Source organism: Rhinolophus hipposideros, assembly GCF_964194185.1.
Source record: "Rhinolophus hipposideros genome assembly, chromosome: 1".
Taxonomy (NCBI): Eukaryota; Metazoa; Chordata; class Mammalia; order Chiroptera; family Rhinolophidae; genus Rhinolophus; species Rhinolophus hipposideros.
Window position 1 is genome coordinate 99327279 of NC_138047.1, and position 144179 is coordinate 99471457.

Genomic DNA, 144179 nt, shown 5'->3' on the forward strand with positions numbered 1-144179 from the left:
AATGTGATCTTCACTAAAGTGAATACTCCTGATTCACCAGGAGTCCAAGAAATTACTCTGCACATCTCTAAAACAATCCAAAGTGAGAACCAGAATGTATATTCATTCCCAAACTGGATTTGTTTTTTGGTAATTTTATTCTGGTTTCTTATGTGCTCTGTGTTTATTCTTCATTGAGGAGTCCTCACAAAATACTTTGCATGTATTTTGACTATGGTCTTAATTAGGGTCCTTTGCCATCAGCAAATAAAATCAGACATTTCAAGTCTCATGAGTGCAAGAAGCTGGTGTCCATTTCCTCTTTCCATAAAGCATAATGTTTTAAACTATGAAAACATCTGTGAAGGTGTAACTGGAAGTGCAGGCTGTTGTTGAGCCCTTGTGGACCATCCTCAGGTTGGTTCTATGAGCACCTATTGTTCATAAAAAGAGCGATTAATCTACTTTCACTTTCCCCCCATGTTAACCTTGCCTTAATGGCAAAGGTCTTTATAGAGACTCACTCAGCAATGATAATAGTAAAATACTTAAATTTCTCACTCTAATATAAATTGAATTCTTTAGTCAAGAATACTTCCCATGTTTGACAAATAAATTGAGACAATATTACTATTCATAACATAGAATGACATGACTTATACTAAAACCTTTGCTTACGATAAACTCATTTTATTTTTTTCCTCATATATTGTGTTTGGCTCTTTTTTTCTCTCTTCATTTGGGAACATGTAAAGTCATATGCATTTTAGTTTACAAAAGAAGTGTGGCATTTCCCCCCTTTGATACAAAAACATTTATTAATGTTTGAATGGAATTTTCAGAAGCCAAGCAGACTTAATTTGAAACTTATAAATAAAAGATTTGCACTTAGATTAAATTTTTCTCTAAGGCACTTGTGTCTTTCTTTATTGATCATTATGTTGCACAAAGAAGTTGTGCTAATTCATTGTGCTGCTATTTTAATTACAACTGAATTTATTCACTCAGAGACACAACAGCAGCATTTCTAGGCATGGGATCTAAATTCTTTCTTTGCCATGCTTTTTTTTTGTGCTTTTTTTTGACAGAGACAGAGAGAGAGAGACAGAGAGAAAACGGTCATGCAAATAAGAAGAAAAATCCTCTCAGTTTCAAGTCAATCGATTCCAATAAATTATTTTAGAATCAATTTAGGCAAAACCCTAAAGAATTTAGACACTTTCCAGAATGAGGTTGAAGACTGCCCAGGATTATATCACAAAACTAATTCACAGTTTTAAACCCTTCTCTCACATATAAAGTTTATAATGTTGAGAGATTAAGGAGTAATATTAGAGGAAGCCATTGGGGTTCTATGAGTATTACCATACCTGAGAGGTAAGGGATGAGAGTTCCTACCCCTACCTCAAACCTAGGGACAGGGGTTTCAGATAGACACTGAAGGTGCTTATCATATGTCCTAGAAACTTGGGAAACAAAGTGGACTCACTTCTGTTTCCTGCTGAATAATCTAAAGAGTCCACTTGAAATAGCACCATAGCAACAACAGTTCAACGGCAGCTCATCTGCTTATGAAGATGAGCCCAAAGTGGCTGGTACCTATGAACTACTCCAGGGGTTTCCCAATTTAAATTGATTCAACTTACAATTTTTCAACTTCACAATGGTGTGAAAGTTACATGCATTCAGTAGAAACCATATTTTGAATTCTGATCTTTTCCCCAGGCTAGCAATATGCGCCTATGATACTCTGTCATGGTGCTGGGCGGAGGCAGTGAGCCTCCGCTCGCAATCAACCATGCGATCACAAGGGTGAACAACCGGTACTCTTCAGTGTACATTTGACACTTAAACAACACGGGGGTTTGGGGTTCTCACATCACGCAGTTGAAAATCTTCCTATAACTATTGACTTCCCCAAAACTTTACTAATAGCACACTGCTGACCCGAAGCCTTACTGATAACATCAACAGTCAACTAACATATTTTGTATGTTAAATGTATTATATACTGTATTCTTACAATAAAGTAAGCTAGAGTAAAGAAAATGTTACTAAGAAAATCATAAAGAATAGAAAATACATTTAGAATATTTATTTAAAAAATCTGCCTTAAGTAAACCTGTAAAGTTCAAACTCACATTGTTCAAGGTTAAGCTATGATGTTCTGTAGGTTAAGTGTATTAAATGCATTTTCGACTTGTGATATTTTAGCTAGCAATGGGTTTATCAGGATGTAGCCCCATCGAAAGTCCAAAAGCATCTGTAGTAGACTGTGCGTGAAAGAGTGAAATGGAATGAGAGACTTTTATTTTCCCATGCATGGACAAGCAAGGGATCTTGGACTATCCCTTGAATATAGAAATGTATTTCCTACTACCTGCAAAAGTCAGTATTGACTAAACAATAACATTAACACACGTGTCCATCTAGAGAATTAGAGAGTACCCACTGATGGGAAAGGGCCTCATAGGAATTCAGGAAACTTCTCAATGGGTGATTAAGTCGACAACACCTCCTAGACCCAGAAAGCACCAAACTCAGCTCATTCACAACATTTTTTGGAATGAAAGAGTTTCTGAGCCTCTTTACTTCTCTTTCTTTCATTGCAAAAAATGTTCCCGGATCCATTGGTCAGAAATCTATTAGCAAGGTGAGAGTGAAAGATCAAAAGTGCTGGCAGTGGAACGAGAGAAGCAATCTATGAAGTCTCACCTCCATCCCTGCACATGATCAGCTGATTCGGGTTCTAGCTAAGAGATGGATGGGAAACGTGGCCTTTAAAGTTCTAAGATTTTGAGTATTACACTATTCTGCACAAATTAATGATTGAATTGAGTCTCCTTTCTGGATAGAAGTTACACAGACCTTTTCATTCTCTAAGAGTGAGCAGCAAATTCCTGAGTTCTAATGTAATTTTCTGGTTCAGGTGGACAGGAAGAACCAGTCCTAAAGAACAAGACAAACAAATGAGAAACAAAAACTCATAGACACAGACAATAGTTTAGTGGTTACTAAAGAGTAAGGGGGTGGGGAGAGGGAGATGAGGGTAAGGAGGATCAAATATATGGTGATGGAAGGAGAACTGACTCTGGGTGGTGAACACACAATGGGATTTATAGATGATGTAATACAGAATTGTACACCTGAAATCTATGTAATTTCACCAACAATTGTCACCCCAATATTTTTTTTAAAAAAGAACCAGTCCTACAATATGGGTTTAAATGGATACTAGGGATGGGAAACATGTTGTTTTTGACGTTGTTGCTAAATAATGAGTCCTGCTTATTTAACATAAGAGTTTCACTTCTCTTATCAGCATTCATGTGGTAAATACATGATTGCTAATAACATTTATATTGTTTACAAACCAGTCAGGCCTTTGTGTTCTTAAAGTTATTCCAGAAATCCAAGAGCTCTGGTTACTAAATATGTGATCTTGGAATCATCAATAAGACAATGGCTGCTGTTGTCCTTGCTTTACCTGCTCAGTGTTTGTCATCTGGCTTCGCCTCCTGGGATACATAGGGAATGTCTCTTTTCAAGATCATTCATGGCTACTCTTCCAATGGTTAAATCCTATGCAAAGTGTACAAACTTTGTTTTAACTCAGTTAAACTCTCCCTTCTTATGTTCCTCTTTCCTCATGTCTTTTGTGACAATTCTCCAAGTTGGATTCACTTTGTAAATAATTCAACCTCTGCTGTCAGTCTTCCTGAATTTCAAACCACAACTCACCACTATAGCTCTGTGCTTTGGGACATCATTTATTCCCCTTAAGCCTTCATTTCCCCATATATAAAATAAGATAATAATTATACATAACTTTGTACAGTGTCTATTACATAATGAGCAGTCAATATTAACTAGGCTTTATAATTTTTATTGTCAGAATCATCTAGTCCCTCCCTTAAAGTCTCTATCTTGAAATCAGTTCCTTATCTTAGACATCAAATATGTGTATTTCCTGGAGTTCTGTCTTTGGGTCTCTTCTATGCCCAGATGCCCATTTTATATATTCAATTTATTTGATTTATTTTATTCCTACCGTTATCACCTATAAATCCTATAATTTACAAATCTCCTTCAAGCTCACATCTCCTTCTGAACTGTAGATCCAAATAACAGCTGCTTATTGAAATTTTCCACTTGATGGATATTACCTTTTCAAACCCAACAATTATAAAATCAATTCATGAACCATTCCTCTGGTGCAATACGCACGCACGCACACACACACACACACACACACACACACACACACACACCCCTCTTTTTAGCCCTTCATTTCCTAGTCTCTAACACCATGGGCATTCCAGTCACTTGAGCCCAAATGAATGAGTTATCCCAGATTCCTTCGCCCTCATTTCCCATTCCAATTTGTCACTAAAACCTGCAAATTCTGCCTTCCAAATATTTTTCGAATCAATCAATACTTCTCCATTGCTATTCTAATAATGAGAGATAAAATAAAGGCTTCTGGCCGAAGCACACATAGTTCTTCATGGGTTAACTACTTTCCATCTTTTCTCTCTAACCACTTTCATCCCCTTAACTCTGAGTGTCAACCACATCAACTATTTTAAGTTTCCGGAATGCACCAGATTTTCTCTTGCTCTCTTGGCTTTGAATATTGCATATACTCTTCCTGGGCTGTGACCATTTCTTTTTGTATGTGACCTAGAATAAGTAAAAACAAGCTGAACACTCACTGATCCCATGGTGGATGCTATTCTATACTCTCAACAACTGTAACATGTAAGTATCGTCATCATTCTCTCTTTAGAGAAGAGCAAAGAAGTGCAGAGAGGTTAAATAACATACCCAGTCTCTCAGCTCAAAATTGTCAGATCCAAGTTATTTGTTGACTAAGTAAATGTTGGTTAGTTGTTGAGTCTTACTACATGAATTGTTATTTCTCTTATAAGGATATCAAAATGGGAAATTAACTATTTGTAGAAACTTATCCAAGATCCTATAGCTGGTTCAAAATAAAGCAGAGATATACTCACAAACCCAGATTTAAATCTTCTGTTATACTTGTTTGCCTTTTCCAAATTTTGAGACAAAACAGAAAAATAAATCATTATGGCACAAAGTGACCACAGTTTTGTTCAAACAATTCACTTTCACCATTCTGATCTTGCTCTTTTCTCTTCCTTTTACCAATGGGATGTTCAAGATCTGAATAAAATATTACGTCCTCAGTCAGAACGTTTTGGCTTTCTAGTTTTTGATAATTTCCTCCTTCTCTAAAGTCCTATGACATTTCCAACCTACATCATCTGGCCTGGAATTTACTCCTATGTAACTTGAACAGCTTCCGTTATATCTTCTTTATATCAGTTATTTTTCATTAAGTTATACATTATAGAGTAAAATTCATACTCTTTTATATATAGTTCTCTGGTTTTGCAAATATATAGTCATATAACTACCAAAATCAAAATACAGAAAAAAATCCATTAACTCAAAAAAATTCCCTCATTCCTCTATGTAGTCATCCTTCCCTCTTATCCTAGCCTCTGATAATCATGAATCCATTTTCTGTGTCTATAGTTTGGTATTTTTCAAGATGTCACATATATGGTAGCCTTTGGGGGCTGGTTTCTTTCATTCACCTTAATGCATGTGAAATTCATTAATTTTGCTGTGGTATCAGGAGTTCGTTCCTTTTATTTGCTGAATAGTAGTCCATACTATGACGTATCATAGTTTGTTTATGCATTGGTCTGTGAATGGATATTTCAGTTATTTTCAGGTTTTGTCAATTATGAATAAAGTTACAAATATTTGCATATGATTTTTGCATTAACAAGCATTCATGTCACTCAGACAAATCCTCAGTAGTGGGCCTGGGGGCAAGTGAATACTTAGCTTTATAAAAAAATTATCAACTTATTTTTCCACAGTTAAGGTACCATTTGACATTCTCAACAGCAAATTATGAAAGTTCCAGTTGCTTTGCATTTCTCACAAACACACTGTATTGCCAGTTATTAAAATCTTTGCCAGCCTAATGGCAGTAGCTCATCATAGTTTTAATTTGTATTTCCCTAATGATTAATGATGTTTAGCATCTTTACATGTGCTTATTTGGTATCTATATGTCTTCTTCTTTGGTAAAGTATCAGTTCAAATATTATTTCAAAACATTTCAATTATTGTTTGTTTTCTTACTGTTAAGTTATAGGTGTTCTTTATCTCTCCTGGATACAAAATTCTTATCTGATGTGTGATATAAAATATTTTCTTTCAGTCTATGCCTTATATTTTTCTTAAGAGTATCTTTCAATGCGCAGCTATTTTCTAAAAAAATTGTACATTTGGGTTTCATTTTTAGGTATATGACCCATTTTGAGTTTAAAATCAAAGTTTTTGTTTGTTTTTTATTTTTTTGCATATAAATGTCCAATTTTTCTGGCATCATTTATTGAAATGATTGTAATTTCAACATTGAATTACCTTTAGTCATTTGTTACAACTCTGTTGACCCTACTCCTTAGGGCTACTTCTGGATTCTCTATTCTGTTCCTTTGATCTTTGTATCTATAATTTCACCAATACCTCACTATATTGAATAGTGTAGCTATGTAAGTCTTAAAATTAGGTCATGCAAGTATTGCATGATTTTTGAAATAAATTTAGTTATTCTAATTTCATTGCCTTTCTATATAAGTTTTAAAATCAGAATGTCAATTTTTACAAAGATTTTCTGCTAGAATTTTAGCTTAGATTACTCCAAAGCTAGCAAGCAATTTGGAGATAACTGACATAAATAGTAATCCCTCCCAATCCATGAATACAGGATATATGCATTCTTTTAAATATTTCATTCATCTGGTTTCATAGTGCTCAGTGCACAGAATTTGCATATTTTTTATTATATGTATTCCTAATTATTTCATGTTGTGGTGTTATTGTAAATGGCTTTTATAACTTTCAAAATGTTTTTAATACACAGAAATGTGATTAATTTTTAAAATAAAAATATAGTTGACATACAATATTATATACTGGTTTCAGGTGTACAACGTAGTGATCTCACATTTGTATAACTTATGAAGTAATCACCACAATAAGTCTAGTAATGAACTGAAGTGTGATTAATTTTTGTATATTGATTTTGTATCCTGCCTCCTTACTAAACTCACCTATTAATTACAGTAGCTTTCTTTGGATTCATCAGTATTTTCTAAATTGATAATTATGTTGTCTGAAAACAGAAACAGTTTCATTTCTTCCATTCCTTAAGATGGATTTATTTATTTTTCTTACCTCAATGCACTGAACAGACCCTATAGTATGTTGTTCTTTGGACCGGTAAGAGTGGACGTATTTGCCTTGGTCTCTGTCTTAGGGGAGAAGCGTTCAGTGTTCCACCAAGAAGTTAGCTATCCATTTTTGTAGATGCCCTTTATCCTGCTGAGAAAGTTTCCTTCTGTTCCTCGTTTGCTGAGATCTTTTATCATGAATGGATGTTGAATTTCACTAAAGTAATTCCCTATATCTTCTGAGAGGATCAAATGGTTTCACTTCTTTCTATAGTTGATGTGATAAATCATGCAGATTAATTTTCAAATGCTGAACAAGCATTATATTCCTGAGATACACACACACGCACACACACACACACACACACACACACACACACACACACACCTATACCTTTAATATATTATACATATATTTCTTGTAAAAATTAAATGCTAAACCTGGAAAGATTTACCATAGGGTAAATGTTCTGTTCAACATGTGAATCAGTGACTGAAACAAAACAATAGAATACAAGTTCGCCACTATAGTAATCACACATGTAGCTGGATTAAAATGATACTAAGTTGATAGACACAATTTACATAGATCCCTATATTAGGTCAAAAACATACAACACAAGTATATGGTATGTATTCTTTTAAGAAAAAATCTATCTTGATGTGTTTCTTTCATGGTACACCTAATATTCAACAATATTATAAATCCCAACTTAAGGCTTTGATAGTTTTATGCTGCATTAAAGTAGGAAAGTCTAAAAATATGAGAAGTGACAATCGTACTGTGTGTCACTCGAAATACATCTCTCTTCCATTTGGAGCACAACAGTTTATACATATATTTATACTTTTATATACATACACACATATATACACTAAAATTTTAAATCCTTATTGTGTTTGGAAAACTTGAAATGCTTTTAAAGCAATAAAACGACATGTTTTATCAACTAAAACATAACAAAACACCTAACAATTAAAAATAAAATTAACATAACATTTTACATAAACTACATAAAAATGAAGTAAAATTTAAAATCAGATCGTATTCAGAGGAGAGTACTCAGGAAGTTAAAGAGAAGAGAAATAATGTCATAAAGGAACAAGGAGAATTGGTGATGTTTTCCAACACTAAATGATTTTTACTTTGAAAGTGGATTGCATTTGTTCTAAGACTTGAAAGTCAGAGAGTCTCTAGGTAGGCAAGTACTCTCTCTACAAGTAGTGAATTCCTCATCACTGGAGTTGTTTATGCTTAGAATGTATGGAGACAGGATTCAAGCATCGAGGTGAAAATCTGGAGGCAGAGAATAAAACTATCACAGAAATGACCCACAGGCCTTGGAGCCAGATGGAGAACCAAAAATGGAAATGTTTAAATGTGATTCAATCTCTCTTAAAATCAATTTAATTGAGCAAACATCATTAATAAGTTGTGATGATACATAAGTTGCATTCTGAACTGTGCTTCTCCATTTGGAGGGTCTAGTTCCTGAAGCAGGTGTGTTCTGCTCTCTTGGTTTCTTTGGCAATCATGAGCTCAGTAATCTTTCATTAGTTACGATTATTGGTGTTGTCTCCAAAGGGAAGGCCAGTGCTACCTTAAGGACTCTTTGGGGTCAAAAATGCCCCAGGAGGTGTGAATCTGTTCCTGAATTCCATGATGGTAAGGCTCAGGAAAGGGACGTTTAGAATGAGAATTCTAGGGTCAAATGAATCAGAGGAAAAGGGATGCCTCCCAACTGCACTGTGCAGTGTTATCGTAGCTTGCACATACCTGAGTTTCGTAGGAAATCGGGGCCCAGAATCAGCTCAAGAACCCTTTGTTAGCATTTGAGATCTTGCTCTCTGACGTGTTGTCAGTTTGACTCAAAAAAAAAAAAACCTCTTATAAAAATTATCAAAATAAAAAAGAGCCCCCTCTTCCTTTCTGTCACTATGAGCCCATGTTGAAAGCAGAGGGCTTTAATAGACAGAAGCCAGATAGAGAGGTTTAAGTGAATCACTCTTTTATGAGAATTTGGGCTGTGATTAAAATATACATATATGGCCTTGAAGCCATATGGAGAACAAGACTCCTGGTCAAACATTTCAAAAACCAGCATTTATCAAAGCACCACCTACCTGTATGGGGCTCTATCAGGGCCTATTGTTTTCCCACTTCTGCCATTATAAATCTACGTTATTTACCCAGTGAATTTTCCTTGGTCTATTCAGGTAGTGTTTGGGGCCAGGATTGTTTGCTTTTATAATAACTTTTATTCCCTCTTAAAGTTGAAATCATTAAGAGTTGCCCCTGGCCTTAGAGATATGAAAGGATATACTATAACTTTATGGTAACCCAAGTTTCCATGACTCTGGCTGGTATATACAAGTATAAAATGGGAGAAGAGGAAGGGGGAAAGCGTTCTGTTATGTTGTACTTTACAAAGACACTTTTTTTCTTCTTGGTTAATAGGAAAATAGATACTTTAGAAATCTTCAGACTTGCTGTAGGCTTCATGTTTAATGAGATAAAATCCAATACTTTTTCAAATACTTTTTCACAGCTGGACTAAACCCAAGTATTAGCAATTTGCATGCTCTATATACAATTGGTGATATTTGTACTGAGTATTTAAACAATGCACTTCGGCATAAGGCTAGAAACACAGACAGACAGACACATTCACTGGTGTCTAAGTGTTCCCTGGTTCTAACAGTGATCTGTATAAGCCTCTTAACAAGCCAGAAATCCTGACTGAATTGTCTCATTTTAGCAAAGACATCATCACACCATTCTGTAGTACTGTTTTAGAGGCTATGACACAATTTCTTTATCTTTGCTTTCTTCTCTCCATATTTGAAGAATAGAAGTCTTCAAATGTGATTTAATCTCTCTTAAAATCAATTTAATTAAGCAAAATTCATTGTGCTAGATGCGATTGCATTGTGAACCCTGCTTTCAAAGGAATTCCACTATTTTAGAGAAAAAAATAAGCAAATAATTACTACAAGGTGACAAGAGGCCACAGAGCAGAAAGAATTTATGCAGTTAGCTAATGGAAGAATCGTGGAAAATTTCACAGAAGAGTTATGCTTGAGTTGGATTTTGAAGGATGGGTAGAAATTCTTCTTGGTAAGAATATTTCAAGTGGAGAGACCACAGCCTTCCTGGGACAGGAATCCACGGGTAGCTCAACATGGCTGTCAGATAAATAAAAAGTTGCTTGGAGGGGATGGGATGGGAACTGCTGGAGAGAAAACTGGATAGATGGATGAGGGAGAGATCAGAAAGGCCTAACATGTAATGCTAAGAAGCTTGAACTTCACTCTGTATAGAATTGGAGGCCTTTGTTAGATTTTAATAAGAGGAACAATTTGATCGGATTTTATTTTAAAAGGAAAGTTACATGGACACTAGATTAAATTGAGACAAGACTAGAAACTGGGAGATCTCTCAAGATACCATTGAAGATCCAGGCAAACAGTAATCAGGGTTTGAACTAAAGTGGGGACTGGAAATATGGGGGTAAAATAAAGAGGTAATTTGAGGGTAGAATCTATGAGCTCAATCTACAAGTGATTGGAAATTGTGAGAGGGTGAGAGAGCTCAGGGAAGTAGGATATGAGTAAAAGAAAGAATCAAGGATAACTTCAAAATTTTGAGATCTCCTATTTTAATTTTTCTCCCTAGAAACATCGTGCCTTACGTCCCTGCTACTCAAAGTGTGGTCCATGTATTTACTTGAAGAATCACCATCACCCGAATGTATATTGAAAATGCAAATTATTGGGCTCCTTTGCAGAACAGCTGGTAATGAGGTACAAGAATCTTGCCCTCCAGTTGATTTGTATGCATGCCAAAATAAAGTTTGAGAAGTACTGTTGTATGTGTTTATAACTAATACTCTACTCTTTCATGAAAATTCTTCCTTTACTCCCATCCGTCTCTGACTTCTCTATTTCTAGTTCTTCTCCTGCCTGAAGTCTAAACAAAAGTAGCCTAAAAAAGTGGTGTCAAAATTTGGAAGTGAGGTGCGTTTTTCCAATACTAAATTGGAGGCTCATTCCATATGGCTGCAGCAATTTAACAATAGTGCCTAAATGTTTCACAACCCACTGAGTGTGGCTCCAATATGGTAGGTGTCCGCTTGTTATTGCATTAGACTGAAACTCTCACAAAGAATGGATACCACGGTACTTGAACTTATGTCTATTTTCTCTCCACAGTCCTCATTTCGATACTACCAGTGACGGTACAGTCCTACTGTGATACCCTCTATTATAAATGCCTCCATTGTAAATAGTGCAGAAAAGAGAAGCTGAACTTACAATGCAATAGTGAAAGGATGGAAAACCTTGTTCCTAATTAGGCTCTTGAGTTTGAAAAACTCCATTCTTTTCATGAGAGGAAATACTTCAGAGTGAGCATCAGGAAAAAGAGATGGTATATAAGAGCTGAGAATAGGAGATTGACAGACTAAAGTGAATGTCCAATTTATTGCATTTTTGAATAGAGGTTTTCAGGGTTCCGCCTTAGATTGTTTCACACGATCTACTGTTCTTTTCCTCTTTTCTCTCCCACCACGGCAGTTTTTGGAGTTGTAACTTTCCCAATTCATGCCTTTCCTCTCAATTTATTAATCTCACTATGTTGTGAATGCGATATACTTTTAAAGGACTATACTATTTTCTCCTTTTCCAAAGAAACATCCCAATAAAATGAAAATGAAGATAACTGAAGAAAGAAAGGAAACAAAGGGGAAAAGCAAGGAAGGCAACACTTAGAGAAAAGATAATGAAAGCCCCATACTGGGCTCTTACACAAACTGGTAGGAACAAGGCTGTGCTAAGAATGCAACAGACAATAAAGGCAGCGCAATCACCTCCACTTAAGATCTCTGAGTGAAGAAAAAATGTATACCCTTTCGGCTCCTATGAAGGAACAACAGGACCACCCAGGAGTGGTATAAGAAGAGATGAGGCTCTCTTTTTTTCATAAAAAAATAAAAGAGGGAGAGAGAGAGAGAGAGAGAGAGATCACAAAAATATCTTCCAAATTATATAAATGGTAATACACTGAGACTGTTTCTAGGTAGATATTTTGGACACTCTTCATTCAAATGAGGGCTATCTCCATCATTTTTGGTCCTGAAATTGTAAGCTTACTCAAACATGCTGCCAATGATTGACACAGTTTGTGGTATCTTCTTTCAGGATTGTCTTCAGTACGCTATTTTCTTTGCCTTGTTCTGCAGTGTGTTGGTTGGTCTGTGTGGTATGCTATATTTATTTTGTTTATTTTATTCTTAAAACTGGCCATCACAGTATTGTGCTGTGCAGAGTCCATGGTTGAATTCCGAGTCTCTGGTCCTGAGAGGTGCTCTTCTAGAATCATCTGTGATTGTCTGGCGTTCATGCCGAAGCAGAAAGTCAAGACTAAATTCACCCATGACTATTGTGACCTGGCATTTGTGTTTCAGTCCTAACCCCAGAGGTTTATTTGTGGGATGTATAGTTGTGATTCACCACCAGTCTTCCCTTCCTTTCCAGGTATCTCAGAATGCTGGCTAATCAGTCTTCATAGTTATATGCAACGTGGGTTTTGAATGAGGGTCTGGCAGGATATTTCTACCTACTTTCAAGTAAACAGGCCCAAGCTGTTTAGTAGCACTGTATTTCTGATTCACTATTGTGTTTTTCAATCCACCCCTTTTGTTCTTGCAGTTAATGGAAATCTGTGCTAGATTCCAGAAACAGGTTGACTATCATTCCTCAATCTTAGTGGTTTGTGTTTTTATTCTATCCCCCTTTTCTTTATAAGTAATTATTGGAGGTAGATAAAAGCTCTGCAGACTCAGATATTTTATTTCCTTATGCTCACATGATGTATACAGTATATTTTTATTTTTATAAAATAGACCATACTGAATATTGTTCTGACTTCTCATAAGAAAATAAGTAGGAGTGACAGAGTGCCTTTTTTAAAAACAAATTTTGCTTTTTCGCTTTTGTTTAATCCTCATTTGGTTGTAGATTAAAGGTCACCGAGGAACAGGACATTTCCATAGTTTGGGAACTGTTGTGGGTGCTGGCAAGTGTGAGGAGAGCTCCCTGTCCTGTGGTCCTTCTGCTCAGTCCCACTAGAGCTCAAAGGATGATGTGGCTGCATCCTCCACGTGGGAGGGGCAGGTACACCCTCAACTTCACCACCTTGGGGAAGAGAACAAAGACTCCCCTCAGCCTGAATAGACATTAGAAGGATAACTTGGCTGTTAGTCTCATAAGTAAACCAGGACACTCTCAGAAGTCAAAACCATGTGGACAGGAATAGAGAAAAAATTACCAACATGGTCTGTTCAGAGAAACATTAGAAAGTGTTGAAATATGGTACGGGAATGACGGAGATGTGTGTACCAAAGAAAGCACACAACTGCAAAGTGCTGGTGCAAACTCTAAAGACCAAGACTGAGCTTTCTCAATTTATCAGAATTACCTGGACTAATAGCTAAAAATGTAGATCCTTAGGCTCCACCCTAGACTGGCGATATCAAGAATCTGCTACTAACACCCAACCGTAAGAGCTATTCTCATGAGTTTGAAGTGTATTAAATTTAAAAAACCAGTATATTATCCATCTCAGGGTTTTAAAAAGCTGTATGAGTCAGCATATTGTTTTTCAAGTTATTTTATAAATTAGATAAGTATCATCCTAGCTTTATATATTTTATAAGTAGTTAGAGGAAATATCAGACTATTGAGAGGCTGTAAAAATAAAATATATGCATGTGTGTGTAAATATTTCTCTTAAAGACATATTCTTGGAACAGTATATAAACTGAAAATTCTAATTATTTCTTTCAAGTCACCTCGTTTCAGATGAACAGATTAGTGGAATTCCACAGCTATTAAAACAGAGTCAATTTCCTGGTCATTATCAATTAGACTTGCATGCTTCAGACTCAGAAACCTTTTAATGTTCCCAGGCCATATCCCCAAGCTTAGTCAATTTTTAATATAAAATCCCTCTCTAATAGGTATTGATTTTCCCATGCCATTATTTAGGACGAACCGTTATTACATTATACCTGAAAAGCTTCTTAGATGTTTATAGAATCTCCAAAATGCCACATTTCATCAGTCCAACTAATTTGTAATAAAACTTACAGTATACCCAATCTAATAAAGCAGGAAACTTATACAAGGTATAAACAATTGGAATGAAGGAAGAAAAAGTGTTCTCACTTATAGATGCTCTGATTGTACACCTAGAAAACTCAGATGGCATCGTTGAAAAGCTATTACAACTAATAATTGAGGTCAGTAAGTTACCCAATAGCAAAGTAAATATATAAAAATCAATAGCTTTCCTACATAATAGGAAAAGAAGTTAGAAGAAATAATGAAAAGTACATTATTCACAAAGTCATCATCTTCGTGGTGCCTAAGGAGGGCTAAGATCCTTGCAGATGGTGGGTGGTCTATTCCTTGATGCCATGAGAAGTATAATGTGGGAGTCACACTTCTGGCATTCAAATTTCAACTGCTGCTCACTAGTTTTGTGACCTTATGGAAGAGAAGTAAGCCCATGCTTTATTTTCCTCGTCTCTAAAATGGAATTATTTTTTAAAATAATTCATAGAATTATTGTGAGGACTATATAGGTTTTATATGAATCAGTATAAGTTATGACTCTGACTGTGTGTGTGTGTGTGTGTGTGTGTGTGTGTATATATATATATATATATATATATACATAATACATATATATTACGAGATCTGACAGTTAAATTCATGAACTTTTTGCAATGATGTTGCTAACCTTTATTGATATCAGAGGGATTATTCATTATGAAGTTGTACCAACTGGACAAACAGTTAACCAAGTTTATTATTTGGAAGTACTGAAAAGGCTGCATGAAAAAGTTAGACGACCTGAACTTTTCGCCAACAATTCATGGCTCTTGCATCACGACAACTCACCAGCTCACACGGCACTCTCTGTGAGGGAGTTTTAGCCAGTGAACAAATAACTGTATTGGAACACCCTCCCTACTCACCTGATCTGCCCCCAATGACTTCTTTCTTTACCAGAAAATAAATGAAATATTGAAAGAAAGACATTTTGATGACATTCAGAACATCAAGGGTAATACGACGACAGCTCTGATGGCCATTCCAGAAAAAGAGTTCCAAAATTGTTTTGTAGGGTGGAATAGAGTCAGTGACTGGAGTCAGTGCATAGTTTCCAAGGGGAGTACTTTGCAGGTGACCGTAGTGATATTCAGCAATGAGGGACGTAGCACCTCTTCTAGGATGAGTTCGTGAACTTAATTGTTGACCTCATAGGCTAACTGTATGACTTTGTACATACTATGACTATACAGCTAATTAACTTACACCAATGTCTGGCACATAGGGAAAACACTGAATAGATCTTTACTGTGATTATGTGGCATATGATTTTCTGAAATGACAGACATCATCTTGTGCCAGTAGCTGATTACACAGCATAATTCAGAAAATTCAGGATTGCACCTAACAAGTTAAGATTCCTTACAATCTTGAGCTTCCTAACAATCTTGAGATTCCAGGGTTCACTGAAATTATAACTTGACATTTTTATTTCTCATATCATTTATGGCTTTTGTTAGTTGGAAGACCGGAGGTTTGGTACATGGGTGTTCATGTTCTCTCATCTAAAACAAATTAAATCTTAAGAGGGGGAAGGGCACTTTGAGATAAGAATGACCAAAACAGGAATCCCCTTTCTTTTCTCCTATAAAATGCATTGAAACTTATAAAGCGAATGGTTGACAGAGATTAATAGAAGGAAAACTGGGATCTGTCTGTTGAGAAGTTGGGCTGATCCAGCCTGGTTTAAAAGGAATTTAGAAAAGCAGTGTGGGGAAATGGATGGTCTGTGGCTCTAATGCCAAGAATCCAAGATTAAAATCCAAGCCCCTACATTTCCCATCTGGGGGAATGGAGTGGATGTCACTAAATCCTTAACCTCAGTCTCCTCATTTCTAAAATAAAAATCACAGAGGAATCTAATTCATAAGACAGTTGTGATGCTAAAATTAGGAGCTTGGCAACAACAAAGTGCCCTATGAATATTCAGAATTAGGAGTTTGTTATGCCATGTATCCTTCTGTTTTCTAAATTGCAATGCGTCCATAGGTGTCATTAGACCTGAAATTATACCCTTATGAATTTTTTTTTTTCCGGCTGGGTGGGGTGGGGGGCGGGAAGCAATTTCTTCCCGGCATCTTCAACTATTGTCTCCTTCCCCTGAATAAGAAGAAATCCATGAACCATGTGAACTCTGACCACTTGTATTGTGAAGAAGGTAAAAGTGGCCCAGATGTGACAAGGAGACAAAAGATCTCTTGAGCTAATTGCACAGTTCACCCAGCACCTACCTCTGTCAGGGAAATATGGAAAAGAGCACCAATAAACATGGCTTAAAAATTTTTGTATGATTTGTTGAGAAATACATTTGAGACCTGAAATATACTTAGCAACCTCTCCTCAAATTCCACTTACATGAAATTCTTCCATATAGGAATTTATATTTCAATGTCTCTTCCTGAACTGTGAAAAGATTTACCAATAAAGGTGGTGATTCATCTACCTGTAAAATTAATATTTAGGGATTAAACAAATTAATGGAGTGTCAGGTATAAAAGATAAAGGCTTCTGTGCATCTTTGCTACAGTAAAATAAAATAAATTCATATTTAACTATTTTCTTCAATCTATACTTTAAAGTAGCCTGACAAGCTCCCCTCCAATACACTTCCATCTGTATCTAACTATTTTCTCACTGAAACCTGAGAACTAGGCATCATTCACATCTATCGCCCAAGCCAATTACACTGAAATTCTTACAGAGAAAGGTCTTGATATGTGTCCAAGGACTGAGGGATGAAATTGAAAATGAATATGACCACTCCATTATTGCTATTTAAGTAGCAATAAGTATTGTAAATATGTGAAATGGTCATGTGCTTTTTATTTAATGTACTGTCCTTAAGTATTTAAATAAATCTTAAAAATCTTTATTTGTCAAGGTCCTTTGCTTACAAGCAACGGAAACTAAATCTGATTAACCAACGTGAAAGAGAGAGACCAAGAAAGAGATTGAAAATAGTACATGGAGAATTGGAAGTATCTCACAGAATCTAAAGGAAAGGGTGAAAAACATTCTTTAACAGAGCGGGGTGGGGGTATAGTACGAAATAATGAAATTTTCCTAAGAGATTTGCCTATGTAATACATTTTGAGTCACATGGCTTAAGACACAGTTTTCTGGCAGCCATAGTAGCTAACCTAATTTGGAACCTATGCGCACCATTTGCCAGGGAAAGGTGGCATCTTGATTGACAATCCCAGCAAGATTTTATAGAGTGGAAAGGACAATTAAGTTTGCAAACTTGTTGCAACAATGCTGCTAACATTTTTTTATATCAGAGGATTCTTCATTATGAATTTGTACCAACTGGACAAACAGTTAACCAAGTTTACTCTTTGGAAGTGCGGAAAAGGCTGCGTGAAAAAGTTAGACGACCTGAATTTTCACCAACAATTCATGGCTCTTGCATCAAGACAACGTACTAGCTCACAGGGCACTGTGAGGGAGTTACTAACCAGTCAACAAATAACTGTATTGGAACACCCTCCCAACTCACCTGATCTGGCCCCCAATGACTTCTTTCTTTCCCTGAAGATAAAGGAAATATTGAAATGAAGACATTTTGATGACATTCGGGACATCAAGGGTAATACGACAATAGCTCTGATGGCCATTCCAGAAAAAGAGTTTCAAAATTTTGGGGGGCGTTTTGTAGGGTGGATTAGGCGCTGGCATCAGTGCAAGCTTCCCAAGGGAAGTACTTCAAAGGTGACCATAGTGATATTCAGCAATGAGGTATGTAGCACTTTTTCTTGGATGAGTTCGCAAACTTAATTGTCCGACCTTGTAAGTTTGTCAGTGAGAGATCAGAGGAAGGAAAATAGCATCTGAAGAGTCAACAGTCCCCAGACATCCACTAGACTTTCCCTAACAGCTTTCATGAGTTCACCAGTGGCCTATTTTTTTCCTTTTTTCTAAAATTCCCCCCCCCCATCAGGTTTGTTTTAGAAGCAGGGCCTTCAGGGGTGTGGGTTGGAATTCTGTACATAAGCCAGACTCTCCAAATGGCCCAGGGTGGATGCTATAGAATCTCCTCTTTACTAGCTCAAACCACAGCTTAGTCCAGGTGAACAGCACTGGATATTTTTATGTTCAGAATCTCATTCATTAAAATTTCCACAGTGAATGAATTAAATTAGACCATATGTTTTTCCATTTACATGGTTTTAAAAATAAACATAAAAATGTATCATTTTTTTTCATTTAAATAGCACAGGTGTTTTTTCTGTTATCTTTATTTTTTTTCCAAACTATTCGCCATTTCTTTCTTTTTCCAAATTTAAAAAAAGCAACGAAAAAAGGTTCAGATATACACTAGAGGTGCCAAGTCACAAACAAAGGATCATGTTAAATAAATTTCAATAGCAACCAATCCACAGATTTCTCTCCACTTGAAAGAATTTGCCAAAGAAATTAACTTTTGGAATAAAACAGATTTTGGTCTTATATTGTTATAATCTTTCTTCCACGTCAAGGTCTTCACTCTGACTTGGAGAACTAAAAATAATAACATGTTTAAACAACACAAGATAAAAGTTTTTGAGATTTCAAATTTACCTTTCTCAGATACCAAAATCTGGGTGAGAAATATTTAGATAATTAACTGACAACTAGTGGGCTTAGGTAAATTTTTTCCAGTGAATCAACATAAGTTTTGATCAAATAAGCAAGATATTTTGATGCTAAGAAAACACAATGAAATAAAGGTGTTGAATTTCTTATGCTAGCACCTAGAATGACATGACTGCAAAGGGTTTGTTGTTGTCATTTGCAGGGAAATGCGAAGGGAGACAGGGAGGCAGAGATTGGAAGCATATGGTCTGATTCCATTTGTTACACCTGCCTCTGAAAAGATGTGCTATGGAAGTATGAACAGAAACTTTGTTCAGCCCATAGAAGACTCAAGCAGTGTCTTCTAGAAACCTAGGTTTCACTGGTAGATTGAAATGCATGTTATTCATCAGTTTCAAGTTCAGAGAATCACTGCATGGAGAATAGGGTAAGGACTTCGGAACGAGAGAACCTAAATCCCAAACTCTGCTACTTAATTAAGTGCCAGGTGCACAATCCTTGTGAGTTCATTAATGTCTTAAACGTCATGGTTGCCTACAGTATTTTATGGGCTTTTTGAAAGGGTTAGAAACAAATCTAAAAGAATAGGGAATTGCCTAGCATGTAACAGTGGTGAATTAATGATGGCTGCTCTGAAACTTTCTCACAATAAAAGAATATTCTTCATGGGAAGTTCAATTTTTATCCTGATTTTACTTGGTACCCCAATATAAAAGGTGAAACATCCAATCAAAAACAGACCCTGCCTTGGCCTGTGTTCCCAAGGAATTCTGTTCCAATGAACAGAATTGTTACTACAGGTACAGGTAAGTACCTCTTACTACAAGTACAAGACGTGACCACAAGTAATACCTGGGTTTAGCAAGTATGAATTTCTTGTCTTAAATATGACAGATTCGATTTCTTTAACTTAACAGTACAGAGCCTACAGAAGTATTCAGTGAGAAAAAGTTGACTTCACCTGATAGGATACACTGCTTACCACTCAGTTATATATTAGCTCTCTGCTTCTGGTTTGGGTTCTTTATGCCTTTTATGTGTGGTTGTGTACTACCCCCGGTCCCCGGCTGTGACACTCACCCACACTGTCATGGCCCTGCTGTGAGTCCCCCTGGGTATGAGAGCCCATGACAAACTAATTCTCAATTCCTATATCTATAATTACTAGAATTTCAGTGTATTGATTTTTTGAGATATTCAAACATAGTTTGACCTGGCAATTGTTAACATATTACTGCTTTGAGCTGGAGTTCATAGTTCACTTTATTGCTACGGAAATGCTGGGACTATAAAAATGGCTGTTCCCCATGGGGCTCTTACCCCGTGGGAGGTGCTGTACTTGATGCTTTCCTCATTTTGACTAATTTAGTCCTTCAAACAATCTTATGTGCTTTGTTTTATCCACAACTTAGAGAGGAGGAAACCAAATTACACAGATAATGAGATGTTCCCAATCATACATCCCCTGAGAAACAGATCTCGGGTTTGAATCTCGATCCATCTGATTGCACAGCTCATGCACCCTCTTCTCTAGAATAGTCTGCTCCATATGACCCCCATCAGTACTGTGAGGACCGCGTGTGCTCTGGGATCAGACGGGTTGGTTGGGATCCCAACAGTGCCACTAAACTTAATTGTACAAATTATTAAAATATTATTTAATAATGTTATAAATAATGTTAATGTGAATAATTATTAGGAATAATCAGTAACAATAGGGGTATCGTAATGATTATATGAGTATGTAAATAAAGCAACTTAAGAATGCCCTGGATGAAAGCAAAATTAATATAGGCATATTGTGAGTGAAATGGTCACTAAGGGCTGTTAGGAGAAATGTTTGGACAATTCTTGCAACTTTGCTAGCGTCTATCTGTGATTTTCCCAGTTCTCCTAAAAGAGATTCCTTTAGTTAGAACAGTTGTGGTTACCTATATGATGTTTTGCATTTTAATTATTCTTTGCTCATTTGCCTCTGACTTACACAGACAATTACAGTTTCAAAAGCAGATCACAAGATTGCTTTTGCATTTCAGGATAAGATGTTAGACTCGATGTTGCCTAGCTGGTTCATTTATTCTGTGTGTAAATTGTGCTTTACGCATGAAAATTTGCTCTGGACCCTATGTTATGATATCAATAGCATTTTACTTCACTGAAATAAATCTGGCTATGAGTTCTTGTTCCTTTCCTCTTCAGGTTGCAGCAGCTGAGAACATACCATAAGCCCAATCAGCACTACAATCAGTGAAACTTTATTACTGATAAAACTGTTTGGAGAATGGGGCAGGACCAGCTATGTCCCTCTCAGAACCTAGGATTTTGGACCAAAAGCACCCAGTCATCTACCCGGGGCAAGAGAAGTAGGGGAACGGCAATATGAAGACTTTTATCTGAACCGAAAAAGGTGACTTTGCTCTGCACCCTGTGATCGGTATAGAAGAGAGAAGAGGTCATGTGCGAACACTAACCTTTATCCCTAACAGAAGTCAAGTCCTCCCCAATTTTCTAGATCAAATGCCACTTTTCCTCAGCTAGGGGCCTATCTGATTCCACCCCTGAGTGTTCTCTCCCCTTCTCTTTATCGCTCTTGCCCTCACTCACAACCTTCTATCCAAGGCCGGTCTTGATCAGTCCTTTGTACTTGCTGTTCCTGTTTCCAGAAACATTTTGCCAACTCATTTTTGACATGATTTACTCTTTCTTGTCATTCTAGTCTCAGTTCAAAGGTCACCACCTCAGAAAGATGTTAATAACCACCCAACTATAAAGACGCTCTCTGCTAGCTCTGTTATATAATCCTCTTTTATTGTAGTCATGGTATCTGAAAAAATCTTATTTATTTGCTTGTTTACTTATTTACTGAATGGCTTCTCCTGCGCGATGTGGGTGGACAAACATCCTCTGTAAAGAGCTAGGTAGTAAATATGTTTGGCTTTGAGGTCCATGTTGAAACTTCTCAACTCTAACACTATAGTGTAAAAGTAGTCATAAGCAAAACAGAAATTAATTAGCATGGCTGTGTACCAATAAAGCTTTATTTTCAAACATCAGTGGAGGCCATATTTGGACTGAGGTCCTAGTTTGTTGACCTCTGTATCAGAACATTAATTCCACGAAAACAGAATTTACCTGGTTTGCTCACCACTCTCTCCTGTTCCCCTAGAATAGTATCTGGTGAATACAGCAGGTTTTAAATAAATATTATTACATGAATAAATGCACCCATGCTGTCTGAGTTCTGGCAAAAAATCTCCTCATGAAAAACGAGTAAGGGGCAGATTTTCCCCTAACACGTTCTAAAATTTTACATATGTTCTTTACTTGTAAAATAGATAATAAATATCTGGAATTAAGTTAACTTTTTTGTATTTCATCTTCATAAAAACCTTCTGCTATATCTCACCTACAAGGGGAAAAAAAGCACTGAATCATAAGACATTGCTTAAAAATTAATACACTTTGAAAAGGTAAGCCAAAGTGATTTAGGGCTTTTGAGAGTAATCAAATTGGGTGACTGAAACAATTGAGATTGGTTTTACAGCCATCTTGCTGGAATGCAGTTGTTAAGAAAAGGGAGGGATAATCAGGCTCCAAACCTGAATCAAGTCACGTCTCTAACATTAATTATTTCTGTGACTTCCAGGGCAGAAATTTTAATCTCCAAGTCTCAGTGTTCTCATCTGTAAAACTATTGGATTACTTAGCAATAATAAGAACACACGTGTATGAGTGCCTATAATACAATAGACAATTTTTTTATTATCTTACATATTATCTTGCATATATTATCTTACAATAGCTCTATGAAAGTAGAGACTCCATTTTACGGATGAGGAAACTAAGGCACAGCGGTCTTGAGCAAATGAAACCTGGCAAAACCAAGATAATGATTTAGATCTTATGACTCCAGTTCATGCCCTTCACCCTACACTAGGCTGCCTGATATCTAAGTCCCCAGTGAAAGGAGGACAGTCTATGAATCTGTGGTGAATGAATTTCTAACATTTCAATGTTTTTTCTTGAAATCTTTTAGGCATCTTAATGTGATTCTGTAAAGTTTTGAGCTGCTAAGGCAAGAGCTAGCAGAAACTAAAAACTATTGAAATATGGGGAAGTGTTATACAGCATGTGAAAATAAAGTGTTTATTCACGAAAACAATGCCAATTATACTAGAATGTAGTTGTTGAATTTTTTTTAAAAAGTAGATTTTTAAAGTTTGGGACTGGAGATCTTTTGCATCTTAAGTGCACTTTACAGGTAAAGAAAATAAAACCTAGAAAGAATTGATTCTCAAGGCTTCCCAGATGGGTAATCCCAGAATTGGAACCAGCGTTCCGATAACCTAACTCTCAGTATAGTGCCCTTTCCAAAGCAAAAAAGCAAATTCCAGCTCCAAGATGAACAATAATGGAGGTATCCACCATTCAATATGATTTTAGCATTAATAATGCTGTGTGTGTGTGTGTGTGTGTGTGTGTGTGTGTGTGTGTGTGTGTGTGTGTGTGATGAGAGAATGAGGGGTCGGGAGCAGGAACTCCAGCGTGAGACTGAATTGCATGCTGAGGACTATGCTAGGCTTTTTAAATGAATTGTTCCATCTCCACAATCATGCCTTGAGTATTATTGTCATTATCATCATTTTATAAATGAGGAAACTGAGCTAAGGGGGATTAGATAATTTGGTCAAAGACACACAGCTTATAATTGGAGAAAAGTAATTTAAACTTAAGTGATGTGATTCTGGAACCCATATTTTTAATATCTATGCTAACATACATCCTAAAACGTGTTGGTCACTTCCCTTAGCAATCAATACTATTGTCTAAGATTCCCAATCATTGTCTTCTATCATTTGGGTCACAGACTAACTATAAAAAGCCTTTTGTATGGAGAGATATACTAATATGGTGACAGTTTTGTTTTGTTCCCCAGACAGAAGCTATGAAAAAGTTCCTCAACATGGCTCTACCAGTATGTTCTGTGATTAAGTACATTTAGGAAATGCAGACTTAAACCCAGCTCAACATACTTTGTTGGTTTACTCTTCTTTGCTTGTGGAAATTCCCACAACCTAAATACGCTAAAGACCTTGTGAATCTGAAAGAGGAGACCTAGTACACAATATTTCCGAAATTTATTTGTCTGTGGAGCACTTCCAATCCACACACTTTAAAATATCTCTTAACATCTTCCTGAATTAATGTTCATTTTACAAGTTACTATAGAAAGTTTAGAAATGAGGAGCCATCAGAATGACTCTCATCATTTTACACAATCCTGAAGATTGATACATAGGACATGGAAATTGGATGACAGAAAAGAAACATAAGAAAAAGGTTTGAAACAAATGTCCAGTTGGTAAAAGGAGATTACAGAATTTTGCCAGATGTTGCACCCTGCATACCTTGGGCAAAGAGTGGCAGGCACAGGCAGAGAAAGGGAATGAGGAGGGCATTAAATAAGCAGAGAGGGCATGCCAGTTGTCTACAGCCATGGCTCTGTTGGTGTTTAAGCTAAAGTACTGTGAACTTTTCTTAGGTGTGTTGTCACACTTCAATAAATAAATACAAGGAAGTTTACTCAACTGAAGATGCTTAGTATCATGGTCGCATCTCTCATGTTGGTCTCGTTGGGTCAAGAAGCTAAGAACAGAGTGAGGTATACCTTTGTAGGTTGAATTGTGTCCATCAAAAAGATAACATTCAACTCCTACATCCTGATAGCAATGAATATGACCTTATCTGGAAAAAGGATCTTTGATGATGTGATTATATTTGGATGAGGTCCTACTGGATTAAGGTGGGTCCTGATCCAATATGACTGATATCCTTATAAGAAGAGGAAAATTTGGATACAGAGGTACCCGGAAGAACGCCATATGCTGACAGATGCAGAGACTGGAGGGATGGTCTTACAAGTCAAGGAACTGCCAGGATTGCCAGCAACCACTAGAAATTAGGAAGCAGCAAGGAAAAATTCTTGCCTAGAGCCTTCAGAGAGAATGTAGCTCTGCCAGATCCTTGATTTTGGCTTTCAGCACCATGGGAGAATAAATGTTTGTTGTTTGAAGCCACCAAATTAGTGCTACTTTGTTACAGAAGCCCTAGCAAACTGAAACAACCTTGATCTAATTATAGGTGTCAGATCATAATTCTCAAGCAACACCATAAATGGCAATGTATAGGGTAGAGCTTTGCCTCTTGCAAATATAAGCTTGTAATATCCAGATAATACAATTATATTCTCTGCACAAGTAGTGATACAGGTGAAAGTGAAGAAGGAAGTATCACAGTAGCTATGAGGGCAATGTGATCTCCCCCAAGTCATTGCCAAAGTTTCTAGTACTTGAAAGCTTACCATGAACACACACACAAAAAAAGGTGAGCATGCACCAAAAGGGTATCAAGTATAACCATATGGCTCTAGCATTCTGAAACAACAGAGAACAGAAATCAATGAAGAATTAAGAATAAGTGTGGTTCTAACTCTTAGACCTGCAGAAGTCCACGGCAAAATGGAAACCAATAACCAATGGTGTCCTCATGGATATAATGTGATATTTGGGGTTGGGGTTAGCAAGGCTATTGACCTGACCCAGTAGAGGGTACCTATAGGCAACTAATAGGAAATATTACCATTTTCAACTTCCATTAATGTGATTATTTGAGTAGGATTTCCTGGAAAACAGATAGTGAGACTGAAATTTGCATGAATGAGATGTGATGGTGAATGCTCTAGAAAACAACTCCTGTAAGGGTAACAGATGCAGGGCTGGATGGAGGAAGAAGCTGAACCACAATGCAGTTGATCTAGCATGACCTTCAGCATTATCTTCCCTTGAAGAAAAAGGATTAGGGTTTTTATATGCCTGCCTCGGTCAACCAGGTGTTGGATGTGGGCTGCCCCAGTGATGGGGACATAGCCCTGGGGAGGAAGCTCTTTTTGACTAAAGGCAATTCCCAAAGAGAAACACAGCTGAGAGCCAATGGCTATCAGCACTCCAAGCAACTGAGAATGAGTACCTCAAGCAGCAGGCAGCACCTGGGTGGCACCCTTTTCTCTTTCCACAGGAGTTTAGGCCTCCTTAAGAGAAGTTACAGGCAATAAAAGAAAGCAATATAATTAGAAATGAAGAATCAATATCTGAAAATAAAACTAAAGCAAGTATGCCAAGATGTGCAGATGTCACTGCAACAGAAGAATAGGGTACTGATCTTCCCGGTAGTTGGGGCAAAAAGGGGAATAGGATGTATCATATCTTATCCTTACCAAAGAGGAGAAAGCAAATTAATTCTTCAGAAGAAATAAAACTTTCTTTAGTAACACATTACAAAATAAGACTGGCACATAAATTTTATGAGGTAAAACAGAATGGCTTCAAGGAACAACACCCTCCACAGCATTTTCATTACAGTGCATACAATCCTACATGTTATGTAGCTTTTTCTTGTAAATATGTGGTAACCAAAGATTAAAAAAACAGTGTAGGCTTTCTTTACTCCAAGGTACCAGATTCATTTGACTCGATATGCAGAATTCTGGGGCCACACTTAAGTTCTAAGGTTAGACCTTCAATTTGTAGAGGAGTCCACCCACATCGTGGCCTTTAGAGGAATAAGTGTTAAATATTTTTCCTTCTGGGCCAAAATTTCCTTGAGAGTAGGCTCCTTACACTTTTTAACTCTGTATCCCCCATTCCTACAACAGCACCTGGTCCAGATATGTGTAGAATGAATGAGGGATATGGTTTCTCTCAGATTGGTGAGCAAACAATTTAAGGTACGTGTGTGTGTGTGTGTGTGTGTGTGTGTGTGTGTGTGTGTGTTTTATGAGCAAGTATGGACTTTCAAGGATGATTGCAATACATGTTGGAATCTAGACAAGCAGGAGGCAGAGTAAGAGGAAATAATTTTCGATGGAACAAAATTATGGAAGGCCTTGAAAGCAGTCAAAGAGATTTATACTTGAAGGCATAAGAAACAGGGAGCCAATGAGGTTTCTAAAAAAGGGCACAAGATAAAAGCATTGTTTAAAATAAATGATCTTGGCAGCAGAAAAGTGAAAAACAATTTTTTCCATAAAACACGTTGTTTCCAACAAGAACTTGTTTAATTTAACATTTTATTTTTAAACCAAATTTAGTCAATCCAGTTTTTCTTGTGGACAAAATTATTTTTATGAAACTTTTTCCTTAATTATAAAAACTTAATCTGCAAGCATGAATATATATAAAAAATGGAAATAATTATACCAAATCATCCCCAGAGGAATTGATTGCTGACTTCCTTCCCATCTTTTTTCTCTGTACTTTTCATAGTGAAGTTCGGACTATAAAGATAATTTCATCATCTCAATTTTCACTTAATTTATAATGTATATTTTTCTGTTATTGAAAACTCTTCAGGAACATTTTACAATTTTAAGAATTTCGTAATATTCACTTATATGAATCATCCGTAATGTGCTTAACCATTTCTCTGTTGTTGGATATTTAAATTTTGGTCCTTTAATTTTAAAATGTTTGTACTTTAATAGTTAATGTTTCTTCAAGCATCCTATACATAAATCTTGGTGGATATTTCATATTATTCTTTAACAAAACATTCCTAGGAGGGGAAATACTAGTCCAAAAAACATTCACATTTTGATATTTCTAAAATGTTTCCCAAAAAGTTATACTCGTATCAATTTATTCTCTCTCCACTAGTATGTGAGTATACCAGTATTCTATACACTCGTTGGCATGAGGTATTTCTATTAAAAAGAAAAATTTTACTTATCAGAGAGTCAATAAATTATGTTTGATCATGGCTTTAATGTAAATTTCTTTCATTTCCAATGGATTTGAATATCTTACTCAAATATTTATTATCCATTTGTGTTTTTTTTACTTTATAAATTCTCTTTTATCATTTCTTTGCTACTTAACTCAAGCTTACAGTAACAACATTTGTGTTGTCATAGGTCTCATATGAGCTCATTATATAATAAAGCAATTAATCTAGCACCTAGTTATATTTGCTGAATATATTTATTGAGATAGAAATAATTTATGTTTTTATATATTGATTTTCTCTTTGTGATTTCTTTCATTTTTTTTTAATTAAAGTGCTTTTTCATTCCTCGGTTTGATAGCAATTTTCTTTTACATTTTTATATGCTTTTAAAAATCTAAATTTTAAAATGTAACTCTTTATTCCATCTGAAATTTATTTTGGTGCATGGGGTGAAATTACATATCAGTCAGGGATCATGATTACTAACAAAGAAAAAGGCAGATGTCCCTGCCACCATCTTTACCAAAAGGCCAAGTCATCTATTTTTTCACTAACTAGTTTATGATCTGAGTCATGAATTAGCAGATATAATTTTTGAAGCCCGGGTCAAATGCTCTGATCTACCTTTGAAGGAGGTTAGGAGACAGTTCCAAACTTTGAGTTTGGAGAGGCAGAATTTATAATATGCAAAGTTCTCAGAATAACACATGGGTGTTCAAAAGATGTTGAGTTGCCCCAAAATAACAAATACTCCCTATAAATGAAAAAGTAAAGCAGCTATTGTTTCAAATAGCTTGCCAAGTATGCCAGTATAATATATTAAGTAATTTTTCATTTCTCCATGAATGTGCTATACCTTCAATATATCATATTAAGTTACAACATGTAGTAGTAGAATTGGTTTCTGGTTTTGGCACAATTTTTAATATTTTAATATTTTAAAAATTTTAATAAATGCCTTGAACATTTGGGAAGTTTAATATAAGACTTACAAGCCAGCCAACACACACACACACACACACACACACACACACACACACACACACACACTATGGCTTTTTTATATATTACAACAACAGTTTTATGTGTATGCATCTTGTAATTTTAAAGTATATTAGGTTATTTAACATCTCTTACTCCTCAAATAATTAAAGCTAATTGTAGTACCCAAAGCTCACACTTTAACCACTGATGTCAGTGTTATCTCCACTTTAAAAATGATGAAGGAAAGAAAACCATATCTATCTAATGTTGTAAATATATTGACTAGTATACGAGGTATGATCAAACAATATCGTGAATGCTTAAATAAATAAAAAAAATCATTACAGTGAAATACACATTTCCATTAATCCCCCTCAGAATATTCCTACTTGCTTCAAACAAACTTATCCCAACATTCATACTTGCCACTTTCTAAAGCAGTTCTGGAAGTCCTCTTTCATGGGTGTCATTGGTTGCACTGTTCTGGCTGCCTCAGTGTCCTGAATCATTTTGACTTTGGGAAAGAGCCAGAAGTCGCACAGTGCCAGATCAGGTGAATAAGGTGGATAAGCATACACCGTAATGTTTTTATGTGTCAGAAATTGCCAGACCAGAAGCAATGTGTGACATAGAGCGTTGTCATGGTAGAGGATGATTTAAGGCACACTTTAAAACACACCTTCTCTCCACCATAGCTCACACCTGACTGACTGCACCGAACAAGTTGAAACTTGTCACACACTGTTATTAATGTTTGACCCGCAGCTTCCCATATTGAAGATCCCTGTCGTTCTGTTGGATGGCACTTGGCAGCAGCATTCACCATATTTATTGATCACAACGGAAAGGCTCAGTGTCACACATCACTTCTGGTATGGCAATTTCTGTCAAATAAAAACATAGACACAGACAATAGTTTAGTGGTTACCAGTGGGTGGGGAGGGGTAGAAGATGAGGGTAAGGGGGATCAAATATATGGTGATGGAAGGAGAACTGACTCTGGGTGGTGAACACACAATGGGATTTATAGATGATGTAATACAGAATTGTACACCTGAAATTATGTAATTTTACTAACAAATGTCACGCCAATAAATTAAATTTTAAAAAAACAAACATTATAGTGTGTCCTCATCAACCTTATTCACCCAATCTGGCACCATGCGATTCCTGGCTCTTCCCTAAAGTCAAAATGATTCAGGACAGTACAACTAAAGACACTTATGAAAGAGGACTTCCAGAACTCCTTCAGAAAGTGGCAAGAATGAATATTGGGAGAAGTATGTTCAAAGCATGGGTGGGTATTCTGAGGGAGATTAATGGCAATGTGTCTTTTACTGTAATGAAATTTTTATTTAAACATTCACCGTATTTCTTGATCACACATCATACACGGATGAGGAGTTCTATCAGTTGCCATCTTCCAATGTTCAAGACAACTGTGCGCATACTTTGGTAGTAACTCTCCCTAGGCAGTTTATTTTATAGTTCATTCAGGATGTAGAATAATCTTCCTCATGATTACAAAAGCACTTAGCACATACCTCCTCCAGTTTCCACCAAGATCACAGAGTCAGAATATCAGATGATATTATCAGCCCTCAAGAACTTTACCAAGTATTTTTTTTTTTTGTAAAGTTGTTTTATTTAGTTTTCATGTCTTAGCCTTGGGAGCATAATAGCACGACATGTAAGTTTCCTTATGGTTCCAATTACAGAGGTTATGGTGGAAAAGAAAGTTCAAGGTAGAAATTAAAGATTGCACGTTCTATAGGGTTTTGAATGGGGCACATTAAGAGACTAACTTTAATGTGGGAATTACAAGGTACATCGCATTACCTATGGAATAATAATTCCTATATATGGCTGCAGAAATATAGTTCCAATCTATAGAATGACTAAGGAGTATGAGACATCGTCTTAGGTTCTTTTCAACCCTGAAAAATAAGTACTATTATCTCCAGTTTTAAAGATAAGGAAAAAGATGAAGCATTCTTTTTCCAACCCAGATTCCCATCTTCAAATTCCATGCTTTTGTCACCATTTCAGAGGTCAAAGAGGCAAACATTTGAATATTCTTTCATCTCTCATCTCTATTCCCCTATCTTCGATACTGATGAGTCCACCTTGGGCTCATCAACTAGGTGATGACCAAATCATCAATGTGGGAGTCAGGCTTCTTTGTCAGGTCTCAGTAACCAGAAACACTAGTGATTCCTGACCTTACATATTTCAGTACTACAGTACTAAAATTCACTTTTTATATGAATTTTATTGTTAGAAATGAACATGCTAGGAACTTACAAGTTTATTAGAAATGTAGGATGTAGTCAGAGAAAATGTCCTCAAAATTCTTATAATTTTCTAGAGAGCATTTCCCAAACTTTATTAATTATGTTTAATTATAAAGATATAAGCTAAAAGTTTTACTTTAGCAAAGGGTCACTAGAACATGGCATTCTAGTGAACAAATATGCATATGACTAGAATACATTTATCAATTCTCCATCTGCTCCATGCCAAGCCATAACCCCCAGTTTCCATACACTCAATTAGAACAACACTCAGATTAGCAAATGAGCAGCAACCAGAAGGGCACCCAGCAGATCTTCTTCCATCTGAAAAGATCATAGGGATAAATGATAAAAACTGATATGATGTGGAATGTAATGGATACACCAGGGCCATACTTTTTCCTTGCTCTACTAATATAACTTCTCTTTCTTCCCTGACCCCCAAAGACAGCTACCCTATTTTCAGGACACATAGGCAACATGGATGATATTCCTAAAATGATGTTGTAGAAGAAAGATGGAAGAAAACAAATCTTGGAAACCTGCAGCTAGAGGAGGGAAAGGGAATTTTCAAAGAGCGGCCTTAGAGTACATGACCCCCCCACCCCCCAGTTATTTGACAGCTACAGGTCAAGACTAAAATATACAATTGGGCAAGTGACACCATTTTGGGGACTGATTATGGCATGGAGGATCACAAAAGGTAAAATTAGCCTCATTCCTCATATATTAAATATGTATATATTTTAGAAAAGATAAATTGGCAAAAGTATTAGAATGCCTACAATGATTTTGAATGGTGATATTCTAAAAACACTGACTCATATCTGCAAGTTTCTTATTGTCACTGTTATGTATTACCTTCATGAGTTGGGAACTTTATAGAAATTTTGAAGCTGAATAATGCCTATTATGGTGCTATTTAATGTTACTTTACTCTCAAAGTTTCAAACTTACAGTGATTTACCTAATTATAGTTTTAAAATATAATGTTTAAATGTAGAGTTTAAAAAATTCTTTTAATGCAAATAAAATGATTATTGAAATTAGCATTTGAATATTTTTCTAGTTTGCATATTTTAAATACACAATCAGTTTTCTTCATTAAATAAAGCTCAACAAATGTTAAAAGAATATGAGTTTAATCATTAATCATTAGTCATCTTCTTCTGTCTATGCCAGTCTATTTTTTAATGAAACTGGTTTATAAAGACCACATCTATACTGAAAGAGAATCTCTCCTTGACCAGATTCTAGTCAAGTTCTTCTGAAACCTTTTCCCAACTAGGTCTTGACTTTGGGGTTTCCTTCAGTTTTTTGTTTTGTTTTGTTTTGTTTTGTTTTTGTTTGTTTTTTAAAATTTATTTATTGGGGTGACAATTGTTAATGAAATTACATAATTTCAGGTGTACAATTCTGTATTACATCATCTATAAATCCCATTGTGTGTTGCCCGATTTTAGCAAGAATCCTGCCAAGTTGGTTAAGCAGAACACCCCACCCTCAATGTCTAATCAACCTCCATATCCAATAGAATTCTTCATGCTCTACCATTCCCCAGGTGATGTCTGATCACCCTGTTCTGGCTTTAGCAAAAATTATATTGGACAGGGTGAACTAGAATCCCTCTTATTCTTAATGCTTTCTCTCAGTTCTCTAACTACTAAGCCCCACTCTGCTGCTTGGCTATAAATTCCCATTCTTTCTTATTATATTCGGAGTTGAGCCCTGTCTCTCTCCCCTACGACAAAAACCCCATTGCAGTGGTCCCTAATCTATCATGGAGATACTGAATAAAGTCTGCCTTACTGTTCTTTTACAAGTGTCAGAAATCAAGTTTTTCTTTAACAATATTAACTAATCAATTAACTAATGTGTATTAATATTAGTGACAGCTATAGTAATCGTAATTTCTCCTTAACTTACACTTTTTAATCACTTTTATAGTTTTTTCATTTTTTTGTGACATGCCTTAAGTTGATTTGTATACTGCTTTAATAGAAGAGTTTGCCCTTATTTATAAAAGTCATAACTTTTCAAGAAAACCAACAACTTCAAATTATAGGCAATGCTTTCCTGAACCCAGCGGCTTGAAGCCACCTCAGCTGATTCACATCTCTTAAACATGAATATACTACCTTACAGTTGATTTGGGAAGACGAAAGCAATGCAATCACTTGTGGGGATATGATGACTGAGAGAAGTAACTGGTGGCTAACATGACACTTCCATCTCAAGTAAAGTTTTCAAACTTACAGCAATATATGCAAATAATATACTGGGAAATGGACCATCCATTAATACAGGGGCACGTATGAAATTTAAAAACATTTATTTTAAATCATGTTGATGATGCAAATTGTAAATATGGAAAATTCCCTGATAGGTCATGTGCTGAGGACACAACAGGGATCCACGTCCCCAGAACATAGAACTTGACTGTGCAAATGCTTTAGATGACTTAGAACTACAAGTAGAGCGTCTTTCCCTATGAAAATAGCAAGCTCAGTCACACATTAACTACATTGCTGTCAGTCACTGCGCTAGGCTGTGAGGACATGGAGGTAGAGGAACTATTATGCCAAAACTCTCTTCCGCCAAGGTTTACAGTCCAGCGGGGAAGACAAACAAATATCTAATTATAACAGAGTAACATGACAAAAGCATTCGTAGGTCAGAACTGGGTCCTCTAAACCTTAAAGAGTGCCTCATTGTCAATAAACATGTTTTTTCCCGTTACATGCTGCTGCCTCAGACCAATCCTGTTACAGCCCAATCCAAACAGGTCAAATGTCAACAGAAAAATCCAAAGCAACTTGAGAAATGTCACATTTTATGTAGGGAAGTGAAGGAGAATTTGTTACACATCGGCTTGTTTTCTTCCTCAGTCAAGTGTCTAAGAAATATGTATTAAGTATCTCTCATAGCACTATGATAGATAATGAAGGAAACAGTAAATATAAATGACAGAAATTCAAATGTGTTAAAATCACACTAATGTTATAGGACTTATGTTGAGAAAAGCAGGTGAAGTTAGCAAAAGAACAAGCAGAAGATTGCTTTTACAGAAAGAATTTCTGAAGAAATTATATAAAAACACAGAAGTGGCTAAATATATTTAAAAAGCAAGGATGTGTGTGTATCTAGATACACACACATATATATGTGTATATAAAATAATGGTTGGCCAGGGGATGAGGGGGCTGACTTTACAGGAAGGTACGCCAGAAATTTCAATATGCTGGTGACATTGTGAATTTCAAAGAGGGTAGGTAGCATGAAAAGTTTTCCATAAGCATTTAGCAAAAAAAATAAAAAATTGAAAAATGATGTTAATGGATTATGGAGAGTCACAACACTTTAAGAAAATCGAAATCACACTAAAAAGTCAAAGTCAAAATCATGCTCAAAATACCACTAAGTAAAGGCATTTTAGAACCAAGGAGATGGCCTTATTACAAACTTCTTTTTTAAGGCACCAAATTAGAGCATAAATTCTTTCCTTGAAAAAACTTGGAACAAATTCCTTAGCCTGGGAGATTTTCCCCTCAAACATGAAGAAATATGTGTTAGCTATTTTTGAGTAGTAGGAATGTAAAAAATGCATATTTTTGAGGATTGGATACTTTTTGTCCTTGAATAACTCAAAATGTCTTTGTTCTTCTGAATCAAATTTAGTAAGTAATTAGTGCATAATGAGAAGCAGTTGTAGCATCAGACTCTATTTAGTTAAAGTGCATTTAAAAATACATAGGAAGACAGATAATCTAAATTTTCTTTCTAATGATGCTAACCGTGTGAATGGTGTTAAAGAATGTTTGGTGGGCTTAAAACTCTGTTTTGTTGATTTCCAGAAAGCTCTTGGATATTAATTTTCTCTCCAAGTTTGGTTCAACAATGTATCTGAAGTAAGTGGGGTTTTGAATCAAAGATTAGCCGCGAAGAAGCAAAGAGCATTTCCAAGAGAGTCTAGAAAGATGATTGCTCGAACACTGACTCACTTATTAGCTGACTGGCCAAGTTTTCACTGCTGAGGGGAATGCTGAATCCTACTAGAATCCCATTCTGGAGACAAAAGTCTCACTTCTAAATCCACACAAAGCAGGCAAATGAAAGGCAGGAATTAATCAGCCTCAGCAAAAGCAGAAGCAAATGAGACATAAAGGCTCAGAGTGTTTTAGGTCTGCCAGAAAGTTTCTAAAGGGAGCAGGTGTGACAGTGAGCAGGAGAGGTAAGAGGGGGGAAGACACACTTAGCACCACTGTGGGAGTGTTCTGAGTGATCACTGCAGATTTGGGGTCTTTTAGGGTTGTGCCAGCTTCTTTTTCATTTACTACTCAAATTTCAAAAGTTTATCCCTTATGTGAAGTCCAAAACTTTTCACATGTCTTCCAATTGGCAATTCAGGGACCCAGGTTCCTACCATTGTGTTTGCTGCACCATCTTCACTAACAGGGTTGCCAGACCCATTTACAGGAAGCCATCAGAAAGGGAGAGAGCATGGAGAATAACAGGTGAGATATAACAGGTGAGATATAAACCAGATCCGGAAGTTCCCTTCATTTCTCACATTAACTAGAACTCCATCACATGGCCACATCTTACTGCAAGAAAGACTGGGCATTGTGTCAAAAAGGGGAAGAGCACATATCTGAGAGAGAAATCGCCCTGGATTCTAATCCCAGGTCTGCCATCTACTAGCTGAGAAACACTGGTCAAGTTATGTAACATCTCTGAGCACTGACATGTTGACTTTCTCCTTCCAATTCTCCCTAGCCTCTATGTCAAATTCATAGAATTTTCCAACCAGGAGCAAGGTATGTATGGCAGCTCAACTTATCTGCAGTGTTTAAGAAATACCGTGTTAACAAATTAATAAATAGAACAAAGCTGCATAAACCAGGAGAAGGCAAAGATAAAATGGAAGCAGAAGGAGAAGGAGAAGGAGGAGGAACAGTCCAACCACCCGCTACCATCAAACTATGGAGTTATCCATTCCCAACTTCATTTTCTCATCATACATCGTCTATGCAAAGGCTGGCAATCTAGCTTCTCCCTCCCCCACTGAAACTCTACACTAATCCAGTGAAAGTTTCTCAAATTTTAGTGGGCACTAGGGACATCTGCAGTGCTTGACGAAATTCTAGGCTCACTCCCAGTATTTCTGATTCAGTGTATGGCAGGAATGGCCAGAGAATTTGCCTTTTCCACAAATTCATAAGTGATGCTGATTCTGCTGGTCCAAGTCCTACTCTGAGAATCATTCTCAAGTACGTGATTCTCATTCTTGACTAAGTGTTGGAATTAACTTGGAAGTTTTCTAAAATGCCAGACCACTTAAACCAATTTAATTAGAATCTTTGAGAGTAAAACCCAGGTATAGTTTTAAAGTTCCCTAGGTTGAGAATCACTGCTCAAGCAGGACATAAATAGTTTTCTTTTTGACATCTTCAGGAAATAATTTTCTTAACCATAAATCTGAAGACATGATTTGGATCTCCTGGGTTTGCCTTGGAGCCATTGCATGGAGCAGTGCTTGGATAGCAGGCACTACTTCACGTAAAAGTGGATGAAGTTCTTACTGAAGTAGTTGATTTCCTTAAACTCTCTACTGTAATAAATAATACCTCTTCCAAGTACCTCTCATTTCACGTTTTGTATACTGAGTTTTCTTATTTCTTACCTGGCATTAAGAGCTGTTCATTCTTTTTTGATTTGTTTGTTTATTTTGCTAGTTTCTTTTCTTCCATTCAACTCCACGGCTGCTCCTAGTCCTGTGTATTACTTTCTCTACATTAGTGTTTTAGTCATATCCTTCTTCCATTCAAGTGACATTAGTATGTTCCTGACTTTCAGTGACACTTAAAATTGGAAGATGATTAGATTCCTCCTCTACAAATCACTTAAATTATTACTTTGAGAAGGTAATTCTTAAGAGGTGTCATTCTGGTAAGTAAAAGTATAATTAGACATAGATAACAACAGCAAAATAGCCAACATTTACTGAGCATCAGTCATTGTGCTAAAGACTTCACATAGGTCATATCATTTATGTTTCACAATAATCCTATATTTTAGATACTATTCTTACCCCATTTTACAGATAAAGGAAGTAAGACACAGGAAAGTTAAATAACTGACCCAAGGTCATGCAGCTGGTGAAAGGCAGAGAAAGACTTCCAAAGAGTTACTCTGGCTCCTGAAATCAAGATCTTATAAATCTGTCATGGAAGAGAATGGGAAAGAGGTTCTAGAAAACAGAACAAGTTTACAGGATAGATAGATGATAGATAGATAGATAGATAGATAGATAGATAGATAGATAGATAGATAGATAGATAGATGATAGATAGATAGATCCTTGCGAGGTTTAAAGCAATAATCAAATTCAATATAATTGAACAAAGGCATTGAAATAATGAAGCTCAACTAAAGAAATAAAGAAAAGACCCCTATAGATGTTCATGGAAAAGGAGGGGCATGGAAGATCACACATGTCAGGAAAAATTAGAAAGAGGAGGGGGTGGATGACTGTGCTCCCTGAGTTTGTCAGTGAAGAGGATTCATGGGTGTTTTCACGGACCTGATGCAGGCAAATCAGGAGACAGAGACCTGACTTGTGATCACCTTGCTATCTTCCAATAAGTTGGCTCGTAAAGGCAGAGGAAAGTCGTCATCAAGATGTTATTTTAACACTGGTTTTTAGGAGGTCAGAAAGTCAGAGGCAAAGAGCTGGAATGGAGATGCATCTGTCCCCAGATCAAAGGACCCATAGTTGGAGGAGTTCAAGGGGGACTTTTCAACAAGACCAGAAAAAAGTGACCCTAGGATAAGGAAAGATCTAGGTTTACCATGTTTCCCGAAAATAAGACCTAGCTGAACCATCAGCTCTAATGCGTCTTTTGGAGCAAAAATTAATATAAGACCCAGTATTATATTATATTATATTATATTATATTATACCCAATATTTATATTATACCCAGTATTTATATTATATTATATTATACCCAGTCTTATATTATATTACATTACATTACATTATATTGTATTATATTTATTATATTATATTATATGAGACCCGGTCTTATATTTAAATATAAAATATAAATATATATTTATATTAAAATATAAAATATATGAATTCTATATATTAAGAAATATTACATATTTCTTATATTAAAATAAGACCGGGTCTAATATTAATTTTATCTCCAAAAGACACATTAGAGCTGATAGTCCAGCTAGGTCTTATTTTCAGGGAAACAGGATAAATGTAAGATAGGACCAGAGAACACACGGCCACTTACCTGAGAACCAATTAAAGTTATGTATTTTCTTTATGCTACAACTTCTCTAACTCCTTCCTTTAACTTGGAGCTTTCAGAAACTGGGAAGCAAATAAATGAGAGTAAAGCAGGAGAAGAAGGCAGAGAAATAGGATAGAAACCAAGCAATTACAGGTCTACACCCTGAAACATGTTAGAGCTTGAGGAGGGGGGAAGACTGACATTAAATAATGTTCAGGGTTTTGATTAATAATTTACACTGGATATTGAAATTTCTGAATTAAGATAGTGTTTATTTCTTAAAGTGACTATCAGACTGTGTTTTATCTAAGATTGAACAAAAACATGGAGAAACACCAAAATACAAATGTGTTTTGATTAAGCCACAAGTTGTTCTTATTTGATATAATATTCACACATGTATAACAGCGGTCTCAGGTGATATTTTCATTGGGTTCACCCTAGAATTCTCACAAGTTTTTCTGGAGGAGGTACATGGAGGGTATCAAAAAAAAAATGTACACAAGTGGACACCATGGTCAACTGTTGCTCAAGCAGTAGTTATTTGTAACCAGAAGTGTCTGGACGCTGATGGGAACCACTTTGAGCATCTTGTGTAATTGTCGAAGTCAAACGTGACTTGTATTCATCTTTTGTTATTGATATATATTAAGCGTCATAATTTTAATAGTTTTTTCCTTTCGTAAAATGTGTATACATTTTTTGGCACCCTCTTTAGATAAGTCTTGTAAGAAATTGTTTTCTACCTGGACAGACACATGCAAGAAAATGAAGCTGGACCACCTCCTTACACCATATACAAAAACAAATTCAAAATGGCTTAAAGACTTAAATGTAAGATCTGAAACCATAAAATATCTAGAAGAAAATATAGGAAGAAACTTCATGGACATTACCCGGAGTAAGATTTTCACTGACATATCCCCTCGCGCAAGGGAAGTAAGAGAAAAAATAAACATGTGGGATTACATCAAACTAAAAAGTTTTTTCACAGCAAAGGAAACCATCAATAAAACAAAAAGGGATCCTACTGTATGGGAAAAGATATTTGCCAATGATATATCTGATAAGGGGTTAATATCACAAATCTATAAAAAACTTACTCAACTCAACTCCAAAAAAACAAACAACCCAATTAAAAAATGGGCAGAGGACTTGAGGAGACATTTTTCTAAAAAGGACATACAGAAGGCAAGAGGACATATGAAGAAATGCTCAACCTCACTAACCATCAGAGAAATGCAAATAAAAACCACAATGAGATACCACCTCACTCCAGTCAAAATGGCTATCATCAATAAATCAACAAACAACAAATGCTGGCGTGGATGTGGAGAAAAGGGAACGCTAGTGCACTGTTGGTGGGATTGCAGATTAGTGCAGCCACTATGGAAAACAGTATGGAGGTATCTCAGGAATCTGAAAATGGAACTACCCTATGATCCAGTAATTCCACTCCTAGGCATCTACCCGGAGAAATCCAAAACTCCAATTCAAAAATCTGTATGCACTCCTATGTTTATTGCAGCACTTTACACAATAGCCAAGATATGGAAACAACCGAAATGCCCATCGGTAGATGACTGGATTAAGAAGCTGTGGTACATTTATACAATGGAGTATTACGCAGCCATAAAGCAGAAAGAAATCTTATCATTTGCAGCAACATGGATGGATCTAGAGAACATTATGTTAAGTGAAATAAGTCAGAAAGAGAAAGACAAGTACCATATGATCTCACTTACATATGGAATCTAAAGAAAAGACTATGTGAATGAACTAACCAGAAACAGTTTTGGGGACACAAAGAAAAAACCGAGAGTTGTTAGATGGGTGTGGGGGGGGGTTGGGGATAAGGGGAAAGGTGAAGGGATTTGGAAGCAGCTGGTAACCACAAGATGGCCTCAAGGTTTTTTTGAAAATTAATTTGGGGAAGGTATTCAATAATGTTGTAAAGATTTTGTTGGGTATCCGATGGACATGCGTCCTATTTGGGAGACCACCTCAGGGATACTGTGGACACCTGATCATGGCATTGTACATCAGAAGCTAAACATTAATGAATGCCAACTATAATTTTATATATATAATGTGATGGTTCAGTGTGAGGTCGGAGGGATAGTGGATGGGGGGAGGGGGGTTCACAGTGTGAGGGATATAAATGATGAACGTCTAAGTATTACCTTGTCTTGTACACCTGAAACTAATAAATAAATAAAAAATTTAAAAAAAAAAGAAAGAAATTGTTTTCTATAAGGAAGAGAGACGGCTTCTGGTGCATGGAAGTGATAAAGCAAAAGAAGAGATCATGAATTTTCAAGGTTTGGCTCAAGAAATGTGATGACATGTTGGATAAGAGGAATACCTCAGTGTACCCAGCTGATTGTGTCACTCAGACCATTTTTCAGTCCACCATGAGTCCTGATATGGGTAATCAGCATAAAACAGTAATTTTCTCTTTAGATTTCTAAGTAACATGGTGGGTAACAGGATCCATGGGGTGAATTAGTCAGGTTTGGAGAATAAAACAGGAGCTTTTCTAGGTATTTTAAGCAGGAAAAGATTTATTACCCAGAATTTGGTGCCAATAATACTGTAAAAAGGGCTGAAGGAACCAAGGTCAGAGAAGACCAACACTAGCTCTCAGGTTCATCTGACCAGCCTTTTGAGACTCAACAAGTTTCAACCGGGTCAGAAACTCCAGGAAACCAATGTCAAATGGTCACCGCTGCCTGAAGCATTAAGGTGGGTGATTTTCAAATCGTTCCCAGAAGGCATTGCTGATGCAGAACCTCACATCTGCTGAAGCCCACGTGCCACCTGCCACTAACAAAATATCATAGCTTCTGCTCCCTTCCACCTCTAACACTCATGCAATGTCATTTACTAGAGGAAAGCAAACCAAACACATGTAATAAGAAATGCTGGGACATGTATCTCCTTGTCTTCTAGCCCCAGAGATACCAAAGAGAGCACAAAAGAAACACTGGAGACGGTAGTAAGGACCATCCCAGAACTCAACACTTAAGTATACCCCATGTAAGTGACTCTATGTTGGCTTATACCATCAATATTTTCAAAGAAAATAATAAAAAGTATATCTGTTTGCATATGTGATTCTGAAATAATCTATGTCCGGTCCCTCTAAAACAGATTTGGAGTTTTCCAGAGATAGGAGGTGTTCCTTTTCCACTCTGCAACATGCTGAGAATGCATCTGTCATATTCACAAAACCAGGGACATGGAAACAGGCACAGGGGACCAGGTACAAAAACATGTAAACCCACACAAACCCAGAAACAGGCAGATACACATCAGGCCCCACACTGATTCTGATCACAGGCAAACTCTGTACTGATCAGGGTGGACAAGGCTCTAAGTCAAATCCATATCTTTTTGCAGCATAAAAGGCATTAGAGCTTAATCAGCAAAAACAAAGGCACTAAAGTTCCAAGGAAACTTTCACCTTAATCCTTCGTTGGCTATCAATTTTGACCAAGGTTTAGCAAATCTCACTGAAACATTGTTTTCAAAAGCTGTATATAGCATGTTTTTCCTCTTAGATGATAAGAAACGAATGATTTGAAATACAGGATTAAAGTGACTATGAAAAACAATCAAGCACGCTTGTACTGTTGATCCTACTGTCTCCACCTCAACACTGCCTTTCACCCCTAATCAGCCTTCCTCCCTGCCACCCAGGTGGATATTTCTGAAAGTTATATCTCATTATGTCTCTCTTTTTTTTTTTCATAAATTTATTTATTTATTAGTTTCAGGTGTACAAAACAAGGTAATACTTAGACGTTCATCATCCATATCCCTCACACTGTGAACCCCCCTCCCCCCATCCACCATCCCTCCGACCCCACACCGAACCATCACATTATATATATAAAATTATAGTTGGCATTCATTAACGTTTGTTTAAAAGGCTTCAAGGACTCTCCATAATATTAAAAAAAAACACTCTATTTAACAATATCTATAAGGCTTTTTAGAATCAAGTCTCTATCGACCACTCTAGCCTTAATTTTTACCATGCTTTTCAATTTCAACAATAAATGGCTATATTTATTACCTATAAATATTGTTGTGAAGAAGGTTAATGAGATGATGTAAGTATAACACATAGACCGTACCTGGCACATAGTAGGTGCTTAATAAGTCATCTTCAAATGCAGACTTTACCATGTATGCTTATAGGTGGTTTTCCATATATAATCTCCTTCAATATTCATCGGTACCCCTTGAATAAAGTAAATGAGATTTTAACATCTCCTTTTTTTTAAAATTAAGAAACTAAGGTTCAGGGACTTTATATGCCTTGTTAAAAGCACTACAGCAGGTAAGTGGAAGATCTAGTACATGCCCTAGTTCATCACATTAGACATCCAAATGTTCTTTATAGTCTGGGGAGCACAATATCCAGTCTTCTCTTTTTCCATCTTAACAGAGCTTTGATTTGTTGGATGTGGCAATTTATCTAACTGAAACTCTCTATTTCCCAGGTTCACTTGCAGATGGAAGTGGCCTTGTGATTAATATTTCTTTTTAGAAAAAGATATAGGAGAATATGCACATTTACATAAGTGAGTTCATGGAAAGCAAACTGAAACAATGTACCCCAAAATGTTGATAGACCATGATTTGTAAGTTTTGAGGATGGAAATGAATGTAAGGAAAAAAAGAAAAAGGGCAAGTTTTACATTTTGCTCTATTCTCCTACATTGTTTGACTTGTTGTAGTGAGAATATATTTACCTATTACATTTATAAAAACAAAGGAAATATCATGTTAGAAAAAAAAGAAGAAGAAGAAAAACAGCATGAGCTCCTCCTATGTGTTGTTTAATGTGATTGGAGAATAAGTGCATGAAAAACTTGCAGGGGACAAGAGGCTTCCAGTAGTCCTGGACCAGATCCTGAAAGACCCTTTGTGTACTATCAAAGCAGGTAGACTTTACTTTATAGGTGTAGAGAACAATAAATCATATAATAAAAAAGTAGGGTGAGGTGCATTTAGAAAGACAGCTGGTAATGATGCAGAAAATGGATTGAAAAGGAGAAATGCTGGCAATCAGAAGAAAAGTTGCAAGTGTATCAGTCAGGATGGGCTGAGTCCATGCTATCACTCTGGAATCTCAGAGTTGTTCTCATCTGCTGTGATCCATGGCAGACTGTCCTTAGCCATCAAGAAGTTACAGCATCTGGAACATTTGGCATCAAATATTGTCAGGGCAAAAGAACAACAAGCATGGAGAAATCATTTTTATTTTTACATTCCTTAGGCTAGGAGAGACATATGCCATTTCCAGTCAACATTCATTGCCAGAGCTGTTCTGAGCCCATAATCTGACCACAAGGCATGTTGGAAAATGGAGGGAAGCTCCTAGATATAATTTCTTATCTCTGTCATAAAATATTACCAACTTTGTCAGGTAACTGTAGGATGTATAGTGAATAGAAACCAGGGCACTAAATGAAGAACTATTTATATGGCACAATTGATAAAACTTTTGTAGATATTTTGTAGGATGAGGTACAACTTGACCTAAGTACAGGTGTATTATAATGTTAAGCTAGTTCCAAAGAATGACCAGGGTTTTGCTGATATGCATTTGAAGCTTATCTGATTAATCAGTGAGAACTTATGCTCAGAACAACAATCTTATCTAACCCATGTTGAGGAAGTCCATTCAAGCAGTTTAATGACTGTGGATTTTTTTTTACATTGTAAAAGATCTGTAAACTAATTGTGGCATAATTATTAATAGCTTTTTAACGTTGTTTTGAGTCTGGTAATCCATTTGAATATAATTTTCAAACCAAATTTAGTAATGCCATGAGCCCATACATAGAAAATTAAGAATGTGACACAGAGTCAGCAGAATGGGGGCTTAAAGAAGAGAATCTGTGGACAGACCACACTTGAGTGTCCTACAGTGATGTGGAACAGAAAAAAAGAGGGAGTGGCCAGAGAGTAAGGAAAGAATCAGGAGTGAATGGTTTCATGGAAGCCAAAGCAGCAAAACAAGAGAGATGTCAGCTGCATGGATGCATAAGGCATCAGTAGAGAGTCCACTGTTTGGATCCTTGGCAGCTTGCTCAACATTGTTTTGATGTAATGTAGGAGTAGGAAAGTGTCTAAGCCAGAGGGAAGTGAAGTGCACTATGAGTATAGCAAATTTTTGGAGAAGTTTGCCTGCGTTGTGCAGAAAGCAGAGATAAAATTGTCTCCATGCATTTCCTCAATTCCATACCAACATACTTGGAAGACTGCAAATTAATTTTATCTAGAAGCAAGGAAGACAACAAGAGAAAGACAATAATGGTTAGAGCAAAGAGGCATACACAGAACATGCATCTGGTGGGACAATGCACAGATCCATAGGAAACACTAATTTAATAATATAGCTGATTATCAATATCCTTCTCTTGCTTTAAATAAATTAAGAAAATGGATAGAATAATGTCTTTTTGTTTCCTTATTCACATTCCAAAATGGCACCATGTTCATTATACATTTCCCCTGCCCAAAACACTAAACCTCTTATAAATGTCCATTTTAAAGTTCACAAATGAAATGTTCATAAACAAATAAATATGGAAATGGCCAAGTTTCTATTATGCCCCAAATCAGGATCCATTTAGCAGCTATTTCTTTTCTCCCTTGGATATGCCTTTTTCGTGGAACTCATTTCATATTTCTTCCACTAAGTAAATAAAAATATGACAGCCATTTCCATCTTCCCACTAAGTCAACCATCCCGCATCCGTGGGCAAAGACTATTGGATCATTCTGACTTCCCAAAGGGTCCCTTATTCCATAACATGCATCTGGATATTGAAATTACTTTCCCTTATTTTTCCAGTAAAATCTGGTGTTTACCAAATATTGATACAATGGGAAAAAGTGATATTGGCTGCGGTGTTTTCAACACAAATGCTTTCTATTAGTCAAGCAACAAGTTCAGAAACATGTTTTGAAGTCAAGGTCACAGAGACTTGCTTCTTTACTCCCAAGAGCAACACATTTTATTTTTCTATTTGACAGGAACAAAAATGTCTGTGCTACTCAAAGAAGGAAAGTTCTTGGATATCATGTTTTATAAAAGGACTTTTTTGTTCTAGTGAACACCACCCTGACCTAGATTAACTTTCATTTCTGATCACGAAGATAATTTCAGTGATTTTATTCTCTCAGCATCCCCTAACTCTCAGCATTGTATAGAGTCCTCTCCTTAGCTCTCTTTCCTTTTCTTTTTCTTTTTCTTTCTAACTGTTATCCATAGGTGGTGACTTCACGTATTCTGAAGGTTTCAAGTTGAGTCCAAGTGTTTATTCTTCTCCAAGAAATAGTTCACTCCCTTGCAATCTCCAGCCATGTACCTCTAACAATCACACCAAATGCCATGTGAAAAAATATAACTTATTATCTTTACCCCTAAATCTGCTCCAGCTCCAAAATAACATTAGGTAAATTATGACACTATTCTCTTCATTTCAAGACCCAGAAACCTTAAAATCATTTCTCCCAGCCCTCCACCACAACAAACACTTTATCATATCTGACTTATTTTTCCAAGAAATCATTTCTCCAAATTAGCTTATCCTCTTCACCTCCAAGGGAATCCCAATAATGAATCTGAAACCTCTCTTCCAAGTAAGTATAACAGTTTCCTATCTATTATCCTCTATTTCCACAAGTCTTTCCTCTTGCTGGTACATCTTGTACACTCTTATTAGACATGTTTATATGAAATAAATATACTCATGCATCCATTGATTCCCAATCATTTACAATATAAAGTCCACAAGTCTTCACATGGCTTAAGATTCTTTACAGTCTGTTCCAAAACGATCTCTTCAGACTCCTCTACTGCCTGGACATCTCACAGTTCTTCAAAATTCCCTTTGATTTTGTGAATCTGTGCCCTTTATTTATATGGCTTCCCTGTATCTGAAATATTCTTACCTACTTTGTTCCACTAGTAAACTCCTAAACACTTTTAAAATTCTGTGATAGGAATTTCAAATGCACGCCCTTATCTGTGTTCTCCTCTTTTTACTGGGCGCAATAATAGATGTAAGGCCATATGACCAAGTTCCAGACAATGAAATGTGGGTAGAAAGGATGTCTGCTGTTTCTAGGCCTGATCCCAACACTATCTGCACAATTCTCCGTGATCACATGAAGTCCTCCGAAGCTTTGGAATATGGTTGCAAGAAGGCTCATTCACTGGATGACTTAAAATACATGCCACATGCTGGAGGAAGCCTGACTCACTGAATGACTCCACAGAATAATGCTCCATGCCAACCAGCGTAGCAACTGTGACATACGCAAGACATAAACTTCAATTATGCTCAATCACTGAGATTTAGGGATTGTTTGTTACAACAGCTCTTGTTACTTACCTTAACGAATACAATGACCTAACAGGGTTATCATTCTCAAAGAACTTCAAAGAGACTGGTAGTTCTTTCCGATGTGCTGTTATGTTAACAACTCCATGCCCCCTTACAAAAACACAACATTCTGTACTTTATTTTCCCTGCTAAATTTGTGTTTTTTCCAAATGAGATTTTCCCAGGAACACTGTCAAGTGGAGGTAATGAGCATGTTCTTTAAAAAACGAGTTTCATGAGCAAATAAAACATTTGGGGAAAACTGGCTTAAACAAAGTTAAATAAGTACATGTGCTGGTGAGTACACTTAATTACAGACTTTTGAGTCTTTACTGCACTAACGTGCTTTGGGAATCTCCAAAAGGAGTTAGAGCATGTAGCATTTTCCAAACCTCTTTAATCAAGGAATCCTTTTTCAAGGCACATTTATCAATAATTCTCAACAGGTTTACAAGCAATAAGCTATGAGATTTAAAAGCTATGCTTAAGTAACGACTTAAGTAACAACTGTGGCTTCAGTGAAGGCAGGGTCTTCATACCTAGTTCTGTATTCACAGCACATAGCACACTACTGAGTGCACTAGAGAAGTTCAATTATTTGTTCATATGTGCCTATTTTTTCAAAGGGTAGTGTTTCTTTTCACAGAAAACCAATCTTTAAAAAAGATTTGCTCCTGAATCTTCTCCCCCCAAATATATCATTTTATCACACTACTCATGAGCAATGCAGATTTATTGGAGTTTACTAAAAAAAGTTTGTGACAAATGAAGGAGAGGGTTTGTGTTGCACACCAAACTATTAATACTAAAAGAGAAACCTGTTCTCATGACTATCCCTTTTTAGCCATCATCTGCAAGACACCATCTCTTTATCTGCGATAGAGTCTCTAAATCTTATTCCCAATTTCTTTCACAGAGTAATTTGGTTCTTTTCCAGCTCTCTCCATCCAGGGCACAGTGGAATCACGAGCACTGGATACCCGGCTTCTCAGTGGCCTTTCTAAGCATCTATCCAGCCAGAATGCTCCTACCAGGAAAATATTTTATCTGTATCACTCTATAATACTATTATTCACTTGTATTATTTTCATAAGAGTTGATATATTACCCCTTCTACATATTCTTTTTAACCACATACAAAAAAATTACTTATCTTTATTAAAATGTTTATTGCTTTGCATATTCTGGTTTACCTGAGAATATGTAATAGAATATGTAATATATTAAACTTGTATAGCACATATAGTATAACCTTGGAAATATAAATATGTAGTCTAGGTAGTAAAAATATTTAGCTTAATCCTTAGAAAACTCAGTCTGATCACAGCCATCATCATCATCATCATCATCATCATCATCATCATCACTAAAAGTAGAGAGAGGAAGGGGGAAACGTGGAGGAGAAGAAAAGGAGAATAAGATGAAATAACTTCTGATTTGTTTACCATATACCAAGTACTGCACAATGGAATACAAATTTCATTGAATGCACATCATATACTTAAAAATTTGCTGCTACTCTTTGTTAGGAATTCAGAGGGCTCTATTTACATGCAAATATTAATCATAGTTCTTCTTCTCTCCAAGATCTAAAGCAATTGAAATCTGGTTAAAAAAAAAAGACATAGCTATGAATATAGTTTTACTACCATACACTGCATTGGAAAATATAGCTCAGGCTTTATACTTCTTCCTCCTGAATAGAATTTCGCAGTCTAAACTGCAGCCACCATTCTAAATAGGGCCAGTTGAAAAAATAATAGATTACACATAAATAGGCTAAAGAAGAAAATACACATGGTGTCAGTAGATGGAAAGAAATAGTTGAAAAATCTAACAACCATTCATGATAAAAAGAAAACTCTTAGCAAACTAGGAACAAAGGGTAACTTCCTCAATTTCATAATGAACATCTACATAAACCCTATAGCTGATATAACACATAATGGTGAGAACTTAGATTTCCCATTAAGATTAGGAAAAGGGTGAGGATATGCCCTTTCTCTACCACTTTTCAACATCATACTGGAAGTTTGAGCTAATGGCTAAGGTAAGAAAGGACTTATAGGTATACAAATGAAAAAGGAAGAAATGAAAATGTCTTTGTTTGCAGATGGTATGACCATCCATGTAGAAAATCTGAAAGAATCAAAAAGAACAATAAACTCCTGGAACTATTAGCAATTATAACAGGATTGCATGTTCCACATTTGATGTACAAAATTTAATTGCTCTAGTATATCCTACATGTACAAGTGGAATTTGAAATGAAACACACAACACCATTTACATTAACTTCCTCTAAAATAAAACCCTTAGGTAAAAACTACAAATTTATGTCTAAGATCTATATGAGGGAAAGCACACAGCTCTGATTAAAGAAGTCAAAGAACTAAATAAAGAGATATTCTATGTTTTTGGATAACACTTAGTATTGTCAAGATGTCAGTTCTTCCCAACTTGATCTATAGAGTCAACACAATCTCAAACAAATCCCTGCAAGTTATTTATTAGCTATCAACACACTGATTGTAAAGTTTGTGTGGAGAGGCACAAGATGCAGAATAGCCAACATAATATTGAAGGAAAAAAGTAAAGTCAGAGGACTAACACTACCCACCTTAAACACATTATAAAGCTACAGCAATCAAGACAGTGTGGTATTGACAAAAAAAAAAAAAATTACACATTAGATAAATGGAACAGGATAGAGTCCAGAAATAGACCCAGATAAATACAATCAATTGATCTTTGACAAAGGAGCCAAGGCAATACAATGGAGAAAAGACAGACTTTTCAATAAATAGTGTTGGAAAAACTGAACACCCACATGCAAAACAATACAGAAAAATTAATCTAGGCAAAAACCTATATCCTTCACAAAAATAAACACAAAATGGACAAGAGACCTGAAATTAAAATGCAAATTTATAAAACTCCTAGCAGATAGCACAGGAGAAAAGCTACATGATTTAAGAGGCTTAGTGATGACTTTGATTGGATTTGGTGATTACTTTCTTAGATACAACACCAAAAGCATAATACATGTAATAAATAATTGATAAATGATACTTCAAAAAATTAAAATTAAAATCTCTGCTCTTCAAAAGAGAATGTCAAAAGAAGAAGAAGACAGGCCACAGGCTGGGAGCAAATATTTGCAAAATACATATATGATAAAAGACAGTTACCTAAAATATATTTTAAAAAATTTAAAATTCAATAATAAGAAAATAAATAATCTGATTTAAAATGAGCAAAGAACATGGAACAGACACCTCAACAAAGAAGATATACATAGCAAATAAGATTATGAAAAGATACTCCATCTTATATTTCTTTAGGGAATTGTTGAGTAAAACAACAATGAGATGCCACTTACACACCTATTAGAAGGGCCAAAATATAGGACACTGACAACAACAGATTGCTGACAAGGAAGTGAAGCAACAGGAACTCTCACTCATTGCTGATAGGAATGCAAAATAGTACAGCCACTTGGAATGAGAGTTTAGCAGTTTCTTGTAAAATGAAACATACTTTACCATATGATCCAATAATAATGTTCCTTGGTATTTACCCAAATGAGTTGAAAATTTATGTCCACCCAAAATCCTGCACACAGATGTTTATAGCAGCTTTATTCATAATTGCCAAAACTTGGAAGCAACCAAGATGTCCTTCAGTAGTAGGTTAATGGATAAACTGTGATACATCCAAATAATGAAATATTATTCAGTGCTAAAAAGAAATGAGCTATCAAGCCATGAAAATACCTGGAGGAAACTTGAATGCCTCTTAGTAAGTGAAAGAAGCCAATCTGAAAAGGCTACATGCTATATGATTCCAACGATATGACATTCTGGAAAGGGCAAAACTATAGAGAAAGTAAAAAGATTAGTGGTTGCCAGGGGTTGGGGGCGGAGGGGAGGAATGAATAGGTGAAGCAGAAAGACTGTTTAAGGCAGTGAAACTCTGCTGCGTGGCACTATAATGGTACACACATGTCATTATAAATTTGTCAACACCTATAGAATGTACAACACCAAGAGTAAATCCCAATGTAAATGATGGACTTTGGGTGATAATGATGTGTCAATGCAGGTTCATCAATTATAACAAATGGTAGTGGATATTGATGGCTGGAGAGGCTTTGCGGGAGTGGGGGTGGGGTCAGAAGGTATATTTCTACTCTCTATTTTCTGCTCAATTTTGCTGTGATCCCAATATTTCTCTCAAAAAGTAAAGTCTGTTAGAAAAAAACCCTTTGATGTGATAATAGAAGGTACAATATATAGACAAAAAACATCTAGAGTGTTGTAGAATCCAAAAGGGTAGAGAGCCAGAAAAAAATGATATCACAGGCACCAGAGATGAGATTTCAGTGGCAGGGAACCCAATTTAAGAACCTTGTTCCCTATTTAATTATTCCCTGAAAGGTATCAAGAGCACTATAACACAGCAATCCAGAAACATAGCAAAATGGCAAAAAAAAAAAAAAAAAAAAAAAAGAGGAAAGGATTTATAGTAGGCTGCTTCTCACTGATTTCTACCTCCCAATATCCAGTCTTCCAAAACCCTTTACCTTCAGTAACCAGTAGAATATTTCAAAGTTAGGAAACGTCATCTCCATAATTAGATCACAAAAATTCTGACTTCTGTCTTGGTAGCAGATTTTCTCCCGTACCCAATGAAGCAAGCTGCCATGTTGGGAAGGTCCATGTAGCAAGGACCCGAGGATGGTCTCCTGTCAACAGCCTGCTAGGAACTCTGGCTCAGGACCTCCTGCTAGGAACTGAGTCCAATAGCTCAAAAAAAAGGTAATTTTGCAAGTAGCCACACAAATGAGCTTGGAAACAGATCCCCAGTCGAGTTTTCCTGATACCCCAGCCCTTGCTGACACCCTAACTGGAGTCTCACGAGAGACCCTGAACCAGAGGACCTAGGGAAGTTGTGCACAGACTCCCGACCTACAAGTATTGTGAGAAAATGAATATGTTATTTTAAGTCCCTAAGTTTGTTTTAATTTTTTATGCTGAAACATATAACTGATATAAGCGCTTGCCAGTTTGCTCTGCCAGCTCTCAATTTAATGCTACATCTTTTGCTTTGCTTTGTATTGAGATTACTCTGTGGCAATGAAACTTAACCAAAACATTCAGCTTAACCAAACATGCTTAACCAAAACATATATGGAGAAAACTGCCCTGCAGTTTAGTGTGAAACATTCCCTGATTGAGCACATGTGATAATAATAAATCATGTATTGTCTCAAAGCTTTGGATCAGTAATAGATACTACTTATGATAATAGTTCGTATGTCATTACTATACTACTGTTAGTAACTACTATTAAAAATTACTAGCTATTAAGAAAATGCAAATCAAAACCACAATGGGTACCATCTCATACTTGTTAGAATGGCTATCATAAACAAGACAAGTAATAACAAGTGTCAAAGAGGTTGCAGGGAAAGAAACCCTCATACACTGCTGGTGGGAACGTAAGTTGGTACAGCCACTATGGAAACCAGTATGGAGGTTCCTCAAAAAATTAAGAATAGAATTACCATATGACCCACAATCCCTCTTTTAGGTATCTACCTGAAAAATTTGAAAACATTTATCCATAAAGATATATGTACCCCTATGATCACTGCAGTATTATTCATGGTGGCCAAGGCAAGGAAACAACTAAAGTGTCCTTCGATAGATGATTGGATAAAGAAGATGTGGTACATACATACAATGGAAAATTACTCAGCTATAAGAAAAGATAAAAAATTGCCATTTGCGACAACGTGGATGGATCTTGAGAATATCATGCTAAGCGAAATAAGTCAGATGGAAAAGTTGAGAACCATATGATTTAACTTATATGTGGGATATAAAACTGAAAGCAACAAATAATACAAACAAACAAAAACTCGTAGACACAGACAACAGTATAGTGGTTACCAGAGGGAAACGGGGCGGGGGGGGGGGGGAGAGGTGACAAAGAGGGGCGGAAGGACGTAGAAAAGGGTAAAGGGGGTCAACTATTTGGTGGTTAAAGGAGATTTGTCTTTGGTAGTGAACATAAAATGCAATATACAGATGATGTATTATAGAATTGTACACTTGAAACCTATATAACTTTATTAACAAGTGTCACCCCAATAAATGTATTTTTTTCAAAAGAGGCTAGAAAAAAAATAATTGTTAATAACTATGTGACTTTAGGCAAATTAAAATAACTATGTGACCTTAGGCAAATTATATAATTTCTCTGAGCTCCAATTTCCTCACTTTTTTAAAGGATATAGGAAGAAGATTACATATGCAAAGTTTTATTACAATTCTCCGACCACAAAAATAATTTAGAAAATATTAACTCATATTATTGTAAAAGTGATCAAAGGAATTCCAGTTACCTATTAAACTAATTTACACCAGTAGGCAGCCTAAGGTTGTAGACATAAGACAGTTTTCCCATGACACTGAACTGATATGATTTCTTAAACATCACTGTCTTCTAGTGAAATAGGCAAATCTTGCATTTAGGAAAAAATAGTTTTCCAGGAATCCGTCATTAACAGATTTATTTGACTGACTCAAAAGGGTCTTCAGTATTTCTTAAAAGAGAAGGAAGGAAGCTATTGGGGGAAGTGAGAAAAAAGCTGGCCTTGCAAATCCTTAACTAGTTAAGTGTTATTGTGACCACAAAATCAAGGCAAAATATAAATCAAAAAGATCTTTCTTTCCTTGGGAACAACTCCTTTCCTAAAACTCAAATAAAATAAACTCTCCTGTAGAGCTCACTGAAATGAGAAAATCAAGAATAATCTTCAAATGCTTTTAGTCCTTGGGATTCAAAAGGAAGTAGGTCCGTTTCTCTTTAGGACAAAATCCAATAAAAGCATTCTTGATTCAATCAAGCATGTAGGGAGATAAAGTTATTACTTAACCTTGGTGCATTATCTTTCCTTATTTAGAGTGTTGACTTTATTACTACTCCATTAAACAATGATTGTACATCTTTTCTAAATAAACACCTAACAAAAATTCCTGAAAGTGTATTAATAAGTATAAAATACTCTAGAATAATTTCCTGCTAAAAAGTTATTTATAAGAAACATGTACTTAGGAAAACATAAAGCAGATGAGATTAAAAGAGAAAAACCTATCTCAAGTCCATTAAAAGACACTAGCAAAAATAAAAACAGTATGCCAGGCATTGTATCAGGTGTCATCTCATTCTCAAAGTTCTCTTGCCAAGATTCCCGCAAAGCATGTGTCATTTCCACTCTTTTTATAGACCAGGAAACGGTACGTCTGAGATTATTTTTTTATTGTGATATACATACATTTATATTATCATAATACTTGAATTCTAAGCTTTTTGTGGGATTTCCCAAAAGTAAAGCCCTATTTACCTAGGGGTTTGACAAAAACTGGTGGCTTCTAATTTTACAAAGAAGAAACAAAACCGCTTTTTAGACGAGTGTGCATTTCTAAAAAGGATGACTCCACACTGAAACAAATAACCACAATAAAAATCAAACAATAAATAGGTGAACACTCTGATACTTGAGATCAGAGGGTTTACCTGGGTGCCAGCCTAACTTTCCTATTATCCTGCTAAAGAGTTACCATCTGCCTTTCAAATGACCAGAGAAAGAAGCAGCTACATGAACATTGGGTCTTTTTAAATTTTTGAACTTTTACGTTTTGTTGATATTTTATTTTATTTTATGTTATAGTTCAAATAAAAATTGTACTGAATTGTTGCAATATTTTGTCAGTAACTGCTGAGCAACAAGAAGCATGAGGAAATTTCAGGGAGCTCACGGGGTAGAATTCTGGATTTCCTGCTGAGGCAGTTGTCCACTGCATGGCTAATTTCAGTCACCCTGACACGGGTGAGGGCCATGGTGGTGCAGGGGTGTGAGGAGGTTGTTCCCAAAATACAGTTTTCTGTGGACTAATGGCAACTAAATAGCCTGGTGTTTACAAATGTCATCCTTGTTCAATTGATCTGGCCCAAGCCCTATGTCTATATTTAAGAAAATCTTCCTGTGATTTTTAAAGATCCACCAGAATGGAAACTGTGTTAGTTTCCTAGAATCTTCATTAAAAAAAAAAAAAAAAAAAAAAAAAAAAAAAAAAAGTACCACAATCTTGCTGGATTCAAGTAACAGACATTTATTCTCTCACAGTTCTAGAGGCCAGGCATCCAAAATCAGGATGTCCTCAAGGCCACATTGCCTCCAGAGGCTCTGGGGGGACAATCACCCCTTGCCTGTCCAGCTTCTAGAGGCTCCAGATACGGGCTGCATCACTCCAGTCTCTTTCTCTATCTTCACATGGCTTTTCCACTTGTGTGTCTCTTTGTCCCCTTCTTCTGTCTCTTATAAGGACATGGTCATTAAATGTACAACCTACGCTGAACCCAGGATGATCTTATCTCAAGATTCTTAATTACATCTACAAAGAGACTGTTTCTAAATAAGGTCAGTCACATTCACAGTTTCCAGGGGCAAGATACATCATTTGAGGAGTCACCCACCATGCAACCCACCTACGAAGCCTTGAGCTCTAGCCCAGCCTCTGGACTCAGGTACAAATCGAGTCATCTCACAACTGGATGACCTAGAGCACGTTTCCCATCTACACACTGTGGATAGGATAAGTATCTATGCCCCGCTTTGTGGTGAAAAGGCACACTCTAGAGATAGTAAGACCCTTGGTAGCACATCTGGCACAAATATTCCCTATTGTTACCGGCTGTTTCCTCAATAGCTTACATTATTAGCTATGCAGGCAAGAGCAGCTGGCCAACACACAGCCAGAGAGAACACAAGATATGTACATTATGGGCCTCTTGTTTTAAATGAGCTAATTCTATAAGACGGAATCTCAAAACGGAAAGAAGATGTAATGATCAGCCAGGCCAAGTCACCTGATTCTACAGATGACAAAGATAATGCTCAGAGAGAGGACATGTGTTTTCAATAACTACACAGAAAGTTGGTGTCACAGTAAAAACTAGAATCCAGGATTTCAAGTTCCCTGGTTAGTTCCTACCTCTGTATGTTATATTATTTCTTGTTGGATGAATCATTAGTGATAATTATCTCCACCGACATACAGAGAAATTAAAATCTTGAAAAAATAGATTTCTTTTTTCCATTTTAGAATGTTTTCTCCAATCTGAGTCTACTTCTAAAGTAATCAAGAATAGTAATCTTAATTATACTCGCAGATATTGGTTTAGCCATCTGGAGCAGATTCCCTCAAATAAATAGACATTTGCTCCCCTTCCACTGACCATTGCTAATAAAAGAAATAAACATGCCATGTTGACCCACTCACCCCTCCACTGTATGGTAAAATGTGTGTAATTGAGTTGTTGTGCTATTGAGCTCAGACATTTTCTAATAGTGTTCTGCTGTTGTCTGCATCTCTATAAACTTAATAAGCATCTTATACAAAGAGCCTGTTCCTGAAATTACAAAGATGAAACAAAAATAGGCGATAAAGGGAAGGCATTAGGAGGTGGAAGGGAATAACAGAATAGTAGTAGCACAGTCACTTTGTAGTTTGCCAGAATATACGTCTAAGAAGCCTATTTACACAATTATCACTCTTGGTTTGGACTAATATTTCAGTGATTTGCCCTACTTCATTTTTAACTGTATAACTGTATTTGCTTTCACTTCTATTTGCTCACAGAAATGTGCCTATTATTCAAGTCTCTTTATTTACATCTGATTTCAATATAGTTATTTTTACATTTATCTGCTCTCCCTTTTAGATTACATACCCCTTGAGAATCAAAAAGAGACCCTCTTCTACAATGGAAATTCCCGAGAGCAGGGCCCATTTTATCTTACTCATCGCTGTATCAACAAGGCACAGCATGGGCGAGGTATAAGTGAATCCCAAATCATTCATTGTTGAGTAAGTTAATATTTCCCTTACCTTATTCTTACTTAATAAGTATCTATTGTTTTGAACATATAGAGGAGCTCACTTTTTAAACATTCATTTTTGTGTCTTCTACATAATGTAATGCTCATGGTTAATATTCAAATGTGTCTACTGAATACACCACAGAAAGCGTTTCTGTAAAGAATGAATATAAGCTGGTTACCCAACTTCTTCCTACTAAAAGTATGGTCAACCTCATCTTAAATTACCTTCATAGTTCTAAAGCCACTTCTAAAATATTTCTAACATTTCAAGTGGCAAATTTTATTTCCAGGGTTAAGGAGAGAATAAAGGACCAACGTACTAAAAATGAATTATGGCACTAGTTTGGCCGGTGGAAGTCATTTCAGAGCTGGGCCAAAAGTCTTTTGAACGTGGTCCATCTCGCCTGCCATGAGGGTCTGCCACCGTGCCCTGCAGCTGGATTTCAGAGACTAGATAATCATTCCCTCTGGGCATCTAGGGCAAACTAAGCAAGGCTGCCACTAAGCTGGTTGATAATGTGTCTCGGTGCTAGTCCTAGACTTGATTCAATAAAGCAATTTTCTTAGAACAGCTCAAGGAAGAGCAACCCAGAGAAGAAGCCCAGACTGTTCTTCAGGCCAGGCTACCAAGATGTCAAATTTACCTTTGGTTAGCGGGATCAAGATGTCATAGGACCATGCTCCCTCTCACGCACTAGGGAAGGGTCTGTTTCAGGACTCTCTCCAGCTTCTTATCAGAAACTTATCCCTTGTCTTGTGGTGGCATACCTCCAGTCTTCACGTGGACTTCTTCCTGAGCGTGTCTCTGTGTCCAGGGTTCCCTTTCTTATTTAGATATAGTCATACTGGATTAGGGGCCTACTGCAGTGTGATCTCATCTTAACTAATTACTAATTACTAATCTCACAACCCTATTTCCGAATAAGTCCACATTCGGAAGTAGTAGGAGTTAGGACTTCAGCATTGAGGTAGTGAGGGTTCAGACTTCAACATCTTTTGGGGAGACACACTTCAATTCATAACACTGAGTAACATAATCTATAAAAGAAATGTGCCCACCAGGTAGGAATTTTGCAGGGAGGGGCTTGGTAATCCAAGGTTCTCTCATTTCAGGTACAGATAGTTTGAATTGGTTTGAAAGCTGAAGATAATTTTGAACACAGGTTCTGTGTGGGCATAATCTCTCTCTTCACACATTCCAAGAGCCTGCTGAGGGAACCTGGGCCAGCCAAGCCAAATGGGAAAATACAGGCACTGAGCAATTGGTGGAATGAGTTCTGTGCTTGTCACCTGGACAATTTGACTGATGTTAAAGAGCTGGATTTGATGTGTGCCAAAGAGCAGTGGGCAAATAAGCCTGTTCAGGCAAAGACCTTGACATTTTTTGGAGGAAAGACATTATTCTATTATTCCTCCTCTCACCAGCACTGATTTTCAAGCAGCCCAACACTGTACATTGTCAGCTCTTTGGAGTAAAGCACTTAGCAAGAGATTGCGTGTTGTTTCAAACTGAAAGAGACATAGTACTGCTTTTCCACCCTTCCTTGAGTCAATGTGGCTATTTTCCAATATTAATAAAAAGTTCTGTTTCTGCAAAACTAACCTCAAACTCCATTCTCTCTCCTGAGCTCCAAAGATTCGATGACAAACTTGGCATACTAAATCTTACAGGTCCAAATCAATGCTGAACACAAAAGAAAGCCCAGTGCCCTCTGGTAACACAAGAGCACGATTATTTTTGGACAGAAACCGCTTCACAGAAGCACAGCTGTGAAGGTCTTGTTCCCCTTCCAGAAGATCGCCTTTACATTCCAAAGAGTATCCAAAAGTCATAGAAACCAAGCTCAGACAGCATTATTAACATGAAATAAAGTTATGTCACACTTAGTTTTCAAAGATAGTAAATCCACCAACACCAGTGAAATTAAATAAATATTTGAAGTCTGAAGTTAACATCTATGAGAGAGCCAGGAAAAATGAAATTTTCAAATCTGGTTTAGGAAATAAAAAAAAAAAAAATCTGTTTCGTTAGTTTTTCTCCCTGACCATTAAAGATTAACTGTATATTGACTATAGAAATGCTATTTATTCAATGATGAAACTTAGGTTGAAATTGAAATTGTTAAAGATACAACATGGATGCTGAGTGACTAAGTCAGACAGAGAAAGACAAATACCATATGATTTTGCCTCTATGTGGAATCTAATAAACAAAATAAATGAATAAATAAAACAGAAACAAACCCATACATACAGAAAACAAATTAATAATCACCAGATGATTGGGAGCATGGATGGAGAGATTAAGAAGTACAAATTGCCAGTTATAATAATAGTCATGGGGAGGTAAAGTATGGTATAGGGAATATAGTCAGTAATATTGTAATAACTGTATGGTGTCAGATGGGTAATAGACTTATCAGAGGGATCACTTTGTAAGTTATATAAATGTCTAACCACAATGTTGTAGCCTGAAACAAATGTAATATTTTATGTCAACTGTAATAGAAAATAAATTTTAAAACAGAAATTATTAAAGATCAATACACAACTGTGTAAAGCTGACTGAACCATGGAATGGTATGTAGGCACATTGCATTTTTGGATACGCCCAGTCTGATCATGTCACGTCACTGCTTAAACATTTTGCTGATGCCCCGTTGAAATCAGAGTACCTTTTCAGAAAACCTTTAAGCATCTGGTCTCTGGTCAACTCTTAGCCTCCCCTCTAACTCCACTTTATCTCACTTCCTTCCCCTCCTCCAGGGTCACACCAGAACCGCACATCTCCCTTCCGGGCAAGTTGTGCATATACGTAGTAGTGGTTCTGCTCTCCAGAAGCCTGGAGTGGTTCTTCACTCCAGGGGTCATGAACAAGTCTCGGAAATGGACTAGGTGCTCCTTTGTGGATAATAGCTGTGCTGCAGCTATTATCATATGTTTTATACAGGCCAGTTTAGAAATCTACACTCCTCACCTGTTGTATGCCCCTTAAGAGCAAAGACTCCAATAATTCAGATTATTTGGTCAACAGGTCTTTAATAAGTAATTGCTGAATGAATAAGTGAAAGTCATCATGAAATGTTCATTGACTATATCTCACACATGATATGATAATTAAATGTTTGCCAAAAATAATTAACAAAATTGAACTATGTATAGAAAAATCAGGTTCAGTTTAAGAGAGAAAATAATTGTGTTCTGTTCTGCACTGGATTAGTGATTCTCTAAAGATTTTGCTCAGCTTTGGACACCATATTGTTTAATGGCTTCTTCCCCCACCCTAACACCCCCAAAATTTTCTAAGTTTATTCTAGAATTCCTAGGAAAAAATATAAGCCAAAAATTATTTAAATTATCTGTTTTCCTAGGATCTAGAAATAACATTCGTTACTTTTGTATCTGTTTTCCAGTCTTGCTCCCTTTCTCTCTCTTTTTTTTTTAAATGAGCATCAACATTTAAGAAATGGTGACAGACTAGACTGTGTAAATGTAATGTTTACATGATGGTGAAGAATCTAGAAACAATTACCTATACAAAAAAATGGAAATCTGACTTTTTTCAAAGGCACAATGACTATGTTTCAATACCTACAAGTTCACAATGCAGAAAAGGAATTAAGATCTAGATGACTTTTGAGAGTACAATTAGTATCAAAGGGTAAATACTAAGCTGTATTTTCACCTAAATATAAAGAATAACCTTCTAAATATCTGAGCTTTGTGAAAATTGAAGTAGCTTCCTGTTTAGGAAGTGAGTTTCTTTTATCTGGAGGTAAATAAAGTGAAGCTGGTTGCCTATTTGTTGAGAATGTTAGAGAAATAATGCAACGATTAAGTTAATCATGGAGATGACCTAGAGATGACCTCTGACGTGCTCCAGGTATGAGACTTAGTGATTCTATGACAATAGATTTTTAAATTCATTATCGAGAATATTTTCAAATGAATTAGTCTCTTTTATTCTGGGCAAGAAATAATATATTAAACAGAGATAATTCATTTTATTCAGGTTCAACAAATATATATATATATATATATATATATAGATATATATATATATCTATATATATATAGATATATATATATATATATATAATACTTTTACTGTGCAAAAAAGGAGAAATATATTTATACGTTCAACAAAAGGCATGTAAAAGAAAGTTCACTGGAGCACTATCCACAATAGCCTCAATCTGGAAACTACCCAAATGCTCCTCAACAGTAGAATAAATAAAAATTATATATTCACCCAATGGAATACTTTATAGCCATGAGAATGAACAAGTTACCACTATATGTACCAACATGGATGGATTTCACAGACATCAAGTTGAGCGAAAGACACAAAAGAGTAAATAAAAGCAGGCGAAACTAATGAATTATATTAGAAGTGAGGATAAATGTTACCCTTGTGATGAGTTTTGACTCAAAATGGGCATAAGCAGTCTGCTGGAGACTTTCTGTTCCTTGATCTAAGTGTTGTTTACACAGATGTGTTTAATTTGTGAGAATACATTGAACTGGACATACGATATGTACATTTTTCTATGCATATGTTGTATTTCAACACCAAGTTGTAAAAATGGCCTCTGTGTCCATTAGTTTTCTATATTCAATACTATAAAAAAGCCATTATGGCAAAGTCATTGAATTTATATTTTAAAGAATTATTCACTAAGAGGATCTAAATAATGTGAAAGTTTAAAAAATTATCTAAAAACTTGTGAACAAAAATATGTATTTTTGAGACAAACACTAGCAATGAAGTCTGGTAACCTTGACGTATTTTGTCTAATTTGTGCTGAAATCCATATGCAGTGACAACTAATGATAGAGCACTTTTAGGTTTGTTTGTATGCTGCTTTAAATACATGGTGGTGTATTTTTCATGGGAACCCTGGCAGTAATTAAACCTCCCAGAATTTTTTAAAGCATTTTCATGATGGATAAAAGAATATAGCTGTATGATTGTGCTTCCAACAAGCCTTCCACTTATTCAGTAAAGCACGTGTACTGATTTCTCAGACCCCAGCCAGTCATTCAGATAGTCTCTAGGCAAACGAGAGCCCTACTGCCAGGTTCTTTATACTTTCCAAAGCCAACAGAATAGGTCTGGATAGTACTCTTGGAAAACAGTGTTACTGTACCACATAATTGACAAAAAAATATTATTTTTCAACTATTGGCAGCTTTGTTCTGTGGCGGAGGTCGGCCAATGTTTTCTGAAAATGTCCAGATAGTGACTACTTAGGCTTTGCATGCCATATGGTCTCTGTCACTAGTACTCAGCTCTGCTCTTGTGATGTGGAGGCAGCCATAGACGATACATAAACAAATGAGTGTGGCTGTGCTCCAATAAAACTTTATTTACAAAAACCTGGAGGGTGACAGATTTGGCCTGTGGACACTCATTTTCAACTCCAGTTCCAGGGGATAAAAAAGTGTTTTGATTTGTTTTCTCTTTTCCCATGTGACTGTCAAACTAGTCATCTATTGTCATCATTCAGCGGTTCCTCAACTGGGATAACCATATATTGGGATGTCTTTTAACTCTGCTCAACTTTAAAGCTGGAGGAAAATAATACACTTATCCAGCATGCATGGACTGACAGAAATCTAAGTTTCTTATACTTTTCACTATAATCCCCTCAAGTTCTTTCTTTTAAAATATTTCTGCAGCCTCTTTTTTGAACTAATTACTATTGACTTCTTAAAGTTTGGCTTAAAGTCATGTCTTTACAAAGGCTTTGCTGATGCCCCAGGCTAGGTTATCTCCCCTCACATGATACCCACTATTTCTCTTTGATGTTACTTATCCCAGTTGATAAGTTACTCAGAGTAGTTTTTTAATATTCCAGATTCCAAAGCCAGACTACCTAGGGTTAAATTTCAGTTCCAAATTTATTAGCTCTTTAATTTTTGACAAGTTATTAACCTCTCTGTGCCCATGTCTTCATTTTTTAAATGGAGATAAGAATAGTAACCTACTACACGGGGTTGTTATGAAGATTAAATTATTAAATACATGTAAAGCACTTATAACAATACTTGAACACAGTAAAAATTATCTTTTGTTAGTAACAATTAAGTTAATAATTGAATATTAATCCATTCACTTCTTCAAAAAACATTCATGAGGCAACTACTATATACCATATATCTCCATTATAATATGAGCTCCATAGAAATGCAGAATTACCACAAATTTAGTGGCTTATAATAATATCATGTATTAGCTCATAGCTCTGTAGGTTATAATCCATTGAGATCTATGCTCAGCGATCATAAGACTGACATCAAGGGGTTGGTTAGACTGGTCTCTTATCTGGAGTATAATGAGTATTCATTATGTGCTTTGCAATACACAGAATGTCTAACTTCTTCTTACTCCCCCTTCACCTCTGCCAAAGATCTCATGTCCTAATCCCTGGGAATATGATGAGATGTCACTCCCATGATTATGTTATGCTATAAGGCACAGTTGACCTTACAAAAGGGAGATTATCTGAGGAGGCTCCTTTTGATCACATGAGCCCTTAAAAGCAGTTGGTTGGTGGTCCACTGGTTGGTTGGTGGTCATCTATGAAGAAGTCAGAGATTTCAAGCTTGCAGGGATTTGATATATCATTGCTGGCTTAAAGAAGGTGCTGCTATAAGAGAAAGAAAGTAGATTGCCCTAAAGAGCTGAGATAGGCCCTGGCTGGCTATCAGCCGATAATAAAAAGACCTCAGACTTACAACCACAATGGATTGAATGCAGCCAATACCAGGACTGAGGAAGAGTGAGCTTGGAAGTGGATTCTTTCCATCTCCAGACAAGAGTCCAGTCCATAGCTCCATCTCATGTTGATCAGAGGCTCATACTGATTGAAAATCAGTGTGATAGTACCGAATAATGAATAAATGATTTCTGCTCAGTGTAAAATATTTTTCTACAAATAGAAGACTACTTTATAAAGTAGTCTTTATAAAGACTACTGGAAGACTACTTTATAAAGGACTCATTTAGATTGAAAGTTGGGAGTCACTTTCTTACAAAACTAGTACTCAACCAGGTACACAGTGAGGATAAATTCCTTAATTCCTTCAACAAACACTTTAAAACACTATTATGGGCGTCGTGCTAAAAGCTTGGTGGAAAACAGTAGCGAATATACAGAGTTCCTACCCTCCCAAAACTTACTTGATGGTGGGAAGAGTCAAGGGCTAGTGGCTAAGAATGTAGAGACTGCAGCCTGACTGCCTGTCTTCAAATACCAGCCCCAACTCTCACTTGCTATATAATCTTAGGGAAATTACTTAATACTTTGCCTCAGTTTTCCAAACTGTAAAAGGTAAATAATAATACTGTGTGTTCTTAAGAGTATCGTGAGGATTAAATTAGTTAATTAATTTAGCTATCTACCATTTGTTAATGTAAACACTTGGAACTTCATCTAACACAGGATTTCTCAACCTCAGCACTGCTGACACTGTGGGTCAGATAAGTCTTCGCCATGGGTGCTGTCCTGTACTTGGTAGGGTATTTATAGCATCCATGGTCCCCATCCACTAGATGCCAGTAACAAAACTCTTTCTACCCTCCCCCACCACTTGTGACAGCCAAAAATGTCTCTAGATGATGCCAAATGTCTCCCGGGTACCAAATCACACTGCTGGTTGAAAACCACTGGTATAGCACTTAGGAAATGTTCAACACATATTAGCTGTTACTATGTTTAATCATTAACTAATTTTGGAGGGTAAAGGGAGAGATTTCTCATAGGAAGTGCCTCTTGCACTGAGTTATTAATTACAAAATCCCATATGTTAAAAGCATGCAGCACAATGTTTTTGCAAGCATTCAATCAGTCAATGTTAATTTCTCTCTCTCCTCCCAAATCTTTACAATTGACATAAACCCCATATGCAGTCCCTCCCAGAATACCTTTTCTTTATTGCTAAGGACTTCATTTTTTTAATTTCATTTTTATTTTTTTCCTTCCTGGTCTATTAGCAAACTCTTTAAACCTCAGTTATGTTACTGAAGGTCATTTCCTTGGCGGAGTGGTTTCTTGCATAATAGTGGTTTCTTGCAAAACCACTCCTGAATATGATGTTCTTGTGCCTCCCTATATTCTTGTAAGAATTGAAAATAGCTTCAACAGAAAACCTTTCTGTATTTGTTTGTTTTGACTAATTTTTGTTGAAAATGTTCCTGAAATATATCAAGCTCTTGCTTTGCCTAAGTAACTATAAGTTGATAGTAATAACAGAAGTTGTCTTTGATGATTGAAGGTCATTCTGGTGCCAAAGCCATCACTGATCTGGACACTGAGCCTTCTTATACACGGCTATAGATGTATAACGTTGGAGTGGTGAACACAAAACATTACCTGAATGAAGCTTTTCCATTCTAAACCATCAATATTGGTTTGCTGTCTTGTCACTGGTTTTATCCTCAAGTACTAAAAATACATCTGCTATTGAAATATTCAGATTAGTTGTGCCTGCTTGGAATTACAATGAAATATCTTCCCTAAATTGTATCTTAGGGGCATCAAATGCAAGTAAATAATTAAACTCTGGCAAAACACAACAGAAATATGAAAGTGATAGTGCATGAGAGAATTAAAATTCCCCAGCCCCTTGAAATCAGACCTGCTCCTCATTTGCATGAAATGTGAATGGGAGCAGAAGTGAGCTACCTATCTTTGAAGCTGAAACTTTTGAAGCAACTTAGGTTTCACATCACTGTTCTCTTTTCTTTCTGTCAAGAGGCTGGGGATATTCCAGGTAGAAACAGTTCCATTCGTCTGGATCTCAGAGTAAAGAAGGCATGGAACAACCAACTTGACATGGACTGACAGCAAGAATGGAAAGTAAACCTTCAGTGCTGATTGTTACTACAGCATAACCTAGCATACACTGACTGATACACGTAGTAATAGTGAGTCATTTATTGAACAGTTTTGCACTCTTTCTATAAACCAGGTGCAAGAGTAGAGACTTATAAGGAAATACAAGTAATGCCTGTTCCTAAGGAAACTTACAGTCTCATGGGATGAAAATGCCTACTAACTAGAGAACTGGGTTATCCCTGAATTGTAAAATTGGCTGATTTTCTAATGCAGAGCATAGAAGATGAAGCATTATGTGAGGCTGGTAGACAAGAAAATCTTGGAGGCTGGGCAGATCCATGAACCTAGTTACCAAGGTGGTTATCTTTTCTTCTGTCAAACACAGCTGCTGGCAGGAACATGAATGGAAGCGGGTACAACTGCAGTGGGGCAGTCATGAGAGGTTGTCAGGAAGTGGACTTCTCTCTAAAGGTCCGTGGGGAGGAAAATAGAACCCACTCTGCAGCCAACACTTTTCCAGCACTGAAGATATGATTCCCAGCAGTCTTTGCTGCTGACTCCACCACCCAGAACTGCTCTCAGGGTATCAAATACTCCTGTGTAACACAGGCACGGGAGGCCTGGTAAAGGAACTCCATCGGAACACAAAGACCACTTTATTATTTGGCTGTGGCCTGCGTTTGGTTTTCCAAGGATTCTGATATATGGAAATGAAGCAATTGAAACCAGAGTGATTGGGGTCTGACGGCTGTGCTCTTCTCTCCTAACAGGAGTAGGCAGCGTTTTATGGGTCTCATAAATGGGTTTATGAGGCTTTGATGGGAAGTTGGCAGCCCCAGCTGACGACAGCGACCTGATGAAAAACAGCTCTTCTCTGCACCTACATGAAGGGTTTATGGCTGTGATTGTTTACTCAGAGCCCAGGCAGAGAGTGGCCAGGGGAGTCAAAGAGATGGGCCTCAGAAATGAAAGTAAAGGGAAGAGCTTAGTTCCTGCATGTGAGAACCAAGAGAAGCATTGGCTGGACTAAGATCCTAGGGGGCAGAGAAGATTATCAGTCCACTGAGCAATCTTAGAGATGCCTTTCTTCCGTCTTTACAAAGTGTTCTCTCTCTTCCTCGAACTTCACATTCTCATACATCACTTCTGGCTTGATGATCAAGAGACTGAGCTTTGAACATATGGGACCTGATTTCATATTCTACTGCCCTCCCTATGACCTTCTAGCTCTGTAACTTTAGGTAATGCTTTTAACCTCTCTGATCCTCTGTTCCCTCTTCTTGCTTAATAACAATTAAATGAGATTATTTTGGTGGAGTTCTTAAAACAATGCTTACTACACAACAACCATTTAGAAATTAATGGTCATTCACTAGGTTTAAGACTCAGCTGTACCACCGAAGGCAGGTCAATTAACCTGACAGATTTTAATTTTCCTCACTGAAAACATGGAGGAGATGGGAGTGAGATGGAGGAATAAATTAAGATATTGTATGTGAACGTGGTTTGTAAATTTTAAGGTGGAATACAAATTTTATAGGGATCATGCAAATTCTCAAAAGTACATTATTTAATAATAATAATAATAATAATAATAATAATAATAATACCCAAACATTAATATAATATGTGCCATATGTCAGAGTTTCTTCTAAGCACCTTACATGTATTAATACATAATCCTCATTAAATGGCTAGGAGCTGCCTACTTTGTAATCTCCATTCTATAGAATGGAGGAAACTGAGGCACAAAGAGGTTTAAAAAAATTTATCTAAGGTAGAGCAAATATTAAAACTCAGGTAATCTGACTCTTCTGTCCTTACTATATTAATTTTCTATAATATCTATACATATTTTCAAATTTAGATATACATTTTCAAATGGTCAGACACATAGATTTGTGTTTTACTTAATGAACAAGATGGCTGGTTCTGTGTATATGTTAATTTACCTAGAGCTAATTCCACAGAGAAAAGAAATGTATGACTTATCAAGATTTATATGTCTTTCACTTACTCATTGCACAAATATTAATTGAGTGCTTACAATGTGGTAGGCAACATGGTAGACTGATGGAAGAACACAGGCAAATTTCTTAAAATATTTATCAAGATTTTTCCATCTACTACTTACAGACCATTTAGTCACTGTTTCACACAACCCGGCTTAGTTTAATCTGGCTTCCACCACAATCACTCTGATTAACTATATCCCAAATGGTACATTCTAATCACTTACCCCAATGCTTGTATGTGTGTGGGTGTGGGTGTGTTTTTATCATACCAATTTCATTCAAAGTCTTTGCTTACCAGCTTTTACTTAAAATTCCCCACTCACTCAGTTTATTTAATGACAATTTTCCCCTCCAGAGATTAGTTTTTATTGACTCATTTTTCTTCTCAAGCCATCATGCATGGAGCATCCAATGACCCCTCTCTGCCTTATAACCAAACTCTATGTCTTGGCATTCAGTGTCCTTCAAGATCAAAACTCATACTACTCCTCTGGCTTTACCTCTCACTACCTCCTTCATGCATGAAATCCTCCAACATTCCTCACTCTTCATCATTTGTCCTATCTCTACACATTTATCCAGTTTGTTCTCAGCATTGACTATCTTCCCCATTTAGTGTTTGGTTCCAGGCATCTTTCTCACTTAGGCTGAGCCCCAGCTAGAAGTAATATTTCTCCATACCCAATGGTAACCTACCACGTCTATCTCAAACACTGTATTTTACTTTGAACTACAGCCTATTCCATGGTTGACTTTTAGCTGCTAGGAAACTAAAATACTTCCGGGGAATGGACTGAGTCTTCATCATTATATTCATTCTCAAACTTAGCATAAATTTTTATTTATGGTCGATATTCAATAAGTGTTGCTGGATGGGTGGTTCGTTGGATAAATGGGTGGTCACATGCTCGCATAACTAGTAAGCAAATCTTTCTATTAAAGTATACGTTTTATGACTTTTAGAATAAGACTTGATTAAAATATCTTTATTGGCATTTGTTATCTGCTACAAATATTTTAAGTTTAGAAAATATTCTTAAGGTCTATCAGTAGCAAAATGACAGGAAAAAAAAAAGCTTTAAAAACAGTGATTGTGGGTGGCAGCACTGGACTAGAACTCTGAGATTCTGCAAACATTGGCTTCTGAAAGTCTCCAGTGCCTCTATTTCCTTCTCTGAAGTGAAGTTAAACACAGCCCCTGAGTGTCCCTCTGGCTCTGGAACTGTCTAGATCTGTCTTGCATCCTTCCATGGACAGTTTGGAACCAATATATGATGTTTCTTCAAAGAAGTAAAAATTAAGAAGGAAATTCCATCACACATGATTAACCGAGTCATGTACTTGCCATGGTGGCTGGGAATAAATCAGGGTTCACATCCACCAGTGGGTTGTTTTAGAGGAAATTCTGAAAAGGGTATTTATGAAAGAAAAAAAATGCCAGCTACCAATAGTCCCTGCCAAGTCTAAATTTCTAGAACTGTGTATAAAACCCTGAATTATACTGAACAGTGGTTCTCAGGAGATATGCATATAGGCACACACACACACATATATATCCACATGTGCATATATGTACAAGGTCTGACGATTAAGTTCACAAACTTGCTACCCTGTGCTTAAATTGGCAGCACTGTATAAACAGTTCAGTAAGGTCTCATAACCTTGGTACATGCGTGTCTCACAGCTGTGTTTGTGTTGACGTGTAGCAGTGTCTTGCTGAGTGGTGTTCATCACTGTTGTTGCGTGGTTTTGAGTATTGTCGCAAGAATGTCTGAGCTTGAATTAGAGCAATGAACAAACATCAAATTTCTTGTTAAACTTGGCAAGAGTGGAAGTGAAATCAGGGACATGTTAGTCCAAGTTTATGGGGATAATGCCATGAAGAAAATGGCAGTGTACAAATGGATTAAACGTTTTTCTGAGGGGAGAGAATGCATCACTGATGAAGAGAGGTCAGGGCGGCCATTAACAAGCAGAACTGGCAGAACTTATGAAAACATTGCAAAAATTCATAGAATTCTGTGTCAAAATTGTGGGCTGACTGTGAGAAGTACAGCAGACCAAGTAAACATCAATAGAGACTCAGTTAGGAAAATCTTAACTGAAAATCTTGGCATGAGAAAGGTGTGTGCAAAAATTGTCCTGAAGGAGCTCACCAATGAATAAAATCAAAGGAGTTTTTATCCAGTAAACAAATCACTGTACTGGAACACCCTCCCTACTCACCTGACATGACTTCTTTCTTTACCTGAAGATAAAGGAAATATTGAAAGGTAGACATTTTGATGACATTCGGGACATCAAGGGTAACACGACGACAGCTCTGATGGCCATTCCAGAAAAAGAGTTCCAAAATTGCTTTGAAGGGTGGACTAGGTGCTGGGGAGTTTCCCAACGGGAGTATTTCAAAGGTGACCATAATGATATTCAACAATGAGGTATATAGCACTTTTTCTAGGATGAGTTTATGATCTTAATTGTCAGACCTCATACATACACAAAGGTATATATACATGAATGTGTATGTGTACATATACACATATGTCCATCTGTATATGTATTGTATGTACATATGTATATGTACATGTATGCACACATATACACATATCTGTATGTGCGTATATAATGAAATATGCAAAATATGGAAGCTTTAAAGGAAAAAATGAAATATGCAAAATATGGAAGCTTTAAAGCTTTAAAGCAAAAAAATTAAAAAGAAGACTAAGAGATGTGGTAGAAGTGGAGCTAAAACCACTCAGTTGCCATAAACCAGTTTTTCCATTTATGTGCTGAAAAGACAAAGGAAATGACCCCTTTTGAAGATATTTATCATTACTCTGCTGGTGAAGCATGCACTCCATACTGCTCAACAAGGAATACAGAACTAATATGTGATGGATTAACAATAACTATATTATTTAGCATGTCCATCATTTTGTCACTAAATTCTTCCTAAATTAAACAAAATAATATAATAAGAAATAAAAGTAACCAGTTCTTCATTTTTCACAAACACATTTGCTGGGAAAGTATAATAGCATGTGACTTTGAGAAAGCCTTTGATTCATCTCTACTTTTTCATTTGTCAAGTCGATGTGACAAGAAAACAAGGAATGAGTTAGACAGGTGTTCCACAATTTATCAGGAGTTAAGCACAGGTACCTTACTTTTTGTTTGTTTGCTTATTGGCTTGTTTTAAAAAGAATTGTCACAACTATGATCAGAAACAAGTTATGGGCCTTACTAGTGAGAATGTATTCAACTAATTTTTTCAGAGAAATAAAAAGCTTGATTTGTGTTGACCTAGAGATATGGTTGAAGGGGAGAGTTCTAAGATTGCTAATTTTTGAATGTCCATCACATCCAAGGCCTTTTACAAATGTCACCCCCTTTTTTAACAGAAGGGGCTACAGAAGACTGAGTTCTAAGTAATCAGCCTAAGGTCATCCAGTTAATAATTGGTAAACACAACATGAGTACATATGTCTGCCCCAAAGGCTGTGTTCTAGGATTCATAATAATACTCTTGAGTTCATCTGTTATTTTACATTTCACTTTTAAAATTATCTATTTTACATCTTACAACAATAAAGAGATAACAAGACTGAGAAATTATAACCTTAATTCCACAGGTAAGCAAACTGAATCTCAGAGAGTTTAAATATTTTGGTCAAACTCATTTGTTAAGTGTAGTACCTAAGACAAAATATTCTGCCTCTGATTTTAAAGCTAGTTTTTCTTGCCATAGCACATACTGCATTTCTCCAAACCTCAGTATCAAGACAAAGCCTTGCATATGCTTAAACTCCTTAACATGTGGCCCTATTTTAAAAGAGCAAATTAGTATTAAACACACATACATATTGCACTATAGAGTTACTTTAATATATGTTATAGATTGAAATGTACAATTTTTTATTAACACAAAGATTTGCAAACTGTTATGTTGTAGAAAATCTGAATAAAAAATATCAGAAACACCTCCAGCCAAAGAAAATTGCATAAATACAGCAAACACTAATAGCTGCACTCTGTAATAGCAATAGAGGCATGAGCTTGTCTTTGCTTGATTGGACTAAAACAGCATTTTAATGGAATAACCTTCATTTGACATTTAGCTAACTACTATTTCACAGAATCACATTTCATTATAAAATGAGAGCCAATCTTAGCAGTGATTGCAGCACTAGTTATCACAAAAAAAATGTTTCTTATTTTATTCTCACAATCAATACCCTCCAACTCCTATTGTAGGATTTGTTTTCCTCTTTGATTTGAAGGATTGGAAAGAGGATAAGGAACTTCCCAAAAGGCACGATCCTGCTTTTTTACAATTCCAAAGAATGGCCACTTATGTTACCATATTTTTTTACTTGTAAACCACCATTTGAAGATCACTATTAGTTTTCTTTAAATGAAAGAAGAAATTGAAATCAAATGTGTCCCACGACTTTACCAAGTTTGCAGAGCTAGTATGTAGCTGAAATGACAGTCAAAACTCAAATCTAGTCCTGTCCTCTGTATTACGTCTTCCTACTGGAACTTAATCTGACTTAACTGAGGCCTACAGACAGAGAGAATGTGTGTGTGGGGGGGAAGGGGGGGTTCTGAAGATGGAAAGCTGACCATCACTAGCCCACATAGTATTTCAATGTGACTTAGAAAAGAACAGATGTTAACTGGAATAGACGTTTTCAGTCCCTCTCCTTTAAATCAGATGCTTACTGAGGTGGCCTTTAAATAAAGAATACAAAGGAGATATAGAGGAGGAGCGATCCAAGATGGTAGAGTCGGTGAACACTGTGCCTAAGTCCTTCTGTGAACACATTAAAAATACAACTAAATTATAAAACAATCAACCTGGAGAACCATCTGAAGTCTAGTCAAACAGAAGTTCTGTAACTAAAAACATCAAGTAGAATCCACATCGAGACTTGTAGAAGGGGTGGAGACACAAAACGGACTGGCCCCAAACCTCTGTGTGGCATGGCTATTGAGAATCAGGAGGGATATCTCCATCATGGAAGTTCCCCTAGGAGAAGCAAGGGACTCCAGGCCCTCACCAGTCTCTTCAGCCTACATACTAGTGCCAGAAGAAGGAGACCCCACAATATCTGGGTGAAAAACAGTGGGTATTCCAGCCATCTGGGTGGGACAGAAGGCTGCTGGAAACCCAGACATCTGCTTAAACAGCCTGTACACAGACTCACTCACTCTCAGTCACTCACCCTAGGCTCTGGTGGAGAGATGGTGACTTGGGAGAGAAGGTGTCAGAGACATACAGGGGGCAGACTGAGGTGTGTGGCTCCAGAGAAAGGTCTAGAGGACAGTTGCAATGTTCCCTGTGAGAAGCCCTGCTCCCATGCAGCCCTCAGGCAGGTACCATCTTTCCTGTGTTGAGCCCTCCCCCACCCAGCCAAATCTGAATCTGCTGCTTCACCCTGCTCACTCCACTGGGACCCTGTTACACTCAACTCCTCCAATGCTAGAGACACTTTCTTGCAAGCAGCCAACCTTGCCTACATTGCACTCTTTCTTGGAAAACTATCAGAGTCCAGCAGGTCCCAGGCAGGTGGTAACTGGCCTCAGTATACTCTTAGACTTTTGCTGAGTTGATTCAGGCTCAGCACTGGCACCACACCAGAATTTACATTAACCTGGTGACCACAACTCTTCCTATTCTAGTGACTCCCTGAGACACTGCTTTACCCAGCTAGCATACCACATGAGGCTTTATCAGTAGCTGAACCTTAAGAGAGCCCACAGGTGGCAGCAGGTCTTGGGACATCCTGGGTTTTTTGCAGAGCTACCCCAGGCATGGTACTGGGGGCAGACATCCTCAGTTTGCAGCATGGCCCCTCCCAGAAGGGACTGGCACAAAATATTCAAAGTGATGAAAAACAAGGACCTACAACCAAGATTACTGTACCCAGCAGAGCTATCATTTAGAATCAAAGGACAGATAATAACGAGCTTCCCAGACCAGAAAACACTAAAGGAGTTTATCACCACCAAAGCAGCATTACAAGGAATCTTACAGGGACTTCTTTAAGATGGAAAAATAAAAATAAAAATTATGAATAATAAAATGGCAATAACTATAAATCTATCAATAATTATTTTCAATATAAATGGATTAAATATTCCAATCAAAAGACATAGGAGTGCTCTATGGATAAGAAAATAAGACCCTTATATGTGCTGTCTACAAGAGACTCACTTCAAATTGAAAGACATACAGAGACAGAAAGTAAAGTAATTGAAAAGATATTTCATGAAAATGGAAACAAAAACAACAAAAAAAGCTGGAGTAGCAATGAAGAACCCAGTAATTCCATTTGAGAGTATTTATCTGAAAAAACCCAAAATGCTACCTCAAGGGGATGTGTGCATCGATATGTTCACTGTAGCACTGTTTACAATGGTCAAGATGTGGAGGCATCCTGTGTGTTCATCGATGGACGAATAGATAAAGAAGAGGTGGTTCATATATACAATGGAATATTGTTCAGCCATGGATGGGAATGGGTCATCTGCGGGGGCATGGATGGACTTGGAGTGTATTATGGTGAGTGGAGTGTAAGACAGAGAAAGACAGATGCAATTCAGAATTTTGCTTATATGTGGAATCTAAAGAACAAAATAAACAAACAAAACAGAAACAAAGTCATAGATACAGAAAACATTTTGATAGTTGCCAGATGGGAGGGGTTTGGGGTTATGGGTGAAAAAGATGAAGAGATTAAGAAGTACAAATTGGTAGTTACAGAATATTCATGGAGCTATGAAGTAAAGCATTGAGAGAGAATATAGTCAGTTATATGGTAATAACTATGCATAGTGCCAGGTGGGTACTAGACTAGTCAGGGAGATCACTTCTTAAATTATATAAATGTCTAACCACTGTGTTGTATACCTGAAATTAATATAATAGTGAATGTCAACTGTAATTTAAAAATTTAAAAGTGGGGGTAAAAGTTGAAGGGGAATAAGAGGTTCAAATGTCCAGGTATAAAATAAATAAGTCATGGGCATGTAATATACAGCATAGGAAATATAGTCAATAATATTATGATAGCATGATACGGTGTCAGATGGTTGCTGGACTTATCATGGTGATCAATTCTTTAGGTCTATAAATGTCTTTAGGTATACCTATTGTATACCTCTGAAACTAATATAATATTTTTTGTTAGCTATATTTTTAATTAAAAAAATCTTTTTAAATGAGACATGTAGGAGGTGAGAGGTAAGATTGAAGACATAGTGAAGCCATGTGGGGTCTGAATGCTCAACATTCTCCCATGTTACGTGAAGTCATTAAAGGGTTTTTACAAATGAACAAAACTGGCAGCAGAGAGAAGGCAGGAGATGACAGCAATTGCGGTGAGGTCCCAGTCATGTCTTATAACATTCTTTTTTGTAACTGCTCGCATGGTCCCTCAAGAGATAGGAGAAAAAGAAAATAGTCGATTAAGAACAGTTTTCCTCTTCTATAGTTTTAAAATCTCTTTCATCAGGTGAAGCCAAAATAATTCAGGATTTGTTTTCCCTTCCTCTGTCTTTAACTTAAGAACTAAGTTTTGAGGTTGGAATGGGGAACTTGCATACCAACCTGGTATCAGTTTTGAACCCATATATTGAGATTGGGGGCTTCTCCTGTCTCCCAGAGACATTTCTCACACTGCCTGGTCTCTGGATATCCTGTGGTAATGTCTACAGAAGTGGGGTTGATCACATCTAACTCTTTTGGGTATCTCGTCACACCTATTTATTCAATAAATATTTATTGGCTACCTAGTATATACCAGGCAGTGTTCTAGGTTCTAGAAACACACAGTAGTAAGCAAAAGAGGCAGAAATCCTTGCCTGATTGTATTTACATTCTACCTACTCTTGGTATCAGTGACATAGCTTCTAGTCCTAAGTCCAAAAGTTCCTGCCCCTGTGACCTCCTCATCCCAACTCCAGGCCTCCATTTGTTTGGGAGGTCACTTCACCAATCTAGATACCTTCTTCAATTGTTTGTAAATTACTTTCTATGTATCAGAATACAGTGATGTCTTGCTAAATACAAGGTTGGGATTTCCCCAGGGAGTGCAGAGTAATTCTCCTCTGAAGGAGATGAGTAGAAAATAGTCCATGGATATCCCACGCTTCAATTCCCCTTTCCCTGTCCGATATCCAATCCAGAAGAGAGATTTCTGTGTCCCCCATTTCTGTCTTCTGTTTCCTTATGTAATGTCCCTCACACGTCTTATTTCAATCTCGTGATCTAGTCTTAATACCAAAAAGTGTACCTATCCAAAGGGAAAATATATCAAGAAATATTATAAAAATATTGTCTTTATTAAACAATGATCCAAACATCTTTAAGTTCATCGAAGCCAATGTAACACAGAAGCAGTAAATGAGGAAAAATGTAGGGCAAACACACAGATTTGTATGTGGTAGGTAATGTAGTTGTAATACCAAGGATGACGTCCAAGTACCTCTATGTAACTAGAGAGATGGTGGCAGTATTCACCACCACAGACAACCACAGAAAAACTGATAAGACACTCGGCTCATTTTTGTTTAATGTATTAGTGAAATATTTGATTGAAGATGTCCATCTTCAGAATCATATATGTAAATCCTTAGCATAGGATTATTTGAAGCCATAGAGACTGCCACCAACTCATTCTACAGGTTCAAAATCTGAATCTGAGGCATAGAGCAGTTTACTGAGTGACATATACAGGGTCAAGGCTATTTTTGGCAAAGGCAACCTAAATCTTTCCTCTCTCCCAGCCCAACAATGAGGTACACAAAGAATTGGGAAGACAATGTTTCAGATGGGAAGAGATAAAGAAGGAAACAAAATCTATATTTTCAACCAAAAGGTTAGCCTTAGAGATATTACACGTGAGAGAATTTTAAACTATCCTTGGCTGAACTGTTGTATGTGCTTGCTGAAATACCTGTCACATTTACTCGTCATTGAAGTGAATTCATTAAAAAACAAAAGAGCCCCCAGAGCCAGAGATCCTTTGCATAGACTAGCTGTGAGGGATAAAACGCACATTTGAGAGGTCTCTATACGAGAGTGTAGAAAGGTTGGTTTGCTGCAGAAATGAATAACTTCCCAGAACAAATTCTTTAGAGTCTGTGGTTGTGCTCCATAACATGGATAGAAATTATTGCCCAAGGGAAGAACAGCACATCCTGGGGGAATACCACCTTACTCCTCCACTGGTTCTTAGACATCTAAGCAGTCCATTCTTCTGGAGAACAGACTCCAAAGTAAACCCTGTCTTCTCCTTCAGATTGACTGATCAAAGAACAATGGGTAGCACTAAGATGCCCTGACAACTCAGAGCATGCATCTCTATAGACTTATCGACTACAGCTCATTTTCTACTATCAGTTTAACAAAATTACTTCTCTTTCACTCAATTATGTCAAGGTGTCCAATAGGAAAATTGGTTCTGTAATTTTAAGAGCTTTCAAATTAAGAGCAGTATAAGTTTCCTTAAGTGTGTCATGGAGGAGTGATGGGAAGGCATGCTCCCTCCCTCCCACGTGACCACAAGCTCCTTATCCTTTAGGCCCCAGTCTGCTATCTCTATACGTCATGTTCACAGTGTAAGGTCCAAATATTCAAGATGATTAAACACAACCAGCTCTGGAAAACAAGTTCCAGAATGATAGATGACCATACATTAAGTTATCTCCAGCGTTTTGAAACGTAATCTACCATTCTGTGAAACATCACCATTTTTTCCCTCCAGGATAAAAATATCAAAACAAGGAAAAGTTATTTCAAATGTACTCCTGTTACCTTAGGCAGAAAAAATAGTGCCATAGGGAGAGAGGGGGAGGAAGAGAAAGAGGAAATGCGGGAAAACAAAGGAGGGAGGAGATGAGATCATCCATAAGAAAAAATACAGCAACCAGACCAGCCAGGACTTCGGTGTCCGAGAGCAGATTCGGACACCTTCTTGCCACCCAAGGTGAAGTTTAGCTAATCATAATGGATTATAATATTATTAGCATTGGGGTTAGGGAAAATCTTCACCCCCTGTGTTGTCATGACAGTTCCCACAAGGGCCAAATAAGGACAAAAATCCCCCCTCCCGATGAGAAGGAGTGGTAAGCGAGGACCCTCCTCCTAGGAACGCCTGTAATGTCACCCTTAAGTCTTGAATATTTCACAGCTTTATTTTGAAATAATAAATTCCTAAGCCTCTTTGTTCTTCAGGGCAGTTGTTCTTCTCCGGACCTGCGCGCTCTCCCTTCTGGAGAGTGTACTATCTTTCTTTAATGTTAAATGCTTGCGTGGCTTATCGGTATGTTCTTGAATTCCTTCCTGTGATGATACCCAGAACCCGTTTTTCAACAACACTCCCAGTCTCCATTGCACCAATAAGCCTACAAGGGAATCTGTTTATCATTCATTCATTCATTCATTCATTCATTCATTCATGTCATAACCAGAGCAGGGATCTACTATTGGTCATGTGTTATGTTCCAGATACTCAGCTAGGCTGTGCAGAGAAATGCCTTTTCAAAACTTAAACATAGGCCTCAAGGAGCTTACAATCCAGTGTGGAGCTAGACATGCTACTAATAATTGCCATTGAGTTATTGGATGATGATGATGATGATGATGATGATGGCATATATGTACACAGGGGAGCTCAGAGGAAGGAGTAGGTAGGTCGGAGAAGGCATTCCTTTAGAGCAGGAACTTGGAAAAGCCTTGATGGAGGAGCAAGGACTTGTAGAAAACACGGGTGCCACACAGGTGGAAGCCTTGGCAAGGACTGCTTGATGAGAAAATGATAAGGCAAGCGCGATCTGTCCACAGATGTGCTGTGTTTTACCATGTGCCCTTCAACTGAGTGCTGAGCTCTAGAGTTCTGCCCTTCTTTCCACAACCCCTACTATAATCTTCAAACTAAGACTGTCCTGTACATGAAACCCTATCCACCCAGCTTTTCCCTTCCCTAGCTCAGACTTTAACACTGGTTCCCGTAAAGAAAGGAATTGGTATAGATAATACTAAGATGTCTTAAGAGTTTGCTGGGTGTGGTTTAGAGCTGCATTTATTTCCCACCTCCCTTCTCTACTACTGTGTTTCCCCAAAAATAAGAGCTAGCCAGACCATCAGCTCTAATGCGTCTGTTGGAGCAAAAATTAATATAAGACCCAGTCTTATTTTAACACAAGACCAGATATAATATAACATAACATAAGATCGGGTCTTACATTAATTTTTGTTCCAAAAGATGCTTTGGAGCTGATGGTCTGGCTAGGTCTTATTTTTGGGGAAACACGGTAGCTGTGTGACACTAAGCATAAGTTTAACTGTCTGAGCCTCTGTTTGCTCATCTGCACAAGAAAGATTTAACTCACTGGGTCATTTGAAGATTGATTGGTCAATATCGTATGGCCCTAAATCAAGACTAAAACCACTTTCATCAACAAAAATATCTGAAGGTGAATTTTTGGCAAATTTGATATTATACATTTTTATAAATATGTTTAAAATACTCAAACACATACTTGTAATAATAAAATTATATGTTAGGCACTCATGTAAAATAGTTTTACGTAAATAATGTTTGAATTTAAAAAGCTGCTTTTCAACTCCTAAAACAGAACCTATTTTATTCTAACTGTTCATATACATATTCAACATCGGTGCCTTCATCATCACTGACGACAAGTTTCAAGTCTTCTAATACCAATTACCAGAGCACACTACCCTCGTTTACTTGAAATACCATGATTTTTTTTGCTGTAGTAACCTTGTATAATTCTGTCTCTGGAATTTTATTCCAGGATGCGAGTGCCCATTAAATATCCAAAGGTTTAGTCCTGCTAGGTAGAGATAAATCAAAATAAAAAACTGGAGAATGACAAAATTAAATTTAGAAAAAAAAAAAAAAAGAAGGAAAGAAGAAACAGACGGAGGGAGGGAGACCAATGGAATATAGCTACATCTAAGATGTTATTAATATAATTATAAAATCACTACAAATATGAAGTTAAACATGAAACAGAAGATAAATGACATTATAATTTATAATTTAATGCTGAAATGAAAATCCTACATTGTTCGTTATAAAGAGGAAGTAGGGTGAGGGATTAAGAAGAAACAAAATCATCCTAAGTATTCACATTACTCGGTAGATAATTAGATTTCCTTTTGCTGTTTTTGTTTTCAATCATAAACAGGCATGCACACGTTTAAGAAAGACTACATCTTCTTTTAAAACAGAGATTAATCTCACTGTACTTCCTTTTCCTTTCCCCAATCACTCTCAATTCTTTAAGCTGAATATTCTTATTTGCCTTCTCCTTCATATTGTGCTTTTACTACTACAACTTATAACTTGCTTTTTCCGTTTTAGGGCTCCTCTGCTGCCTTCTCATGGAAGATGAAGATTTAGCTCTATTTCATTTGTCAGCCTCCAAAACTCTCTCTCTCTCTCTCTCTCTCTCTCTCTCTCTCTCTCTCTCTCTCTCTCTCTCTCTCTCCCCCTCTCTCTCTCTCTCATATTCACTCAGATATTTTTATTACCCCCTACTTCCTACCATGGTTAAAAACATTTACATTATTGTAACCATGAATGCTATTCACAGGTTATAACAAGTGGGTAATAAGGATTCTTTATCCTCCCCCACAAAATACTAACTTTTAGAAGAGGGCTCGTGCCGAAAGACTAGCTTAAATTGGACCAGACTTTAATCTCCACCCGTGTACAGCTCTCATCACATCCTCCAGGAGGTGTCAGCCTGCATGAAGACTTGGGAAAAGGAGTTTAATGGATGGACACAGCCCGTGTGGCAGCAGCTGATTTCAGAGCACAACGGGAACTCATCTTCTGCCACCTCCACGAGGCATCCGTCACCCTCAGCTATCATCTTGACACATTTTGGTGACTTACCCTTATGGTGCGGTCCAAACCTTAACACCTGATGGAACATTTGGTAGTCACATCCTCCTCAGTTCAGGGTCCCTGCACATATCCATTCACAGTTACAGTGGGACAAGGGCATACCAAGAGGCACCTGAGAGATCACCTGAGTTCCTCATCCACGCCTCCTGCCCCCATCATGTATAAGTAGCCCTATCATTTCCTCTTGGTTAGGGTCAATTGCCCCTGCCGCTATGGCAACTCTTCTGTTTGCCTGCTGGTCTCTGGGCACAAAGAAGCTAAAGTGCCCTGGTGGCAGCTGTACATTGTAACTCGATGGGTCCCTTGGTTTATCTGTTGGGTCTCTAGACTAGAAACGCCAACCCGCCAACCCAGCAGAGCTCAGAGCTGAGGAGACAGTGAGAACAAAGTCCTCTAGTGGGTCATTGCATGTGATCATAAATGGGGGTCCCTCCTGCTTCCGTACCTTGGTTCTTAGATTCAGGTACCTATTCTTATGTGGACATAGCGCCATATAAATGTGACTGATTTAATAGATATACTGTACCCTAAAAAATAGCATCTCAACTTTTCGGAGCATTTTCTCTGAGCTAGTACTTTGGTTATATAGCTAGAAAGCTGTTCTAGTGTTCTAGGCGGCCAGCTGCTGTAAGATGATATGACTGAGGACCCAGTGGTCACAGGCCCACTCTTGTACCTCCTTCGCTATAAAGTCCCCTAGCCTGATGCTACGCTGTGTGGACTTCCTGGGCTATGGATCAGGCATTCTACAAGTCCCTAGATAGTGGTAATAGCTAAGACACTGCAGGCAAGAAAAGCAACTCTATACCTGAAATAGAGGAATGGTCAATTGAAGATAGAAGGGACCTGATGTCAAATTGCCACCAAGTGGTTAGATGTCTCCTGGAAGAATAGTACCATATATGGCTTTGTGTTCAGTGTTCATTCCTGTTGCCAAAAGTTGGACACACAGCGGCAGCAATGACTGGATCAGCTTAGTAATGGTTGTCATGCTGTTGGGTCCATACATAGCCTCCATCTTTGCCTCCATGCCACTCCAATCATGGGCCCATCGTGCCAGTTCTAGGTGGTCAGATGTCAACTAATAGAGTCATTTCACCTATGTGATTTTTCAGTGGCTTTCTAAGTAGATGTTTTCCCTTAGGCATCAACAGATGATAGAAATATCTTCATATTTGTGCCCACCCTCCTATGTCCATCTATATGCCTGACTCTCCAAGATCCTTGTCTTTAATCCTCACGTTCTGTTACTTCCAGGCCCTCCCACCGGAGGGTCAGTCCAATTGCCACAGCCCAGGAATATGTGTGTGTTTTCCCCTCTGGTCATGGCTCCTTCCACCCGGAATGGATGAGTAGCTACACTGCTTGCTGCTCCACTCACTGGGAAGATTTTCCCTCCACTGTCCACAGGGCCCCCTTGAATGAGGCTGCAATGTATCCATCATCTATTTTCAGCTTCACCCGTATACCAAGCCAATCCATTCATAAACCAAACTCACTTCATTTTTCCCTCCTTCAGATGTTCTTACAGAACCCCCTTAAGGGCATATGTGCAAGCCAAGAAAGAAGCCCGGGTGCAACTGTGGTGGGCTACGTGGGGTCTACTTGCTCATGGAGCATACAAATCCCCACCAGGCTTCGCCAGTCCTTCTAATGTTCCATCCCAGTTGTTCCATAGACAGCTACTGGACTTCCCTAACTTCATGGTTTGGTGGGTATGACAGAACGCAGAAGTGGGTATGACAGAACGCAAAACGAGAAGTTTGGTCTATAGGGTCATTTAGTATCAAATAGTCAAATGATTCATTTTCACCAGGGCCCAATAACATATCACAAGCAGTTTCTCAAGTGGCATGCGATCATCTGTGGTAGATGGTGAGGACTTAACACCAAAATCTCAAGAGTTTGTGTTGTGATTCTTCCACTGGAACTAGCCAGAAACTCCACACTGCATCCTTACCTGCCCACTACTGACATTTCAGCCCCGTAGAGTCTGCAGGATCATCTGACCTAATAACAGAGCTGATTGTCTCATGGCCTAGACCTGCTATAGTGCCCTTTTCTGCTCCAGGCCCCACTCAAAACTGGCAATGACACATCCTCTGTGTCATGCAGTGGATGGCTAAAACAATATTCCTGGATATGGACTGTGTTGCTCCTTGTCTTATTCTGAGGGCTGCATGTAGAGGGAAGTCAAATGAGCTCCCTTCCCGGCTTGTAAATGGCCACCTTCTCACTGTGTCCTCACATGGCAGAGAGAGAGGGAGAGTAAGCTCTGTGGTGTCTCTTCTTTTAAGGGCTCTGGTCCCTTCACGAGGGCCACCCCCTCCTTCAGGACCTCACCAAAACCTAGTTATCTCTCAAGGCCCCATCTCCAAATGCTATCACATTGGCACTTAGGGCTTTAACATATGAATTTGGAGGGGATGCATATTCAGTCCATAACAATTAGCAAACTTAGCAATCTTTATAGGAAAAAGAACATATGTATATATAGATACATATATATATATATATATGTATCTATATATGTATCTATATATATGTATCTATATATATATAATTTTATTATCATACATATTTTATAATACTAGCATAGCCCTAATAATTAAATTTGACAAAGATGGTGCAAAAAATTAAGTTATATACAAATTTCACTTAAGAATGCATGTGTAAACATCCTCAGTGAAACATTAGCCCGTTGTGGCAAACTTTGCTACTATTCACCAATAGTCACTTGCCCTCTCTCTTTTGTCACATAGGAGGACTTTACTTCCATGCCTTCTTGAATTTAGCCATGGCCATGTGACGGTCTACAGCCAATGAAATGTGAACAGGAAGTAGTATGATTTGGGGGTAGTAGCAGTGCATTACCAGTGCTTAATTCTCAACCTGTCTGTTCCCCTATTCTGAAGACTTGAGCTGTGTTCATATTCAGCTATAATACCTAATACCTGGAGAACAGCTGTTTAACAAATGATTATTGATTGTATTGCTTGTCTGACACTTGTGTGGCACTGAGAGGTCCATGTCCTATTTTAAGTATATAATTTATAGCAAAATTTATAACAAGAACATCTTCTGCTGTAGGAGGTTAGAAGGGGAGAAATCCTGTATGTTAGTACTAGGTATTTCTTGACTTGTACAACTAGTTCAAGCCACTTCTCAATATGATTAGTGGTTACAACTTAATGACAATTATCTCAAGCTCCTTAACTAATTACCTTTTAATCAGCCCTTCCTCCCAACAAAGAGAAAGAGGAAATTAGTTTATATGACTGGGAATCGCGTGGAAATAAAACAATAAGGGACCATGAATTCCTTTAAAAACCTCCAAATAAGTGCAGCAGGGCTATATTGGGTCCAAACTCAGCTGCCACCCCCTCTTCTACTTTCTCACTGATCCCTGTGCATTTCCTGTGCTTATTTTTTACATCTCTGTCACTCTCTATTAAATGATAAGGTCTTTGAGGAATCCTGAAGTATCTCGAGTTCTTAGTGGAGCCTGGACAGTGGCAGATTCTAAGTAATGTGTTTCATCAATGAATTAATGCACTCCCTCTTGATAGTGCAACACTAGTATCACAAAAAGCAGGGAGGGAGGGAAGAAACTAATTACAGATAAAATGGCATTGTCTTAACAACAAATGACTGGCATAATAGGCAAATAAGGAAAAACCTACCTGACTACTCGAAACCAGGGCAGGTGACAATGTACAGAGATTTTTATTGGATGTGTGAAAGAGCAATATAACAGTATTTAAACAATGGAGATGTGTATTTCTCACTCATAGTCCCCGCATATTCATTCCAGGTGTGCTATACTGTTAGTTGCACATTGTTGAAACCCAGGCTTACTTTACCATGTTTCCCTGGTGTCCTTAATATATAGTGCCCATCTCACATCTAAGATGACTGTTGTAGCTCCTTCCACCACACACACAATCCACTGAACAGGAAGGGAAAATAAAAGGACTATATACGTTCCTTTCCTTTTAAAAGCATAATATCACATATACCACATCTATTTCCCCTACCATTTGCCCAAATCCAATCACATGGTCAAAACCAACTGGAAGAGAGGATAATTTATGTCGTCTTTAGCTGGTTAACCATGTGACCAGATAAAACATCTAATTCTATAGAAAAAAAAAAGAGATTGGGGAAAAGCTAATAGTCTGCTGAAATACGTTTTGGACAGAATCAGATTAATTTAATAGGGATAGAAACTCCTTTTGTATGAAGGGGTCATATTGTCTTCTGGGGGATGGGGAACGGACAAGAACTTGAAAAATCCACTCCTACCAAAGTTGGAAAGTCTAGTCGAGCAGATGGGATGGATTGTGTAACCCTCAAGGACCCCTGATAAAACTAATGTCACTTCTGCTGACAGAGGCCACCAAGATCAAAAAGGCCACAGCAGCACCTGTGGGTATAAGAAAAAGAGAACTATCTAGGAGGGAGTTTCAGCCAAGTGGCAAAGCAATTACCTGGGCTGGAGGAAATTATGGCATCACCTCCCCTCCTAATTCCCACCATCCACCTGTGATCCTTTGCTGAATCTCAGGAATGGCTAAGTGAATGTCACGTAAATTAAAACTCCTCCTTTATCCCTCCATAAAGGGACCTGTAAGAATCAGAGACGAAACCTCACTGACAGGACTCATTTCAGCCTACACAGTCTACACAAAACCAGCAGAACTCTCTCTTTGTAAAGATGAGCAAAAAGAGAGAACGGTTCAGACATATGAAAGATACTGTGATTCAAAAGAAAGAGAATAGACTGAGGGAGATGTGAATAGATGTCAGTGGAATTGATTTTCTGCAAGAAATGATATTTTTGAAAATATCTCTGCTTTGTTTATAACAAATTAGAGAAAACACACATCACAAAACAAACAGAATAGGCAGTCATGAAGAAAGCATGATCTGAGATCAGGAAGGGAATACTCAGTAAAGAAGCACAATTGCTGAATTAAAAACTGCAGCGTATATAGTAACTGAGTACAACAAAAGAACAAATGAATGAAGAAAAGAACTAGCCTAATAAAATATTCTAGGTGTCAGAGAAAAAAAAAATAAAGAAATGAAAACAATGAGAGAAAAGATTAAAATAACACATGAAGATGCAAGAGTGTTTAACACGTGTTTAAAATAATACTTCATATTCCAAAAGGTCTTCCAAAGACCAAGAAAAATTAGTAAAAAGAGACACACTCTCATATACACACTCAATAACAATTTTCCATTTCAGAAATAAAGGAGAAAAACGCCTGTATGCACCCACTCAAAATAAGGAAGAAGAGAAAGAAGGGAGGGAGGGAGAAAGGAAATAAAAGATAATGTCTTTTAACCTCCAATAAACACATGTTCAAAAATGTCAAAGTAATCTTGTCACTTGTCTGCAGCATCTGGAGCCTACAGATATTAGGTCCTATGTAAAGTAAATGAAATTTCAGTATTTGAAGTAGATAAACTTTTAACCCAAAAATTCTACAGCACTCCATATTGTTGTCCTGATATGAGAAAAACAGGAAGACAACCTCATAAGTGAAGTCAGAAAGCATACTTAGCTCCCATGTTCTTTGTGGAAAAACATACTCAAATTTGCAAGACAGTTCCCTGAGAAATGAATAAAAGAATAGACATCAAGATATGGGAGCATCATAGTATTAAAAACAACTGGTAATGAGAAATTAAACTAAATGTACAGTAAGTCTAAGCAGTTCTTGTTAAAGTTTATATACTTAAAGCAAATGAGAAAATACTTTTTGCAAAGTATTATAAATATAAAAATAATATATACTTATATGCTTGCAACACTAATAACATAATCACATAATTTAAAATTCACATTTATTATAAATCTGGGTTTTAAGTCCCAGATAAGGTCAACAAAAATTGGAAGTTGGGTCAAAAGTAGCAGAATAAAACCATGCTGAAGTTTTCACTTTATTCAGGAAGAGTATAGGCAGTTTTACTGTTGATAATTTCAAAAAGATATCACCTGAGATTTAACTTTAAAAAGTGAATTTACAAAGAAAATGTGAACTGAATCAATGGACTACAGTTTGCTTAAGCTTGTATTCAGGTGCCCAGAATGGGCACCGATTCACCCATCCTTTCTTGGTCCAGATACCAGCTTGTCAAAAGGGATGGAAGAAAAATTTCATGGTGCACTATTCAGAACTGGGAAGTCACCCTACTTACCCTAAAATTTGCAAGTAAAGGATTCCCTCATTGCTGGGCCCAGGGCTTCTTACTGCTTCCCTCAAAGTGCCACCCTGGCAGCAGACCCACACCTATGCAGCCCACCAACACCTCGGGCTCACACCCACCACATTCCTCAAGCCCTGGGGCCATCAACAGCTGCTTTGTCTTGTGCTTACAAAGTTCAAATTGCTGTTAAAGGACTTTTTGGCGCTACTTCTCTGTTATGACATTTTGACTCATTTGGACCTGAGATTACCCACATGGAGATTTCTGGCCTGGCCCCCATGGTTTCCAGCCAGGGTTTGCAAACATAGTTGGGAAAAGATTCTCTTCCCAGAGGTGTGCGTGGATTATCCCACCAGGAGTAATTAAAGGACTAAGGAAGCTTCCAGCTCACTAGTTCTAGTTAGTGGACCTGAATTTGAGAGGCTTCTCTTGTGTTTTCATGCACTTACATTTGCATACTGGTGTGTGAGTGGGGGGGAGGGGTTCCAGGAATTCGTAACACTCACATCTCACAACAAAGCCACCCTGTGAAGGACTAACTCAGCAGGACCTAGAAATGTATCCAGGGTCCCCATCCTGCCTCCAGCTCAAAATTCTCACTCCCTGAATCACCTCTCAGACGAAAGGGAGCACTGAGGGAATGCTGAAAAGCCTCTGTATTTGCTTTCCTCTGTTTGCTTTTCACACCTTTCCTGCTTTGGGGGGAGGTGATCAGGCTTTCAGATTTAAAAGAACCCGCTGCTGCATTGAGCAGTGAAAGTAAACAGGAAGGGAGAAGGGTCAGAGAATTCTTTGTAACCTGTCAGTTAACTTATATCAACAGGATGCTGAGAACAAGATCTGTGGAGGAAATTCCACAACTAAATGATGAAAATTTGATGGTACCCTAACAGAGAGGCCTACATGGTGTTTGCTTTGATCAAAGCACCTAGTTACAAGGAAGCTTAGAAGGAGAGAGTGTAGAAACAAAGAAAAAAACAAGGCATTAAATAAACTAATGAGTGAGACTATTGCTTAGGGGCAGTTAGAACAGGCTTCCCACCTGAGAGGGAGAAACAGAATCAGGGATTCAGAGAAACAGACTTTCTTTTGATTCTGATTTATAGTTTAGCTTTCAGATATATATATATCACTTTCTATATATTATATATATTTCTATATATTATAGATTATTATATATTATATATATTTCTATATATTATATATATATATGTATATATATATATATATATATATATATATATATATATATATATATTAGTTTGTTCCCAGCATTTAGGACTTTTTTTAAATTTTCTGTAAAGGAACTAACTTCAATCTCAGAAGAACACGTCCAAGTTAATGAAGAGATATAGGAGCAACATATCACCTCCCTCCTTTTCATTCACCTACTCCAGGAAACACATTCCCATGTGGAAATACTTAAACTCCCCCCACAGTCTTTCTCAGAGACATCAAAGGACATGGAATTAGGTTTAATAGTTTACAATTGGAATTTGTCTTTATGAAAACATCAGGCTGTGTAATTTATGGAAATTAGGCATGCATGCATCTCCATTGTGCTATGAGGCATTATGATACAGTAGGATTAGGCAGGAGGATAGAGATCTCACGTGATATATGAACATATTTTGTGTCTAAACACTGTCGAGGCTGGAGAGGGTTTTAAAAACGCTATTGTTCATCACGAGGAGAGGGTGGGATTTCAAAAATAACCTAGTTTTGTTGGGGATTTTTTATTTGTCTGTTTGTTTGTTTAATGGAGGAAGGAAGCTCTTTTTTGTATTTGTTTCATATTTTGCCCTGCAGACCACACAATATATCACTTCGTTTTATGTTAAGATAGATTCCTTTTAGTGCTTCGTATTGTTTTGCAAATAGAAAGACAGGGTGACAAATGCTTCAGATAATGCTGCCTTTGGATAATTTTCATTTGTCTGAGCTAGAGTCTAGCCGTTTCTGAAAAATACTGGGAATGAGAAAATCAAATTTTCAGAGATGTCTGGATGATTCCTTTTTCTCTTTAATATAGTATTACTCAGAATGAACTTTGCGAGTAGAAAAAAAAATATTTTGGTTGAAACACATTGGTCTGCTATGTTAGATTTGAAAGACATGCATTTATTTTTCTTGACTCCCAAATTTCTTGGAAAACACTCCTCTGAAGGTTTTAGAAATAAAAAAGTCAGCAACAATAATAATCATGATAACGGGTAATAATGAAAATAGTTTTGTTTGTTTGCATGCCATTTCTTTTTCAACGTTAGCCACGTGCATTTACTTAGTTGATTGAAGCACCTTCACTTGTCTGAAAATTCAATTCAATGTACCTTGTCAATATTTGGTCTCAGGCAGTCACCACAACTGGCCAGGGTAGGAGTGGTTTTTAAACAGCAAATATCATCCTGTCAGTAATCCAGCGACATTTAGCAGGTGTTGTTTTGGCTTTCTGGAACCGTAAAGAAATTCCAGAGATGTTCACACTGACACGTGCTGAAGATTCTGTGGAACTGTTCAAAGATCACACACGACTTAATGAACGGTTCCATCATTTTTTTTCAGTTAATGACACTGTGAACATGCAATATCTGATTAAAAAGAAAAAAATAAGGATTAACTTTGATTATTTGGAAAGAATGTGGCTGCATATCAAATAACTTCCTAAATCTGGCTTTAAAAAAAAAACTGGCTTCAAATCACTGAAAAACATGAAACGCAGTGGAAAACTGGATCAGATGTGCCATATTTATAGCCGTACAAATAAACACATTTCAAATTCTGTTTGTTGGAGGTTCATATTTTGGAACAAGGAAAGTCGTGCTTCCTTTGAAATGGGAACTCTGCCATCTAGTGGGTATTTTGGGTACCATGTCTCAGATCATTTTTTGACAGCCAACTGGGCTCTGAAATGTAATATTTTATTACTCAGTGGGCAAGATGAATACTATTTCACTTTATCGAACAAAATTTTCGCAATTTGTATTGCTGTTTAGCCAATAGATACCTTTTTAAATTATTCACAAATAATCCATAAAACAAATTCTATATTATTTTCTAATGAATTATTCCTTTGCCTGCCTGGAGATCAAATGTCAGTGGCTCACAAAAAAAAAAAAAAAAAAAAAACAACTAAAGAAAAGTTTTTTCTTTTTGTTCTATTTTTGGTTTTGGCTTTCTGTCATGGAAAAAAATTATCCAGAGGTGGGTAATAATATTCTGACTCATTGAGTTGACTTCATTGAGTCATTAACTTTTCTTTTGAGTTTGCTAATTAACAGTTGACTTCGTTTTTTAAAAAAATCATAGCATTATGTGTGTTAATATTCATTTTCATAAACCTGCTTAAATTTTTTTAAACAAATTAATGAAGGACTGCCTATTATTTCACTAGGGAGACCCACACGACTGAGAAAAATGATTGTTTTATCATATTAAAATATTTTCTTCAAGCAATGAGGACTCTCACTTACTTGTTTATCCAACAAATGCACTGTGGGTCCCTATTGGGCATCAAGCATGGGGACACTACAGTAAATGGCATATAGTACTTCCTGTCTTCAAAAGCACCAGGATAGGGGACTGGGATAGGCAAACATACAGATAAATAATCGTGTATGTAATGGATGCTCTGATAGAAGCACATATATAATGCACAGTGGAAACTGGTGAACTCTGGAGTAGTGTCGATTTGGGTAGTTTTCACAGAGGGAGAGAAACACTTGATCTGCACAGAAAGCATCAGCAGAAGTTCCCCAAGTTTGATGATTAGGTGGAGAGCATTTTGGGGAGGAGGAACAGCATAGACAGTCAGAATTGTGAAGCATCCTAACGTGGTCAGGAAGAGGAAAAGCATAGTGTGATCAGAATATGTGTTTAGAGGTGATGCTAAAGTAATTAAACCAGGAGGCCATTCGACTGAGGCAGCTCCAATGCCATAGCAGCCTATATAAGAAAACCAAAATCTAAGCTATAAATAAATACCTCAATGTTATGAAATCAAGACATTAAGGACAACCAGTTGCATGAGCTGATTCCTTAAAATAAATTCCTATTTCTGGAGTTATAGATAAGCATATATCCTATTTCTTTAATTTGAGCTAATCTACTCATACAGCAGGGTCAATAAGTCAAATCACCATTATCACTCAGTGCTTTCAGAGGTCCTTCCCCACCCAGGACTCTCACTGGGTCATCTGCTTCTATTTCACTCCAATTTCCTTCCTGCTCTTCACACTTGATATTTCCCCCCATGTATTACTATATTACTGCCCTTTTGATTTAATGCTGGTACCAGAATTCCTCTAGTTTGACTTTCGAAGAGCCTCCAAACTCTAAATTACCTCCCCACTCCCTTCTTCTCCCTCTCCATCTCCCTCTCTTTTTCCTCTCCCTCTCCTTCTCCCTCTCCCTCTCCCCTTCTTTTCCTGTGACAGGTAGTATGGTAGCATTCTCTTGACCACAGGAAACACATCCACAGGACATAGGCACTTATTCTTTAGCATGAAAGTAAAAATACCTTCCACACAGTCTTGCAGTGTGAATTAAATTATATATTGTGTGCAAATTACATGGAAGGAGCAAAAGTCATGGGGGTTGCATTGTCTTATTGTTACTGAGGCTTTAACAGCCAGGACAGGAAGCGAGGCAAAATGGCTCAGATTTAGGGACTAATTTTCCAGTCTCAATTCTTCTCTGCCTGGTAAGGATTCTGGTGACTGCCTTTGGGCTCCTATGCCTTTCATAGACCCTCTAATTGGTAACAGGAGCACTTCATAGGTACTGATTCCCGACCTGGTAAATGCTTATCCAAACACAATATAGCATTTGAGATTTCTCCAACCACAGACAAAGATATACACATCATTCAAACATAAATAACTGCAGCAAATAACACCAAATTGCTTACTGCAATGCAGCTTTCAGCAGTCCCTCCTCAGACATGAACCTGACATAAATTGCGAAATTCCATCAGTAAACGGTGAACATCTTTAACTGGGCATTCAAGGCCATGCTCAATTTGGTCTTAACTTCTCTTTTCATCCTATTTCCCTTGACTCATATACACAAACTGTACTCTTTATCTAACTTAATCCACTCAGTTTTTTAAAACACACTTTCCTTACTAGATACCTTTAACTGAGCCATGGTAGCTTCCCCATTGCATGCTGTTTAACCATGTAATATTTACTCATCAGAGGACATCACATATCCCTTTATTCTGTTAAGTCATGACAGAATCCTCAAACACAGTAATGTCTGGAATCCTACAGTAGCTACTCACTCTCCTGCCTTAGAACATCTTAAATGACATTCAGATATTCTGAATATTTATTATGTGGTAGAAATACACACAATTCTGGAACACAGACATGGTTAAAATGTCTAGGACTATTTTAATCATAAAACCCTTTCATTCTCAAGTGAGGGAATACATATTTTACTATGATATTGCATTTGGGGATAAAAATTAAGATAAAAATGGATGTACATGCAGCCCAGAACTGGAAACAATCCAGATATCTTTCACCAGTTAACTGGTAAAGCAAATGGTGTGGTCCATCCATACCACAGACTACCACTCAGTAATGAAAAGGAAAAAAGTATTGATCTAAACACCAACTGAGATGGACATCAAAGGAATTATGCTGACTGAAAAATAAAAACAACCTCAGAAGGTTATATACTGTATGATTCCATTTTTATAGCATTCTTGAAATGACAGGATAGAAGAACAGATTGGTGGTTGGCAGGAATTGGGGTAGTCTTGAAAAAACTTCTCCTATTTAGATAAGTGGCCAAAGGAGAGATGTAAAAAATAGAAGTTATAGACTTCCTTACATATTTGCTTATTATATTTGACTGTACACTTATTTTATAGATTTCTTAGAGAATGTGGGATGAATTAGTCATAGGTAAACAGAAAATTTGCCAATTAAAAATATAGGGAATTATGGGTTGCAGAAAAAATTAAAAGTTTTTCTAGAAATAAGTTCTAACATATACACTTTGCCCCACCTGTGAATAATATTTATACAGTCATAATACCATAAACACTGAATATTGATGTAACCAATTTACTATAATTATATTGTGTGAATGAGCAAAGAGAAGTGTTTGAAGAAATAGGAAAAAAACAGGGTTTTACAAGAACTAAATCTTTGTCTTTCATAGCAGAAATAAATGATGTCTGATCTTGAACAGTTTTGATACAGCAATATAAACATGTTATTAGGTGATAGGATGTTAAATATTGTAAGGAAAAACAAAACTTTTGAAAGTCATTTCCCCTAAGAAGGAGAAAGTTTTGCTTTTGGTTTGAAAAATGTCTAGGAGTGTTTTAATCCCAAAACCATCAGAATTATTGAACTTTCAAAAATTCTGAACAAATATTACTGTATATAAATATAAAAGTAATCTGTTAAGTTCATAACTTTGAAGCCTCTAATATCAATTCTACAACCTCGATAACAGATATACTCAGAGATATTACAATGATAAACACAATGTATTAAAGATGCTCCTCAAAGAGCTAACAATAATAAAGATTGGAAATAACCTAAATATACCCAAACAAGGGAAAGATTAAATAAATGGTGGCACATCCATGACTCTGAAAAGCATGAAGGCAGTAGAATGTTTTCAAAGAATATTAATAGATTAGAAAATTCACACATTTTGTTGCTACTTTGGAATACAAAGCTAGGTATAAATGATGTAGATCTAGGGTAAACACAAGTGTGATACAACTATACACATATGTATAAACAGAGGGAAAAGATTTAAAGGAAATAAATCGTTAGTAGTCACCAAGTCTGATGATGATATATATTTTTCTGTATTCTTTTCTCAATTTTGAAATTTTTCAAATTTCTAAATATCTTCTCTTTTATCATCTGAGAAACAAAAATTTAGCTTTCAAAAACCAATCAATAAATTGTCCTTAATAAGTCTGGAGTGTAGGTTTTGAACTCCCATCAGTCTGACGGTGCTGTTTCACTAGCGTATGGAGAAGAATCGTTTCTGATTCTTCTACCTGCAGTATGGACACCCATCAGATGCTCAGGGTATATTTGTTAAGTCCAGTCTCGAAGCCCTTCTATGTACAGATTCCTTAAAATCCATGTGGTTAAGGGTCACAGCTCCCAGAACTATAATCCTTTGTGTAAACACACCCATGCCATGTCCAACACGTCCTCATTATAAAGGGAACATTATAGTCTACACGGTAGAGCTGAAAGCTTTGCTTCATTTATTTTTTTAAAAAAATATATTTTTCAAACTAGACTTACTCATTTGCAAAGCTTTAGAGCAGCTTCTGATCAGACTGCCTAATCACCACAGGAAATTGTTTGGGCAGTGTGTTAATTTGCTGATCATGTATAACATCGATTGTGTGTGATAGAGCAAGACAAGTCTGGATACTAAAAAGCTCCAGGAAAAACATAATCAGAAACAAGTGACAGCACACTTGACCGAGTCTAAAACAAAGCAATTAACATCAAGTTTGCTCAGAGCTACACATGGGCCCAACTGGGGACAATGAATATGATCTCTATTCAAAACTTAAGTCAGGTACCATGACAACCCCTGGAATTTTTGAGGCAGAATTGGGCTTTGAATGGTTAGATAAAGTGTATATACTTGGGAATTATAGTGATAGCAGAGAAAGGCCGACATGCTACCATTTAAAAACAAAGTCGATGCCAAATCTCCTGATTTGACAGGTCTTCAAACGTGAATGGGCGATAAGTGAAAATGGTTGAACTTTCTGCTCCTTCACCTACACCACACATATCTGTATACATTTTTCATGCACTATCGTTTTAAAAAGTTTCTTTTTTGTGTCAATATAGGTGAATCTGAATATGTATAAAAGATTCATTCTCATGGCCATTTGATTTGTCTATAAATTGAGGCAAGCTTTCTCCCCCTCAAATTATCATGCCAGAGAAACATCCTACAGGATAACAACGTTCATCCCTGAATCTTCATAAAACCAAAATATTAAGCAAATATTTAATCACCTGTATGTACCAAACACTGTTAGAGGTGCTGTCATTTGAATGCAATAATTAATATTAATATGCCTTGCAGGTTGAAGCCTCTAAATTTTCTAAATTTTGCAAAATCGGGCAATTTAGATAACCTCTAAGTAGGGCAACAATATAACTTTTCATCCAAAGGCTACTTTTTGCCTTTGAAAGGGACACTGATGTCTGCCAAGAAACTGGGTATAAGTCGGGACACTCCTGGCAAAGTGGGCATATTGTTCTCCTACCTCTAAGACTATTTATTTTTCCATAAATTGGCACAGTATCCCTAAAAGTAATGGGAGGACTGTCAGAGATGATGGGTGTATAAAGCACCCATCAGAGTATTTTGTATGCAGCAGTCTCTCAACGACTACTGCTGTCTCTTCAGTCTCTAATTTCTTTGCCCCAGAGTTTACAGATAAGCAGGGGGAACATTCGAGAAAAACCTCAATTCATAAGCTTGGTCTACAACCTCAATTCATAAGTTTTTGTTTGTTTTAGTCTTGTCTAAACCCGCTTTTCAAGATTCACTTCCATCATATCGTACCAATTTTCCAAACATGCATAACCATACTTACACACACACACACACACACACACACACACACACACATCACACGCATTCAAGGGTGCACATCATAGAATTAGTATGATCGTGATATACTGGATTTCTCACTTTCTTAGAACAAGATAAGCCGTTTCATGAATTTAAGCCTACTTGTATAACAGTTGCCCTGCCTTGAATTCCCTATTCCCTTTTCTTTATCTGACAGTCTCTTTTTCAATTTCAAGAACCAGCTGAAATCTAACTTACTCTCTGAGATCTATCAGTAATCATGTCCTACTTAATAAACTACCTCAGAACTTAGGGGCTCATTGGGCTCATAATTCTTCTGTGTAGCAGCAGTTTGTGTGGGGCTCAGCTAGATTACTCTGGGCTCACTTGCGCCCAGATGCCAGGTCAGCTGGGGGCTGGCTGGTGTGGGAAGGCTCCGTTATAAGCATCGTGGCTTCTCACCCTCCAGCAGGTCAGGCTGGGTGGTACAAAGGGACACTGAGTAAGATTCTGAAAAATTATAGGAGAGGAAAAAGTTGTCTTCCATGTACTTAGGGTCCCCAAGTGTATCTGAAAATCAACCTGACAAAGACATATTAAAGGAGGGAAGCATTTTATTTAATGCACTTAATAAAAAATAATTTAATTTATTTAACATAAGTTTTATGTGACACAGGAGCCTTATTAAGGAAATAAAAATTCTAAGAAACAGTGATATTTGGGTATTTTATGCTAGGTTTGGTGAAGAGTGGACAGTTGGGGACGAATATGATAGGTTAAGGAATCTGAAGTAATTGTAGCAAATTAGGGGAAACCTAGCAAGACCTGTTGGTTAGGATTCTTCTTGATGTCCCTTTGTTGTGGGAGATAAGGAGGCTCCTGCTCTGTGGGTCCATAGAGGATACCACTCATATGAGGATTTTATGACTTGTCTCCAAAAAAAGGGACGTCCCTGATTCTGCCGTTTCTTCAGACTCCTTAGTCTTAAAACATACAACATGCCAAGGTGTCCTCTTTTGAGGTAGCGTGTCCTGAGTCCCAACAAAAGCAAGTGGATATGGGAAAGGCCACTTGGAGCCAGGGTCTGAACCTGACACAACACAACTCTGTGTCTTCTATTGACCAAAGCAAGTGCAAGGCTAGCCCCAAATCAAGGAGGGAACAAACACATCCCACCTCTTGATAGGAGAAGCTGCAGTCACTTCAAAAAGGATGTGGATACAGAGATGAGTGACAAATTGGAGCCATTTATGTAATCAGTCTGGTAAATCTGCCTTTACTCTTCTAGAATGAGTTAGTGAACTTCCTCTATATGTTCCCCTAGAATTTGCCCTTGTCCCCTCCATATTTTTTAACCTACTATGTACTTCACATGCGTTCTTTTGTTTAGTTTGGTATTGATGAATGAAAGTGTATTGTAGCTATTATATAGTAACTTCTGAATTAATAAATGGAGTTTAAGTCAACATGTAAAGTACATACGAGGTCTGGCAATTAAGTTCACGAACTTGTTGAAACAATGTTGTTAACTTTTTTTGATATCAGAGGGATTATTCATTATGAATTTGTACCAACTGAACAAACAGTTAACCAAGTTTACTATTTGGAAGTGCTGAAAAGGATGAGTGAAAAAGTTAGACAACTTGAGCTTTTCTCCCACAATTCATGGCTCTTGCATCACGACAATGCACCAGCTCATAAGGCACTAAGGCACTGTATGTGAGGGAGTTGTTAGACCTCACCACCACCACCACCATTCACCTGATCTGGCCCCCAGTGACTTCTTTCTTTGCCTGAAAATAAAGGAAATATTGAAAGGAAGACATTTTGATGACATTCAGGACATCAAGGCTAACGCAATGACAGTTCTGATGGCCATTCCAGAAAAAGAGTTCCAAAATTGCTTTGAAGGGTGGACTAGGCACTGGCAATGTGCATAGCTTCCCAAGGGGAGTACTTCAAAGGTGACCATAGTGATATCCAGCAATGAGGTTATGTAGCACTTTTCCCAGGATGAGTTCGAGAACTTAATTGTCCGACCTCGTATTATTGAGTGTGAAATGATTAAACTGATTACTTTAGGTTGTTGCAACTAAACCTGAAAGAGATATTTAATTGAAGTACACAATAGGAATCATAACATCAATATTTCTCCCAATGGTGGGAATTCGTTTTCAGCTTAAACTCTAATTAAAAAATGTGATCTTTGTTCTATTTCTTTAAAAAAAAAAAAACTGTGATCACTGTATAATAATAATAATAATAGCCTCAGGTTGATCCATGTAAAATTCTTAATATTCAACCATTCAGCCTACAAAAAATAACACATTTCATAGTTTAACCTAATAACAATGGAGCAGTATAATTCTTTTCTGATTGTCAGTGCGCCTGAAAAAGCAACACAGTGTTTATTCTAGGCAGCAGAACTGAAAGGCTGAGCAAAGCAAAGAGCAGACGTGTTACAAAATTTCCCTATAGGCAGTAAACCCTCTTTGAAGTAAATTGATAAAGATGACAATAATCTTGGATACATGTTGAGAGTATTTAAAATTCATAGACTGCATCCTAATATCCTTACAGATTAGTAGCAACAGACAATGTGAAGTTGATAGGCAAATGATTATTGCGACAAAGTGGGAAGACGTGATATGCAACACTTCTCATAGATTCAACCCTCAACATAGCGTTCGCCTGCTGAGAACCGGGTACTACACTACAGTCGTCAACGAAACATGCTAAAAGAGTGGTCAGAGGCAGGAACTCATTCTGCAAAGGGAAGTTCATGATCATGACGCCTGAAAATTGGCAGAAAATTGAGTTATATAGGTACAGACTGCATAGTATGCTCGTAACAGTTCTGTGATTGTGGGGAAGTTTTCCCAAAGAGATACCTACTCATGATCTTTAAGACGAGGGGAATTTAAGATGTTAGACCAGGGAGAGTTGGACCACGGTGTATTCCACTGTGGCTTGAGTGGAAACTTTATGCTTCCAGTGACCATCCATGCTTCTTCAATCTTCTAAATGATAGTAACTACCATGTATTTACTGCTTATTGGGTGCCAATTTATTTGCTATGTGCTCTGTGGCATTATCTTGTTTACTTCTTCCCAAAACTCTGGGAGGATAATACCGTGATCTCCATTGAATAACTGATGCTTAGAATCCTTGAATGATTTGCACAAAGTCACACAGTACCAAATTGGCATAAATCAAGATTTAACCCGGGACATGTCCTCTTAGCTATTATCTTGTCAATATTTTTTAAAGCCTACTTCTGGCCTTAAATTACGTTCTAGTAATAAAAAAAATAAATAAATAAAGTAAAATAATGGTTTTGGTTTTAAATTTGTGTTTGCTTCCCCATAAAAGACCCTGACTCATCTTTTAAATAATGTTGGTGTTGAATAAATATTGTTAGCTAAATCAGTACTCTACAGCACAGGCTAGCAAACTATGGCCCACAAGCCAAATCTATCCAGCCTGTTGCCTGCTTTGGTGAGCAGTTTAACAGGAATACCACCACACATACCCGTTTAACTATTGTTATGGTTGTTTTCACGCAAGAGCAGAACTGAGTAGTTGCAACAAAGACTATATGGCCAACACAATCTAAAACATTTACTATTTGACCCTTTCTTTACGGAACCCTCAGAATAGGGTTCTTTTAGAGTAGGGTTCTTGTAGAACCCTACTCTAAAAGAAAAGAAAGAAAGGGAATACATCAAAACTCCAGAAAACTGGTATACTCAGTACTTCCCATCCTTAGATTAGAAAACTTTCAAAAATGAGAAATCACAATGTCTAATGTAGATATGTTTACTAACTGCAATTATTTTGTTAATCCACTTTTTTGGTATAATAATTATTTTCATTGGCTGGAACATTACATGGTTTATTTTCTTTTTATTTTACAGCATTTTATTAATAAAGGAAGAAGAAATGAAAGAGATTTGTCACTGGCCCCATAGAGGAACTAGAATTTGAACACAGCCATCTTAGTCTCCAAACCCGGGATTCCATTTTCCCAGTGTAGTTTCAATCCACTCTCGTGTGGCAAAAACATCTTGATTAATTGCTTATGAACATCTAGTGCCCTTTATTTTAAAATATCAGCAATCATTTTTCACTGTTATCACATAAATCGGAACATCCCATTAACACTTGAAAAATGTCAAGCTCTAAGAGGTCAGGTGACTAGTGTTCCCAGTCATGCAATGATTTACAGGAAAAGACAGGAAGAGGCAGCAAACCTGCAACTGAAAGCATTATTTCTTAGTGTTCCCACATAGTTTGGAACCTTAGTGTCATAGGATCTTAGGGTTGGACAGTTACTGAAAGACCGTTTTATCCGAGGCTTGAATTTGCCCTTCGTATGCTGGAGGATTTGGCAGTTGGATTCACACTAAGGGTGCATTTAGGCAGATCCAGACATTGTGATGGACATATACTGTGCTTCAACCCATTTAATCTACACAGCACCTCTGGGAGACAGGTATGAATTTCATCAGAGAAAGAAACACAGGCTCAGTAAGTTCAAGTCATTTGCCCAAGGTCACACAACTGGTAAGGAGTGAAATGACTGAGAACCACACTGTCCAACATGAAAACTGTCCTCTGTCCTCTTCATCTCTCCTCATCAACAGCCCAACAAATCTGAGATATTAGCAGGCCACCTAGCAAGACCCTTTGTAAACTCTGAAAGACAGTGAAGTCATAGGGATGACAGTTGTTAACACTTTTGTGGTATTTTCTATTAAAACAAATATACATGTGGGAAAAAAACTAATGACATAAAAGTCAGAAAAGAACTTAAAAATCTCTCAGTTACAAATAAGTAGTCAAGCATGCCTGTGTCTATCCAGCTGTTTAACAGAAAACCCACATCATCCGTGACTTTGGGCAAAACCAACCAACCACATTTCAACTACAGTTCAAGTGTCTCATAGTTTGGGCAAATATTTTCAGGTCTCTGCTGGTTGTACCCACCTTATATACCCTCATTCGGATAGTGAAATATTATTGTCTAGACATTACATTTTTGGAAGCTTTGCTGCCACACTAGTCCAACATCTTCAAAAGAACTTGCCCCCCTTCCCACTCTAGCCCCTCCTACACATGCACAATCCTTTCTCTATCACTGCAGCACAGTGCTTTCTACAGGACAGGTCCTGTGCAACACCGAATAACATATCATCTAAAAGTGGGTTTCAGGAAGTAAGTGAACAAGAGTAAAAGAAAGAGTCTAGGTAAAATCAAACAAACAAAAAACAATTATTGGCAATTACTCCATACTGTAAACTGGCACTGTGCTAAAAGCTGACATCCGTTTATTTATTCTATGCCACAACTTGTGAAATCGCACTTTTCTTGTCCTCAGATGAGAAAAGTAAGGCTTAGCATTAACTCTTTCAAGTTTACAATGAGCCAAGAGTTGGATCTTATGAAGAAATCACCAAAATAAAGGAAGTTAAAACATACATACACACACCCACATGTACACCCACCCTTACGGACTCAGAACAAAGACTCCCAGAGCACCAGACAGATCCAGTATTTCCTTCTGTTGTCTTCGAAGGAAATTACACTTTTAGAGGAACCTCGGCGTCTTCTGGTTCATTTTTGACATCCCCCTACCTTTCCTTCAGGACTTTCGACCTGGACGTGGGAGCCCCTATTCCCCTCCATTTGTAGTTTTCTGTTTCAGCTTTATCCTTTGATTTGCTTTGTCCAGACCTCAGCCCTCATATCTGTCCTCCTTCCAGCTCTACTCCTGTCCCTTTCCACACACCTTACAATGTCAGCTCAACACACTAACTCAGGACTTCCTTGATCTCCTTTGGGAGAGGCCAACTAATCTCAAGGTCTCTGAGTGTTACTTTCCTCGTTTTTAGGCTGGGGATAATAACGCCTGCACTGAGGAATCTTATGTGGATTAGAGCTGGTGAATGTGAGTTGTAGGCAACAGATAACAACTATTATGAAAATCATAATCAGAGTCCTTCCATCTCGTGGAAGGTTATGTTTTAACTGTTGAGAAAACCCTAGGTTTTGTTTTCAATTGGACATGGTCATTCAGGAGCTGATTTTACAGCCTGAACTATTCATCGAGTCAAAAATTATTATGGCTGCATTATTTGTAAAGGCTGAATAATTTTATTGCCCTCAGTGAGATTGGGAGCTGAGGAAGCTGAGGCAATGATGAAAATAATTAAATCATGTGCTTCAGGGCACAAAGCAATCAAAAACAGATGAATAGAAAGAAATTTTGCATTCCAGTCTGATTCTTCTGACCTCCTCCTAGCACCACCCCCCACTCACTGGAACCTGATTCTCTCCACTGGAAGCTTAGATGAAGCAACTCTGCTTTTCACCAATGACTTCATGAGCCATGGCTGCCTTCGCCAAACAGGATTGCCAGATGATGAGAGAGTGGCTTTATTTCTTTGGCTCCCCTCCTCCATCAGCTGACTGTGTGAGGACTCCTCGTAGCATTATTTATTATAATTAATTGTTTCACTTCACTGATCAAAAGCTGCTTCCAAGGACAAGCACGGTCCCTGAAATTCATGGATCTTGACATGACAAGCCCCATAAACCTTCATGGGGAAGGACTAGACTCTGCAGAAATGCCCTGGGTGCCCTTTGTACACATCACTGACTCTCGGTGCAGAGTGGCACGAGTGTCTGTCTATGTCTCAATTGGGGACCTTTTGATGTCTTCTCGTGCCTTGAAGTCACCCAATCAAACAGTGATGTTGTGCTGTAAGCTGTGAGTGTCTCTGTAAATAGTTTTTCAGTGAAAGGCATCCTTGTGAAGGCCACACATGCCACATTGCTCATTTCTAGATGATTAAAAAGAGCAAACTTTGTTCCCCTGTGACATCAGATGGGCTCCGGTACAAGCTATACCATTATGATGTCATTCTACGTAAAAGCTTTCAGAAATGCTATTTTTATATTCAATGTCATCCTTATAATTTAGAGATTATATAATTTTGAGACTCTTCCCTCCCAACTCTTACAGAAATAAAGGAAAGAAAGAAAGAAAGAAAGAAAGAAAGAAAGAAAGAAAGAAAGAAAGAAAGAAAGAAAGAAAGAAAGAAAGAAAGAAAGAAAGAAAGGAGGGAGGGAGGGAGGGAGGGAGGGAGGGAGGGAGGGAGGGAGGGAGGGAGAGAGAGAGAGAGAGAGAGAGGGAGAGAGAGAAAGAAAGAAAGAAAGAAAGAAAGAAAGAAAGAAAGAAAGAAAGAAAGAAAGAAAGAAAGAAAGAAAGAAAGGAGAGAGGGAGGGAGGGAGGGAGGGAGGGAGGGAGGGAGGGAGGGAGGGAGGGAGGGAGAGAAAGAGAGAAAGAAAGAGAAAGAAAGAAAGAAAGAAAGAAAGAAAGAAAGAAAGAAAGAAAGAAAGAAAGAAAGAAAGAAAGAAAAAAGAATCATCAGGTGTACAATTCTGTACACCTGAAATCTATGTAATTTTACTAACAATTGTCATCCAATAAATTAAAAAAATAAAAAGAATTTAAATAGAAAGATAAGATCTATAGCATTAAAGGAATATATATGCGGGGGAAAAATCATCATCAGGGTAGGAAACTAAGCTCTGTGGAAGAGAAGTTTACTATGTAATGGTTTCATGGGAAGGATTCCAATGATACATTTACTAGCTATCCTTTCACTTGTTAGAGCCCAGTGTGCCATCTGCAAGCACCTTGAAGGTAATTTATCTGTGTCATATCTGTTTGCTTCATCTTCACAAAAGCATAGCTCTACCCAGATCTAATATCCAAGAAATATTAGCTGGTTGATTCAAGCTCCCCCAAAGCTTCCCCAAAGCATTTGTTCTACTGTTAACTAGCTGCCAAGCTGTACTTGAGCCCTTCTCAACTTGAGTGTGTGTTCTCCACTGTCCTAAATAGAGGAGTGATGTAGGAGAGAGATGAAGAGATTCAACCAAAATTGGGATGTGTCTTGAGAGAGCAAGAGACTCAGCCTAGGCAGCCCACCAGGGACACCGTGTATCAGTAGAACATTCATTGCTCACATTGACTTTATATTAGAGAGCTTCTACAATCCCCTTCACTCTTCCCAATATGCCTTGTCTATGGCATTCCCTGTGGGTTACTCAAGTATGGCACCCGCCTGACACTGGTGATTCTTCACTCATTGACAGGTGATTTCCTGAGACTGCTCCCCCAGCCCATGGACCACTAAATCATAAGGCTAGATTATGGATTGTCATGGAGAATAGGGTTACTTTTCTACTGAGCTAATCAGGAAATTTCTGTGACTTGTGTATCAGAAAATACATAAAGCAGTATTTATTTAAACATACAAAGTTTTGTTCATACTTTTCTATGATATGTAATTCAGAGATAAATAACTTTATCTGCTTCTAGTTTACATTCTAAATTTCCTTTTCTCAGTATTGGCCCCAAATCATTACTTCTCTTTTCATTCAAAATACATAAAGGAACATGTACATTTTTCTCTACAGAGGATTACAAATCTAGTTCTCAACTGACTACATGATTATTTATTGAGTTTCCCATATAGATGGGGAGACTGCTCACAGCATAGGAAGACATAAAGTTACAAGAAAGGATTAAGAAATGCTTCCTATCTTCAAGGAGCTCTTAATTTAATAAGAACATAGTACATAAATGTGGAAGCTTACGGATTCATGCTAACACCTAGGCTTCCAACGTTCCAGTTTTGATGAATTATAACAGGCACACAAGCCAGAATACCAAGGTTGTATAGATTCCACCTCTGTAATATCTCTAAATTAATTTTAACTACAACATTCTCCTGCTCTAGTTCAGTCATCCATCTGTTCTTGTCTTAATTCTTAAAATGCCTTCTAGTTAGTCATCTTATGTCAAATCTTGAAAGCCTTCACTTCCCCAATCCATCTTCTACCCTACATCCAAGTTGATTTTTCATCAGTAAAGTTTAATTGACCTTAAAATTCCCTTTTTAGGTAGGATAAAATGTAGATACTTTAGCTTAAGACATAAGGCCTTTTATAATTTGATCTCTGCCTGATTTTCCAATTCATCTTTTGTCATTTCCTAAAATTCTTTAAACTTCAAGAGGACGGGTCAGTGTCTTTCTTGGGCAGCACTGTACCCCTGAATGCCTAGCAGAGGATGTTGTACACAGTGGGTGATGGTGACTTGGAATAAATAAAACCTCCATTCCAATAAAACTAACCTATCTGTTATTTCATGAATGGCCCATAGCGGTGCTCTGTCAGGGTCGTTGGCTCTGCTTTTGCCTCTGTCTGCCATGCTTATAAGGACAAATTCCATTCAAGGAAACCTTCCTTCAGAAGGCCTTTCCTATTTCTTCTGATGGGGTAAGTGCCTCTCCATTGTGCTCCCATTCCCTTTTGGGTTAGCTCTGGCACTGAGCTTGCTGTACTCTCTGCGATAACAGATTAATTAATTAATTAATTAATTAATTAATTAATGCTCCCTGACAGCAGGGCCCCTGTATTAATTGGTTTTCTCTACCCAGTCCTATCATTGTACCTTAGATGAGGCACTTGATGAGTGCTTAATGAAATATGAATGAATTGAAAGAATGGACAAATGCATAAAAGGGAGCAAATAAATTAATGGATAGGCATACAGAATAGCTACACAAGGTAGTAGTTGCTATAAATTAAGCATGTGAAGAAGAGTATAATCTCCTAGGAGGAAGGCTTCTCTCTCAGTTAACTCTAACAATGACTCTCGCTTTAGTGTTCATTGCTTACATTGACTTTCAGGTGTGAAGAGCAATAGACTCTATTCTTTCCTGACTTCAATTTATTAATTATTTTATAGTTAATATTCTTCTAAATATTCATATGCTTCTTACATAACTCAAAACTGTATGGATTTAACAAATTAAACACCCTCCAGCATTGTAATTGATTATACCCCTCTCAAGCAAAAAAAGGGAAAATTCTCATAAATGCTCTAAACACTTTAAAAAGTAAACATAAAATAATAGAGTGAATACAAAATAATCAGTACATAGCGTGGCTAATCACTGTCGTTATTCAACTCAACTTAGCATCATTTCTCAGGTAGGTTTCTTTGATCACCAATCTCCACCATTCTTTCTCATGTTCCTCTGAAATTCCCTTTGAGCATTAATGGAACTTGTACGTATATTTTTGTTTGCCTAATTGCTTATCATCATTCTTTACTTCTGGTCCAAGAACAGAGATAATATCTACTTAGGTTAGCTCTATACAGCCAACATACAATGCAGTGCTATACTTGGCAGTCAATAAATATTCATTAAATGATAACATGTGTTTGTTTATGCCTATAAACCTCCTGCAGGCAGACATAATGACATAATGATTTTCTGTACTAGTGCCCCTTTAAGTACACACGCACACACACACACATCTACCTGATATACAAACAGTGCTAATAAATGTTGGGAGAGTAAATGAATAAATAAAGTTGATATCTCTTTTAGGTTCCTGGACCCAATTCCAGCATGTGTTGCGGGGCAGGGGCAGCTTTCCACACAACACCAATCAATTCTCTGACACCAGCAGTGTCCAGGAATTCAAATCATTCTGACATTACCAGGAGACAGTATCCGATTCCACAGGTTGAAGGCTCAGACTAGAAAGACTGCCCTTGCCCACTCTCAGACTCCAGTCCTAAGCCCACACTGTTACTTGTCCTTGTGACCCACTGGCTACAAATTGGAGGTTCCAAACGCCCCCTCCAACTCAGGTTTGATTAATTTGCTACAGCAGCTCACAGAACTAAGGAAACATTTAACTTACTAGATTACCAGTTTATTATAAAATGATATAACTCAGGAATTGCCAGACAGAAGAAATGCAAAGAGTATATAGGGAAAGGGCATGGAGCTTCCATGCACTCTCCAGGGAGCCACTCTCCCCAGTTTCCACGTGTTCACCAACCCAAAAGCTCTTGGAACCTTGGCTTTTTTGGTCTTTATGGAAGTTTCATTTCATAGGCATGATTAATTAAATCATTAACCATTGGCAATTGATCCAACTTCCAGCCCTCTCCCCTCCCTGGAGGTCAGAGGATTGGGACTGAAAGTGCCAACCCTCTAATCAGATGTTTGGTTCCACTGGTGACTAGGCCCCAAGCTTAGCTGATCTAGGGCATTCTAAACATTAAAAGACACTTTTATCAGTTTCATCACTTAAGAAATTGCAAGCGTTTAAGGAGCTCTGTACCAGAAACAGGAGGAAGACCATATATGTGTTTCTTCTTATCAATCACAATAGCACAGTATCCAAAATACATATGAAGCTTATACAATTCAATAGCAAATCATCATCATCTGATTAGGAAAATGTACAAATGATCTGAATAAAAATTTCTCAAAAGAAAACATACAAAAACCCGAGGTACATGAAAAAGTGCTCAACATCATTAATCATCAAGTAAATGTAAATAAGACTGTAAAGAGATATCATCTCACACGTTTAGAAAGGCTTTTATCAGAAAGACAAAAGAGAACTAGTGTTAGAGAGAACGTGGAGAGAAGGGAACTCTTGTGTACTGTTGGTAGAAATATAAATTGGTACAGCCATCATGGAAAACATTATGGAGGTGCTTCAAAACATAAAAAATAGAACTGCCATATGGTCCAGCAATACCACTCCAGAGGAAATGAAATCAGGATCTTAAAGAGATATCTGCTTCTCATATTCACATCAGCATTATTCACAATAGTTAAGATATGAAAACAGCCTAAATGTCCCTTGACAGATGAGTGGATAAAGAAATTGTGGTGTTTATGTATACACAGTGGAATATTATTCAGCCATAAAAAAGAAGAAAATCCTGACACTTGCAACAATGTGGGTTAACTTGGAGGACATGGAGCAAAGTGACATAAACCAGATGCAGAAAGACAAATCCTGCATGAGTCCACTTACATGTAGAACCTAAACTAGTCAAAACCATAGAACCAGAGTAGAATAGAGGTTGTCAGGGGTTCGGGAAGGAGAAATGGGGAAGATGGTCGTCAAGGAGTACAAAATTTTAGTTATGCAAGATGAATAAATTCTGGAGATCTAATGTACAATGTGACCAAAGTAACAGCATGTATAATAAACTTGAAATTCGCTGAGGGTAAATCTTAAGTGTTCTCACCACACACAAAAATGGTGACTTTGTGAGGTGACATATATGCTAATCAGCTTGATTGTGGTGAATATTTTACAATGCATACATCTATCAAATCCTTAAGCTGTATATGGTAAATGCATACCACTTTTAATTGTCAATTATACCACAATAAATCTGGAGGGGAAAATGTATCTACTGATAGAAAGAAAATTAAAGGACGACTAATGCAAGTTGTGAAGACAGCCACCCAAAGGCATAATTTTAACTGGGCCCCAACTAAAAAACTTAACTATCTACAACCACTCAATCAATTGTAATATATTCATGAATTCAACCAGAATTGAGCACCATTTACTATCTAGCCACATGTCACAACCGGGAATACAATGGCAGAAATAAAAATACATAAAGAAGTTTAAAACAATGGAACAAAAACTTCAAAGATTCTATTTAAAGATTAAAAGACTTAGATTTATTCCTGATGGGAAAATTGCTATTCTGTGGTTTTTTTTCCCCTTCGGGGTTCATTGTGGAATTCTCCCAAAGCCATTAAGGATGATAATGATGATGTCTCACAAGGTTTTTGTGATGGTCAGTGAGAGGTACAGTCCACTCTGTAAAATGAATTAAGGCCTGTCATTTCACAGGGAGGAGGAGTTCCAACAGGACACCAAATCAGTATTTGGGGCTTTGGGTTATGCAGAAGGAACCTACCGTTTTTCCCCAAAAATGAGACCTAACCAGACCATCAGCTCTAATGCGTCTTTTGGAGCAAAAATTAATGTAAGACATTAATTTAATATATTAATTAAAATTTATTTTAATATAAGACCACGTAGAATATAATATAATATAGTATAGTATGGTATAGTATAGTATAGTATAGTATAGTATAGTATAGTATAATATAATATAATATAATATAATATAATATAATATAATGTAATACCGGGTCTTACATTAATTTTTGCTCCAAAAGATGCATTAGAGCTGATGGTCCAGCTAGGTCTTATTTTCAGGGAAACACGGTAGTGATTTCACTTTGATAAAAAGAGGTTAAAGATTCCTGCTGCTAGTGATAGATAGCCTTTGGATGTCCCTATGGTTAGATTTTGTTTTCATCAGCCTATAACAGGGATATATGCCTGGGGAAGGGGACCATAGAGGTTGCCGAACACCTGAATGGCACTTAAGGAATGGGAGCTTTGCACTACCCACCACAACCTAGCTCTGTAAGAGGCCTGAGAGGAAAGAAACGAGGTGCCCACTTTTTTGAGATTTCCACAGTGTACAGCCTGGTTTGCCATGATCAGAGAACAGACTTGAAGAATGTATAAAGGAGCCTAGGGGGCATATATAAATAAATATTTGCCTGCTCTTGTCGTTGGTGCTTACTTCTTCCTTAGGGATCTTAAGAGAATGGCTTAGCCCTTTGCAAAAGAAAGTCTACTAAATAGCCTTCTAATACATCTTCCCATGTATATCCTTGAAGGCTTTCAAACGATTTTTCTTTCCCCATACTACTATCAACATGATCTTGCAAAAATGTGAATCTTGTGATATCAATCTTGACTTAATGCTTTTTAGTGTCATCTCCTTGTTCTTAGAATAAGCCCCCAAATCTTTGTCAAAGCCTGTAAGGCCTCATGCTTCTCATTGCATGACACCCTATCTCTTTCTGAGTTGTTATCAAACAGATGTTTTATCACTCTCCGAAATGTACCATGGAGCTTCTTCCCTAGGACCTTTTCCCTTTATTCCTACTTTATCTTCCCTCTACCTGGCCCAGTCTCTGCTTTGTTCGCCTTATATTCATATCTCAGAATAATATCATTTCTTCTGCAAAGACTTTCACGACCACCGCAACCCACCACCAGGATAGCTCAGACCCCCTTTGTCATATGCTGTCTTAGCACTCTATACTTCTCCCCTGTAGCACTCACCACAATATAATTAAATACCAAATTTGTAGCTGGTTGATTAAAATCTGTCTTTCTAGAAACTAAAATTCATAGGTTCAGATAGTGTATCATTTTCGTTCAACCCCAATTTCCTAGCAGCTATCAGTGTCTTATCTAATACATGAGCTCAATAAATATTTCCTGAAAAATAACTGAATGAATGGATCAAATTTAAGTCATTAATATTTGAACATCCTGTACCTTAGCCCCTATGGCAGTAAAGATCATCACGCAAATTGCTGACTTAACCACCACCTCACCCCCAGTCCCCAGCTGTTATATTATAATTAAGGTTTAAAACTGAAGATGACTTACATCAATACAATTTTTCCAGCACACCTATTCTGTGAACCTTTTCTGCTCAAATGAAGATTTCACTGCTTCTTCAACCTTTCATTAATATTTTGGGTTTCAGTCCTTCAATATGCTAGTCACTCTCCTGAGGTCACGTGGGATAGAACACTGAAAACAGCCCCTCAGTATGATTTGATTCTCCTACACAGAAGAGGGCTAATTCCTCCTTCATTTGAGACAGTATAAATCTATAATTTCAACTTGAGAACTCATTATCATGACCCTGACAAAACACCCAGTGCACTGAGTGAATTTCCAGTTACTTTAGTCAATACAATTTTAATGCCCTATTCTTTGACCTTAATTTAGGGATAGAGTAAGTTTAATAAACCAACCACAAAATGGGAAATTTGCAAAAAGAAAATCTCCTAACATCGATCATCCTTCGGTCAAGACATTCCTAATCTCTATCATTCTTTATAGAACTATTACACCTTTCAGGGCATAATTTAGCTCTATTAATTTATTCTCGAAAGAAACATGAGTAGGCATGATACTTCTCTTTAAAATCCTGGCTGCACCAGGATTTTAATCCAGGCCATATTCTCATTCTGTACATTGTTCAAGGTAAGAGACACTAAGTGTTATGGAATCAAAGTTCAAACTAAACCTTCATCCTCACAAGTTTTGTAAGATGGAGTAGTTTTCATAATTAAAATACTCAAATTGGGGGAGGGAAGGGAAGAGGGAGAGAGAAGGAAAAGACAAAAAGAGAGACAGATACAGAGACAGAGACACAAGGAGAGAGAGGAGAGAAGAGAGAAAAAGAGAGGAGGAGGGAGTAAAGAAGGGGGGAGAGAGAGAGAGAGAAAGAGAGAGAGAGAGAGAGAGAGAGAGAGAGAGAGAGAGAAATCTGGAACTATGAGACTATGAGTATATGAAAAATGTTAGAGCCGTCATCATTCCACCACATGGCCACATCTTATAGAAATTACTTAACCTCGTTAATACCTTTCTCAACATTATACGTCTTGGCCTCAGTAGTTAAAGACAACACTTTGAGAGGTGTTCCAGTACATAAAGAAAATTGTATATTCTATTGGTAATAGATGTGCATAATTATGTACACATATTAATTCAGATGCCTACATGGTGTTTCACTTGTAGCATATTAGTGCCTGTGTTTTCTTTTCTATAAGTCTGAATACCTATAAAAAAGATTTGCAAAATCATTTTTCCTGATGCAGAAATTGTAATATTTTTACAATATGTTAAAAAAAGCCATTTTTCAATAGAGACCCATCAATGCTATAAGTTACTCTTTGTCAAGGCTTATTAAAGTTATCACTGGCTATCTTTTCAAATATCTTTTTTTTATTCTTATGATGTTTATATTTTTTTATATTTTTCTCTTCTTATTTCTTACCCAGCTTTACTTTGCTTTGCACTGTGTACACTGGTAAAACTCAAGAATGACTAAAGTGAACCCAAAATTCTAAGGGCAATTACCCCTCAGCTCAACAAGACAGCTTGGTAGTGTTATTAATGGATGTGTGAGAGCAAAAATCATGAAGCTGTGAGAAATAAGAAGACAATATTTATGAAGAGGAGCTTTTGTCACTAAACATGCCCCTCACCCCCTAGCTATATCACTACAGAGACAGCATTTATCATCTACGGATACCAAAAAGAGTTCCAGGACAGTAGAGATGCCTTCTCTCTCCCTGTGCCTCTATGTTGTTTATCAAAAGCGTGGGGACAGGGGACTTCAAAAGGAATTCCTTCCTCAGATCAGCTCAGTCGGAGGCTGAGGGGGACAAGAAACATGCTCTTGATTGGTATTTATTGAGTGCCAAATGTTTTCTCAACACTGTACAATACACAAGGAAAGACAAGGTCCATGCCCCATGGGGTTACCATCTAAATAGGACCGATGAGGTGAGGCATAATTGGCTGAATTCTTACCCTGTGTCGATGACTTCTCTATGGGAACCCAAATCGCCCTCGGTGAAGACTGATGCTATTCACCAAACTTGAACAAGCGCGTTATGTCCTCTGAGAGCCTGGCACTGTCAGCCCCATCAGGAGGGAGAGCTCTGTGTTTGTCACAGCTGCCTTGGATGCGGTCTCCCACCACAGACACAATCTTCAACAGCCTCGGAGGCAGTGGGAAGTCACTAGAAGGCTTTGTGGATGATCCAGGAGAATCAAGAAGACCCCCTACCCTGGAGACAAAAGCTCAGCCTAATACTTCTCCAGTAGCTCTCCTGGCTGCCATTTTTAACATACCACTTCAATGGTCACAGTTCCCCAGTGTATCACATTTTTTTCTTACATTCTGTGGAGACCTGTGAACACCGCTGCAGAGCTGATGTTATCCTCTTGGTGGCCAGATTATGCCCCGTGTGGCCAGCCTGGCAGACTCTCATTTTGTGTATCCTAACCACAGGCTTTACAAGCCTAGAAAAAAACCATTTGTTCTCCCCAAGGCAACAGTGATCTCCTTCCATATACCGGTCTTGAGAAACTATCAAAGTGCACCTGGTCCATGTGATCGCGTATACCACCTCATGACCTACTCGTATAGTTTCATTCTTTATTTCTAAATCTTGATCTATTTTTGCTAATTTTGACTTCCCATTTTGTCTCACAAGTATTATATCTATATCCAAAACTGATGAAACTGCAAATAGAATAAAACCTCATATAATGTCCTTAGGGTAACACCCAAAAACTATTTTCTGAGCGCTCCTAAGAGGCCCTTGTATAGTCCAGAACAGGTTAATAATTTGTTATTGTTGTTGTTTTGATCTCTAACTACTCTCAATTCCAAAATTTATGCCACTGTCTTCTGTGGCTTTTATTAATCTTTAAGTTCAACCAAGGTAGAGGCAAGAGTTATTGGTTAGTGCAGTCCAGGAAAGGGAGGAAGCCCCAGACTATGCCAATCCCATAAACCCTAGAGAATCCAAAGTTGCCTGAACCTGGGTCACTCAGTTGTCACGGCTACCAGAAATGTGGCCAGTAAAACAATCTTATATCTTCTAATGGGCTATTTGTTTGACTAATCAATATGCTAAGCAATGAACTGGACAGAGCCACAGCAAAAGGCCTATGTAATCAATAACTGACATAAAGTTGGAGGGATTCATTCAATTAGTCCAAAAATTCATGTTGAGAATCAAATGTTTTCCAAGCACAATGCCAGGGGCTAGGAATGATGATCAAAAATTAGATATTATCACTGCCCTCTTCGATTATACATTCTAGAGGGGAAATTAAAATCAAGCATATAAATGAGTCTAAAATTGTACCTGTTATGATCTGTAAATGAGAGGTACATATTGTGTTTCCCCGAAAATAAGACCTAGCTGGACGATCAGCTCTAATGCATCTTTTGCAGCAAAAATTAATGTAAGACTCGGTCTTATATTATATAAGACCCAGTATTATATTATGTTATTTTATTATGTGATATGATATGATATGATATGATATGATATGATATGATATGATATGATATGATATGATATTACATTATATTATATTATAATTATAAGACCCGGTCTTATATTATAGTAAAATAAGACCAGGTCTTATACTAATTTTTGCTCCAAAAGATGCATTAGAGCTGATTGTCCAGGCTAGGTCTTATTTTCGGGGAAATACGGTAGTATTAGAATTATATATCAAAGACTTTGATCTTCCAAGTATGTCATAGAAGATCACTTTTCCCTTTAAAAGTGATGACTGAGCCGAAATCTGAGGGTAGTATGGCTTGAACTAGGCAAGGAGTGGAGGGAGAAAGCAGCCATGCAAAGAGAGATGTCTTTGGCTGAGGCATGTGTTCTAAAGAAGAGGGAAATAGTGACAGCTTTTCTAATTCTGCATGTCCCAATACTCAAATGGCATGTCCATGACCACTCATCCCATTACTCCCAATTTATATAGGCTCTTTTTATGGCACTTGAATTTTTACCTTGCATTATAGTGCAATATGATTCTTCTGATGCATTCCTCAAAGACAAGATTTTTATGTTGTTTTTTAAAGCCTCTGCAGTACTTAGATGAGAGCGTGAATACTATTATCAGGTGGAACAAGGGGAAGAAACCAAAAAGATGCCCTTCAAAAGTATATGTAAATACAAATATTTATGTATTTCTTAAAAATGAGAATGGGGCAGCCTTATTTTGAAGACACCTCATGTGATAAAGTCATATTGAATTTGAGTTGAGGAAATAACCAGGGACCAAAAATAACCAGGAAGTGAAAGGAGAATGGTACAGTAAGGATGTATTATAACCACATGTGCTCAGGATTTTATTGGCTGATCTGAGAAACCTAAAGCCTAGTGGTTTAATGTCATGTGTGAGGAGTCTGGCCCAGGCAAGATGGAGTTAGAATGGAGATCCCCTTATAAAGTCTGGAAATTCTAAGTGTCCTACTGACAAAGGAAGATGACAAAAATGTTAGTTTATAGTGGCTTTGACATTGGAAGGAAAAAAAATGGACACTAGAAGGAAAATCAATACCCATAGATCTGTCTTCAAATATGACTACTCTACTGTACGGTCTAGAAAACACCTGCCACAAAATTTCTTAATGTATTATAATCCAAGAGTAATGGTACTTCCAGTTGCTAAACAGAAAGAAACACACATTCTCTGTGAAAGAGTTTGTCCTTCACCTAGACCCACACAGATTTCTGAAGATTAAATTCACACAAATTTGAGTTTACAACCTAAACTTTAAAAATTCATGAGAAAACAAGTTACGATGAGTAAGGCAACAAATGAAAATAGACCCTGGGATTTCAAATAGTCTCATTATCAGATCCAGAATAGGAAGTAACTATGCTTGACATGTTTAAATAAATAACAGATGGAATTCAAAATCTGAATAAGAAACAAGAGAGTATAAAAATATAACAGAACCATAAAAAATATCTTTTCTAGAAATAAAAAACATCAAAACTTTAGCTAAAACGTCAATAGATGACTTAAATAAAAGCTTTGCTAGAGCTGAAAAATACTGACGTGAAAGACATATCTAAAGAAACTACAAAACTACAGAACAACATGAAAAGACAGACATGAAATAAATATGTGAAGAAGAGACAAAGAAACACAGAAGATAGAATTTTTCTAAACAAAAAACTAACATGCATCCAATTGGAATTCTAGAAGACGACACAAGAAAGAATGAAAGACAAGTAATCTAGGAGGGCTCACAGCTGAGAATTTTAAGAATTAATAATGATATAAAAATCATAAAAGGGATGCACAAAAAATAGCCAGCAGGAGAAATAAATAAAAATCTACTCTTAGATGTTTCTTAATTAATTTGCAAAATACCATTAACAACAACAAAATGATTTTAAAGTGACCAGAAAGAATAAAAGGTGATTGCCTACAAAAGAAAGAAATTAAATACAAGAATTCTCAATGACAACCCTGGAAATGCTGGCAGAAAATATCTGCAAATCTAAAATTGTGTAACAACTAGATTATTGTTTTTGCAGTCAGAAAAAGAAACAGCGATTACTGCCTAAATAGCTTAAAGAACGTACTACCAGGAAGAAGGCAAATGAAGTCCAATAAGAATGTAAAAAAAAAAAAAAAAAAAAAAAAGGTGAGTAAAAAAATTGGTAAACATTTAAATAAATCTAAAACACTGACTGCATACAACAAAGTTAACTAAGTCTAATGTAGGGGATTAAAAAATTAGAACTAAATTGTTAGTCATTTGTAACATATACGACAGAAAAGGTGCCTGGAGTTAAAGCATTCTAAAATCGTGTATTGTTCAGGAGGAGGATTCATTCATGGAACAAAAATGATATTAAGAAGTTTGTTTACATTAGATTTCAGTTAAATATGCACATTAAATCACTCGTATTCAGATAAACAACAAAATAATAAAAATAAAGTGTATAACGTCTAAATTATAAATACATTAGGTAAGATTTAATTAAAGAAAAAACTCAACCACTGCAATAGTAGGCAGGAAATGAGTACTTTTAATGAATAAATAAAACAGCATAGCTTTATGTTGATTTTGGTTTTATAATTTCAGTTTCACAAAGCCCTGAGATTACTGTGTCTTCAAGTAATTCCTAGTTTAATTATGCCAACTATGTAAAAATAAATAAGCCCCAAGATATGGCCTATCAAATTTAAAATAACCGGAAGACAAGTTTAACTCTAAGACTTCAACACATACATGCTAATAGTTCTTTCATGATTAATTTCAAGAACTTATAATATCTGAGAATCACATAGTCATAAGTCATCAACGATGATTAGTAAGGCTTTTAAGTGAAATTTGTCTTTAAATAATGAAAGAACAAGTGAATGATCTGTCAAACTTGAACAAAGCACACATTCTACAATAGAGCCCAACAGATACATTTGGTTTCTTTCTATCTGTTTCTGTATATAATTTGAGCCACATATGATGGTTTGCTCAATGAGAGACTGCATACATGACAGTGGCCCCATAAGATTATAAGGGACCTGAAATATTCCTACAGCCCAGTGACGTCGTAGCCATCAGAATGTCATAGAGCAATGCCTTCCTTATGCATTTGTGGTGATGCTGGTGTAAACAAACCGACTGTGATGCCAGAAGAATGAACGTACAGCACATACAATTATGTACAGTATATTGTACCATTGACCCTTGAACCAGGCAGGGATTAAGGGCGCCGACCCCACACAGTCAAAAATCCAAGTATTACTTTTGACTCTATAGTCAGCCTTTCGCATCCATGGGTTCAACCAACAACAGATCAATAATGCTGTTTTTGATGCACAGTTGGAAATCTGAGGTTGGGAAATTGGTTGGCAATGCAAAAATGCTGTTTTTTTATCTGCAATTGGCTGAATTCTCAGGTGCTAAATCCACAGGTACACAGGTAAATCCACTATCTTTATTGGAAAAATTGGTGTACAAGTGGAACTGGGCAGTTCAAACCTGCGTTGTTCAAGGGTCACTGGACTTGGTAATGATAATAAATGACTATATTACTGCTTTATATAGTTACTATACAATACTTTCTATCGTGATTTTAGACTGTACCCTTTCTACTTATTAAAAACAAAAAGCTTGCAGTACAATGTGCTGTGCTACGCTAGCAGCAGCCTCATACATCTTGAGTTTACTGTGACTCTTAATTGCATCATTTTTTGTTGTGTTTGATTTCATCTCGTGTTGTTTTGTACAGTAACATGTTGTACAGGCTTGTAGGCCAGGAGCAAAAGGCTGTCCCCTACAGCCTGGGTGTGCAGTGGGCTGAACCATCCAGGTTTGTGTAAGGGCACTCTGGGATGTTTGTACAATGATGCATTTCTCAGAATGTATCCTCATTGCTAAGTGCCTCAAGACTATGCACATGTATGTTTTACCTGTGCAACATATACATGTTTTCTGTGTGTGTGTATTTCATATCGTTTCCCCAAAACCCAGGTTCTTGCATGTTTATCTTTTGTATTCTGAATACACATGAATGGAATGAAATGCCTTAAACAATCACAGCTATTTTTGTGCACAACACAGGGCAGATGAAAGTGTGTCTGCATTTAGTTCATTTTGGTGGCCACTCTGCTTTCACCCCAGAGCAGCCCCCCAAAGTCACTCTGCAGGGACTGTGGAGCCATTTGTCTGTTCTACATATCACTCTGCTCCTGGTACAGTGTTCTATTTCAGCGTTCTGGGCACTAGATCTGACCGATGACATTTGAGGTAGTTGCGACCCATCGTGATGGGGATCGCAGAAGACGATGGGCTCGTTAAGCACGTCTCGTTTCAGACAAACTGCGAGTGGCATTTCGTTTATATGGTTCATTTCGTCAACAAATTAGATTTCAAATTGATTGCTTTCCAAAATGGCTTTGTTCATCCATTCTGAGACCAGAGAATTTTAATCAGAATCCTAGTAATTAATGGTCTCCTATATTAAAGATGTTTTTTAAACAGCAAAGCACTCATGAATTTCAACAGAATGTAAAATCTATTCTTGACTTTTAATTCTTTTCAAGCACTGTATAGTGTACAAGTGAAACAAAGGTCTTTGCACAAGTTTACTGTGGAAAAAAAGATTATGACAGCTCAGAACAAAGGCATGCAAGCCACTTAGATCCCTTCATCACAAAGTAACTAAAAACCCAGCAGAATACAAACAAAAAAGTTTAACATCCTAGACCAAAGGAGACCAATGGTATCATTATGATTGAATATTATTTCCATTGTACTCAAAAATCAATTTCTAGCATGTGACAATTTTAAATTTGTGCACAAAGTGCGTAATTTAGTGGAGTTACTGATTATTCTTCAAGTTTCTATGAGTATTTTGTATGTTGCATCTCTGAAATCAAATTTGAAATTGAAGGGAGCCTCTGTGGGGTTTTCTTAAACTCTCATTGGCCAAAGTATTTGGTAATTAGCTACAGTGTTTTACTGCCAGGAGGGCACTTCTGAGTCCTTGTAGAATAATCATTGGATTTAAATCCTACCTACACTACTAACATCATGATGAATTCTGGATACATTTTACAATCTTTCTATTGTGAAGTAAAACATAAATCCATATAATCACATAAATTAAATGTGTAGCCTAATTATTATTACATGGAAACCACCCAGGGCAAGAAAGAGCCTTTTGCTCCCTATTTGAAGAGTCCCTTTCATGGGCCCCATCCCTATCATACTCTCTTCCTCTTCTTATCCTCCTCTAACCAATTACTATCCTAACTTTTATAATAATCATTCCACTATATTTTTAAAAACAGTTCAATCATCTATTTTGGCATCCGTAGACTTGGATTCAGCCATTTCTCCAGGAACTGGAAAGGTTACTTCACATCTCCAAATTCTAACCTAGTAATCTGTAAAACTCAGATCATTCAGCCCCCTGGTGTGTTTATGTGTGTGTTGACGTAGCTCAGCACAGAGAAGGTACTCACCTGTGCTCATATTTGTCCCAAGACTACAGGGACAAAGGTCAGACTCCAAAAGAAGGGAAAACCCCATGAGTCTTGCATAAAAGAGCAACACAATGAATTCAACCTTGATTAGCACACTATGAAGAAAAAATCATGAAAATCCTCATCGCTCTAGCTATTCATGAAAACATCAGTCCAGAAATGATAGACATTCACTGTTAAGCCTGGTCTCTAGACCCTTCAGGTCCCAAGACTTACAATTTTTATCTCAGCTCTGGCTCTTATAGATCATGTGACCTCTGGTATGCTCCTTGACTCTTTGGGATTTCTGATCTGGAAAGAATAAATCACCTTTGAACTCAAACCTTTCACCACATTATAAAGATGGAGAAATCAAACTCAAACAAAGTAATTTTCTCAAGGTCAAATCACAGAAACTCAGGTCTCTTCAGAAACATCTTAGGTATTCTCTATTTCCCCGACCCAAAATCTTGCCATAGTTTCTTGCCCTCGTGAATAATGCCCAATCATCTTTGTCAAGCATTCTCATGTGACATCAGTCCTCTGACATTTTTTAATAAGTAATATCACACTTTCCTTCATTGACTTGTTTTTCAGAGGGGAAGAATGTTCTAGCAGCCTCTCCTCTATACAATGAGAAAAGTTCTGGAGGCAGATTCTTTCACTGCTGAACAGAATGGTAAGCATACTGGGGCTCTGGGTTGAGGCGGGAGACTGAGGCCTACCAGGAGGGGTTGGTGGAACCAGAATTGCTAGAGAAGCTGTGGAGAATCTCTCTTGGGGAAGAGCGGAGGGATAAGGTGGTTAGCCTCAAAAAGAGATTTTAGACAAGTGACAGAGTCGCTCAAAGACAGAGTCATGAAATTTGGTCACATGAAATGTCCTGAACCCTCTTTTACATCTCTCCATGGTATCTCCAGAAAACACCCATTTCTTGCTTATGTATTTTATTATATGAGAACTAATGTTTCTAATATGTATCTAAGAATAGAGTGCTGTTCAAGATTGGCATAAACACAGTGGCTGCCCTCAGATAGCTGGACAATTATTAGCTATGCTTGGACTTTTCACTTCCTTTATTCACATTTTTCACCACTTAAAAATATCCTTTCTCTTCCGCCTCTATACGTACATATAAGTATAAGTGTGATGCATATTTACTGAGTACCTACCATGTTTCCCTGAAAATAAGACCTAGCCAGATCATCAGCTCTAATGCATCTTTTGGAGCAAAAATTAATATGAGAGCCATTTTTATTTTAATATAATATAAGACCAGGTCTTTACAACATAACATAGTATCGTGTCATATCATAATATAATATAATACCGGATCTTATATTAATTTTTGCTCCAAAAGACACATTAGAGCTGATAGTCTGGCTAGGTCTTATTTTCAAGGAAACACGGTACTGTATAATCAGCACTGGTCAGACTTCACATATGTTATGTAACCTAATTCTCACAATGCCTTAAGGTACTTTTATTATCACCATTTTACAGATGAGGCTCAGCGAGATTAAGTGGTTTGCCCAAGACACAGCTAGTAAGTGGTGTGGGGACATAAACACAGGCCTCCTAGCTCCAGAGCCCATGCTCTTATCACCACACTCGCTTGCTTTTCTAGTATCATTCTTCTGCTACAAGCCAATCAGTTATCCTTCCATATAAATATCTTCTTTTATCTTCTCAACTTAATGATGAGCTCCCTGAAAGTAAGTAGTTTGTCTTTTGTTTAACCTCTACAGATCTTTTTGAGCTAGCTATTTTGGTGAGGTGAGGAGTTTGGATTATTACCTTCCAAATATTTAAAATTAGAAAAATTCTTGTAACAAACAAAGTCTGACTCCAGATGCCGAAGCATAGAATACATAACAGCAGAGATTCCTTGAAGGAAGTTAAATCATTTTCCCCAGGTCAATGAACCAGTGTACATGCTGAGATTTTAGTCTAAGACCCTCTACTCCATAGCCCAAATTCTTACTTACTGTGCAACTTTATATTATAAACCCTTTTCAAGCCAGCAGCCTTAAAACAACAGAGTAGAACATTTCATAACCTGAATAGGTAGCATGATATGTAAGAGGATTAATTTTTTGCGATTTTTTAAAATATTACTCATTCAAAAGTATGTATTCGGTGTTCTCATGAATTACTAGGAATGAAGCACATCTGGCAGCAAGAGATGGTTCCCTGTACTTATAAATTTTAGGGTAGTAGAATTTGAAACTGTGTAAAGAAGACCATGGCTAACAACTGGAAATGTCTGAAAATGTCAAGAGGTGGTAAAAAGGGAATATACTATGTGAGGTTGTAAATTCCTTCTTGCTAGAGATCTGAAGCAGAGGCATCCAGATAACAGTTCTCTGCAAAGGATTTCAGTGTGGACTACTGGCTTTGGGCAGTGTACTGGACTATGTCGTGCCAGCCCTAAAAGTTTAAATTATATTACTTTAACATAATTTAATGCACATAAAGGACACTGAACAAATATCATTGGATCATGACAATTACACACACACACACACATACACACACATCAATAGTAAAAATAAAACTATCTATCATCTATCTGTCTATCTATCTATCTATCTATCTATCTATCTATCTATCTACCTATCTATCTATCATGCTAAGAACATTATACATGTCTTAGTAATGTCATTCATTTAAATGCCTATCTTCCTCAATGGATATAGCAATCCTTCCTACAATTTCAAGTCAAATTGACAATATTTGAATTTCTTGTTAGAAACAATTTTCTGATAAATGATTCTTTATTTACCCCAATAGCATAAACTCAAATGTTTCCTTCATCACCAAGCAAAATGTATACTTTCTTTCCAAATTAATGCCCCATTTGTATTCCGAAGACAACCATGTTACATGAGGAAACTAAATGCTTACTACTTTGAATTGGTTTAATGTCCATTAAGTTCCCTCTATAGTGCATTTAAGATTTCTAGAAAGGGAAGACAAATTAAATTGTGTGAGGAAGAGATAAATACCTCTTTTATTCATAATAAATTGATCAAAAAGCTTACTGATCATCCAAATGCTACATCTGGACTTGTTATCACATGGAAATTCATTATAGAAAATATACTATGCAGATTAAGATGTCTAATGCAGCGTGTAAACTATAATTTCTGCTATGATTTAGAATTATACTTCCTCATCTAAGTGAAGATTGCTTTGACAGGCATTCATCAGCTTCTGCCTGTTCTTCTTGCATGTGACCCGAAGTACTCGAGACAAATATTTGTAAGAAATACCTATCATGTAAAATGTGCATTCATGAAGTCGTGCGAAAAATACAGTGCTTGGTCTACATGGCACTATCTTATCCGGCTACCAAGTGAAACATTAGCAAGAAAACCCAGGTTTTTGATGCATATCAAATGGCTGTCTAATTCATGATCCTCTGAGGCAGTGCCATCTAATAGAAATAAAGGTGAGCCACAAATACATGGCACACATGTAACTTTAAATTCTGTAGTGACATTAAAAATAGTAAACGTAAACTGGTAAAAATAATTTTCATAATGTATTTTACGTAACTCTATATATGGAAAATAGTTTTTATTTCAACATATAATCATAAAAATATTAATGATTTTGTTTACCTTTGTTTTGTCCTAAGTCTTTGAAATCTAGCATGTCCTACACCGACAGCGCATCTCAAAGTGGACCAGCCACATAGAGATGTAGCTCAGTAGCCACATGTGGCTGGTGGCTACTTCAAACCATGGCTTCATCGTGGATATAAGCAAAGGTAGCTGGTGGCTATTGTAGCAGACAACAGAACTCTACGAGCTAAGTGTCCCATATTTCACCTTAATCATCAGTCTGTACTTGTCAGCCTTCTTTTCCTACTGCGGGTAATGAGAATAGTCACCTATGTTTCAGCATCACTTAACCCTAGAAAAGTGACAAACAATTCTGACAGGATATTAAAATCTCCAACTGCAATAATGAATGGATATAAAAGCAGTTTGGACTTTTACTATATAAATTCTCATACTTCAGGAGAATACAGCAAGGAAGTATTCTCACCTCCCTCAATCTCAAGGACTGTGCTTAGCAAGCCAATCTGGGGTTAGTGAGACTAACCCCATTGATCCTATCCTTGGGTACCAAGGAGATATATATATATAGATATCTATATATCTATATATATATATATATATATATATATATATATATATATATATATAGAGAGAGAGAGAGAGAGAGAGAGAGAGAGAGAGAGAGAGAGACAACAATTATATATATATATATATAATTGTTGTCTCTATTTATTTTTGCTTTCTTTTCTTTTTCTTTACCCTGCTAACTATACCAATGCCAACAAATCCTAGTGGAGCCCAGCTCTGTACCACCGAATGCCACCTACAGACGAGGGAGATGAAAACCCTCACCTACTTCTGCCCTCTACATTCATTCCCGAGGTCTGTAACCCTTAGACTCGACTGGAAAGAGAAATGTATTCAATCAGAGGACTCTTCATGCTCAACAGTGATGTATATAGCCCACGGATCTTCTCTGTACAACCTGTAATATTATTTATTATTTAATTTGAATGTGTTGACAACACTTAAAAATTAGAAAATTTCAAAAGAATCTGATTCACAATTTTGGTGTGTGAAAAATGGTACCTGGTGATGCCCAGTCCCAGTTTTTGGATGGGATCCTTACAGTTTAAACCCCTATCCCAGCTCATTCCCCATGGAAGACTCTGGAGTTGCTCATGTCCCTTGCTGGGTGTGCTTGAGGTACTGGGTGTAGGCTGCTAAGCAAAGCCAGGGACAACCTTTTGGTCTTGCTTATCCTGCTCGTTGCTCAGTGTCACCACTTCTGTGCTGGACTCCCGTGAGCACTGATACTGATGACTTGGCCTGTGGTGATTATTTTTCCTTGGTCACCAAAGCGCACAGGAGACACAGCCATGATTAGTCTCTGCTATAGAACTTATTCAAGAATCAATGGCCATGCTGTTATTGAATTATGAAATGAAGTACTAACTCAACAGAGATATATCTCTTTATCAGTATTATATACAAGACCTTGTTTGATTGGACAGTGACTATTTAGTTTGAAATTCAATAGCATAGGCCTTTGTATGTTTCCTTGAAAATTATGCTTCCTAAGCCTCAGATTTGGCTCCTCAGTCCTCAACTTCCCCTCTATGCTACTTGTAGGAAAATCGTGATTATTGGATTCATATTTCCATTTTTTGTCAAGCTGTCTATATTACTTTTCTATTGCCACCATAAAAACATGACCACAAAGTGGGTGGATTAAAACAACAATAATTCATTCTCTCACAGGTCTGGAGACAGGAAGTCTAGTCAGGGTGTCAACAGGGCCACAGTCTCTCCAAAAGCTCCAGGGAAAATTCTATTCATACCTCTTTCAGCTTACATTCTATGTCATTTAAGAGTTTTGCTCTTAGACATTGAGGCACGAAGAGTTGGGTTCAAGTCTTGGCTTCATCATAGACATGTACCCTTAGGCAGATAGCTTCTCCTCTCTGAGCTTCAGTTTTCTAACGTAAATTAAGAGTAGTAATGGTAATCGCCTTATAGGGTTGTTCGTGGATTTAAGTGAAACGATGCTTATGAGCTACTTGGAACAGAGTATAGTACATAGTAAAAGTTCAAAATCGTTACAGTTTCCATTATTGGAGACATAATCATTTTTAGAGTTAACTGATGTAAACCTGAATTTTGAGGTTTTTGAAATTTTGCTTGTAATCTGATCTCCACTGTCATGCCATACTGCACAGACAAATGCTTAATATACCAAAATGCTTATTAACTGAGACCCATGTAGTTAGAATTAAATCATATCTATTTAGGAGACACTGTGAAGAACTTTTATGCAACTATTATTACCAAATTATTCTCCGTAGTATAACTACACTGAATTCGAAAAACATCAAAGTCAAAAGTACCCATAAGCTCTTGTATGAGTGCTCCTGGTACACACTGCACCTTCTTTGATGACACCACTTTAATTCCCTTTCCTTGGTGAATATTTGCTAATTTGTAAGATTCCATCTACCTCTAAATTTCTCTCACACTTAGTGTCTTGCCAGATATTCAAAATTTACCATATTGAGCTGTGATTTTCAAACTGTGGTTTTTGATCTGTTTGGAGATGATTAAATCAATTCAGTGTGAGGCAAAGAGAAAATTAAAAAGAAAAATCCAGTAAAATAGAATAGAAAAGAATTAGAATTAGAAGTAGAAGTAGAATTAATTAGAATTAGAATTAGAATTATTAGAATTAGAATTAGAATTAGAATTAGAATTAGAATTAGAATTAGAATTAGAATAGAATAGAATAGAATAGAATAGAATAGAATAGAATAGAATAGAATAGAATAGAATAGAATAGAATAGAATAGAATAGAATAGAACAGGACCCAAGACCAGTTTCCTCACCACTCTGAATGTACCTGATCTTGTCTGATCTTAGAAGTTAAGCAGGCTCAAGCCTGGTTAGTACTTGGGTAGGAGAAGGCAAGATAAGACAAAATATGAGAGGGGCTATGTCTGGGTAAATGAAAATATTTTAGTGAAACTTTTGTTTCTGTTTTATTCGTACATGTGGGTATGTGTTCTAGTAGGTGATGTGACATGGATTTCACACCAGGAATTGTAGGCATTCATTGATTACATGCATCCATTACAGCCGTCATATATGTAGTCTCCACTGTAGTAGACCACATTTTTAGCCTCAATTCTATTTTAAACAACATTTTTACTTTAAAGATTTTCAAAACTACAGAAAAAAAAAACAGTACAATGATCACTATACATTCTTTATGTGGATTCAGTGATTTTTTGTTAAGATTTCGATGCTTTTGGGTTTTACCTCTCTCTCTACATATTATTATCACTAACATAATGAGGAAGCTGGATCTCTCAGAATTTAACCATTCGTCCAGCATTGTTTAGCTTGGCATGTTGTAGAGCTGGGATTTGAGCCCAGAGCACCTTCCACTATAGCATTATGCCTCTGAAAGGCATTGATTTGAGCCCCATTTGTCTGATATTAATATAGCCACTCCTGTCCTCTTTTAGTTACTATTTATATGGAATATCCTTTTCCATCCTTTCACTTCCAGCCTCTTTGTGTCTTTGGATCTAAAGTAAGTCTCTTGTAGACAGCATAGAGTTGGATCATATGTTTTATTTTGTGTTTTTGTGTATTTATTCTGCCAATCTCCACCTTTTGATTGGAGAGTTTAATTCATTTACATTTAAAGTAATTACTGGTAAGGAGGGAACTACTGCCATTTTTATGTTTGTTTTCATATGCCTTAAAGCTTTTCTAGCTCCCTTTTCCTGCATTAGCGTCTTCTTTTGTGTTTAATCGATTTTTTTGTGGTGACATATTTGAATTTGTTTCTAATTTCCTTTTTTTTTGGTATTTTTTTTAGGTATTTTCTTTGTGTTTACTACGGGGATTACATTTAACATCCTAAAGTTATAACATTCTAATCTGAATTTATACTAGCTTAACTCACAATAACATGCAAAAACTGCTTTTTTAACAGTTCTGTCCCCACTCTTCTCAGTTGTTAAAATGTCACAAAATTATATCTTTATACAATGAGTGTCCAAAAATATAAGGTTATTTTCTAATGCATTAGTCTTTTAAAATATGTAGAAAACAAAATGTGAAGTTAGAAACCAAAGTTATAATACTAGCTTTTAGACTAATGATTTTTTAAAAATGCATTAGTCTCAGATCATGTAGAAAACAAAAAAGTAGAGTTAAACGTTGTTACAACAATACTAGGTTTTATCATTTCCCACGTATTTACCTTTACTGTCATCTTTATTTCTGTGGCTTCAAGTTACTCTCTAGAGTCCTTTAATTTCAATCTACCAGATTCCCTTCAGCATTTCTTGCAGGACAGGCCTAGTGGTACAGACGCCCTCAGATTTTGTTTAACTGGGAACATTTTAATGTCTGCCTCACTTTTCAAGGGCACTTTGCCAGCTATAGGATTCTTGGTTAACAGTCTGTGTTTTTTTTTCTTTCTTTCTTTCTTTTAGCACTTTGAATTTATCAGCCTTGTGATTTGTTTTGGTTGAAAACTGGAGATTAGAATCCAATATTGTGTTAACTCTGGAAATCAGACTCTCCCTCTTCTTCAGGGTTAGCCACTTTATGTATGTATGTATTATTATTATTATTATTGTTATTATTATTCTAACAGACTTTTTCTGTGAGGAAGATCTGCCTGAGGTATAAAATTAAAGTCTTAAGGTCTTTTCTGAGCCTGTGACACCCTCTGGGTGTACATCATCACTTCTAATTTCTTCCATATAAACAATCGCTTCTGAATGTCTTACTCATTAATGTCCGGCCCCCCAAGGGGGAAAAGAGAAAGAAAAAAAAGGTAGTTGGGAAAAGATGCCAGCCCTTTAAATGCCCTAGATGTTACTTCAGCTGGAGGCAGAGGGGCTTGTAACAATAAGCAGAAGGGCAACAACTGTGGCGCTGCCTGCTTGTCTACACTCTGCGGGCAGGAGCAGCATCAGCAATTAGAGCACAGAGCCTGGATATCTGGAGGACGGGGTCCTTTTTGCCCACCCTGGATTCTGCAAAGTGTGCAAGGTGCTCCAGGAGCATGCGCACAGAAGCCTGCCATGTGGCTGGGGGTGGGGGTGGGTAATTGCTACTGTGGTGAGAAAGAGTTGAAGTTGACCAAAATTAATCACAAAATTAAGCTGGATCTTCCCTTAGAAGTTGCAAGCCCTTGATACACTCCAGAATTCCAAAATCATTACATTAGACAGATTCTGCCAGTACAGTTGTTGTCTGGGTGAGGAGTCAGGTTCTTGGTGCTTTTACTGCACCATCTTCACAGAATCCTTTTCTGCTTCAAATCTTCACCCTTCCATGTGTTCCTGTCCTTTGTTATGTGACTTTATAATACCACCCACTAAAGGAGTGTGGTATATTTCCCCACCATGACTTTGGGTTTGGTCACTTGACTTCATTTGGTCACTCAAATAAGTCAGAAGTTGTGGTGTGCCAGTTCGGAGCCTGCGCCTTAAGAAAAGCTGTGGGTTTCTAAGCCATTATATTGAGCTATCACCATAAGAACGTTCCCAGGGTGGTCTCAGGAGGGAGATTAGAAAGATATGATACAAAGCTCAGCTTTCTAGCTGGGTCCAGCCCTGGTCAGCTAAGTTCCCAATGTGGTAGCAAATACAAGATCAACAGAGTCTCTCAAGATCAACAAGCCTAGCCTAGAACAGTCAATCTCCACTCAACCCACAGATCTGTAAGCTAAATAAAAGCTTATTATTTTATACCAGTAAGATTTTGTGATTAATAATAACATAGTACTATTGTAGCACAAATCATAAACATACAAATAGCCTCCTAGGAATGGTTGAACCTTATTTTCTAACACAACTTACCATGTCCTTCTTTTCTTTTGTTTTCCCCAGGAATTTTTCTGGCAGATCTCATCATTTGTTCTACTGTGTTTCCATAATATTGATCTCATAACCATGAGATGAATGGCAATTTTATGTATGTTTGTCCATTTCTCTCCCTACTATTATTCTCCTCTAGACTCCCACACTAGATTTGAGCCATTCCAGGCAGAGAAATAATGTGGCATAGTGTTTAATGGCACAGGTTATGGATTCAGACAGAGCTTGGTTACATGCTCTCTAGCTGTGGGTCACAGAGCACATGCCTTACCATCTTTGAGCATCTTTCCTTATCCACAAACATATAGTATATCCACCGTCTAACCTGCATGGTTTTCATAAGTACTAAATGAGTGTGCATAAAATGTCCAGAATATGACTGACAATTAATAAATGCCAGCTATTATTAATAATACCTTTTACTGATCTATATAACCATGGCATTTTAGCATATTGACTATAAAACCATTAAAAATGTTCAATATATTGAACAAGAAAACTGGGAATGTTAAAAAGCAGGAAGAAGAAACCACCATGTCATCAGGATTCAAACTTAAAAAAAGAAAAGATAAATGAATTCACAAGAACATAACCCAAAGGCATTCTAGGGTAATATAGAATTAGAATGGATTTTAAAGTTTTGACATTAGATATGATTTTGTTTTGTTTTTCCTTTGAAAAATAATGTAATTCTTCTTTTTGTTGTATTGCCTTTTTCTTATTTTTCTAACATCTAAGAGAGATGAAGCTACAAGGAAAAGCAAAAATCCACTGTTATAGATTTAATTTTCTAATTGGAATATTAGAAAAATTAAATTAGGAGGAAAAACTATGTCCAAAAATATTCATTTTTCTTCTTTTTCTACTTAGTGATTTATGTTTAAACATTATTAGAAACATGATAAAATTAAAAGAAATGCTGCAATAGCAAAAGCTTCTGATCAGAAGCCAAAGAGACTTGATGTTGAAACTCAGCTTTGCCATTTAATTATTTTGTGAACCAGAAAAGGCTACTCAAGCTCTTGAGCCTTGGTTTCCTCATCTCTAAATTATGCATAATAATACTTCATAGAGTTGTTGTGAGAATTAAGTGGGGTAAAGTTTTTAGCCAGTAAACAAATCACTGCATTGGAACACCCTCCCTACTCACCTGACCTGGCCCCCAATGACTTCTTTCTTTACCCGAAGATAAAGGAAATATTGAAAGGAAGACATTTTGATGACATTCAGGACATCAAGAGTGATACGATGACAGCTCTGATTGGCCATTCCAGAAAAAGAGTTCCAAACTGCTTTGAAGGGTGGACTAGGTGCTGGTGTTGGTACATAGCTTCCCAAGGGGAGCACTTGGAAGGTGACCATAGTGATATTCAGCAATGAGGTATGTAGTACTTTTTATAGGATGAGTTTGCGAACTTAATTGTCTGAACTGGTATGTTTGGCCAATGGGGACACCATCAGGAAACTGAATGATGAGATGAGCATGAGGAAAGAGTGATTCCTCTACCATAGGCACACCCACTCACTGGAAGCAAAAAGGTAAGTTGCTATTCAGATTCACATACCAGAATGATCACTTTGGCTATAAAATAAAAATTGGATTGGAAGGGGCAAGAATAGATAGAGGCTTGATATTTTCATAGTTCAAACAAAACATGGCATTTGCTTAAACAGAAAAATAATGGTGAAAATATAGGCAATTGCTGAATTCAAGACAGAAAACAAACAAACAAACAAATAAAGCTTCCAGAGTGGACTCTAACATCTCATTCATGCAACCTGATGGAAGGCAGTAAAACTGATTGAGGAGAGTATCTGGAAAAAGAAATCCAGGTTTTCAAATGACAAGCATTTGCCTTTGGATGTGTTCAGTTTGAGGTGGCTTTGAGACATCTAGATGGAGACGAAACAGACAATTGGATACACAGATCTGAAACCAATGAAAGGTCAGGACTTGGGGATTTCTGTTTGGTAGTTCTTGACACATGGCGACGATTAAAACTGTGGTTGCAAGTGAGGTTTCCCACAAGGTGAGAACAAGCCCAGTTCTAAGGAACTCTACCATACACTGGCCAGTTAAAGGAAAACGAACCCAGAGGGAAAAAAGAGGAGCACCAGAGAGTCAGTAGGTACATATGATATCAGAGGATGGTAGTGTCATAGAAGACAAAGCAACAATATACAAAACTGTGTGAGCCATATGTGTCTCTGGATGACTGACAACATGTGAGAAAATAATATTCTCATTACTGTGTCCTTATAGCTCCTTACTTTTTAAGGGAATAAATGTTATGTCTTAAAGGAAGGGACTTTCTGTGCCAGAGAACAATTTTACTGCATTTAGGTTCCCTTTGATTTTGACCCTTTCTGGTGTCCGACCTCTGCAATAGGAAATAGTTTGCACAGTTCTTATGGATAATGAAGGTCAGTGCTACATCCTGTTGCTTCTGGTTATTACGGCTTACCCCAAGCAGAATTGATAAACTGGATCCAGGGCTAAGCACTTAGATTCCAGTTCACCAAGGTTTTATTCTAGCAAACTCTGGCCTACACATAAAGAAAAATCAAACACACAAAGGTTAGCTTTCCCAAGGACACACACTTAGAAAATGCAGTCAGATTCAAACTAACGTTTCCAATTTTCAAATTCCCTGCTGTGTGATACATGAAGACAGCACGAGAACTACTCAGTGATACGCTTCCTTTAATGTCCATATTGCAAGCAAGGTATAATAAAAACAAAAACTCATTAGTTGGGAGAAAGAACATACAAATCGTAAAGCTCAAGAACTGAAAACTCTAAAATCATAAATTTAATAATTCCAGCAGCCTTAGCCTTATCCTTTGAAAATAATTCTTTGTCTCAGTGAGCTCAGACTGTTATAACAACGACAACAACAACAACAACAAAAAGCAAACAAAACAGAACCACAGACTAGGAGGCTTAAACAAACTGGGAAATCCAAGGTCAAGGTCCTGGCAGATCCAGTATCTGGTGAGATCCTGCTTCTTAACTGGTTGTCTTCTCCTCGTGTCCTGACATAGTGGAGAGCAGAAGGCACAGCAGGCTTATCTGTCTCTTCTGAGAGTACCTATCCACTCGTGAGGGCTGTGCCCTCATGACCTAAACCTCCTAAATACCTCCACCTCTTAATACCATCACATCGGGATAAGGATTCCAATCCATGCATGCTGGGGGGACACACACATTCAGTCCATAATGGCCTTTAAAACCTTTGGGTGTTAAGTTTCCCAAATTTATGAAAACCACTTCTCACTGCCTACAATGCAGACTGCTTTACAATGCTATAACATGAGTGCAGGGTTATCTTGCCTGCAGCTCAATGTACCGAAAGAAATTTCATTCTGCTGTTACTTCTCTTGTTTTGTGGGTAAACGGCCCACCTGCCCAAACCAAGCAAGGAACAAACCTGTGGTCATGTTACCCAACATGTTTGCATAAACTTGGGTTAGTGTTCTGTTTCACCTGTTCCTTTATAATTCATGTAAGTGTCTTCGATTGCAGCTGGTTTTGTTCTAAGGAAGAGTGGGTACCACCACATCAGAATGTTTCTTTTGACAGTGTAAAAAGACTGGGCAACTGCAACCTCAGAACAATGGATTTGGTGTCACAATTTAATTAAACCCACTAATGTTATCACATTAATGCCAAGTAGGGCTACTTACTCCATGGCTTTGGAGAAGCTAAGTACTAAAATCACCCCATTGCTTGAAGGAAAATACTGTGCATAAGGAGAGGTGCATAGTGTTTGTTTCACTGCAAACAAACATTATCAGCCTGTGGTAAATTAAGGTCTATCTCAATTTTCAGATTGTTCTCACCTAAATTAAGCTAAAATGGAAAATTTTTACATAGCACAATATAACACATTAATCCAAGGAGTGGTTTTCTAGTTGAAAATTAAATGAAGCCAACAACAAAGCAAAATTTAATACACAGTGGAAGCCAAATGAATACATGTGATTGGTAGATTCTGTGTTGCTGGGGAAATGGTACCAAAGATGGGCATCCTTGAACCTTATTGCAATATACTGGTTGTCATTATTTTACTAGTTCAGTGATATTGCCAAACTAACATAAACTATTGTCTCTTATTTTGCCTTGGAAAATTGTCAAATACAAGGAATTGTCCATGCCTCTAAGAATTTAGAGCCCATCTGTTCTCAATCAGTAGGAAGAATGAGGATCAGAATGCACCATGGACCCTTGGACAACCCCACGTGGGAGGCTGAGGCCTTGGCCGTTTGTCCTGGGATTGTTTTTCCTTCACCTGTGAACATATGGTCTTGATGAACTGCCATGAAGACAGCATGGAAGAGGAGACCAACAACATCATTGTCCCAGAAGCTAATTCACATAATACGTTATAATCAGGGGAGATAAAAGATGAGCCACAGCCATGATGTGGTCATTATATGACATCATGAGAATTTTCTAGTGCTTTCTATTTTGTATCATGTTTTTAAGAGAATAGAAGGCCATTTTTCAGTGCCCCAAATATGAAATACACATAATTGTATATGTACCCTGTCAAACATCTTATCAAAAAAAGGCAATTCAGGTCGGAAAAGACCAATGGGGACCAGGTGCTATCCATGGTGCTCAAGATGACCCTTCCAAACTTGGGGAAGGAGTTCTCAGTTCTGCTCAGACCAGTTGTTCTAGTTTCCTAGGGCTGCCATAACAAAGTACCACAAACTAGGTGCCTTAAAATAACATAACTTTATAGTCCGACAGATCTGGGGGCTCTAAGCCCAAAATCAAGGTGCCAGCAGCATTGATTCCTTCTGAGGGATCTAAGTGAAATTGTTTTATGCCTCTCTCCTGGCTCCAGGCAAGCCTGGGCATCCTTGGCATTCCTTGGCTTGTAAACACATCACTCCAATCTTAGCCTCCATCTTTACACGGCTTTCTTCCTGTGTTTTTCTCTCCTCTCTGATTATAAAGAGATCATGTGCATTGGGTGTAGGCCCACCTTACTCCAGTATGACCTCACCTTAATTAATTACATCTGCTACAACCCTGTTTCCAAATAAGGTCACATTCTGAGGTTTTGGGGGTTAGACTTCAACATATCTTTTTTGGGGGGGCAAAGGAAACACAATTCAACCCACAACACCATTTAAGCAATTCTGAAAGAGAATCTCACCAGAAAATGAAACTAATGCAGGTAAAATCTTATTCTATTTTTATTAAACAGAAGACAGAGTGTGTTAAAAAAAAAAAAACAAAAAAAACTTTAATATCTGCCTTAAAGAAGTGAAACTTTTACTCACTGTACTTTATAAGAAAATATTAACTAATTTGTGGCCTGACAAAAAGAGAGTTTCCCCTGATCTTTGATGAAAATATTCCCTGAAATAAATATTTTATCCCTTGAAATCATCTTGTGTCGTTCATTTTCCATAGTGGATCAAGGTGCTACTCTGTGGAAGTGTTTCAATAAATGTGTCTTAAAAATTCTAACCCGATATGGTTTCCCTTTATTAGGAGCTATGTAATTGTCAAAGGTAGTTTCTGCAGCGACATGTGGAAGTCTTGGGAACTCAGAGATAGCCTATTTAAAGTAATATAGAGTGGGTGACCTTGCATTTAAATCAGCCAGATTATTCTGTCTGATTGAGCCTCGCTGAGCGGATTAACAAACTTAAGTTTTAAGTCAAGCCACAGAAATATTAGAAAGTGTATCCCTCTCATAAAGCAAACTTGCCTCAATAAAACAAACATAGATTACCATGTCTGTAGCTCACACAGAATTACCAGGATACCCTCATGGGTTATTTCACCTTCTAGTACCTAATAAAGAGTCCTGGGAGGCAGCTGAGGGCTAACACCTTTTAGAGAGCTAGTCCCTGCTGGCAAAGGGATCTCTGCTTTGCCAAACGCAGCACCAAGTGCCCAGTCCACATGAAGGGCAGTTGTCATTCTCTGTAAGTCAAAGTCGATGTCTCCCCTGACAGTCTCCAAGACTCTGCCCTCCTCAAAAGCCAAGTGAGGCCCATTAGCAGCTCTGGCTGCATTTGGGCACAAGGAGCAACAGGGTTTTCCTATTTAGAAATGCTCGGTAGCCTGACTTATATGCTCAGAGATGCAGCCAAATGTGCTGGAAAGAGAAGGGGTAGAGCAAACAAGGCCCCCTGTCAATGTCTCCAGCCTGACCTTTCATCACTCCCTACTTCTGTCTCTGCTCCAGTAAGATTGGATTTCATTCAGGTTGCCCCGTTGACATATCCACTCATTCTGTTTCTTGTCCGCATGCTTTCTTACCTCTGGGCCCTTGCACATGCATTCCCTGCTGTTCCCCATGCCTTACGAATCTTGTTTTATTTAGAAAATATCAAAACGTCCCTCAGAACGTGGATAACTGTGGTTCCTCTCAAAACGGGCCACTACGCCCCAAATCTATGACAGGTGTTGCTTCTCTCTGCTCCTCGTGGCTTCCTGAACTTGGATCTCTCAAAGCACTCACCACACTGTGTGTTGTGTTTGCATATTTTAATGTCCCCCCACTGGATTTGAGATCCTTAATATCAAGTACCACGTCTTATTTATCTGTGTAGCCCAAGCAACCAAGATAGTGACTGTCACACAATAAACATTCAATGAACGTTTACTGAATGAATCAGAATGGATACTAGTTTTGAAACCAGAAAACCATGAAAGCAGTCCTAGCTTTGCCACTAAACAAGCTATTATGACCTCGGCATATTATGACCTCGGCTTTCTTCCTGTGTTTTTCTCTCAGCCACCATGGAAAAATCCTTGTTTTTCATACTTCCACTTTCAGGACCTTCTACCTCTTTTTCCCTCACGGTTGTAAGGTAGGGATGATGCCACCTGCATGGTAGTTGGTAGAAAAACTATCATCATGAATGTGAAGGAGTTTTGTAAATTGCAAAACCCTATAGAAATTCAAGTTACTGATTCTTGGTAGGAAGTAGAGGAAAGAGTAAGCTGAGTGTCTGCAAAAGTAATTTTCTTGTGGGAAATGTATCAGTGTAACATGGCACATCCACTAAATATTCTTCTATTCATTGCCTTTCTACCAAGTGAGTGGGACGTGGTGCAAAAGGACACACTCAGGGATTGGCCATTTTGCATTGGGCACCAAAAAGTCCCTTGGTCACTTGTGGCATTTTTCATATACCCAATACTCTGTTAGTTTCAATAACTGGAACTTTTCCTGCCTGGGATTTAAATAAGGCTTATTTACATATAGCTCAAGTTCAAAAACATAAACAAACAAGCAAACAAACAAACAAAAACGATTGCTTGACTTCACTGCTCAGTTAAATTGAACATTGCAACAAACACATAGGTTTCACTTTCAATCACCAGTGAATCCTCTCACAAGAATATGGTAAAAAGAAAATAGTTGGGGTCCAGCCCGGTGGCTCAGGCGGTTGGAGCTCCGTGCTGCTAATTCCAAAGGCTGCCGGTTCGATTCCCACATGGGCCAGTGGGCTCTCAATCACAAGGTTGACGGTTCGACTCCCGCAAGGGATGACGGGCTGCACCCCTTGCAACTAGCAACAGCAGCTGGACCTGGAGCTGAGCTGCGCCCTCCACAACTAAGACTGAAAGGACAACAACTTGACTTGGAAAAAAGGCCTGGAAGTACACACTGTTCCCCAATAAAGTCCTGTTCCCCTTCCCCAATAAAATCTTTTAAAAAAGGAAAATAGTTATGGGGATGTGAAATGCAGTATGGGGAATATAGTCAATAATGTTGTAAAAATTCTGTATGGTGTCAGATGGGTACTAGACTTATCAGGGGAATCACTTCATAAATTATATAAATGCCTAACCACGGTGCTGTACACATGAAACTAATATAAAATAATATTGAATGTCAGCTATAATTATAATATTGAATGTCAACTATAATTAAAATATATTTTAATTGTAAATATATTTACAATACCATTAAATATACATATATATATATATATGGTCACAGGATGTAAAGTACAGCATAGGGACTATATGGTATTGTAATTGTGTACTGTGTCAGATGGGTGGTAGACTTGTTGGGGTTATCACTTTGTGAGGTACGTAAATGTCTAATCATTAAGGTGTTTTTACACCTGAAACTAATAATATTTTTTTAATATTTAAAAATTCACTTTTTACTTAAATAAAAAAGAATATGGTGAAAGATGAAGTTGTTTTCTTCTCTTATTTGAGCTTCAAGGTCTTACAAATTCTCTCTGCACTTTCATTAAAGTTCATTAACACTTTCCACCTTGGGATTTAATGCTTTCTCTGGAACCCTGGGAGATTAAAGACTGGTTCTGGGACAAGTTCTGCCAGAAAAGCTTTTCTCACACAAGGAAAAATCATAGTGCATCTTTGGTGCAACCTGCTTCCTTCCCATCAGAGCATCTTTCACTGCAATCAGCATAAAAGTCATTAAATTACATCAAAACTAACCCTTTGCTATTTGCCAAAAACAGAAAAAAATAAGCAGCCAATAACTCATTGGTGTCTACTAAGGAAGGATCTAAAATTGTTAAACTAGGCATTGGTGATAAAACAGGGGTAAATAATGACAGATTTCTTTTGTCCATCTCTAGAATCTGCCCCTTCTGCAAATATCCCTTGGCTAATCCATGGTGTAAAAGAAAGGTTCCAAGAGCAGGCATTGCTTTATGCAGGTTATGATAACTAAGGAATGCCCCATAATACATTTGGAAAAGAACCATTCCAAAGCATATGGACAAGGAACTATAGAGGCCTATACAACTGTGCCCACACAATCGAGCAGGGTGACGCAGGGAAGAAATTCAGTTCAGGAGCCAAGATGAAAACCAATACACTGATGTACACACATGCACACACAGACACACAATGACTCATATGTAGGCACACATACACATTGACACACAGAGACACACATATACACATATGTAGACACACAGACTCACATACCCATAAACACACATACATATATGCATAACATGGACACATACACACTTGAGATAAAAAATAAAAGAAATTCCTGCAAATACTTTTATAATTGCCTGACTGTTGATCCCAACAAAAACTTTTCCATGTAATTTGCCCTCGCCAACATAGATGATGTGATTAAAACAAAGGAGCAGCTGGATAAGTTAGAAAACAGGCAAAGCCATACAATGCAGTGGAAAGAGTCTGGCCCTGAGGTTTAGAACAGAGTCCTAGCCATGACCTCCCAATAGCGGCTTATGTATCACACACTGGGTGTAAATTAGGGTCAAAATTAGGAAGACTTTTAGGTACTCTGCCTTCCCATGGCATCCTAAAACTTAGACTATTCAGTTCTTGTAACAGAATGTAAAATCGCTAAGTTTGGTTGAAATGTAATTTAGTCCTTTTGTCTTGTGCCAAGATAGCTGCCTGTATCAAATAAACATCTAAATTTGCAACTCCTAATTTAAATTGAGTCTAATGTGTTTCATTGTAAAATGCTATTGGTGAGGGCTCAGATAATTCCTAAGTGATCTTTTAACCCTAGAATTATTTAGAGACCCATACAAAGTCTAACCATGCTGACATATTCTGGAAAAAGAAAATAATACACTTGTAATATACTATCCTAGTCTCTAAGCTAATTGAGAAAATACAAGTGGTATAAAAGTAAACTTTTCCTAAGGGTAGACTCAGATTATTTTCTTTAAATACATTACCATTAGAGTTCACCATTTTATGATAAAATCATTTTTTAAAGTGGGAAGAAAGTCACAGAAATTAAAAAAAAAAATCTGAAATGAAAATGACAAGCCAATAAACAACCCCACTGCAACTGTAAAACCAAAATATCAAATAAATGTGGTGCCATTGCTCTAAATCAATAAATATTGATGTGAAATGGAACACCAACATCAACTTCAAATAAAAGATGTAAAAATCCAAACACAGATCTGGAGAGGGGCATGAATGCTGTGCTGGGAGCCAACATTAGGGAAAACCATTTCCTTCTCTGCATCTCATCTCTCTTTTATAAACTGAGCGATCTGGTTAAATATCTTTAAGTTCTGGCTCTAACAAGCTCTAAGAGACTACAGCTGGCATCAGTTTCCTTCGCCCTGTGCATTGTTAATCCTACTTCATGGAATTCAGCTAAATGCAACCCATGCCTGATTTTCATTCACGAGGAGCTCCATGGTCTACATACTCTAATTAGAAAATTAGTATTGTTTCAAAAGCACCAGTTAAGGCTCAAAATGAGATGCCCTCAGTATGACATGCATATCTAATTTCTTCCATGACTGTATAAAATAAGCAAGAAAGGCATTCGCAGCCATTCCTGACAGCTTTTATCACAGGCTATTCAACAAATGTTTTCTGTCCACTTGTCCGAGAAAGCTGATTAGACGAAACAGCCAGTGGAGACACAAAGAACATTCATTTCTTACCAAGAGGATATAAAAGATATTTAAAATGAATGAATAGTTGACATAAAAATGACTCTTGAAAGAACTGCATACACATTTTTTTTTTTTTGGTCAAATTGTCAGGAGTGTGGTATGCTACATGAGAGGTTGATTTTCCATTGCAAGGATGATTCTTTGGTTTTAAATTAAACATACTGAATTCGGGCTCCTACTGAATACAAAATTCTTCTTTGTATATCTCTTAGGTCACTACTCTAGAGATGACCTCTCAAAAACTCTCAGTGATATGGATTGTCCAGAGGACTCACTAGCTCCAGTCAGAAAAGATACCTTGAAGCTCTGAGTCCTCTGTTACTTCTTAGGATCTATTTGCTTATTTCAATGGAATAAAGGGATACTGGTGAATGATACAGAGAAAGGAGATTCAGTCTTCTGCTCCCTCCCCTCCAACACACAAGGGGACGAAAATGTGTGCTCATCATAAAATCTCCAATTCCCATGCTTTCATATGCTAGAGTATTCCTTCATTTTAGCCAAGCACAATCCTCAGGCTAGCTGAACACCTTCCCAGTGCTTTTTGCTTTGTCTTTTCTCCATCATATTCCAAACAGTTTCCCATGCCTTCTGTCTGTCTGTGGGTGTGTCTGACAGACACAATCTGTGGGCAAATGATTGGAGAGGGAGCAAAGGAATCAGAAACACAATTAGGAGGTGAGCTTTGTGCTCTGTGTCTGAGGAGGGACTCACTCCTTAGCCCTGCCCACTCCAGTTCAAGGGCATCTGTGAACTTTGGTAGACAGCCAAGCCAACTCACCCTGCTCATCCCCTTTCTGGCTCAGACATTACTAAGGAGTCCCAAGTAGGATCTTGGTGCTGTTAGAGGTCAGTTTAAGGGTTTCCACAGAAGTCTCTGGGTGAGAATATAAGATTTATCCCCAGAATTATCTTAAATCAACATCCTAGTTGACTTTCACAGGTGGGTGATATTTTTTGTTTTCTTTAAATTAGAAGTGAAGAAAGGGTGTGGACTCAGACCTCTTGGATTAAAATCTGAGCTTTACCAGTACATAGCTATGTAAGCATAGACCAGTATGTTAAACTCTCTGTGCTTCAGTCTTTTCATCTGTAAAATGGAAATGGCTACAGTATTCAATTCATAGGTATTAAATGCATGGCTTCTTGCAAATGCTCAATGAATATTCTTACACTTATTCCTTCATATACTAAAAGTGTTTTATTTTAGGAGTAGTTGAATTTACCTATACGGTTGGAGGTACCATATCCAGTTTGGATATAAGATTTTTGAATATCATATGTGGTTGTGCATAGATACATATGTAATATACACGCTCTAAGTGTTCACAATCAGAAAATAATAAAAGAAAAACCTAACTTTGTTTTCCTAAGGGATCCTCAGACTGTTTTCTCTAAATACATTACTGTTACAATTTTATCCAAAAGAAGACAGTATAGGAGAAAGTGTGGTGGCCTGGGCTAAGAAGATGCAGTTACACTGCTCTCCGAATAGCAAACCGTGTTTACTTGAGTTGAGACCATCTTCCCTCCGGGTCTCAGCTTCTTCATCTATAAATGATGCCACTTCATATTTGGAATGGGTTAAGGTATAAATGAATATGCTAAACAAGAAGTTGAGATTGATCCAGATAATATCTTTACTACCTTCCTACTCACTTTTCTTCCCTTGATACTGGTCCTATCCAGGAAAAAAAAAATTAGCATTGGACTATCTATGTATAAAAGCATTTGCATATAGATTGTCTCATTTGCTCATCAAGGTGAATACAAAGAATTAAATTCAACTAATATCTATGACAGACCCACGAATAGTCGTTATTCGGCTGTTTTTATTTTAATTACCTTTTACCTTCACAACAAACTGTATGGGATGGGAAAGTATGTTCTGCTTTCATTGCAGTCCTCAAGACGACACTTGAGGACTCAGTAATTAAGCGATTTGCTGTAGCTTCCACAGACTATTTGTCTCATTGGCTGTGTGGTGTTGGCCAGGCCTGGCTCGCAGGCTCCCCCCAAGATCCAGAGTATGAAGTCACGCCCACCTAGATCATGTACACTAAAAATAGTAGAAAGATGGTTCTTTAGAAATGGGCCGTTTTACCTGAAGAAGATGTCTAGTCAGATAAAAGCACGTGCTCACTCTAGTTATTAGGAATACACAGGCTTCTCTTCTCCCGTTCCTCTCGTCTACCACCCAGCAAATTTTCTAAAGTATCATTTATTAAAACAAAGTCTTTCAATGACTCAAGGGATAAAATCAAAATGTCTGAAGCCAGGGCACTTCCTGATCTGGCTGTCCCTTCCTCCAGTGCCCACTGAGCCAATGTCACCAAAGTCCTATACACTGCTTCATGCCTCCATACCTTTTCCTCCTTCCTCTCATACCTTCCCGCTTGATCTATATGGTGAAAACATATTTTTCCTTTGTGTCTCTGTCCATCTCGTTTTCTTGTTGTCTTTTTCCCTGGACTCTTTATCTCTTCCTCCTTTCTCTCATATCATCTTCGCAGTCTCTGGTGGGGCACACATTAGTCACAATGAGACTGAGGGGTATTTGTAGGATACTAACCCCTCCCCCCATACCCTATTACACTGCAAGTTTCTCAAACAAACATCTATTCTCATACATTTTGGTACACTTGGAACCTAACACAGAGTCAGCAGTAAAGTGAGTACCCAATAAATATTTTCAGGGTGTATGATTAACTGACCGACTGACTGAATGAATGAATGTATGAATGAATGAATGAATGAATTTGTGTATGTGATCCGAATTGACTGCTAACTTTGGCTAATCCTCCCCCTTCAGATTTCTTTTTTGAAAGGAAATGCTTTGAGACAAACTCAAAAAGTATATTACTATCAAATATTTTAGAAACAGTCAAAGGCCTCATGAACTTGGGGTCATTTTTCCAACCATATGCTTTTCATCTCCGGGTTCAGCTGATATAGCATGGAAGTAATTGAATGGCCACTCTTTTTTAGGATGTCAACATACATTTATCAAGGTTTCCAGGCAATTAGCTTCTCCTTTGAAATTTTAAAAGATGTGACTCTTGGCAATACTGTATAAACAATGGATTATTTTCCTGATTTTTGCTTAAGAACTATCATTTGATTCATCTGCCAAGATAACTTCATTATGTCTTTGGGGCAATTCAATACGCCAACTATTTGTGTCTCCATTTTTCAAATTCACCAAGCAAGAACTCCAAATCTTAAAAGAACCAGCACAAACCTTTAGGACATGGAGATAGGAGGCAGGGCAGAGGGAGAACATAACCATTTTGGGTTCTTAGGAGCGAGCGTAAAACAAAATACAGTATCCCCATCCACTGTGTTAATTTCCCTCTCTTGTTTTTTCTTCTGTCAATGAGATTTGGATTAATCTACCTTTTACACCAGCTTAATTTTTTAGACCTCAATTATAGATCTTTAATCACACCGTGCCTTGTATGATAGTTGCTGGTATACATGGGTCATCTTTGACCATAACAATACACTGTCCCAGCCGAGTCCCACTTAAATTGCAAGGCATTGAATCTTGAGTTTGGGCTGGCAAGAGAGTGAATATTCTGGAATCTGGCATACTTAGAATGAAGAGAAAGGAGGGCATCAGCCCAAATCACAATGTCTGGAAGAAGTATGAACACTTAGCCAAATCAAGACTGCTATGGCATTTCTTAGGAGGCTGAGCTAGAGTGCATGCGACCACAGGGGTGTGTAAACAGAGACAGGTTCACAGCTGGGTGTATGGTTACAGCTGAGGTGAAGCAGCCTAGCACCCACTAGCCAGGAGGCTAAGAAAGTGGCTCTGGTCACTGGGGGTGGAGAAGAAGAAACTGGCTGGAGATAGTGGGCCAATAAAAGGGCCCCAGTGAAAGAATAACATTGGAAAGAAGTTATCTGTAAAGAGTGACAGGAACTGAAACAGATTAAGAAAGTCCAAACTAGCTGAGCACAAGTACAGACCCTTTCTCAGAAGATTAATGCACAATTTCCCCAGGCTGCCACAGGGAGGTAATGCAGAAAAGTGTTTAGAACACAGACTTCCAATCACACGCCTGTGACTGCAAAGCTGGGGCATTTATGTACCATGTATGACTGTAGAAAACTCACTTCACCTCTTTTATGCCTCAGTAGGAATGCCTTCAGCAGCAACTAACATTCAAAACAAAACTTTTGACCCAGGTTGACATTTAAAGAGAGTTAATACATTGGCTGTTCAGACCAGAGGTCCTCCCTAGTTGTGTTATGGTGGCAAAATGTCAGTAGCACTTTCTGACTTCATATCTGTTCACTATTAAATTGAGAGGAAATGAGAGATTTACTTCCAGGATCCCTCTCTTCAGAGTAGAAGATGTTCTTTCCCCCAACAAGCCTGTATCCTGAATTGGGTCACAGACCTCTTCCTGAACCAGTTCCTACAGTCAGGCAGTGTCATGGATTAACCACCTTAGGGCTGAGTTCCTGAAAAAATCATTGGCAAAGGATGGAGTTACCATTCAAACAATCAGGACCTCACCTAGAGCTAGGGATAGCATCAGTTTCCAGGGAATTATTTGGTATGTGCAGGGGTGGGGGTGCATTTCTGAACCAAATCTGGGGAGGGGTGCATTTCTGAACCAAATCAGGGTACGGATAAAAAGGAAACAAAACTCAGGTAGGCAACTAACAATAGTACCTACAAGATGTAAAATAGGGATAAAAATAATAGCGCCCACTTAGGATATTGTTAAGTGGATTAAATGAGTTAATTCATAGAAAGCACATAGCACAGTACCTAGCTCAATGAATGTGGTGGCAGTTGTTTCTGTCACTGTTATTATTGTTGTTTACCTGACTCGATCTTTCTGCCTAACGCACTTGCTCCACTTTGCTATTCCTCCACATGCTTTGTCCCTGGAGCCAGAGTGTCAGCCCACTCCCTTCCAGTTGACTCATTTATTTGGTTCTTGACACTAGGTTTGCTCACTTGTATGACTTAAGACACAAGTTCACCAGCATCATCCTTTAAAGATGGAGGTTCTAATCTCACCAAAGTCAACAAACACTGATGTTTGGTGATGCTAGAAGCACTGAGGGACATGACATTGAATGGGGGCTAAGGCACTGAGTTTGCAAAGTTCACCGTCTTGATGCCCAGCAGTGGGGCTGGCACATGGTTGACTTTCAGTAAACTCTGTGGAATTCAATTCATATCTAATGGGAGTCACACGTGTGCACAAATAATCAACGTAAATCAAATTGTGATCAGTACCATGGTAGAAATATGAAGAAGGCATTTTGGAAGTCAGTAAAAGTTGAGGGAGAAATATTCATTCAAATTGGGATGTGATTTGGAAAGATTTCTTTGACAAGCTGAAATCTAAGCCAGAGGGTGAAGAATTCTAGCACAAGTTTAGGCCAATGAATGTATTTGCTCAGTTTCCAACTACCAGATGTATTCTTGTATCCCATCTGTCCATTCTACACATAAAATAAATTTAGACAGTTAAACTTTATCAATTGCTTATCTTGGAAGGTTTTCTGATTTTAGTTGGATAAAAATGGATGTTCAGGGAAGTTTTCACTAAATATC